The sequence below is a fragment of the Staurois parvus genome, unplaced genomic scaffold (assembly GCF_062004578.1).
Source record: "Staurois parvus isolate SC_StPar_1 unplaced genomic scaffold, SC_StPar_1.0 ptg000636l, whole genome shotgun sequence".
NCBI classification, from domain to species: Eukaryota; Metazoa; Chordata; class Amphibia; order Anura; family Ranidae; genus Staurois; species Staurois parvus.
The window spans coordinates 6,250,397-6,377,006 of record NW_028318432.1 but is presented as its reverse complement, the minus strand read 5'-3'; the positions used below and the strand labels follow the sequence as shown (position 1 = coordinate 6,377,006).

Sequence of the window (126,610 nt, the reverse complement as noted above, 5' to 3'; positions counted from 1 at the left end):
GTTCTTCTATTGTTGTGACTTAGATAACGTTCAGAGCTCATTTTATGCCCAATTCATGCAAAACTCCATGTAATCCCAAGGGGTTCACATACTTTTTCTTGCAACTGTATACTGGGATTTGTATTTATTTTTTTGTACTAGTAATGGCGGCGATCAGCGACTTATAGATGGACTGCGGTGGGCATTCTGACACTGGGGGGAACTAACTCCCGGTATAATAATAATAATGTGTATGGGAGGAGAGAGCTGATGACATTTGTGTTGCTGCTCCTTCATTGTCCAATCAGAATGCTGTGGGGTGAGCGATGATACTACTATATCCCTTATATTCTATCATTTGATCATAGTGAATTGTAGACAAATACATTCATCCCTGCCCCCAGCACTGGAAGATGACTCATTTACAGCAAAAAGAAAAGAGTAGTAAAGGAAGGCCAAGGGTTGCTTTGTCTTTATCTCAGGCATTAGCAGCAGCCAGAGGTGCACTGTGTCCACTGTTACTCAACCAAAGACAACATGGCAGTTTATAACTCACTGGTTAACTGAATCAGATTGCAAGCTTGCAGGATCTCCAGGGTCACCTTATGTGTAGACATGAATATGTGTGACATGTGGATCTGAAACAAAGTATTACCGCTTTATAAGAATTATACCGGAGTATATGTTGTAAAAAAACAAGTGTGCTGCTTACAAACAAGTGTAAAGGATCCTAAAATATAACACACTGAACAATGTTTTCAGCAGAAGATACATGAATATAATAAAGTGAACTACAGTGTACATATTGTCAGCACACCTCCACTACATCCACTAGGTGGCACTGTAACACCTACCATATGGAATTTTGGAATATTCCTGCAGATTAAATGTTTAAAGGGCAACTCCACTTTCATGGGGAAATAATTAGAAAATTAAAAATAAAAATAAAATGGCATAAGCAATTGCGACACAAGCCATACTGTATTTGACTGTTAACTAATACTGTTATTAACAACGACTTTTCCTTTTCAATTTGCAGCCCCTGTAATTTTCTGTAAAATGCCATGCAATATGGAAACTTGGAGGCATTCTGCACATGGTGTACAGAACAGCTCCTGGAAATGTCATTTCCTGCTTGTGTGATTGGCTTACTGGTTTTTCCAGAAGTCTGCACTAAGATACAAGAAGTCAGATTTTGGGCATCCTCTGCAACAAAATGTCATTTTTTCTGAGATACTCCCAAGGGAATTCATTTCTAGGTTCCATGCACACTACCGTGGTTTTTAAGCTCCATATTTGTTTCTGCTACTAGAAGCTAAATAGTGCTATCCTATGTGACCATACACACTACTTTAGGCTATTAGCATTTTTTGAGTTTCAGTGTCTAGGAGCAGAAAAAAAAATGTTTGTAGAGCTTTTTTGGAGCATTTTTCCAGCACAAAAAAAAATGCTAAACGCTACTAAAATGCTCCTAACAGTTTTTTTTCTAGCTTTATTTCCCCCTTTACATGTACTGAAAACGCTATTAAAAACACTATTACCAGCGTTTTTTGAGCTTAAAAAAAGTGCTAGTGTGCATAGAGTCCTAAAGGGATGCAGACTTTACCACTTTCCTCATTAGAACCCTGATAATGATACATCACTCCCATCCACATTCATTTTGCACATGGAGACAAACAAAGAGCTATTTCTTCAGAATAACAAATGGTAGGAATCTGCAATGTTTGTTAAAATCCCTGCAATGTACATAGAATGTACATAGATCACCCGGAGGGGAATGTTTTTTCACAATAACATTGGAGTTACTCTTTAACCACTTCATGTCCAGACACTTTTACCCCCTTCCTGTCCAGGCCAATTTTCAGCTTTCAGCGCTATCACACTTTGAATGACAATTGTGTGGTCATGCAACGCTGTACACATATGATTTTTTTAGCATTTTTTTTGAGACAGATAAAATTTTATTTTGGTGGTATTTATTCACCACTGGGATTTTTTATTGCTATATAAATGAAAAAGTCCAAACATTTTGAAAAAAAGTGTTTTTCTTATAGAGTCTTGCAAATAAATAATCATTCTTCATAAATCTTGGCCAAAATTTATTCAGTTATCTTTTTAGTAAAAAAAAAATAACCCAAATTAGTTTATAACCAAAAATTATAATTTTTCCCAAAATTTTTTTTACATTTTTACTTTTTTATATTATTATTTATGTTTTTTTTAACATACTGTCACCCTAGCAATACAGTGTCACCATAGTGACACTGTACTACTTGTGGGGGGTGATGAAGATTTTTTTTTTTACACTGATTGCTTTTACACCCATAAAGGCTGTAAAATCAATCATTTCTCCTTCTCTCTGGCTGCATTCTTGCAGCCATTGAGAACTACTGTGTGAGATGTGATTGGTCACAGCTTGTCACATGGTACAAGGCTGTTGCGAATAGCCTTGTACCATGTGACCTCTGTGACCATTCACAGATTTCACACGTAGTAAGCAATGATGTCAGAAGTGACATCATTGCTTACTACTCTTCATGTGATCACTGATTGGCCAATCAGTGATCACATGATCGGGACCTCACACAGAGGTCCTGTACAGAGATCGGTGTTCTGGACACAGCGGGCACTGGATCATAGTGCCGTGCGCTCCCAGGGAGCATGCACAGGCAGTGAATGCGGGGGGCCGTTTGTAAACAGCCACCTGCTTTGGCACTGCTCCCTTCCAGCCATTTATGTACTTGGGCCGGACGGGAAGTGGTCAATCAAAGCATATCAATAGCCCAAATTAAAGCTGAACTCCAGCCTAAGGCTTCGTTCACACCAATGTGTTTTTTAGTGCTTTTTGCAAAAACGCACTACAGTCCTCTGGACACAGCGGGCATTGGATCGTGGTGCCGCGCGCTCCCAGGTAGCGCACATTGTCCAAAATGCAGGGCACCGTTATGAACGGCAACCCGCTCCTGCACTGCCCCCGTCTGGCCAGTTATATACATGAGCCGGACGGGAAGTGGTTAAGATTTAATCGATTTCTGCAAGCGATGTAGGTTATTATTAAAGTGGTGGTAAATACTGAAAAATCATTTTTTTTTTCAGACCCCCCTGCAAGGTAATATCATGATATTCTAGTAAGCATCCCCTACTAGCACATTATACAGACTTGCCTTAAAACTAAGCTCTCCAGCTATGCACTGTGACTGCTGACAGAGCTTCCATCTTCACCTGATCTTCCTTCCAGCTTCTCAGGCTCTGGCCATTGGAATGGCCAAGCTGCGATGACATCATTCCCGCACATGCGCACAGGAGTTACAACTGCGGCACACAGCTCTGAAGGGACGGCATAATCATATGTCGGTCATGTCACTGACTGCTGCTCACAGGAATATCTCCTAAATGGGGCATGTTTTGGAGATAATCATTTTACCTGCAGGTAAGCTTTATTATAAGCTCACCTATAGGTAAAAGTAGCAGAAACAAGTTTACTACCACACCTTAATATAAAATACATGGAGAATCCAACAGAGAGGGCGGGATCCTCCAAATACCCACAACTAAAAGAAACCTGTTCTGGGGGAATAACATGAGGGGCCAATGCTGACCTCTGCCTCTGTGCTAGCTGCCTGGTTGTTTTCCAGGACAAGTGTGCCAATCAAGGGCGGACTGACCATTGGGAAACTCGGGCACTGCCCAAGGGCCTGGGGTCAGTAGGGGGCCCCATGAGATGCCCCTGGTACCTTTTTCATAGGCTTTTTTGAGTTTGGGCAAGGACACAGGGGCCCCATGATCCCCTATTGCCCAGGGGCCCCATGAGTTGTCAGTCCGCCCCTGATGCCAATCGAGAGATCTGACTTTAATGGCTGCATCTGTTTTCTGGGACATTTCCTCTGAAACTAATGAAGCCAGAGACAGCCAGGAAATTGGCATTTCAGAAAGAGGTCAGCAATTGCAGCCTATATATTTCTTTCAGTACAGATTTCCTTTAGGCCCCATGCACACTGTTTATCCCTGGTGCTTGAAGCTCCAGTGTTTAGGTGCAGGCGGAGGGCACAGGCGCACCATCCAGTCCCACTGCCTGCAGACTGTCATACTCTATGGGAGGCTGACAGCTGCTGCCTCTAGACCAGGCTGGATGGTGCACCTAGTGGTATTAATGCTTTAGGACAGTATGTGCCAAGGGATGAAAGCTCAGTATGTAACCAATCTGCCTTTCCAAGCATTCATGCCTGTGTGCATATGGCCTAAGACGTTAGTACGCTAGGCTGGGGCGGACTGACCATTTGGAAACTCGGGCATTGCCCGAGGGCCCGGGGTCAGTAGGGGGCCCCATGAGATGCCCCTGGTACCTTTTTCATAGGCTTTTTTGAGTTTGGGCAAGGACACAGGGGCCCCATGAGTTGTCAATCTGCCCCTGACGCTAATTATACCATTCAGCAGCTGTCAGCCTTTCAGTGGGGCTGGTAGTGCGCCTGTGCCCTCCACACACACACCTTAATACTGGAACCTCATGCACTGAATCTAAACACTCAGTATGCATGGGGCCTTAAAGTACATGCAAACACAAGCAAGATTACATTAATTCTGCTAAAGCACCGTTTCTCATGAACATTTCTTTCATAAAATACCACCTTCATCTTTTTCACATCTGAGAGTTGCTGGTTTCCTCCAGTCTCTCTCAGCCACTTCCTCTCCAAATGCACTCACTCCAGTGTTGGCTACATATTACTGGTCTGGACCAGATTCATTGTGGGAATATCCCAGTGGGGACATCCTCTGACATCATCACGCCACGTACTGTGGCCATTTTGTCGGTTGGAAACAATAACAAACCCATATGCTCTTTCTACTGTTTGTCTGTAAGTGCATTACTTCTATTAAACATTGAATTACCATAATACTATGCAATGAACAGCTTTTATTTCTCTTTTTCATGCAACTTAACATCCTGAATCGGTTTCTGGAATTATAACACTTGAGTTATAAACCTTGGAGTTGCTTTTTGGAGGAGAAGCCTTATGGTCTTACATTTCCATCAACATTCTGTGGCTATTATTTTGGAGTGTAACTTCTGTGGTGTGAGCTGTGGAGGTACCTCTAGGAGGAGAAGATATATGATCCTATCTTCCCATTGACTGTCTGCAAATGCTGTGTAAGACCACATGACCTGCGGTCTTATCCTCTGGTAAGAGGCTGTGTATGGTGTTGCCCACTTTTGGGCAATTCATCACCCTTTTTATGGAAGATTGAGCCACAATTTAAGGACTTTTTTTATTTAATGGTCTGATATTTATAATTGTGGGAGAACAACCGTTACATTTTGTTTTATATTTTATTTTACCATTGTCGCCGTCAATTTTATGTTAGCTGCTATATAATTTTTTTCTCCACAAAGACATTTAGCGCAGATATATTTCATGTGAGAACATGCCTGTTCTATGTGTGTTGGCAAAGCCACTAGTCTCCATTATGGCATAGTATGATAATGACATTGCGGGAGTACAGCTGGTAGACAGTTGTCACAAGATAACAGAAAGTGCCTGAACAAGGGCCTTTGTGGTAGGATCGCCTTGAAGTACTATTTTTATTTCTAGGCAAACAGTTAAATAAACAGATAAAAAAACCACACACACATATATATATTGCTCAAAAAAATAAAAGGAACACTTTTTAATCAGAGTATAGCATCAAGTCAATTGAACTCCCGGGATATTGATCTGGTAGCAGAGGGGGTTGTTAATCAATTTCAGCTGCTTTGATGTTAATGAAATTAACAACAGGTACACTAGATGGGCAACAATGAGAAGATCCCCAAAACAGGAATGGTTTTACAGGTGGAGGCCACTGACATTATTTTCCCTGCTCATCTTTTCTGACTGTTTTTCACTAGTTTTGCATTTGGCTGGGGTCACTGTTACCGCTGATTACCTGGACCCTACAGAGGTTGCACAGGCAATCTAACTCCTCCAGGATGGCACATCAATACGTGCCATTGCCAGAAGGTTTGCTGTCTCTCCCAGCACAGTCTCAAGAGCATGGAGGAGATTCCAGGAGACAGGCAGTTACTCTAGGAGAGCTGGACAGGGCCGTAGAAGGTCCTTAACCCATCAGCAGGACTGGTATCTGCTCCTTTGTGCAAGGATGAACAGGATGAGCTATGCTAGAGCCCTACAAAATGACCTCCAGCAGGCCACTGGTGTGAATGTCTCTGACCAAACAATAGGAAACAGACTTCATAAGGGTGGCCTGAGGGCCCGACATCCTCTCTAGTGGACCCTGTGCTCACTGCTCGGCACCATAGAGCTCGATTGGCATTTGCCACTGAACACCAGAATTGGCAGGTCCGCCACTGGTGCCCTGTGCTTTTCACAGATGAGAGCAGGTTCACCCTGAGCACATGTGACAGACGTGAAAGGGTCTGGAGAAGCCGTGGAGAACATTATGCTGCCTGTAACATCGTTCAGCATGACCGTTTTGGTGGTGGGTCAGTGATGGTCTGGGGAGGCATATCCATGGAGGGATGCACAGACCTCTACAGGCTAGACAATGGCACCCTGACTGCCATTAGGTATCAGGATGAAATCCTTGGACCCATTGTTAGACCCTACGCTGGTGCAGCGGGTCCTGGGTTCCTCCTGGTGCACGACAATGCCCAGCCTCATGTGGCGAGAGTATGCAGGCAGTTCCTGGAGGATGAAGGAATTGATACCATTGAATGGCTCCCACGCTCGCCTGACCGAAACCCAATAGAACACCTCTGGGATATCATGTTTCAGTCCATTTGACGCCACCAGGTTGCACCTCAGACTGCCCAGGAGCTCAGTGATGCTCTGATCGAGATACCCCAGGACACCATCCGTCGTCTCATTAGGAGCATACCCCGACATTGCTAGGCATGCATGCAAATACGTGGATGCCATACAAACTACTAAGTACCATTTTGAGTTGCTACAATTACATTTCAGCAAAATGGACTAGCCTGCTGCATAATATTTTCACTTTTATTTTTGGGGTGTCTTTGAATTCAGACCTCTGTAGGTTGATCATTTTCATTTCCAGCAAACTATGGGGCATCCTTACGTTCCTAACACATTACCCAGTCCATATCAGTATAGATATCCAGCAGGATATTTTTCCCCATTGAGATCTGATGTGTTTTCAAAGTATTTAATTTTTTTGAGCTGTGTATGTATACATTTACAACAGATGTCCTATTAAACATCAGAAGTTGAAAAAGAGTGAGAAAGAAAGGAAAAAAAAAAGAAAAAAGAAAAATCCTGAGCATTTAGACGTATAGAATTCTCATATATGCTGATAGCTCTCGGCCTCCACAGTTCTGTGCTTTATCAGGTGGCCTGGTTGATGCATGAGATCCACAATGTAACTCTCTGGAGGAGCTCTTGTCCCTGGTCTCAATGAGTCACTCAGCAACTTGACTTCATTCCAAGCACGACCGTAGTCACCACGTTCCAGAGTACAAGCAATGCCAATTCTGTCTGCTACAGCCTAGAAAACATGAACATTATAGAGTACAAGCAATGATAACGCTGTCCATTGCAGCCTAGGAAACACATGCATTATAGCCTTGCAACACTTTGACATTTACTGTGTGGCCCTCAGGGGCCCCTGAAGATAGGAGTCTGTGTTTCCCTTGCCTCAGTGTAGCGGTGTCCCTAGGGTTGGTTTCACCCGGTGCGGTAACACTTGGTGACACCCCCTCCGATGATCCCCGCAGGATGGGTCAGATCTGTGAATTGAGCATAATAGATCGGAGTCCAATCCATTATCCTCCCCAATCCGCAGATCCGATCCATCCTGCGGGGATCGTCGGCTTGCAACCTAATTGATCTCTCCACCAGCTCCACAAAAAGGTAAGTTTTAAAGCAAGCCCCTCTCTCTCTCTCCGCCCTCTTTCTCCCCCCCTTTCCCCCCCCCCCCCTCCCTCAGCCTTCCCCTCTCTCCCCCCTACTTACTACATGCAGTGCTGTCACCAGGGTCCAGGGATTACACTGACCTGCTGCATACTCTGCCTGCCCCTCCAGCTCTCTGACTTCAGCACCCGTGGCAGGGACGTGGACCCGCCCCTCTGCTGAAACTCCGAGGAGGAGAGGTGTCCGAAGTGCCTGCCTCACTGTCCGTCCCCTCAATGCCTGCTTATTTCAGAAGCGGCACATACAAGGACAGACTGAGCCTCTCATGGGGCCCTGTAGTGACCCCGGGCCCTCAGGCAGTGCCCAAATGGTCAGTCCACCCCTGGTGAAGCAGGACCAGTGTCACCCCGTGGAAAAAGGTGTAACCCGGCACGGCACGCACCCCCTGCACCTGCCTAGGGATGCCCCTGCCTCAGTGCTTACTTTGGTCAGTGAAGGAAAGTTTTCCTTAGACTAAATTTACACTATCTTACTATTTTTGTGTTATCCATCCATTTTCTCTCTTAGGCCCCTTTCACACGGGGTGGAATCTGCTTTGGGCAGAACAGAGGGGGCGGATGATAGGTCTATGTCTGTTTTGTTTATGCAGAGCGGACACGGAACAAGCCTGTTCTGCTCTATGGGTGGTAAATGCTAGATCCCCTTCTGAGTGGAGGTAGGTGGGTGTAAATGGAAACAAGTTTCTTTATGCCCCCTGGCCTATAGGAATACATGGATCAGATCAGGTCTGCCTGAAAAACTGACAGGCAGACCTGACTGGATCATCCGTGTGAAAGGGGCCTTAAGGTTTTTCCATTGATTTTTAAACGGATTTTGCTGATAAAAATAGCAAATGTGGTAAAAGTAAATTTAAAGGGAGCTAGCTGTAGGGAGCACAAATGCCAAAGGAATGATTTGTAAAGGAGCTGTGACCTCTAGCAGTCTCATGTAATGTTTCTTCAGTCTATGACGGTCTACTGACACCTGTTTCAAATCTTCAACAACTCTAGCATGTCTGCAGTCTCTGACCATCTCTTGTAGCATGTCCGTGGTCTTTGACAATCTCCAGTTGCTCGTCTGCATTCTCTGATGGGCTTCTGTATCTTCCCATTCAGTTTCCAATGATACAGAGAGGGGCGCTGATGTGATGATACCAGCACAAAGCTCAACATCTATATACTATTAAGTGCTGTAGTGATATCCACAAAGAGGGAGTTTACATGACACCCTGCAATCACCGGAAGTGGGTTAAATGATGCAGAGCATCCTTTAAAATAGAACACTGGTGACATCAGGTGGCAGAACAAAAATGATTGCAGTGGACAATGCTGAAGAGGAGGTGAGCATGGCAGACAAATCTCTTTTCTAATGCTTGGTTTAATGTTTTTCAAGTGGACCCGATCGAACGCTCTATTCCACTCTATGGAGCTGCAGATGTAAGCAGACATGCATCCGATCCAATCCTGTCCGCTAAAAACAGATGAATGGCGGATCGGATGACAGTCAGATGGAAATGGACAGGTGGTCTGTTTCCATCCGACAAGCCATAGAGGGCAGCAGCTATGTCCGTGTCCGCTCTGCATAAGCGGAGCGGATATGGACCTGTCATCTGCTTGCTCAGAGGGGATCAATGGGCAGATACCAGGCTGGGCAAGCGGATCCACTGACGGGTCTGCCCTGTGTGTTAGGGGCCTTAGGCTTTTTACTACTTTTTTGCATCTCAGTGCTCGAGATGTCATCCAGCCTCTTTCAGACACTTTGGGGGAGATTTACTAAAACTGGAGCACTCAGAATCAGGTGCAGCTGTGCATGGCAGCTTCTAACTCCAACTGGTTCAATTAAGCTTTGACAATAAAATCTGGAAGCTGATTGGTTACTATGCACAGCTGCACCAGATTTTGCACTCTCTAGTTTTAGCAAATCTCCCCCTTCCTGTCTACAGTCAGTCAGTCACTCCAGCATCAGCTGCATATTTTGGACCACTTTCCTGATAGTGAAAAGGGCATGGCTGCTTTTATTCTTTACCAACAAAGTGACAACACAAGAGAACAGATGGGAGCCACGTATCACCCTACAACTGAAAGCACCTACAAGACAGGATCACCTGGTATATATATTAGAAAAGTGTTCGATACACTCGATTGTTCAACTTTTGAAACGTTAGTGGGCTCATTTCGATTAACAAAATACAAAGTTTTATGGCAAAAAAACAACTATCATGTTGGTTGTTTTTAGCCAAAACGATTGGTTTTCTAAACATTGACCGAAAACAGTTTGAACACGCACATGTGCTGTAGATTTTTTCAAATATAACCCCGGAAGTACAAACAATGAAAAGAAAGATATTTGTTTTAAATAAAGTTGGCAAGTAGGAAGGTTCACAAAATGTCAAATGTTTGCATCTTTTCCACAGATCGTCAAAAAATGTATAATTTATGTTGTTAACGATTGATAATATGTCAACAATTGGGGGAAATATTTTGATACAATGATGGTGTTATCGCATGCACATTCAACTGATCTTCATAAATATACCTATTTTTTTCAAATGATTTTCTAACCGTGTATGGCCAGCATTATTATTATTATTAGAGCTTATATGCGATTTATCTCTACATTAGGAAAGCGAAAAAAGCCCTTTAAAAACCCAAATCTCTCAGAACATACCTTGTAGAGAAGTGCTCGGTGATAGAATATCCCTTTCTTAATCTTTCCGATGGGAATGACATTGCTCTTCAGCTCAAATTTAAGTTCACTGATATGGAGCTCCCAGCTGAATTCATGCAGTCGATCCTTCTCTATAGCACTGCCCATCTTTTCAGCCACAAACCTGCGTGAAATTCAAGAAGATCCATCATACTACAGATTTTTGTCTCAAATAAAGAAGAAGCTTTTTTTAACTATAAACAGCCCCTGAATGATTGCTGCAATTATGCTCAGATCATTACATGAATTAAAATGGTAATATATGCGGCTGTCTCAGTATCTTGACTGTTCAGCTGCATATCATGTAAGATTAAGAAGCTGGCATAAATGCTTCAAATGAAATCAGTTTTAGTCTGAAGTCTGTAGAAAGTAAATATAATGATTATGTACCTGAGAGGAAAAAGAATAATTCTCAGGGTTGATCTAGGAGAATGTTTAGAGTGAAGATGTACTGTACTTTGCACACGCAAGGCAAAGGGACAAGTTCACTTTAATGCCTGAGCAGCTGAACATACTTACACAGCACCTTCCCTTTGCTCCCTCATCACACTTTTCAGGCACTAGTAGCAATAGAGAGCTAAATACAGTATATGTAATCTCCAAATCACATGATCAGGGGCGGACTGACAACTCATGGGGCCCCCAGGCAATAGGGGATCATGGGGCCCGTGTCCTTGCCCACACTCAAAGCACACCCAAAAAAGCCTATAAAAAAAAAAGGTACCAGGGGCCCCCTACTGACCCTGGGCCCTCAGGCAGTGCTCGAATGGTCAGTCCGCCCCTGCACATGATATATGTTCCATAAGCTTTAAAGGGTCAGTCCACTCAGACATAATTTTATACATGTGAGTGGAGCCTGGTAGGCTAAGTGAGGCTATGGTTGCCACCTTATCCCTTTAAATCCGAACCAATATCAATTACACAGGTTTTGTGGCTGATTAACCACTTGTCCTCCAGAGGATTTACCCCCCTTCCTGACCAGGCCATTTTTTGCATTACTTTAACTGACAATTGCGCGGTCATGCAACGCTGCACCCAAATGAAATGTCTGTCCTTTTTTTCCTATGAATTGAGCTTTCTTTTGGTGGTATTTGATCGCCTGTGCGTTTGCGCTATAAGCAAAAAAAGACCGACAATTTTGAGAAAAAAACAATATTTTGGACTTTTTGCTATTAAACATGTCCAGCAAAAAAAAAAAAAAAAAAAAGGTAGAGTGAACACCCCTCATAATGGGCACAGCAGGTGAACAGCCCCAGAAACTCCACACACAGATCTCAGCTACAGAGATATAGGAAACTGCAAGGGGCTTTAAAGGATAAGTTCACCTTTGGAAACATGTTACATGTACATCTCGTTTTTAGGGTTGAACATGTAACGTGCTCCCATAGCTGCAGCAGCGCCCGCTGCCCCCTCCCCCTCCCTCTGACAGATAGTACGGGGTGAAGTTTCCCTGTACAATTTGTCAAATTTGAAAACAGCGCAATTTGTGTTACCAAGCAATTGAATTGGTGTACCTAATAAAGAGGCCAGTGAGTGTATATTGTACAGTGATGATGTCTCTGTTACTTTTACAATTAATATATTGGTTTTTAAAGGCATTTGGTGTATACAAAGTGGATTTATATCCTTTGTGGTTATTGAGGAATATACTTGAACTGAAGTTTTTGTCCCTTTAGTGCAGCCTTTAAATAAGAGCATATAGTCATATTGGATGGTTTGGTCTAAATAAACATTTACTTACTGTGCCAGAGCCACCACTTGCTCTCGGATGTGTGGAAGAGGAAGGATTGTTCTGGAAGCCTCTGAGATATAGTCATTTAATTCCTGGTCACATGGTGGGAACCACTGCAGTGTCTCAGGACTGGGATCTGGTGGAGCTTTGACCTGGGGCACCTCATCTTCCTCTTTCATCTTCTCTTCCTCCTTCTTCACTTTGCCCTTTCCTTTGCTGAAAATAATTAAGAGGTTTACAGAGATTTAATATGGAAATTAATAAAGTGAATCTAAATAGGGAAGTGTTACTATGTCAGATTTATTTGATGTGTGTTATTGGAGAAAGTTCCCTTCACTTCTTGTCAGCAACCAACAAATGGGAATGCATTGAACCTATGCATCATACCTAACATGGTCTAAAACATAACTTTTATTAAATGTCTTAAGAAACTGCCAGTGTATGGCCTTACTTATATGGAAGCATGGGTCAAGCACAAACAAATGGCAACCACCCCAATCTATAACTGGCTTTTGCAGCTAGGAGCACATGAAAGGGTGAAGCATGTCAAAAAACAACAAACAAAACTTCCCAGCTCACTTACCAGCCAGCCTGCAACAAACTAAATTACTTAGTTCAGGCATGGGTTTAGTGCAGAAGCACAATACCATAATGCTGGGGGTCAGGGGCGGATTGGCAACTCATGGGGCCCCCAGGCAATAGGGGATCATGGGGCCCCTGTGTCCTTGCCCAAATTCACAAAAGCCTATGAAAAAGATACCAGGGGCATCTCATGGGGCCCCCTACTGACCCCGGGCCCTCGGGCAGTGCCCGAGTTTCCAAATGGTCAGTCCGCCCCTGCTGGAGTTTTTATGAAAAAGTACCTCTATCTAAAGGGAGGTTTCAAACATGGACCATATCACCAACCAGCAGATATATGATATATACCGCTGTTGCAAAATAGAGTGATCTGAAAGAGATAAGTGTACAGGTGAAGGTCAGTATATTGAACAAAATCCTATCTACTTACAGGTTTGGATCAGTACCAAAGGTTACTGTGGCTACTGAGGGGCTTGAAGGGGTCTGCCTAATTCCTGGCACACCACAGTACCTGTTCCAGCCTGGTAGCAATACTATAAAAAGTGTGGTGACTAGTACACTGCTTGGGAACCAGTGGATAGGGGAATAGGATCAGGGAAGGGTTAAAAAGACTTTATTGGTAAATAGTTAGGAAATGGTTAAAAACGTTGCAGCGCCACTATGGACCAGTCTTGAGAAACCTAGTGCACATATATATAAAAGCACAGTAAGGGCTCGTTCACACTTGAATTTATTTCTAACTCTTGCCAAACGCCCCTATAGCGTTTGACAGGCTTTAGACAGGCATTTGGGAAGCGTTTTTAATGCTCCCCAAATGCCCTATGCGCGGTTTTGAGGTGGTTGATAGGCGTCTGCCAAGCGTTAAAACCGCATGACAAATGACTATAATGAAGTTAAATGTTATTACCGCATCGCAAACGGCTCGCAACCATGTCGCAACAGCACCGCAAACGCCTGCCAGGCGCCATAGACTTGAATGGGAGGCTTCAACTCCTCCTGATTCAACACGAGGAATCAGTTTTGCCGCGATGCGACACTAACGTATCAGTGTGAACAGCACTTTGTGCTGCCATGTGCAGAATTTTCATAGGCATTTGAGAAGCGTTAAAAACGCTTCCCAAACGCCTGTCTGACACCTGCTGACAAAGCTAGTGTGAACTGAGCCTAAAAGAGGCACCACCATCCAGGCGTAAGAATTTATGCTTTGATGGTGGCTCCGCCTTTTGCTCTGTTTCCATGGTAGCAATACTGTCCTAGTACAACACTGCATCCACCAGCACACGGGTACCTCCCGTAAGCCTCATCATAGCCTGGCTTACCTCAATAAGAATTAGAGCTCATTCAAAGTGAAAGACAAAATAAAATCAAAATCCCTGAACCCAACAGGTTTTGCCACTAAACGAGACTTCATCAGGAGTACAAAGTGTAATGTTGTGTCAAACAGAGCGCATGGCAAATTTTGGACAATTACAGTGGTCAGATCAATTTATAATTAGTCCTGGACACACACCAGGAAGGGAATAGAAACCCCATTTTTGTAGGTGTCAGATGCCCACATTTGATGATTTCTGCTTTTATCCTGTTACAGTGACAACTGTAAGATTTTGGATTTCCCATCACTTTTTGTTCCATCATCATAACAAATACAGTGAATCTCCCCAGCAGGGACACAGACAGAAATAAAAACTGACAGCTAAAGGCAGACTGTGGTTTAGTGGTTAGCAGCACCGGGGTCCAGGACCTGCATGGAGTTTGCATGTTCTCTCTGCTTACGTGGGTTTCCTCTGTGTACTCCCGTTTCCTCCTACACTCAAAATACACGTTAACTTGTTAAATTGGCCCTAGTGTGTGTGTGTCTGTATGAGACATAAGGGACCTTAGATTGTAAACAGGGGCGGACTGACAACTCATGGGGCCCCCGGGCAATAGGGGATCATGGGGCCCCTGTGTCCTTGCACAAACTCAAAAAAGGCTATGAAAAAGGTACCAGGGGCATCTCATGGGGCCTCCTACTGACCCCGGGCCCTCGGGCAGTGCCCGAGTTTCCAAATGGTCAGTCTGCCCCTGATTGTAAACCCCTTGATGGAAGGGCCTGATGTGAATCTACGAGACCGTGTACAGGTGAAACTCAAAAAATTAGAATAACGTGCAAAAGTTCAGCAGTCTTTCCCATGATTGTGATTCCTACTGAACCAGACTGAGAGACCATTTAAAGGCTCAGGAACCCTTTGCAGGTGTTATGGCTTAATTAGCTGATTAGAGTGGGACACTTTGAGCCGAGAATATTGCACCTTTTCACAATATTCTAATTTTCTGAGATTGTGGATTTGGGGTTTTCATGAGCTGTAAGCCATAATCATCACAATTATGACAAATCACGGCTTGAACTATCTTGCTTTGCATGTAATGAGTCTATCTCATATATTAGTTTGACCTTTTAAGTTGCATTACTGAAATAAATTAACTTTTGCACGATATTCTAATTTTTCGAGTTTCACCTGTATATATAAAGCACTGCATAAATTGTTATCACTATATAAATGCCTGTTGTAAGCGTTTTTGTTTTTCTGAGTCCCCCCAAAAAACATAGCTTTATTACCAGTTGATTTTGCCAGGAGATCAATGATATTCCACTTCCTTTAAAAGGTCCAAAAGGACTCAGAATCTGTTGATATAACGGCTTAACTAGTTGCAGACATTAGGCGGGCTACACACACCAAAACAAACTTCATCATTATACACAGGACCTGTCTAGCACGTCCATTCTCTCTACACTGCTTCTGGAAACCCCCCCCCAATATGTACAGCAACTGTTGGCTTTAATTAATCAAGGCTGTCATTACAGTATACTCAGAGAAGGTGTGGGCAGCTGTAGCTGACAAAAAAGCGATCTTACAGTGTTTATAAATAAAACTTGTTCAGAAGTCAATATACAAAAATTAAACAGTAACAATGTTACGTTTGTATCATTTTGTTCATTCATCTGCAGTAACACTATTTATTTTTAAATTGACACATCTCAAAAAAAATCAAAAAGTGTGTTTTGTTGTGATTTGTTTTTTAAAGATTGCAAAAAAAAAAAAAATCATTGTTGCAAGACAATATCAAGAAAAGAAAGCCTTATTTGTCCTTAACCACTTAAGCTCAGGAAAGTTTTACCCACTTCATGACCAGGCCACTTTTTCCTATTTAGCACTGCGCTACTTTGACTGGTAATAGTGCTGTCATGCAACGCAGTCACCAAACTAAATTTATATAATTTTCTTTCACACAAAGCTTTCTTTTGGTATTTGATCATCACTGGGTTTTTAACTTTTTCAATATAAACAAAAAAAGACTCACAAAAAAAAAAAGTTTACTTTCTGCTATAAAACACATTCAATGAAAATGTAAAAAAAATCAAATTCCTTCATAAAATGAGGCCAAAATGTATTATGCTACATGCTTTTGGTAAAAAAAAATCCCAATAAGTGAATATTGATTGATTTGCATGAAAGTTATAGTGTCTACAAACTATGGGATTTATATTGCAATTTTTATTTATGTTTGTTTTTAATACTACTAATAGTGGCAATCAGGGATTTATTATGGGACTGCGATTGTGCAGTGGGCAATCTGACACTAACTGACGCTGAGGGGAACTGACAAACTACCACTTACATCACCAGTAACATTAATATAGTGATCAGTGATAATACGATACGCTATCACTGTACTAATGGCACTGGCTGAGAATGAGTTAACATCTAGGTCGATCAAGGGGTTAAATGTGTGCCTAGCAATGTGTAATGTATGTATTATGTTCTGCTTTTACTGAGACATCTTTGTTTCTCATCCCTGCTTTGCAAGGATGAGAAACCGAGAGATAGTTCCCTCTGTACAGAGCCCTGTGTTGATTGTCAACACAGGGCTCTGGGCTGTGACTAGACACAGCCGGTCAGCAAGTCTTGCCATGTATCAGTGACCGAGACCTGCTGACAGACGCTGTGTACAACACAGCAGGTGTCGGCGAAGGGTTATGCATGCGCAGCTCACTGTACATTTCACAAATGATTGTGAATAGGCAGGTAAGAGGCAGCTTGGGAGGCTTTTTTGTCCATACAGGCTGGTCACAAAATTCTACAATCACTCATCCATCCATCCATGAGTGAGAGTTTGGAGGAAGTGAAGGAGGGATCACTATTGGTGGTTTGGGAGGCATGTGAATTCATGGAAATTGGTTTTGAAGCCACCTAATGTGAGTGCAAGGAAAGTCTTTTAAGAAAATTTTCTTTGACCCTCATATAGTATTACGCTCTATGTGGAATCACCCTGGAAGGAGATCCAGTAAGGAATCATTAAAGGGAGGAAAAACATCTGAGGCAACTACACTCCACCTATAAGTCTGTTTATGTCTCTCAAAGCTATATCAGCTTGAGAATCCACGCTGCCTGGTGAGTGTGGAGCAAATGATTTATCACTGATGGTGTGAGCACGCTGGAAAATTTATGAAGTTTGTTTTATAGATAAAAAATTTTTTGTCACAAACGTTTGGGACACTGGACTTTAATTTGGGACTTTACTCTTTTTTTTTTCCATTTATTTTATTTTGGACTTATTTTAATTTTCTTATATCTTTTTATTTGCGCTGTGTGAGTTTTGTTGGATGTTTAGTCATTTTTTGAACAGCAGCATTTACTTGATTTATTTTTATTTCTTTGGCGCAAGTTTTCTATTTATTGTTAGTGTACATTTATTACAGAAGAGACATTCTTATTATTATTATAGAGGATTTATATAGCGCCAACAGTTTGCTCAGCGCCTTACAATACATTGCATGTCTCTTCTGCAACAAAAAGCCTGCCTTTTCGCAATTTTTTATTTGTTGGCAGTATATAAATATCCATAATAAATAAATCACTCTTTCCAAAACTAACAAAAAGTTTTAGTTAGTGATGCACTAAGCCAGCAAACAGTGGCAGATTGCATACATAAGTTGATCTTCTTGATCACCTGGCTTCAAGTATGGATCAATACCAGGGACGGACTGACCATTTGGAAACTCGGGCACTGCCCGAGGGCCCGGGGTCAGTAGGGGGCCCCATGAGATGCCCCTGGTACCTTTTTCATAGGCTTTTTTGAGTTTGGGCAAGGACACAGGGGCCCCATGATCCCCTATTGCCCGGGGGCCCCATGAGTTGTCAGTCTGCCCCTGATCAATACAGAGCTCCTAATATGTAAACCTTTTTTGAGACTATGACAGTATTGAAACCAGAGGATCAGCATGAGAGCTGGAAGCCAGCATTTATAGGAGAACAACAATGGTAGCCCATCTATTTCTTTAATGGCAGGTTTCCTTATTAAGATTTTTAGCTGTCTGAACTCACTGTTAACCCTCTGTGATTTACAAGGTAAGAATCAGCCAGGACAGCCATGTAATGTCGGAAACATATATGGGAAAGCACAGATATACACAAAAAGTGTTTTCTTTACATGAAAAATTTGAGCTGAAATTAGAATCTATATCAATATATCTCCAGCTGCTGGACAGAGGAATTAATACCCCACAGACAGATTTAAATGACAAAGCTACAACCTGACCTCTGAGATACTATGAAAAGCCACTCCACTGATTTCTGAAATGGAAATGTATCCTCTTTGTAATGTTTTAGATACATATGGAAGTGATCAACTTAATGTAAGTATCATTATCAATGTGTGTTGATGTTTTAAATCCCCTGTTTCTAAACATAATTTATATATACCTGAAGGCAGCCATATTTATTAATACACATTTTTAATGCTTTATATCATTACACATTGACCATGCTATGCTGCTTCTTTTATTTCACTGCACGTCTACAGAAAGGGTTTGTTGCAGTGTATGTAAACCCTAAAGTCAAACTTCCCCTGAGGTCTGTACAGCATAAATGAGGAATTTGTTGATGCGTTTGGAGCTGCGTGCAGGCAGCCTATGTTAGTAAATGGAGGCGCAGTGGCTGTACTGGCTCATCTGTTTGGCATGTCAGCATGGATGAGTGCACGGCCCCCCTGAACACAGACGATGTATGTTCGGATCCACGCACCTACCTCTGCACGCCTGTCAAACTCAGATGTACAGGTGTGTATGCACAATCAACGTGTCTCCATTCACTAACAAAGGCTGCCTGCACACAGTTCCTGATCTTACCAAAAATCCTCTTAGCTAACACCTTCCTGTATTCTCTGCTTCTTATCAGTTGTTCCCGACTATCTCTGTAGACTACAAAACACCTTCCCCTGGCGAGGAGAGGGGAAAAGGTGTTCTTTAGCCCTAATCTGTCCTTGGGTGAAAACGCTGCTCCTTCATACATACAATTTAATAAAGTAAAACCAAAGGCAAAACATTTCTTTTTCCATTTTGGAAGGACAAAGCAAGGGTTAAGGGTTATAACTCCTTTCTTTTTTTCCATCTGTTTCCTGTAGAGTAGACTTCCCTTCACTTCCTGTGCCAAAATAGGACATGAGAAGAAAGCACTATAAAGTGAGGAAACCCTTGATTATCGCCTTAGAAGATTTTTCTTCTATCCCTGTTCTGATGACAAGCCAAAACTTGGCATTTGCTTTCGCATTCACTCCCTGTGAACATAACCCATAAAAACGCAAAACAAATAAAAAAAGCGTCAAAAACGCATATGCAAAAATACAAAATGCACCACAAAAAGCACTGCAGAAACAGATCAATGCAAACTGCATAGGTGTGAACCTAGCCTTAAGGGGCAAAGGTAGCAATAAAACCTAACAGGCATTATAATCTCTCTCCACTCTATGCAATATTTAAAAAAAAAAAGTTTTGCTTTTAGTTACACTTTAAGTGAGTGATGCCACTCTAGGGTAGGAGGTGTATTACTGGCAGGATTATCAAAAGAAAACTAATGCAGCCACACCATCTGGAAGCCAGAGTTTCTATGATACCCTGCTTGAGTTTTAATAAAAGAAAAAATATATTTTATATATATCTATATATATATTCTGAGAATAAATACGAAGGTATACAGAGGTATAGAGAGAAGAAAAAAAAATGTGACACCTTTTAGAAATACAAAAAAGTGAAGAAACGACCAACTGGCACTATGGGGTTTATTTACTAAAGCTGGAGAGTCCAAAATCAGACTCCCTTCTGCATAGAAACCAATCAGCTTCTAACCTCAGCTTGTTCAATGAAGCTTTGGCAATGAAACCTGGAAGCTGATTGGTTTCTATGCAGAAGTGAGTCTGATTTTGGACTCTCCAGCTTTAGTAAATAAACCCCTATGAGTCTGCCTCCTTTTTTCTTTAGTTTTTTTTTTCTAATCATTTTATACAGCTCTAGGTTTGTCCAAATATGTTTAAATTTAATTGCTGTTGACTGACTCAAGACCTCTGTTAGAAGTCTGTTTCAATTGTGAACTATTCTTTTGGTAAAATAATATTTTCTAAGATTGATTTTGAATTTTCCTTCTGCTAGTTTGAGTTCATGGCCCTTTGTTCTTGATTTAAGCTGCATATTGACAATACTGTTCTACTAAACTAAATCAAAACTACTTTGTGCATCCAGGTGGATTATACCTTGTTTTTTTTAGGACAAATGGGGCTTTCACCATAAACATAACTACCATAACCAACCACCAAAAAACATCCCAAAATAATTTCTCCTGCTCATGACGATCACAACGATACCACATATATCTATGTTAGTTGTTGTTTATACCCGTAGCACGGCCCATAAACATTAGTGTGCATTTTGCTTTTTTTTTTATCCTGCCACTAACTGACCCTGATACTAATTTAAAAATTAAAAAAAAAAATCTTGACCAGAATAAAAAAAATACTGACCCTGACCCAAACATTAACCATGGCACTGACCTAGATCAAGCCCTGATCTAGGTATTTTTATTTATTGTTTTATTTTATTTTTTTATTATTATTTTTATTTAGTTATTTTTACAACCACTTTTTTTCTCTCCTCCATTCACAGAGAAAACAAGTGGGGCAGGCTTCACAGTGACTGATCACTGTGATATCCAAGCAGAGGCTTTAACAGCATTCATGTGACCCGGAATTGGGAGTTCCAGATCAAGATCATTAGAATTGTTCTCACTGACACCCCAGTCTTTGTGCTGGGATCACGCTGTGCGGCACAAAGATAGGTATGAAGACTAGCGGCCCCATGGAAAAAAAAACAGTCCAGTGGGGCCGCTAATTTGCATATGCTCGGCGCCAAGGGGTTAAAGAGTAACTCCACTTTTTTTGAGAAAAACATTCCCCTATGGGTGATCAATGTACACTGCAGGGATTTTAACAAACTTTGTTGCAGAGTCCTACCTTTTGCTATTCTGAAGGAGTAGCTGTTTGTTTGTCTATGTCCATGTGCAAAGTGAATCTGTATGGGAGTGGCTTTATAATTATCTGTCAGCTGCTGCACCTGTAGGGCTCTAATGTGCAAGTGGCAGGGTCTGCATCCCTTTAGTCACGATTTTCCTTTGGGAATATCTCACCAACAATGACATTTTTGTTGCAGGGGATGCTATAAATCTGAATTGAATTGTGCAGACTTCTGGGAATATCAGTAAGCCAATCACACAAACAGGGAATTACATTTCTGGGGGGGGGGCATTCTGTACACCACCTGTGTACAGAAAGCATCCAGGTAGCCATACTGAATTGCATTTTACAGCACTCCAGCAACAGTCCTAGCTGTCAGAGTACAATGACCCAATGGGGAGGATTCCTCCATCCACCTAGCTTGTATGGATGGGGGAATCTGTTCAGTTTTTTTCAAACAGCCTGCTGGCTGCAGGAGTACTCACAACACACACTGCTGTATGACTCAGAGGAGGGACATCCTTCCTCTTTATTTGCTAGACTATGCAATCCTGTACAAGTTTTCTGTTTAGGACAATAGCCATAGACAATTTGGCAAGCTTGTTAGGAAGCCCGGTATGCATGGCAAACAAAATGTACTGTAATTGGAGACCCAGTCATAAATGTTTATCTGTAAAATAAACATTTAGTTTTAGATTACTTAGAGTAATATTTAAAGATACTTAAAGTAATAAAAAATATAAAATCCATAAAACAGTTTATAAATTGGTAAACAAAAAAAAGTTACTTAAAACCATTTGATTTGCCCATTAAAGTTTTAAAATGAAAAATCCTGCCTACTGTTGACAATACACATGGTATTTTCAGAAGCTTTTCATTAACTCAATTCGATCAAACATATGATCACATGGAATTGAACTGACCTATGCAATCTGCCACTTGCTATTTTCAATGACTGTATGGTCCTTAACAACCGAAATTGTGGTGGGTATCAGCCGAAGTCAACACAAAGCCAATAGAGACATTTAAATTAAATTTAATTGACCAAAAACTGGTATATTTTTTCTTTATTAGAATGAGCCCAGGTTGAAAACTTTGAATTATCTGTAATATAAAGATATGGTATCCAACACAGAGTGGTAACTGTGAGGATATATACAATGCTCCCAAGTGAATTGAATTATCTGTGCTTTCCAAAAACCAACATTTCCTTAAAGTGTTACTAAATCCAGGACCCTGCATCCATTATATCCGCTCTCCCACAGTACACAGAACATGGAAATGCAATTATTTTAGTAAATATAAACTGCTAAATACATTTTCTCATCAGCAGTTTGAGCAGTCTTGTGGCTTCTATCAGTGTTCAGCCAAGCACTACCTAAATCTTGTAGGAGGAGTTTTCTTGCTGCTCTAGGAGGATGCAAAACCCCTGACCTCTGTTTGGACAGTGCTGATCACATGCACTCTCCCAAGAAAAAAAAACCCTCTAGCAATACACACCAAACTGAGCATTTGCAAAATGTCTACCGTTCAGTCTGTCTTATAAGGAGATAAGAGTTGGTTGCTTGAAAAAAGGGAGGAACAGAGAAGAAAGGATCAAATGGCCTTTTTACACAGAGGATTAACCCCTTAGGTTCCACCGTGAGCATAACAAGCATACTTTACTGCATATACAGACTGATTTTACTTTTGTGGGTTTAGGAACACTTTAAGTAAAGTGGTTTTAAAGGTTTAATTTTTTTCCTAAAATAACAAACATGTTATACGTATCTGTTCTTAGCAGTGGTTTTGCACAGAGCAGCCCCGAACCTCCTCCTTTGCGGTCCCCTTCCAGCGCTCCTTCTCCTTTCTGAGTGCCCCAATAACAAGCCACTTGCTATGGGGGCACTCCAGCGGGCTCAATCCCGAGCCACACTATGTGTGTCTATTGACACATACAGTACAGCTCAGCCCTGCCCCCCCCTCTCTGCTCACAGGATTTGAGAACACAGCCTCCTGTGAGAAGAGGGGAGGGTAGCACAGTGCTGCTGCAGATGGGCACAGCGCTGGATCGTGATTGGGTTCAGTCAAGTATTTCAAGGGGGCTGGGGGAAGCTACTATTAAAAGGTTTATTATTAAAATCTACTATTAAAAGGTTTAAAAACCTTTATGAAAAGAATGCATGGAGGTTAAAAAAAAAAAACCTTTTATATTTAAAACCACTTTAATTACATTGTAGCACAGTTTAACAGGTACATGTTATAATCCACAAAAATGTTCAGCTTTGTTAGTTTTAATTGTTGCCCTGAAACCCGTCATACGAAGGTGTTCTGTTAGAAAACACATCTGCTTCAATGTAGTCATCCGCTAATTCATAAAAAAGAATTGGCTGACACATTCCACTGCACGTCTGTCTTTCAGTAGAGGATTTCTGAGCTCTCCAGAAAACTCCACATGATTTTAAGCCGTGCATGTTTTTTATTAATTAGTGTAAAGTAAAAACATCTGCTGGGAGAACAACGTTGGGTGGAATTCTGTGAAATCTGTGAAATCATCCCACCCTTAACTGGCTCATAGTGGCCTAAAAATCTATGAATGTACTATAGGCACAAACCTGCCTGTGGTGCTAATTGCATTAGGTATTTATTTGCAATTTTTTCATAATTTATTTATTTTTTTAAATAAACATTTCCCAGCAAACTGTGCATGGGTCCCTAGGCCACATGTACACTGCTGCTCCTAAACATGAGTTTAGAAGCCTTTGGCATTTTTTTTTTGCCAAAGCTCCAGAACTCGACTAAATAAAAGCCAACGTGTCCATGTACACATAGGCTTTTGTCAGAGCTTAGCAGCAGCAGTTTTGGGGGCAGTTAAATGTCTCTCTCCTGAAAACAGAAGAATCGCGGTCAGGAGAGGAACATTTTGAGCAAAATGTAACTAAGTTATATAAGTAAATGCAATTTTAAAGGGCCAAAACTCTTATATTTATACAACCGAATTTAAAGTGGTTGTAACCCCTCACTTATACCCACTGAAGTGACGGGCCTCAGGTGATATACAGAAATTAAACAAATCCTCCTACATAAGTTGTACTTGTCTATCTGCAATCTACTCTACATCAGTTCAAAGTGCTGAATTTATAAAGCTTGTTAGAGAGTTAAAAAAAGGGGGTGGAAAGCTGAAGTTACACTCTGCAGAGCTCAGTGAGGAGAGCTCTAATAGCTGATTGGAGGGAAGAGACACCCCCCCCTTCACACAGCTCATGGGAACAGAGCTGAGGCTGTCAATCTGATGGAGGTTCCTCCCCTGTCACCATTTTTCTCTTGGTGTCAGGAAAACTAGTCAGAAATGATTCAAGCTGATAGCAGAGGAACAAAGCAGCAGACAGAAATGAAACTTAGTACACTGGGTTGAGACAAATACACACTATGGGGCGGCACAGTGGCTTAGTGGTTAGCACTTCCGCCTGGCAGTATTCGGGTCATTGGTTCGAATCCCAACTACGGCACCACCTGCCTGGAGTTTTCATGTTCTCCCTGTGCCACACCAAAAACATGCAGGTAGGTTAATTGGTAACTGTCTAAATTGTCCATAGTATGTGTATGTATGAATGTGAGTTAGGGACCTTAGATTGTACACCCCTTGAGGGTTAGGGACTGATGTGAATGTACAATATATATATATATGTTAAGCGCTGCGTAAATTGACGGCGATATATAAGTACCTGAAATAAATAAATATACTTTGTTCATACTTTATATCTGAGGCTTACAACCAACCTAATACAAATATATGAGAATTACCTGGAAGACTTCTCTTTCATCCTACTCCGGCTTACAGAAGGGGATTTCACTGAAGACGATTCTTGCTTGTCTTCTACAGGTGACTGAGCCCGACTGACAATAAAAAGTAATACGATAACCTGTCACAGTAATTTTGCCAATATACATCATGTACAATATCAAACAATCAGAAACCAATTCCAGTAACCTTCTTACTCTATGATGGGAATTCTGCTTCCACCATCAGGGCTGACAATCACAAGGCTACACCAAAATTCAAAATGTAAAAAATTGTGATAACGTATCCCTTATATTATCTACCACTTCTATCCACCTCTGGACATTCATTTGTTCACGTGTGGATTGAACAGTAATGAGGACAGGAATATAAGCACATACCCTCCTTGTTCTCTAGAGGCGCTTCTGCTCTGTGATGATGGAGACCGTCTGATGCTTTGCTCTGTTTTCTCCTCCGCTGGAAGGGGTGGTGGGGTAGCACTGGAAGAATAATTTTTCATGTAAGCTACAAGACAAAACTATTTAAAGCCCAATTGAACTTTCCGTTTAAATTATCTAGATACCTTCCAGGTGCATCAAAACAAAAGATGTTCAATGTCTTCAGTTTTTTCGTTTTCTTTAGAATGCAGCCCCAGCCTGAGAAGCAGAGCCAGTCCCCTGCCAGCATGCTGTAGAGAAGGATCCTTGCTCTTTGTGTGGAAGCAATGGTCTCTCTGCAGAGTTCCAACATGACCACTTTTGAGTCAGGATTATAGCTTTTCAGTTAGCAGGGAGCATGAGAAAAGCTTGTTCTTTGCCAGCAGTTGCAGTGTAGGAGCTCTGTTCTCTGTGTGGAAGCAGTGATTTTACAGCAGGGGTCCAGCACCCCCTAATACATCAGGCCAATAGCTCATGCTTTGAATCAACAGGAGGCATGCTGGACCTCTGCAGATAGACCACTGCTTCTACACAGAAAGCAACTGTTTTTCTCTGCAGTATGCTGGCAGGGGACAGTGCTTTCTACGCAGGCTGTGGCTGTTTTCTAATGAAAACCAATTGTAAGTCTTAGCATCTAGAATTTATTTATGTACCTGGAATTTTTTTTAGCTAATTTATGAGGAGAGTTCAACTGGGCTTCAAAGTAGATCCTAAGCAAATATATATTTTTTTAGTTTTTGTATAATATAGGGTGGCTTAACCATTTTCCACGAGCTGGTAAAAGAAATCTGTGATTGGCTGTCTCAATGATCATGTGATCAGGAGTCTGTTCTACCAACTCCCAATCCTTGCTCTGTGACTGCGTGCTGTCAGTGACTGCAGGCACATCACTACTTAAGACACAGCAACAAATATATGTGGTAGCATGGAATAATACCACTTGTTTGTCTTTGCTTGAATATATATATATATATTAGATACTAAATGCCAAAGTGGATGGCAAGGCTAAGGACATTCAAGCATTTATATGTTTTCAACACAACATAGATTAAAACAAGCCCTCACCACCCATAGCAGCTGCAGGCACTGTAGAGCAATTTATCCTCAATATTTACAGCAATTAACCTGTTTTCTCAGCAGCCTATCTTCCCATCCCTTCTCCCAGATGTGGCTTAGCAGCTCAGCTCAGCACTTACAGTTCAGGTAATCTTGTATTGATTAAAATAACTGCCCGGCTTTGGTTCAGCTCCTGTCTACTAAGTTCTTCCAGAGATGGTAACTTTGCATCTGGTTTTATCTGTACAATATAAATTGGCACACATATTAACAGTGTAAAGCATTTGCTTACATAGCCAAATTGTCATGTTTAACCAAAATATACTTTAGAAACGTTTGGAATGAACTGAATTAAAGTCTAAGTTGTGTTCCACAGATAATTTTGTGACAATCTCATGATGTACTCCAACACACCTATACATGACTTATACTCTAGTTCTAACATACCCGGCCGTGGTCATAAAATCCATCATTTATGAGGTTGTTGTAGGATAAAAATCCTTTCTGGTTGTATTTCAGAGAAAGGTTATTATCCAGCATCTTGTTCAGAGCCAGCTCACTAAAATTGCTTCTCCGACTTGCTGAAAGATTTATCTCCTGGAGAATGTCATAAGCCCTGAAAACAAAAACTGAAAGGTGACCAATTTTATAGGCAGAACAATATCAAAATATTTCTGCATGTGGCTCACTAGAGTTGAGGAAATGTATAAAATGGAGAGATTGACAGATATTCTCTACAAACAAGAGGGTAAATTTATTATTATTACTGGTACTTATTGTACATAGCGCTGCCAATGTACATAGCACTTTACATATATTGTATACACACCTCAGATCCTCTAGGGGTGTACAATCTAAGATCTCTAACTTACATTCATATATACACATATTAGGGCCAATTTAGACAGGAGCCAATTAACCTCTTTACGCCGGCCGCACACAAATGTGCGGCCTCCCGGTGTCTGGGCCTAGACGCCGAGCGGCTGCACATTTGCGTTCAATTAAAAAAAAAACATATGTGCTGAGAGCGCGCGCCCTGCGCGCTCCCAGCACATGTGTCTGGTACTCACGGAAAGGTCCCAGTCTGCTCTTTGGATCGGGACCTTTCCCGATCATGTGACCGCCATGACGACGCGTCACAAGGGTCACATGATATCTAAACCCCGTCCTGTCCATCCCGCCTCCCGGCTTCTGAAACTCTTAAAGGGCCGGGAGGCGGCGGCGTGAAGGGGTTCCCCTACCAGCATGTCTTTGGAATGTGGAAAGAAACCGGAGTACACAGAGGAAACCCACCCAGCCACCGGGAGAACATGCAAACTCCAGGCAGGTAGTTCTGTGGTTAGGATTCAAACCGACAACCCCAGTGCTGCTAGGTGGAAGTGTTAACCATTTAGCCACTTGACAATATTTGGTCCCCTTGGACATTTATAAATGAAACAGCGCAAAATAGACCTTCATACAAATTTAGTGAATCACAAAAAATAAATGTCCAATAATCATTGGTGCATATCTCTGTCAAAAAATCTTCAGGAAAGACACCCCAAAACCACTTGTGATGAAAGCTGAGGATTCCAAATGCTTTTAGAAAACTTCCACCTATCACCCGTGCACACCAACATCAAATACACTCACCAGATTTTGGTGAATGAAAAGCCTTTAAGGATTTTTGGGAAATCCTAACCCTCTTTGCATCAGATCAATAGTAGCCTGCCCCACCAGGTATATATCTTCTCCCAGGTCCTCACCGTGGTATCCTTGTTTACTCCACCGTATTGGAGAAAAAAATTTATATAGTGTAATATTGCCAGATAGATATTATAACAGAAGACAGAATCCAGGCCACTCACATTTTTCCAACTTGTAAAAGGCGCATTTATTTAGGCCAACACCAGCCTGATATTAAGAACCAGCAAACAGCCACAAAATCCAGGATTCTCACATCAATAAAAGCCAGTAAGAGCAGAGGAACAGCAGAAGACCAGTATAAATCCCTCAAAAATGGCCGCTGGAACACACCGCCTGGCATGCACTCCACTCACTGGAAGTGACGTCAGATGTGTGGACCGGAAATTGCGTCAACGCGTTTCGCCCCTCCCACAGGGCGTTCTCAATAGGCTTTTCATTCACCAAAATCTGGTGAGTGTATTTGATGTTGGTGTGCACGGGTGATAGGTGGAAGTTTTCTAAAAGCATTTAGAATCCTCAGCTTTCATCACAAGTGGTTTTGGGGTGTCTTTCCTGAAGATTTTTTGACAGAGATATGCACCAATGATTATTGGACATTTATGTTTTGTGATTCACTAAATTTGTATGAAGGTCTATTTTGCGCTGTTTCATTTATAAATATTATTTGTGTTTTCACATTTTCTGCACAGCAGCAATTTAGAAGAGGAATACACATATTTTGTATATGGCACTTTTTTGTTGGCGCAGGAATATTATATTTTTTGGTCCCCTTGGACAGCCTATACCTGTTCTGCTCCCCACCAGGATCTGATGTAGTTGGATAATGACCTTCCTGTATACTAAGGTATATGTAACATCTTTGAAAAGCCAGAAGCGGAACTTAAGGGGGAAATTGTCTCTCGCACAATATATTTGCATTTTTTTAGTTTAACTTTTTTTATTTTTCTTCCCTTTCTGGTTTTTTTTCCTGTGTTTTGTTATACGTTTTGTTACGTTTATGTGTTTTTTTTGGGGGGGAGGGGGCTACTTATTTTAGATGGCCTTGTTTATGTTATACTGGAATTTATTCTAATTGTAAAATTGAAATGTGGTGTATGATTTGGTACCAGGCTACATATAATATATGTTGGTGGATTTATTTTATGGACGATAATGCTAGCCTTGTTTTTGTTCTGATCTGCATAAATAAAGAGCTAAAAAATATATGTTTCTGCAGATATTATTTTGATACAGTAATTTTGTAGGGGTGGACATAGTGCCTGTACACAATGTGTATTTAGGTTTTGTGCTGCCCTAGGCAACACAAAAATCGGTGCCCCCACCTGCAGAGAAAGCCTGACATTGACCAACAACACCCCTGCCCCCCACCCGAGAGAGCCTTCCACTACCATTGCCCCCCATATACCAGTCACCATCCTCCACAGCGAGAGAGAGAGACACTCACCTTCACAGCTGCAGACATCCCTGGGAATGAGAGTCGGGCTGTGCATACACTGTCATGAAACCCACAGCCTCTCTCGGAACCCATCAGGTCCCCATGCCGTGTGTGTCCCTTCTTCTGTCCCTTCTTCCAAGGGTCAGTGCTGCCCCACCGAAAAATGCCGCCCTAGGCAAATGCCTTGTTTGCCTTGTGGAAAATACACCCCTGCCTGTATACCCTATGCAGCTGCACAGGAGCTCAAAGAATAATAGCGGCCATAAGTGGTACAGTACATCAAATCAGGGGCACCTGGTTGGGATGGAAAATAATCTTAATTTCATGAAACTGTGTGTAGGGGGATTCAAACCCAATAAGAATGCTTACATTTTTTTTTTCTCTGTTGTGAATAGGTTTTAACTGACTGTGCCGGTTTATTTGACTGTTGATTGTGCTTATGAGGATTATTGTTGTACATTGCAACTTAAAAAACTAATGCAGTCATCGCATCTAAGAACTGGTAAGCTGCAATATAATAAATGTTTGCTTTTGGGTTTAATACGGCTTTGATACACTGTACAATTCCAAATATACCGTATACCAGTTCTCCTCTGAACACCTTTTACTCCTGGCAGGAAAAACACATTTTACTCCTGGCAGGAAAAGATGTGATGGCTGCATTAGTTTTTTTTTCCTAGGCTTTCTTTCCTTTATTTTCATCTAGTAATTCTGCCAGTACATCTGTTGCTTTTCAACAGACCAAGCTGTCCTGCAGATGTAGCGTATTGCAGACGCGGTTAGGCACATTTAGGAGCATCAAAAGTTTGAGCGTTTATGGTTTCAACTGGCCAGAATATTAATTTATTCTGGCCATTGGAATGAATGAATGCTCAAGCACTAAATGCATCTAGAGTTTAGGCATGTTTACACGCATTTAGGCGTACCAAGCGTTATTTCTGCAAAAAAGCTCCTCTCCTGAACGCGTTGCTGATGTTTTTTTTCAGCCTGGAAAACTCTCCTCTGCTAATATCCCTGTAAACGCCTTTGTGCACATGACCACATAGAGCTATGTTTACAGGCTGAAAAAAAAACCTACAAACACCTATAAAAGAGGCATTTTTTAAGCCCTATTGTATAGAAAACATTTTACTGATGTCATACATTGTGAGAAAATAGCAGATAAGGAAATCTGGTCTATCCTGCAATGTAGTATCTAATTTATAGTGGATGGGCACTTTAAATACAAATAGTTTGTAGTCTATCATTATGACCTTAGCATTTTATTTCAGCATCTAAAGCTTAAACTATTAACACACATAAAAACACACCCATTCAAGTATTAAATGTGGATCTAGCTTAATTATTTGGATTATGGTTTTAATTTAAAGACTGCACTTAATGAAGCACATCAATGAATCTCTATTAGTGTTAATGTTTTACTTACCCCAATCTATAGAGTTCAGCTGCAGTCAATTCTTCATTTACGCACACAGCAATGGCCCAGCATGCATTTCTTCGCACCTCATCATAATCGGAGTGCAGGAGTTTAACAAGATAGGTCAGTCCACCTGCGTGCCTAAACTAGATATCACACGTTTAAGTAAAAAATGGTTTATTGTATGCATGTCAATGCAAAAAAACGATATGCCTGTTTTTCTAATATACTTGTTAATGTTCACCTGTCATGAAAATAAGTAAACTTCCATTTTTGACCGCCTTTTGAAAATGCTGGTTGCCTGGCTGATTCTGACTTCAGTACTTCTGAACTGAGTAACAGACCTGGAATAAGCATTTAACCAATAAAAGCTGCATTTCTTTATTGCTATATTTGTGCAGGGTGCGTGCAAGTCATTGTGAAAGCCCTGAAGCCAGAGTATCAGTGTGACAGCCAGGTGACTAATATTTTCGAAAAGAGACATCAGCAATGGCAGCCTGAATATTTCTCTTCAGACAGGTTTCTATAAATCACCTTTTAGGCCTCATGCGTACTGGGCATTTTCCCAGCTATTCTGAACCCTTTTTCTCCTAGCAGGAGAAAAGCAGCACAAAAAACATGCCTAATGTCAAATCACAGGGGCGTTCTGTATGTCCGTTTTCCGTCTGTCCATTTACGGATGAGAAACGGGCACCCATGTATTTCTATTCTGAGCAGTTGTAAATGGATGATCATCTGTTTACATCCGTTAATTTCTGCATCTGTGAACATTCCGTTTTTTTGAATGGAAGCAATGCCTATTTTTCTTCTGGAAAAAAAAACTGGAACAGTCAAAAAACGGATGTCAGTGGACGACATCCACTTACATCCGATCCACTAACATCTGTTTTTCTGCAAATCAGCATTTTATTTTCCAATAAAACAATAAGAAACATTTTTTAAAAAGTAATAATTTTAATAACAATAATATAAAAAAAAATTGCAAACCACAGGAAAGACACAGGAACACACAGGAAGAACACTGTGATGTACTCAGTCATTCACTGGGACCGTAAAGCAGCATGAGAAGCATAATGCCTGCTGGGTTAGAGCAAAGTGTCTTGGGAAATTTTCATGACTCATGAAAAAATGGATGTAAAACGGATGTAAACGGATCGCAATCAGCTCAAAAACAGATGTAATCGGATCCAAAACGGATGTAAATGGATAAAAACAGATATAAACAGATATGAAAATGGAGGTAAAAAGTGAAGTTTTGACCCATTTAGCTCTGATTTGGAAAAAAAGAAGAGACTGAGCTGATAAAAAAAAAAGAACGCCCGTGTGAAAGGACCCTAAAGCAGCGTTTTGCAAACAGCGTTTTTCTGCATTTAATGACCAAGCTGTCCAGTAAAATTGGCAGCCAGAGTTTGGGACAATCATCAAACACTGCAGGAGGGGCAGGTACAAGGGTCAGCTTTTAGTTTTTTATTTTTCAGGCTAAAGACATTTTAACCCCCTTCAGTGCCAGGCACTTTCAACCCCTTCCTTCCTGCCCAGGCCAATATTCAGCTTTCAGCGCTGTCACATTTGAATGAATATTACTTAGTTATGCAACACTGAACCCAAATGAAATTTTTATAATTTTTTTGAGACAGATAGTACTTTTTTGGTGGTATTTAGCCACCACTGGGGTTTTTACTTGTTGCTAAATAAAAAAACAAAAGACCAAAAATGTTGAGAGAAACATTTTTTTATTGTTTCTGTTAAAAAAAACTTGCAATTAAATAATCTTTCTTCATAAATAAGGCCAAAATGTAATCTGCTACATTACTTTGGTAAAAAAAAAAAAAAAACCCCAGATCAGTGTATATTATTTAATCTGTAGGAAAATTATAGAATCTACAAACTATGGTATATATATTTATAGCTCATTTCTTGATACCCAAAAATGTCAGAACAGTACAAATGACCCCTTTTTGGAAAGTAGACAGTCCAAGATATTTAGTAAGAAGCATGGAGAGTTTTTTGTAATTTGTACTTTTTTTTTGTCACAATTTTTTGTAAAATGAAGAAACAAAATAAAATAAAAATATATACCGATATATATTTTTTTACATACTGTCATCAGTGCAGTGTCATCATATGACGGGTGTAGCGGTTGATCAAGGACACTGACTGGTGACAGTACGTTAAAAAAATAATAATTCAAATGTTTTAACATTTTTTTTTCTCTCTTTTTTTGTAGACACCTCCTCTAAGGACTAGTAAGCTGTAATGTTCTACATTTCTCCTTTTGTGTTTAAATACATTTTAAAATTTGTCATCTAGAGTTAGGCTTTAATCTATTTTACTCCTTATTAACTGATAAATGCACTATTGCTGATGTGAAAACCTGCATAATTGCATTCCAGTAACATATTTGTTGCAGTTATAGGTATAAAATAAACATGATTTGTATGAATAAAGGCAAACACATCACATTCCCTTAAAAACATATCCATCAGAGTAGACTGATGCACATGTCATTTTAATAGCCAACAATACAGGACATCAATGTATGCCTTCAGGGTACTTGCAGATTACCGCTGATTGATTTATTGTACTAATCTGACAGATGGAAGACTTTCAGTGCCCTGAAAGCTGCAATGATTTCCTATACAGTAAGCACATTTAAATCATTTTGATAATTTTCTAATTTTAAACAAGTTTAACCCTTACATCAGAGTTTAGGGTGTAGAATAGTAAAATCACTTTAAAGTAGAACTTTAGACAGAAAAGTACGTCCTGCTAGATCCAAGCTGGCCCCTTTGCAGGTATAGCTATGTAAAATATTAGAAATAGGTGTCTATACTTTTTAAAATCCAATAATACACTCTCCTGTGCACATGCTCAGTTGCTCTCTAATTTAAGGCACTGTGCCGAATTTGTAGAGGCCAATCTGCTGGCAGCTTGAAGATTGACTGCTGCTCAGGGGCTCTGGGCTTCAGTAAAATGGCGGCCTCCAGCAAGAAGAAACAGGAATAATGCTGGAGGCAATTTACAGCACACGTTCATTTTGGTAGCATAAATATTAATGTGGACTATATGTTTCTTGCTTAAGTTGTTATGGTTAAAGTTCCTCTTTAAGGTGTTGTTTACCCACTAAAAGCAGAAACTACTAAAAAGAAGTGCACTTTCAGTGGGTGAATCTATTTGGATTCCTGTATCTACATTTGCTGGCATTGAGTCTCATTACACGCTCTAGTTATACGGTTTTCTAACGGTGGCTGAAAAGGGTGAATGCAAACAAAAATCTTATTTAGAAGTGCGTCAAATGTACACATGTACAGCAAATATAGAGGATGGAGCAGGATTGAGAGCAGAGGGCCTCTATAGACATCAGTGGTGAATCCTTTATAAAATCAGTGATTCACCACTTATTGAAGACGGGTCCTAACCAGCGCAGAATTGAATAAACACACACGGATACTTATATTTTGTTCAAATTGTCAATGTTGACCATTCACAGAAATAAGGCAATGTGCAGCAATCGCACCACATATGCTGCAGGTCATACACTTCTTCAGGCAGAAGAGGGAGTTGTTTCCAATGGTAAAATATCAGACAGATAGGCTGGCCATACATTGTACAATTTTGTTATTGTATTTCCTTTAGATTTACCTTCAGCAATGTAGTACAAGTACAAATTATATATAATTTGTTACACCTTCAGGGGAAGGTGTTGTTTGTGTTGTGGGGTTCTAGTATTATATTTTGGAGGTGGTTTTTTGATTAGAAAATGTAGTACAAGGGCCTGCCTGATTGCATACAAATTGAAAGTGTTTAGGTGTGACCTAACATTATATGGTTTTGGTAAATCTAAAGGAAAATTGGATAATGTATGACCAGTCTTACAGACCAAAAAAGCCAGAGGAGCTCTTCCCTTTTTTTTTTTTTTTAAGTATGGTGAGTGTTAACGAGACCTGCAATTCCCACATTTGGGAATTTGGAGGTGAATGATTAGACCATCTTTACTATCGTGTTCTTAAGGAGAAATCAAGCTCAAATCGCAAAACTATTTAATTAGCTATGCCGTATAATGAGATGTCACATGACCCACTCCTTTCTTTGCTTCTCTACATTGTCCAACTGCAGTAATATGTCAATTAGAAATAAAGGCAGATGTTAGTCTGCATTGTAAAAAACACCATCATTGTCTTTCATTAGTGGTGCTCTTCCTTGGACACATGGGGGTTTATTTACTAAAACAGGAGAGTCCAAAATCAGACTCCCTTCTGCATAGAAACCAATCAGCTTCTAACCTCAGCTTGTTCAATGAAGCTTTGGTAATGAAACCTGGAAGCTGATTGGTTTCTATGCAGAAGGGAGTCTGATTTTGGACTCTCCAGCTTTAGTAAATAAACCCCATGGCGTCTGACCAGTAAATGTTTTTCAATTCTAATAGGTCCTATACAGTGGATTATTCCCTCAACTGACCTAGTGCAGATGCCAAGCAGGGGCTCATCCTCACCATAAACTGTCAATGTATCTAGAGAAACACCGTCAGTAACATGCTGTAATGTCCAAGGCTTCTAAAACTTTAATATTCCAGGACAGACGAAGCCCAGCTTGGGACCTCCACTGATTCATTTCACCCGCCACTAGCCCTAATGGTAAAGATATTGGCAATTAAGCCCAGTGGTGGGTAAAACAAATCAGAGAAGGGCACCCTAGGCAGGTGTTCTAGAAGTTTGTTCTGGAATAATAAAGTTTTACAAATGTTGGGCGTTAAAAATGTACAGACGACTGTTTTTCTCTGGATGTGTTGGCAAATGCCACCTGAGCCAAGACATGCTGAAAAAAGCAGTAAGTTTGTAGGGTCAAGGTTCTCTCTTCCACTATATCTTGTTACTGCTGTATTTGTTTTTGCTATACAAACACATACATTTGTCAGAAGCATTTTATGTATTTGTATTGTCTGTAACCTCCCATCCCCCATGTAATGGAGATGAACAAGATATGTTTGAAGTCTCGCTTGGGAGACAACCATGGCTCCCTCAGTAGATACAGTAAAGTGAGCATAGCCGCATAGGATGTGTATTACTCAAAGGAACACCAGGTGAAAACAAAGGGAATGGTGCCTGATAAAGGAAAAATAATACAGCCATCTCATCTAAGGACTGGTAGGCAGCAATATAAAACATTTCTGTTTTGGGGTTTATGTACACTTTAAAGCAACAGATAATGATTACATAAAAAGGTACAAATAGAAAACACTACTGGTTCTATTTATATATGTTTTACACAACTTTCAGCAAAGATTAGATGATTATAACTGGAAACTGCAGAAATCATGGGTGAAAACTGTGAATGTTGTGAAAAAAACATTTGTAAATAGACCTCATCCCTGGAGGAAATGAAATACCATCTGAAAAAAAGGAGAAGATTGTTTTTAGTGTTTTTTTTGTTCAGGTAAATTTGGCCTAGGAAGCTGAACAAAAAAATCAGTAATTCTGCAGCAAAATCAGTTTACAGTTAAATCCCTCTGCTCATCCCTCTTCGGGGTACATTGTTTTCGGCATGTAGAGGGAGCTGATACAGTTGCTATTACATAGCTGAAAAGTGAAAGTGATAAACTCCAAACAGCTGGAACTAAACCCACATCATAAACAGCTATCAATAAATGCTGTATTACATGCTGTTCATACTCACTCATAGTCACTATGGGATCGGTTTTCTGTATTCTGCAGAAAACCTGATTGATCCTGCTGTTCTCTATTGCCCCCTCCTGTCCATGTCCCCAGTGCAGTTGGGGATTTTGCACTGCAGTGTTGACAACTACTGCACATGCTCAGTTTTCAGTGTATTCCTGCTCTGAGCATTTTCTCCATATCACATCTGAGCAGCACATGTGAGTGTAGAGCCACACATGTGGGCATATGCACAATGGTAAAAGACAGCCCACTCCCTCCCTCCTCCTCCTACATGCCCACTAACAAGCTAAACATAATGGTTGTGGGATATTACATCTTGACCGATGGAGGCTTCACCTTCCTGTTATTCTAAGACACAGGTGTGACACAGACTGTGACTGGCTGTTTTTTTTTATTTTTAACATGTGACCAGCAGCAGAGGACTAGAAGCTCCTCCTGCCACTGTTTCCCTGCAGACAGGCTGGGAAAGAGCTTGGTCATGTGTTAGCTGTTTATCGATTAGAAAAAAAGTACGTAGATTTTTTTTTTATAAAATAATTACAGTACCATCACCCATATACAGAAAGAGAAGGGATCACATAAAAAATTCAGTATGTGTTTAGTATCACTTTAGAGTCAATCAAATCAAATTATGTGACATCTATAAGGCTAGAAAGCAGTGTAGTTCCACCACATTTGGAGATCCCCAGTCTTGTCTGGAAATGTTTCTCACCTCAGCTCTGGCATCCGCATCGCACCCCATGGCAGCCACTGTGAGCACTGCTTTACTTTGCACCATACTGCTGGAGGACTTTAATGGTTCCACCAAAGCGTTCATGACACCCTGAGCTTGTATAGTGAGCCGAAGAGACTCTTGTGCAGCCATGTTGATGAGAACCGTGCAGGCGTTCGTAACCACTCCATCCCTTTTATCTGACAGCAGATTAGTTAATACTGGGACTCCATCTGCCTCGGCAACGTTGCTGGGTTAAAGAGAAAAGAACTAATTTTTAGATATAACAAATGAACAATTTCAGATACATTCTGTAGAAAAAAAAAGTTTGCATGTTCTCCCTGTGTTTGCATAGGTTTCCTCTAACACTCCAAAGACATAGGGGCAGCTTAAAGTTATGTTAAAGACCATTTAAAAAAAAATAATAACAAACATGTTATACTTACCTGCCCTTTGCAGTGGTTTTGCGCAGAGCAGCCCCAATCTTCCACTTCTTGGCTGTTGCCCCGGTGCTCCTGCCTCCTTCTTCTTGCCTAGCGTGCAAAGGGGGCACCCAACCAAGTTTGCTCCCAAGCCACTGATCTGCATGTCTGTTCACACACAGAGCCATGGCTTGGCCCTGCCTCCTTTCTTTCCTCTTTGGCTCACTGGCTGTGACTGACAGCCAGGGGAGCCAATGGCTCCCACTGCTGTCTCAGCCAATGAGGAGAGAGAGTCCCAAGAACAGAGGATGTTGTGCATATCGCTGGATTGCGATGGGGCTCAGGAAGGTATTTAGGGGGGCTGGGGTACGGGCTGCTGCACACAGAAGCACAGAAGGCCCCAGTGTCTGTGTGTGTGTGTGTATATATATATATATATATATATTTACCCTAAGATTGTAAGCTCCCTGAGGGTGTGAATGTGCAATATCTCACACACTCTGTAAAATTGTTGGCGCTACATAAATACCTGTAGTAGTTATTTGAAATGTCAAAGTGGCATTTCTCTCATTCTTACGCACTGCAATGTGGATGTTGACTGCATTTTTCTGCAACCTGAAGGCTGTTTTGTAGTGTGAACAAGACACATAAAAACAACTGCTTTCTATGTGCCCCTGAGCTGATTGGTGTTAATGAAATGCAGAACATTGCCAGTCATTGCACATAATGTGAATGGGCCCTAATTACCTAAAATATATGTGTTTCCCGACTATGGGACAATGGGAAGTAGCCCTATCATCCTTAAAGAGGTTGTAAACTTCAGACATGAATTATGAACAAAGCATATCCCTCTGTAGTGTGTACTTGTCTCAATCCAGAGCACTAAGTGCTCTGCTGTCCTGTTCCTCTGCTATCAGCATGAATCACTTCTGACAAGTTTTCCTGACACCAAGAGTAAAAAGGTGTCAGGGAAGGGAGTTCCAGCAAACAGCCCGTGATTGACAGCCTCAGCTCTGTTCCTGTGTGAAGGGCTGTGTGTCCCTTCCTTCCAATCAGCTCTCAGAGCTCTCCTCACTGAACTCTGCAGAGTATAATTTCAGCTCCCTGTCCCCTTATTTCTGACAGCTCAGACAAGCTTTATAAATTGTGGACTTTGAACAAATGTAGAGAAGAAAATTCTGCAGATTAATGTACAACTTATGTAGGAGGATTTGTTTAATTTCTGAATATCACCTGAGGCCAGTCACTTTATTGTGTATATGTAAGGGTTTACAACCACTTTAACTTCAGTTTTAGTGATCCTAATAAAGAGATTTATTTTTATTTCTTCTAATGGTTAAAATCTGCCAGATGGACATGAAATCTTTTCAACAGACAGCAATAAAACCTGATGGAGATCCTAACCCTTCCCCATCTGTATTAAGTTTTTGGGACCTTTTATGTGCAGGCATGTTAACATGTATTGTATTAAGGTAGCCCATTCATGCATCGAAAAGCAGAAAAACACTTTTTTTGCTACACAAACCACAACACATGGTAGTGTGTTACAATGCACTGCAATGCAGGTCCATCAGGGTGCTATTGAGAATGAATGACACCAGAACGCATTAACATGTGCATGTTGTGGTACTGTGTACTGCAGCAACACAATGCAAAGTTTACACGTGAAAATGTTGTACTCTTAAAAAACAAAAGCATTACTCTTTGTGTGGTCCTTTGGAAGAGTAAGGGCCACATTGAGGCCCCCTAAAATGCAACTAGTAACCACCCACTGTTCTACTTGTAGTCTTCAGAGGAACAGAGAAAACTTTCACAGTAAAAGCCAGCTGGTCATTCCTTTAAAGTCGGTTCACACTATAGAAACACAGTCCAGACGCATTTCTGCGTGCATGCTTTTGATGCATTTTTGGTGCGTTCCGTGCATTTTTTATGCATTTTTTATGCATTTCTGACACGTTCCAGTGCATTTTTGATACATTCCAGTTTATTTTTTTCCACCTCGCTTTTTCTTCAATTTAAATAGGGACATGTGTATTCCAGTGTTTTTTGGTGCATTCCAGTACAGTTCTGTGTGGGAAAAATGCAGCCTGTTCTATTTTTTTTCTGTAACTGGAACACACTGGAAGTGCAAGCACTGATGTGAACTATGAAACTGACAACCATATAACCGGTGGGTTTTGGATGCAGAAAAAAAGCAACTGAAACATATGTAGTGTGAACTGACCAATAAAAAAAAAAGACAGAAAAATGTTCTTTTCCACAAAAGCAGACTCTTTCCAGAAATCCATGGCATATATTAAAGACACGACTATCTAAATGAGCAGATTAATCTTCATGCTAAATACAGAATTTGACAAATGATCTGAGCCGGTGATAATTAATTTGTGCCGCTGAAATATTATCATTAATCAAAGTGTCCGTTCTTGTACGGAACTCAATCCACAATGCCATTTCCAGGTAATACTTGCTAAGAATTCAAATAAACGAGAGTGTTATTATAACATCATAGAGATGAGGAGTGCTGCTAATTCAATTATCAAGTAAGGTGTGATATGAAATGCAGTGAATGTAACAGCCTTGACAAAGAAAAAATTAACTGAAATTGTAGCTGGGAATTAAGTGATATACTTTTGTAACTAACAAATCTGCATATTGGCATCAAAACCTGCAAAATCATTTTTTTAACCACTTCAAGTCCGGACACTTTCACCCCCTTCCTGCCCAGGCCAATTTTTAGCTTTCAGTGCTATCACACTTTGAATGACAATTGCGCGGTCATGCAACACTGTAACCACATGAATTTTTTTAGCATTTTTTTGAGACAGATAAAACATTATTTGGCGGTATTTATTCACCACTGGGATTTTTATTTTTTTGCTATATAAATGAAAAAGTCCAAACATTTTGAAAAAAAATTAGTTTTTCTTATAAAATTTTGCACATAAATAATCTTTCTTCATAAATCTTGGCCAAAATGCATTCATCTATCTTTTTAGTAAAAAAAAAAAAAATAATAACCCAAATTAGTTCATAACCAAAAATTTTAATTTTTCAAAAAAAATTTTTACATTTTTATTTTTTTTATATTATTATTTATGGGTTTTTTTAGTGACACTGTACTACTTGTGGTAGGTAATGAAGATTTTGTTTTGTTTTGTTTTTTTTACACTGATTGCTTTTACACCCATAAAGGCTGTAAAAGCAATCATTTCTTCTTCTCTCTGGCTACATTCTTGCAGCCATGAGAAGTACTGTGAAAGCTGTGATTGGTCACAACTTGTCACATGGTACAAGGCTGTTGTGAATAGCCTTGTACCGTGTGACCTCTGTGATCATTCACAGATTTCACATGTAGTAAGCAATGATGTCAGGAAGTGACATCTTGCTTACTACTATTCATGTGATCTCTGATTGGCCAATCAGTGATCACAAGAATCGGATCCTCACATAGAGGACCCGTACAGCAATCGGTGTTCCCCTGTGTCCAGAGGACACAGCAGGCACCGGATCATAGCGCTGTGCACTCCCAGGGAGCGAATGCGGGAGCCATTTATAAACGGCCACCTGCTTTGGCACTGCGTCCGTCCGGCCGTTTATGTACATGGGCCAGACAGGAAGTGGTTAATCAAAGCAGATCAATAGCCCAAATTAAAGCTGAACTCCAGCCTAAGACTCCGTTCACACCAATGTGTTTTTAGTGCTTTTTTTCAGAAATGCACTACAGTCCATTTAACATGGTTTTCTATGGAATATGTTCACATCTATGCTTTTTTGAGCTGTGCGTTTTTGGAAAGGGTCAGGGACTTTTTTAAAAGCAAAAAGCAGCATTTTTGCTACAATAGAGTTCAACGGAGAAACTGCTGAAATGCATGGTAGCGCATTTTTGCTGCTTTTTTCGTTTGGCATTTCTAACCTGCCTAGCAACAAAAAAAATTACAGTTTAACAAAAAAAAAAAAAGCTGAACACAAAACACGGTAAAAACGTGTCAAAAATGCATCAAAAACGTATGTAGAAAAACGCAAAACAAATTTAAAAAAGCACTGCAAAACGGACAAAAAGCAAACTGCATAGGTGTGAACAGAGCCTTACATTCTACACAATTGTACAGGCTCCTCTTTTGTACTAAAATTGCTTACAGATTTCACTGCACACTGAGCTTGTCACAATGTTCATTAGAAGCTGCAACAAGTCAGACATTGTCAGCCCCATATCCTGGCTGGAGGACATCAAGCAACATCTAGCACTTTCCTCCCCAGCCTGACCGTCCCTAGCTTGGCCCTTTCATCCAATGATTTTTAGTTTTTAGTCATGGAAGCACAGGGGGAGATTTATTACAACTGCAGAGTGCAAAATCTGGTGCAGCTCTGCATAGAAACCAATCAGCTTTGAGGTTTTATTGTTGAAGCTTAATTGAACAAGCTGATTGGCTCCCATGCACAGCTGTACCAGATTCTGAGTGCTCCAGTTTTAGAAAATCTCCCCCATTGTGTCATATTTCTAGAGCAGTCTGCATACAAATGAAGCTTGCCTATAAACGCCCTCTCCTCCATACTGACATCCATTCATCAAGGCATTTTAAATGATAAGGTCACCTTTGGAAACATACTACATACTCCACCTGTTTTTAGGGTGGAACATGGAACATGTTCCCATAGCCGCACCGGCCGTCCACCGCCCCCCTCCCCCTTACAGAGATACGGGGAGAAGTCTCCCCATACTACCTGTCAAATTTGAAAACAGAGCAGCCGTGCGGGCTCCGCCCACAAGGAGGCATCATTAATTCACGGACTTCCATGAATGAATGAACTGTAATTCCCGACAGTTTTAGCGGCTGTGGGCTTGTAGTTTTCAATGACCTACCACAGTGCTGTGGAGCGCAGTGGTAGGTCATTGAAGCTTCCTGTCAAAATATCTGATTGCTCATATATCCCGTATGACAAGCAGATATTCTGACAGGTCTGCAGGAGACCTGCATAAAAAATAATAAATGCACATTTTTTTAACTGCAAAAAAACTGTGCATTTATTTTTGTCTAAAAGGTGACCTTATCCTTTAATATTTGCTAAGCTCCGATTCACACTATGAATAGCCTTGAATCGCACCAAAAGTAGTGCATAAACTACTTTTTGTAAATGCACTTAATTTGCAACCTGCATTTGGGGTATCAACTTTACATTGATCCCTGCTGCAGACTGCAACTGCAGTGCATTTTGGATGTGGTGTGGGAAACGCTCACAGACAATGGCTTTCCTGTACCACATTCTAGTGTGAACCCCACCTAAATCTTCCCACTGCTTGCATCATGACTGAGGCAGGGTGCTGTGATGTTTTCAGGAAGCTATGTACATCAGCCTGGGAGCCCCTCCCACCAGCCATGTTCTTCCCACATTACATAGAGAAGAACAGAGACCCAGTGATAATATCACTGTGTCTAAAATAATGTATGTAATTCAGAAAACAGAGGATTTAAAAATGTCATTTTAGCATCTTGATAGCGTACAGTAAGACACTAACAGGGGTGGACTGACAACTCATGGGGCCCCCTGGGCAATAGGGGATCATGGGGCCCCTGTGTCCTTGCCCAAACTCAAAAAAGCCTATGAAAAAGGTACCAGGGGCATCTCATGGGGCTCCCTACTGACCCCGGGCCCTCGGGAAGTGCCCTAGTTTCCAAATGGTAAGTCCGCCCCTGGACACTAATGCTCAGAGTGGGACATTTTGTGCTGGGTAGCTGTCATGAATATAACAGCTTCCCACACAGGGGTCCCTGGTTTCTATGAAGCCGACACGCACTACAATTGATGACACATTCCCACCCCGATTCAGTTGCCAGCTGGGAAATTCTCCGGATGTCAGTCAGCATACCATTTGTTTGCACATAGCCTGTAATTGCCAGCCTCAACTGTGCATGTTTTCCTATGACAGTGCATAGGGGTGTGTGTCCATTCCTTCCACTTGGGTCTCATATTACACTCAGCTCCCTGCTGTGCATTGTGTGACGTCGGATCCCCTGCCCCTGGAACCTCAGAAATGCTGTGTAACCTGCACATTTTGAACAGCTCTGGAGAATAGAGTGTTGCAGATAAACAGGTACAAGTTATGCCGGGGGGTCTATTTCATTTCTGTGTATCACCTGAGGCTAGTCACTTCACTGGGTACATGTAAGGGTTTACAACTACTTCAATGTAGCTGCTGTTGCAACTTGCAGTCAAACATCAGTTGTACATGACCTGACATTGTAAAACTTTACTAGTGATTATTAATGTGAATGACTCTCCAAGAAAATCTGTCAAGTAAAAAAAAATCTGGATCTTCCAATGCTGTCTTGTTTTTAAAGGCACAAACTTCATCCTTATACAAACTTCATCCTTATGCAAATTTCATCCTCATCCTACCTTATTTATTTATGGCCTTACTGATCCAAAACATGTATCTATGTTTGTTTCAGATCAGTGACTCTGAAGTAGTGAAGCCAGGGGTCCAGCTTGACAGGCAGAAGGAAGTGAGCAGCAGCAGAGTATTTTTTGGAAGATTTGTGACATGTCATTCTGTCTATCTAGCAATAGATGGCAGTAATGTTCTAATAAAAAAACAAAAAAAACCCATTCAATTTGAAAATTGTAACTCTTAGCTGACTGCAGCATAACTGGTTGCTAAGATGGGATCTCACTGTATTATTCATGTTAAAGGTAATTACAAATTATAATGACCAAAATATAATATCTTGCACATTTTCCTTTAGCCAAGAACTTACAAGACATTCGATGTCTTTGATGAGGATTACCTATTGTTACTTCTTTCATTCATTTTCAGTAGCAAATTAAAATTATTGCATTCAAGCCACTGTCCTGGTGCTCCATATACATGTACCTCCATCCAATGTAAATGACATATTATAGATGTAGTCTCACACTGCATACACTACATCTAAGGGGCCGCTTTATAACAAGCCAACATTGCTATTTCTCCTTTTTCTTGAGAAATATCAGCTTCAACATTTTCTTCCATTATTAAAGCTGCCCAATTTCAGCATGTCAGCAGAGTGGAAATTGAAAATGTATAGACTGGTTCCACCAGTTGATGTTGGTTTTCTGCTGTTATTTTTTAACTGAAAATTTCCAATAGCTTAAAGTAGAACAATAGACAACATTTATTTTTCATTTTGGATAGAGCAAGGGAGGGTTATAGCCCCTGTGAGATTTTTTTTTTTTTTTTGCTATCTGTGCCCCATTGCAGAGATTTCCCTTCTCTTCCTATCCAATAGGAAGTAAGAGGAAATCCCTGCAAATTAAGGGAATTCCCTGGGGACAGCTAGGTCACCACAATTAGTGTCCCCATTGGAAGATTTCCCCTCTATTACATTTCTGGGGACAACCCAAAATGTGTGATTTTTCTTTTACTTTCACTTTTGGTGATAATGGTAGAGGACAAATAGACAGGGGTATTCTCCCGAAAGGGGGCACAGACAGCAATAAAAAACTGACAGGGGTTCCAATCTCTATCCATAATATCCATAATACTTAAGTTCTGCCTTTAGTTATATTTTAAAGCTGAAGATTCATATTTTTCATTATTTTGCCTTCTCTGCCTCTTCTCTACCCTCATCACCCCATCAACATGCTAATACTTTTCTTTTTTTTTTTTTTTACAAAACCTTTATGTTTTCATTACTTTCTTTATTTTAGACCCATTGACATCATCAAGACCATGGCCATAGAAAATCACATAACCTCTAATGGGACCCAGAAGCACAGGAGGACCACGTCTGACTAGCTACACTGAGATTTATGCATTTTGCTAATTCATTGTATATAAATACACAATTTTGAGGAACTTGATTATCATACCTAGTTAGACTGTTGGAAATCTTTTTCCAAAACCATGGTTATAAAAGAATAGGTTCAGTTTTAGCAACATGCTACTTGTTACACCTCTATTTTGGGTGTAACATGTTGCTATGCAACAGCCCCCCTTACCCCCTAGGTTCCACCCTTTGACAGAGCCTGGGGGTTCCTCTTCCTTGCAGCTGCTGTCCCATTTAAAATCAGCTCCGCCCACACAGCTGCGTCATCCATTCACAGGAATCTGTGAATGAAGAAACTACTACTCCCATCTTCCACCATGCAAGGAGGCTTGTAGTTCTCAAAGGACCTATTGGCTTTGATGATGGAGCCCATGGCGATCGCCTTATGGTCTTCAATCGATGTGCGAGCACTAGAGGTAGGGGGTATAAGAGAGTGTCAGGCCCTGTACACTGGAGACTTACTTCTCTTTTTGAATGATCTGAACCCTTCCCTAGGTGCTGTGCTCCAGAACCTGGATAATTTTGCCTGCTACTCTGTTCTACTGGTAGTTCTCAATGGACTATAAGTGCACTGCTCAGGGAGTAGTCCCTTCACACTTCCTCCAGCTTTAAAACTGAAAGTCTCTACATACATGTAAGTGTCTGCAGGAGAGTGATTTTGCACTTGTGATCCACTAATTGCAGGTGCAATGCTTTGCAGGCTCCTTATTTTAAACCCATTGACATCATCAAGAAGACCATGGCCATAGAAAACCAAGTAACTGCTGATGGGACCCAGAAGCACAGGAGGTGTAAAAAAATAATAAATGCAAATTTACTATTTTCTTTTTTACAAAAGTGAACTTAACCTTTAGTATATAATTGGGTCCTTTGCAGCTATAACAGCCTACAATTTTATGGGTAGGCTTTCTACAAGACTTTACTTTAACTGTCTGTTTTGTACACATTTGTATAGGCCACTTGAGTTCCTCCACACCAAAATCATCAAACCATGTATATATTGACCAGGCTTTGTGCACAGGGCACAGTCATGCTGGAACAGAAAATGAAAGCCTTAAGATTGAAAGTGCACAATTATCTAACATGTCTTTGTATGCTGTAGCATTTTTAGTAGTAGAAACACATGAGCGCAACAATACGAAGGGGAGACCACATACTTTCGGCCATATAGTGTGCTTTGGGAATCAGTATATGATCTCAATGACAGTGATTAGTATTTTATTAGAGCAATAGCCTTTGGGATCATTTTTCTATGGAGCATTAAGACACATACGGGGTTGGACAAAAATATGGAAACACTACATGATTTGCAGGTGTGAAAGTAACAACATATTTTGTGTTGAAAGTGGAAGTGTTGTAACATTCTTTTGCTTCCTCTGTGTGATGAGATACCTAGCTAACAGGTTGGAAGTCTCACTTTCCTCATTCACTGCATGAGCTCAGTCAGAGTTTACTGAGTCTCGAAGAGGGCAAATTGTTGGTGCCCGCTTAGCTGGTGCCTCTTACTGAAATTGCCAATTTATTTGTTGTGTTGTGAGGTACAGTATCAAAGGTTATGACGACATATACAGTTTCTGGGAAACTGTCGTCTGATAAGCAAAAGCGAGGTCGATATGGTCAACTGACCAAAAGAAACAAAAGGACATTGTGCAAGATTGTGACCCAGAATAAGAAAACAGCTGCAAAAGTGACTTCAGAGCTCAACCTCAGTCTTTCAAAGCCCATGTCCACAAAAACTGTGCGGAAGGAACTCCATAAGTAAAACATTCACAGGCAAGCTGCAATTGCCAAACCAATAGTGAACAATATTAATGCTCACAAGAGAAGAGAGTGGTACAACACCCATAAAATGTGGACTATTGATTAATGGAAGACTATAATATGGTACAATGAATCAAGCTTCACGCTGCTCCCAACCATCGGACGTGTTTACATGTGGCAAGCATAGTCCCAAGCTTATGACCAGGAATGTCTGTTCCAACGGTAAAGCATGGTGGTGGAGCAATCGTGGTTTGGGCAGCCATATTTTGGTATTCTGCAAGCCCCATCATCACCTTGAAAAGTAGAGTCACTGCCAGAAACTATGTACAAATTTTGTCCGACCATGTGCACCCCATGGTGCAGACATTGTTTCCCAAAGACAGTGCCATTTACCAAGACAATAATGATCTGATTCACACAGCTGGTGTTGTCAAATCATGGTTTGACAAGCATGCAGAGGAAGTCTCGCACCTCCTGTGGCTGCTGCAGTCGCCACACCTCAATATCATAGAGCCAAAATGGTCAACTTTGGAGAACAAGGTTCGGGCTCATTTTCCACCTGCGGAATCTCTACGAGAACTGGAATGATTTTTGTATGAAGAATGGTATAAGATTCAGTTATCCACCATCCAAGACTTATATTTGTCAATTCAGGAGAATTCATTCTTGGATGCCAAAAGCGGTCCAAAAACTATATTAGGTAACAATTTTGTCAATTTACCTGGTGTTTCCATATATTTGTCTGTAGTTACTGCCTGGCCAGTATTGACCTACTGTAATCTATTGCTGTTTGCTTTTTCCCTGCTGGTCCTACTGAAGATTACAGAGACTCTAGATTGAGTAAAGATGAGTGCACACTATGTATTTTCTTTCCTTCAACGTGGGCTGCACAAAAGAAAGAATCCCTCACAGATTCCTGCATCCACATAAGTTGATGTAGGTAGGTTAATGCAGGAGTCTCCCCCGCTGTGCTATTGTATTCTGACAGCAAGGACTTTGCTACCCCATCATAATATACTGATCATTGCTGCAGCCATCGGCTGCAGCAGCTGAATGAGTACTGGCTTCACAGAAGCGGTCGTCTTCTGTTGAGCAGAGAGGGCTACACACAGAGTGAAATTCTTGGTGAACCAACCAAATTTTGATGTGTATCCAGCGTAAGGTTGGGCATATACTATGAGATTTCTCTCATTTCTCTCATTCATACCCATGAGCTGAAGAAACTAAATCTAAGAAATTCCCCTATCTACACTAAATTGTGGAGGAATCTACTCTGCCTGATATTGTACTCTGACAGCTGCAGCTGATCGCCCAAACAGTGCCTACATCTGATTGGATAGTACCCAATCAGTGCAGAATACCTGAACAATGCCTGCATCTAATTGGATGCAAACGCTAATCAGCTGAGAATTTTTCACCAAGCTCCATCAATTTGCAGATCAAAGGATGTTGGGTAGAAGCATGCCTACAAGGACACCCACAGCTCAAATTTTGGTTGGTTCATTAGGCACCAGCTCAAATTCGCTCTGTGTATGGTTAGCTTAAAGCAGTCTGTGTATTCTTCTTTTTCTCTATCCACAGGGTCAGACATGTCCTGAAAGTTTTCAAAGTGTTGCAGTGCTGCATAAAGCATCAATTTCTGTTTTTTTTTCTCTGTAAAAGGTTCGGTACTTTGAACACATCCTTGAGAATCTATTGATGCTCCCTGAAAATGAGTATGGATAAGAATCTATTGAGCCCTTGAACCATGGAAGCCTTGGTTTACATTTCATCAGACTGTATTTCAGGATGATTCAGAAGATAGGGGTACACAATGGCATGAATAAAAGCCAGGAATGAAATGACTTAACAGATAAGCCATGTCACGACCTAAACCAGATCAAAGGCAAAAATGTAATTTGGAGCATACCTTTAAAAAGACCTTTATAAATGGAGTCCCCTAAACACACTTGAAAATGAATGGTGTTCTGACCTTTCATGACAACATTTCAGACTATTGTTGTGTAGTAACTGAACCTTTGCCAAAACTCCTGGAGGCAAAGCACTTTACTGCCATCCACCTTCCCAACCGACCTTCATATAAGTGGCTTCTTTTCTGTATGTAACAGCACACATCCCTGTGACATGTGCTGACGAGGACTGGCTTTAAAATTGATCCAGTGTAGAGACGTCAAATATTGTCCAATTCTCCCATCACACGGAATAAAGGTCAGGCAAATGTCACAGGTGTCAAGTGGAGAACACTGGGGGAATTCCATATATTGCTGCTCAGTGGGTGGATGCTCAGGGGCATACTAGGCATCAATATTCTGGTAGCTCTAAGGACAAACAATTACCTGGCATTGCTCGCGGAACCGGTGGTAAGATTGGCCAGGGTGAAGATTGCAGTTTCTCGTAGCTCTGCACTGTCCTTGTTCAATAAATGAATTATCTGAGGGATTCCTAAATGAAGAATACAGCTTATTAGCTCAGCTTGCAGTGGGGGGTGCAAACAGCTCATTGCACATTACACAGCTTGATAACGTACCATGTGTACTGAAGACTTCCTTACTAGCTGCATTTGCACACATAGTGGAAATAGCTTGCAATGAAGCAGTCTTAACCCCATCATTATCTGTAGCCAGCAGGTTCAACAGGGTTTTCTCTGCTTCTTGCTCATGGAAGAATTTTCTGTTCTCAGCTGTCAGCAATCAAAAAAAAAAAAAGATAAATTATTTATTTATTTGTATTTATAAGCATTATTCTGTAACTCGTCTTCCTCAGGGTTACCACAAACATAAGTATATGGGGTCAGAATATAGTGTGTGAGCCTGTGTCACCAGCTACATACTGCATCAAGTCCTGGGAAGGCAATGCCATGTTTGAAGACAGACAGATCCAGGGGCGGACTGACAACTCATGAGGCCCCCGTGCAACTATAGATCTTAGGGTTCCTGTGTCCTTACCTAAACTCAAAAAAGCCTATGAAAAAGGTACCAAGGGCATCTCATGGGGCCCCCTACTGACCCCGGGCCCTCGGGCAGTGCCCGAGTTTCCAAATGGTCAGTCCGCCCCTGGACAGATCTCTCCTCTTTTCTTTTTCAGGAAGATAACTGCCTGTCTGTTTGTCTTAGTACATGTCAGCCTACTGTTAAATAAATAATTAGAATGACTACAGAAAAGGGTGACAAAAATGACTAAGGCAAGCCATAGATGATGCAACATCACTCGATTCCCCCATCAACACAGTTAATGTTGATGGGGGAATTCCTCCCACGGAGCTATTATGTTTTATTGGAGGGGAGGCGGGGGAAGCCATCCCTGCCGAGAGAACACAGTGATTATTGCCAGCAGCAATAGCAGCTAACAATAATCACATGTAAAAATCTGACATATTGGTTGTACCCAAGTTATACAACAATCAAACTGGGTACAATCAGCCTGCCTATACATGGTTTGAATCCCGGCCAGTCCCTGCTGAGCCAGCCAAGATTCGAACCATCTATAGCTGGCTTTAAAGTCTGAAGGATAAAACAAATCAACAGATCCTGAAAGAATCTAATGAGAGGAGGGAATGGGTAGACATGACCAGGGCTTTACATCTCAGGAGCCTAAAGGCAGGAAATTCTGTAGCTCCAACCCCTCCCCCCCCCCCAAAAAAAAGACAGTAAGACCAACTTTTTTTTTCATGATAAAATATTTTTATATAAATGCATTTATTTGTGTAAAGGGGAGTGCTGCAGAATTTGATGTAAAGGGGAACACTGCGTACTGTGATGGAAAGGGGATCTGTGATGTAAGGGGGTCTCTGGGCACCAGAGAGAGAGGGGGTGGGGGATGAGTGAGAGAGAGAGGGGATGGGGTGAGGGAGGGCTGAGAAAGACAGAGAGGGGGTGGGGGTGACAGAGAGGGGGGATAAAAGAGAGAGAGGGTGGGAGAGAGGGGGAGTGGGATGAGAGAGAGGGGATGGGGATGACAGAGGTGGTGAGAGAGAGGGGGTGGAAGGTGAGAGAGAGGGGGTGGGGATGAGGGAGGGGTGAAAGAGAGAGAGAGGAGGGTGACAGAGAGGGGAGGTGAGAGAGAGGGGTGTGGGTGAGAGAGAGGGGGTGGGTGTGAGAAAGAGAGCTGGGTGGGGTGAGAGGGGGGATAAAAGAGAGAGTGGGGGTGAGAGGGAAGGGGTGAGACTCTCATCCTTCCCCCCTCCACCGGCTCCTTACCCCTCAGCTGCTTCCTGCACATCCTGTCCAGGCACACAGCCGGCTCTGTCATCCTCACTGGGGTGGCACAGACAGCACAACTTGAGGCTTCATCTGAGGAAATGGCATGTGCTGTGTGTGTGCGCCTGGACCGAGCTGTGTACAGTGCTGGGTATTGTAAGGATTGTCCATCCCATCATCAGTTACTCCTCTCTGGTTTCTTCCTTTATCCCGAGCTCCTGGTCAGCCTCCTCCATAGTTTCTCAAGTCCTTGCTGCCTAAATTATATCTGCCTCTCATGGGGAGAGTAGTGTGTTGCCCTTATGAATCCACAGCCTGTGCAATGTCATCCAGGCACTATCCCTGACCGCATGTGGTGCAGCCTTTTTATGGGGCATCAGAGAGGCCCAGGGGCAACTGCCACCCTGCTGCCTGACCCAGTCCGCCCCTGGACGGATGTTCCTCTAGGAAGGGCGCCTGTAGGCACATGCCTACAGTGCCTATTGGGAAACTCGGCCCTGAACATTGAAATCATTATGGTTGCTACTAAGACTGGCCAAAGAAGTCTAGTTTTTTGTAATCAGTCCTCTGGCAAACTATGCACCTCGATTTGTGTGCCATTGTAATGTGCCATTGCCATTGCATTCTGAAAGTGGGACTATTCTGTTGTCAGAATGAACTGATCAGTGGCTGCAGTTGATTGGCTGATCAGGAAAAAAAATTCCAACAGTCCTGTTTGACAAAAATTGATTATTAGACAGACTTCTGTCCAGTCGAAACAGCCTAAAGATAGATCAAAAATCAGCCAGTACCTGGTAAAGCATGGTGGCCAAATTTCGATCCATCTATGGGCAGCTTAAGGTTCAGTAGAGCGGCATTTTCAATATGAAGCTAAGATCATCTAAGATCAAACTAGCAAGAAGAAAATTCAAAACAATCCTTAGAAAGCAATATTTCACCGAAAATGTAATTGATGCTCAGAATAGATTTCTGGCAGAGAATGGCAGTGGGGTGAGGGGCCAGATTAAAAGATATAAGCAAAAAGAAAAATCTGAGTTTATATCGGTGGAGAGTTGCAAGCAGGAAAACACAAATTTTACGGTGAAGGTTGGCTTTAAGATTAACATAACTACCCCAAGCCAGTACATGTGATTTTGCTCAGAAGCATTATTGTAAGTTTTTACACAAATAAGTAAATTTAGAGGTAAATGATAAACAGTTAGATGTTTAGATAGATGAATGGGAGGGCAGACAAATAGATAGATATAGATAGAATGATTTACAATATAATATTGAAAAACTATGTAATCAAGGATAGGAAAGGTATCAAAATATCACACAATATCGATAGATAGATAGATAGATAGATAGATAGATAACGCACTTGAGCAATCAAAATGTAACTGACACTATTAGAAATCAGCCCTCCCATTTCATGTTAAGTACCAGGAAATAACCCCCAGTGTCAGAGTTTAGGTCCCCAAACAGGATTCTGTGAAACAAACAGTCCTCATGTATGGAGCTGACACTTTGCCTCCAGATCAATAGTGTCAGCCAATTAGCATGATAATTGTGCTGAGGATGTTCTGGCACCATGCTGTACCCACCAGGCCCCCTGAGCAGCTCTACAGGGGTGATGGCTCATTAACAGAGAGTGGGCATAATTAGCAGATGAATCAAGAGAAGCAAACAAGTGAAAACAAATTAGATTTGAACATTTCACACACAGAAAAAAAAAAGATACATGCTATGCAAGTGTGTAGAATTACACACAGATTCAGTGTGTACTACATATAAACTGGACCTGCCATTAAGAATTAGATCAGATGCTACAAAAGGAAGGACAGTCACTACTTATTATTTATATGTACCGTATACTAAGGTTTTAATGTATTTTAAGCAAGGGAATGGATTGTGCACATCTAGTGAGAACATATTTTGAGTTATTATTTCAATATTTAATAATTAGTCATTTTTACATGAATGCTTTTTGATAATTTTGTCATTCTTTTAAAGTGAATGTCAAGACAAAATAAAAGAAAGGATCTTTGACTTGCCTGTAAATTTTGTTTCTTGGAGTACAGTACAAAACACAGATTCGGGCTGGCCATAAGAGCACACAAACAATGTGGATGAAGGAATACACTGATCAGCACTGCAGCTGATTCGCTGCAAATGCTGGTCAAATGAACATTTTCCAACAGTCCCGTTCAAGCAAAGTCGATCTTTAGAACGACTACCGATGAGTGGGAACTGGACTACAGAATTCTTCCAACCTCTCTTTATTTCCATAACATATAGTCATCGTGTTCTGTAGTCTAACAGCATTGAAAACACTGCTTGGATTTCAATGTATTAGAAGCAGCATTGTCAGCCCACTAGGGGAAGCTAGAAGCACACTGGTGTTTTGGCAGATCATATGGTATTTGCACTCTATGAAGAAAACATGAGGAACTCTATATATACAGTATATGTATGTATACAGTATATACAGTGTGTGTGTGTATATATATATATATATATATATATATATATGTGTATTTTTTCTTTTTCCAGGCCTGTAAAATGTAGAGATTTGTAGATCAGCCACTATAAGGAGTATTTAATAGCTCAATGATATCTTTCTGCTTCTTGCTTAATAGTTGGGATAAGATGCCAGCCACACAGGGAGTGAATTTTTTCAATAACTCAGCCAATTCATAAGCCTAGTGCACATGACAAGAATATCGGATGAGCGATCTTTCATTCATTTTTTGCATGCTAGTTTCATATAGAAAATGAATAGGCTGAAAAGTAGAAAAGGCGGGAGGAGAGTATAAGATCATTGATAGAAGAACTATATGAATTAGAACAACTTCATAAAAAGAAGTCAGACACAGATTTACACCAGAAAATAATACTAAAAAGAGAAGAACTAAAGGATTTAATGGAGCAAGAAACCAAGAAGGTGTTTAACATGGTGGCAAAAGAAAGATACCAAAGGGGGAACAGACCAGGGAAATATTTAATAAGAAGATTAACGAAACAGAAATCAGAAAATTTTGTGGAGAGAATTAGAGATGAGACAGGTGAAATGGTATATTCAACTACCGCAATAGCCAATATATTTAAAAAAAACATTACAGTAGATTATATGATGTAAAACCTAAGAATCTAAAAGAAGAAGTAGAAAGAATAAGAAAAAGGAAGCTATTTACATCCCATTAATAAACTACATAAAGAATGAATTGAGAGGAAGTTCAAGAGGATCTCTCTCCTGGATGGGAAAAATAAACTTTGTGAAAATGGTGATAGTACCAAACATTTTGTATAAATTTAATATGCTTCCGAAATATATACCAATGACATACTTTGGGATCTTAAAAAAAATAATATTTAGATATATTTGGGCAGGTAAAGATGTGTCCCAATGTGCTAGTTATAGAACAACTTTGCTACTGAATTCGGATACGTAACTATGTGCAAAAATATTAGCGACTACGATGAAGGTTCCAATGGTAGTGTGGATACACTTAGATAAGGTGGGATTTGTTCCAGGAAGAGAAGGGAGGGACAATGGATTCAGATCATTGCTCCTGTTGCAGAAGAGTAAAAAAGAGAAGTCCCCAGTGCTATTCTTGTTGATAGACACTGAGAAAGCCTTCAACAGAGTAGACTGGGGATTTATGATGGACACATTAGAAGTAATGGGGATAAGACCTAGAATGATGTAGTGGATAAAAAAATTTATAGTTACCCATCAGCAGCTGTAAAGATCAATGGCTCACTGTCATCAGGGTTAAAATGTAGAATGGGACCTGGCAGGGATGCCCACTCTTGCCCCTGCTATTCGTATTATCCCTAGAGCCGTTATAAGCAACGGTCTGAAACTGCATAGATATTAAAGGAATTCAGATTGGGGATGTGGAACATAAAGTCGCAGCGTATGCAGATGATGTGGTAAACCCTAGGCTAACATTACCGAACTTAATGAGAATATTAAAACATTATGGAGAACTATCAAACTTAAAAGTGAATCTTTCAAAAACAGAGATATTAAATATTAGTGTCTCAAAATTAGAGAGAATAGCATTACAAATTGAATTGCCTTTCACATGGAGGGAAAAAGAATTAAAATATTTAGGAATAAAGCTGACCTCATCTCTTAAAAATATATATCAGGTAAATTACATCCCATTAATAAACGAGATAAATAATGAATTGAGAGGAAGTTCAAGAGGATCTCTCTCTTGGATAGGAAAAATAAACTTTGTGAAAATGATGATACTTTGGGATCTTAAAAAAAATAATATTTAGATATATTTGGGCAGGTAAAAAACCGAGAGTAAAATATGATGTCCTAAATCAGATGGAGGTTTTAATATGCCATATTTTAATAGAAACATAGAGCCTCTAAGTGTGTACTGTGCAGGTATTTAATAGAAAGATAAGTAGTAACTCACATCTTAGAATTTAAAAACAGGCTCATGGGTAAGAGGGTGAGACGTCTGTAGCCAGATGTTGTGTGTCTGATCCAGAGAGGAGATCGATTGAGTCCGTCAGCAGGTGGTGCTGTGCATGTGCAACATGGATGGTAAGCCCGATGGAATCTCCAAAGTGTCTGTCAGCAGATGGTGCTGTGCATATACAGCATAGATGATGGAGCCTGGCAGAGTCTCCAAGATGTCCGGGATCAGCACATGTGGCATCTGACGTCATCAAAATGCAACGTGTTTCTCAGCATGTGCAGGACGAGATGAGTCCTAGCGCGCTCTTTCATCAGGCAGGCTTGACGGTGGTCAAATGGCTCTCTACTGTCACGCAACTGCAGGCTCTCATAGGATAGACCTCCTGGTTTCCTTTATGTGGATGGCTCTCCAAGGAACAGAGGATATAGACCCCCAAATAGATGGTCACATGACCCTGGGCAAACGAATAATGAATGGATTCCAAAGCAATTTTTTTGTACCCCAGGATACCCTCATATAGGACTGTTATTCACTCCCTATATTTAAATTAATTTTTTGGGACTTTAAGTTATTCTGTACCAACATATCAGTCATATGGTGTTGGGAGAGCACTTTGTTATTATTTGACAATAGTCTTGTAGTGTAATGAGGAACAGCTAGGCACAACCATCATGCAACATTGCAAAGCAAGAAGAAGAGCCTGCATATCTAGTAATTAAAAATGGTTGCTCCATGCATATGTTTAATTACGGTTAGGGAAGACAGGTATAGCCACTAATCCTCAGTACTAATGAGCTGGAAGCAGAGCCTGCATATATAAGGGTCAAGGATACTCCCATGCACATATACATTTATAATCTATTCATAGCAGGGAGACGTTTAAAACTTTAACACAGACTGATATGATTAAGATGATTTATTTATACACTGCTCAAACAAAATTAAAGGAACACTTTTTAATCAGAGTATAGCATTAAGTCAATTAAACTCCTGGGATATTGATCTGGTCAGGTAAGTAGCAGAGGGGGTTGTTAATCAGTTTCAGCTGCTTTGGTGTTAATGAAATTAACAACAGGTGCACTAGATGGGCAACAATGAGATGACCTCCAAAACAGGAATGGCTTTACAGGTGGAGGCCACTGACATTTTTTTCCTTACTCATCTTTTCTGACTGCTTTTTACTAGTTTTGCATTTGGCTAGGCTCAGTGTCACTACTGGTAGCATAATGAGATACCTGGACCCTACAGAGGTTGCACAAGCAGTCCAACTCCTCCAGGATGGCACATCAATATGTGCCATTGCCAGAAGGTTTGCTGTGTCTCCCAACACAGTCTCAAGAGCATGGAGGAGATTCCAGGAGACAGACAGTTACTCTAGGAGAGCTGGACAGGGCCGTAGAAGGTCCTTAACCCAACAGCATGACCGGTATCTGCTCCCTTCTGCAAGGAGGAACAGGATGAGAACTGCCAGAGCCCTACAAAATGACCTCCAGCAGTAGGCCACTGGTGTTAATGTCTCTGATCAAACAATCAGAAACAAACTTCATGAGGGTGGCCTGAGGGCCCGATGTCCTCTAGTGGAGCCTGTGTTCACTGCTCAGCACCATAGAGCTTGATTGGTATTTGCCATTCAACACTAGAATTGGCAGGTCTGCCACTGGCACTCTGTGCTTTTCAAAGATGAGAGCAGGTTCACACTGTGCACATGTAACAGACGTGAAAGGGTTTGGAGAAGTCATGGAGAACATTATGCTGCCTGTAACATCGTTCGGTCAGTGATGGTCTGGGGAGGTATATCCATGGAGGTACACAAAGACCTCTACAGGCTAGACAATGGTACCCTGACTACCATTAGGTATCGGGATGAAATCCTTGGACCCATTGTCAGACCCAACGCTGGTGCAGTGGGTCCTGGGTCCCTCCTGGTGTACGACAATGCCTGGCCTCATGTGGCGAGAGTATGCAGGCAGTTCCTGGAGGATGAAGGAATTAATACCACTGAATGGCCCCCATGCTCGCCTGACCTAAATCCAATAGAACACCTCTGGGATATCATATTTTGGGCCATCCAACACCACCAGGTTGCACCTCAGACTCTCCAGGAGCTCAGTGATGCCCTGGTCCAGATCTGGGAGAAAATACCCTAGGACACCATCCGTCATCTCATTAGAAGCGTGCCCTGACATTGTCAGGCATGCATACAAGCACTTGCGGTCCATACAAACTACTGAGTACCATTTTGAATTGCTGCAATAACATTTCAGCAAAGTGGACTAGCCTGCTGCATCATTTTTTCACTTTGATTTTCAGGATGTCTTTGAACTCAGTCCTCTGTAGGTTGATAATTTTAATTTCCATCAAACGATGGGGCATCCTTAAGTTCCTAACACATTACCCAGTCCATATCAGTATAGATATCCAGCATGATATTTTTGCACATTGAGATCTGATGTCCTTTCAAATTGTTCCTTTAATTTGTTTGAGCAGTATGTATATATATACAGTTGTGTTCAAAATAATAGCAGTCAGACATCACTAACCTGATCAATCACTGTTTTTGGTAGAAATTATATTTCTACATGGCAAATAATTTACTAGCAGGTGTAGTAGAGTAATAGAAATCCAACAGACCCAACAGTCATGACATGCATGCTGCTGATTCTGTGTAATTGAATCACTAATTGAAAGGGGCATGTTCAAAATAATAGCAGTGTGGAGTTCTATTAGTGAGGTCATTCATTCTTTGAAAAACAGGTGGCAATTATTGCCCTTATTTAAGGAAGGAAGGCAACAAATGTTGTACTTGCCGGTTACAGTGCATTTCTCTCTGAAATTCTGAGGAAAATGGGTCGTTCCAGACATTGTTCAGAAGAACAGCGTACCTTGATTAAAAAGTTGATTGGAGAGGGGAAAACATATAAAGAAGTGCAGAAAATTATAGGCTGCTCAGTCAAAATGATCGCAAATGCTTTAAAATGGCAACCAAAACCTGAAAGACGTGGAATAAAGCAAACAACTACCATTCGAATGGATAGAAGAATAGCCAAAATGGCAAGGACTCAGCCAACAATCAGCTCCAGGAAGATCAAAGAAGGTCTAAAGTTACCTGTGAGTACTGTTACAATTAGAAGACGCCTATGTGAAGCCAAGCTTTCAGCAAGAAGCCCCCGCAAAGTCCCACTGTTGAAAAAGAGGTTACACTGTGCTGAAGAGGTTACAATTTGCCAAACAACACATTGACTGGCCTAAAGAGAAATGGCGCAACATTTTGTGGACTGATGAAAGTAAGATTGTTCTTTTTGGGTCTAGTGGCCGGAGACAGTTTGTCAGACGACCCCCAAACACTAAATTCAAGCCACAGTACACTGTGAAGACAGTGAAGCATGGTTGAGCAAGCATCATGATATGGGGATGTTTCTCATACTACAGTGTTGGGCCTATTTATCGCATACCAGGGATCATGGATCAGTTTGAATACATCAGAATACTTGAAGAGGTCATGCTGCCTTATGCTGAAGAGGAAATGCCCTTGAAATGGGTGTTCCAACAAGACAACGACCCCAAACACACCAGTAAACGCGCAACATCTTGGTTCCAGACCAACAAGACTGACGTTATGGAGTGGCCAGCCCAATCCCCGGATCTTAATCCAATAGAAAACTTGTGGGGTGACATCAAAAATGCAGTTTCTGAGGCAAAACCAAGAAATAGAGAAGAACTGTGGAATGTCGTCCAATCATCCTGGGATGGAATACCTGTTCACAGGTGCCAGAAGTTGGTTGACTCCATGCAACACAGATGTACAGCAGTTCTCAGAAACAGTGCTTATACAACTAAATATTAATTGATTCAAAGGAAAGCAACATTTTCAAACATTTTTCAGTTTATATAGTGAATGTTTGAGTTTGTAAAGAAGAATACAGACACTGCTATTTTTTTGAACAGTCTAATATTCACTTTTCTTCATTTTTTTTAGAGGAATAACACAAATTTGATATATTTTTCTTCAGGTTTTGATTTGGAATAGAATGTATAGTGTTCTCAATGCATTTGTGTGGATGGAAACAAAAGCTACTAGAAGGATTTTGAGCTTTATTCACTTTTTTCAACACACTGCTATTATTTTGAACACAACTGTATGTATATAAATATATATATATATACATATATATACACACACACAGTATACACTGTAGGTCTGCTTTAATTCTTAGCTCCATGACATGCTGCATTTGATATATATTAATGCACTGAAATGACTCTGGCCTTTAATCTATAAGCCAACCAACTAAAATGAACTTATCCCATTGTATGATGTATAGAAAAGACAAACTGTCAAACGATTGACATTAACCAGAGCAAGCATCAGAGAAATCATTCTGGGCTGTGACTCTTCATATGTGTTATTCAGAATTATTCTAAATGTAATTTCGCACTGAATGTCACACACCATTGTGAGCTGACTTGGCGATGGCCTTGGCGGCATTCCTCTGTATGTCAGCCAGCGGGGATGTCTCTGCAAAGGTCAGAATCTTCTTCAGTCCTCCTGACTGCTGGAGAAGCTGCACAGTGTCTGCATCCTCAAGGCAGTTAGCAATTATCAGAAGGGCCTCCACGTGTAAGTCATTAAGCTCCTAAGAAGACATAATGAGCACGTATGCAGACAAAAGACTTGGAGATATACAATAAAGAACAAACAGTGTGGAAAAAGTTGCAGGCGCATCAATACACATTCATAGCATATAGTTTGGTTTCAGTGTATGGGATGTCTATTCACAGAAAGTTTGTTGTAAAGAAATGGCGTAGTTTTCTTTGGCGCTGTATATGCCAAATTTATAAAGATAAAATACATTTATTTTCTTTGGAGGAAACAATTTCTTATATTTCTGAAGCTGAAATCCATTATACATTATCTTTAAGCATTAGCACTCACTGCAATGGCCTATCCTAAGGGGTTCCTCACCTATCCCTTTCAGTACCCCTGATGCTATCCTTTAACACTTACCAGGGCTTTTGTTCCTCAGATAATAGGTGCAGGTACTCCCTTCTTCTGAGCCATCCATTTGTCCCACCTCCCAGTACCACCCTTTTAAGACAATACAGAACCAAATGTCATTTTGTGTTGCTATGTAATTTCAATGGAATTTGTTAATGTTACCAAAAAATATATATATACCCCTGCAGCTAGCAACAACAGACCCCCCAGAAACAATAGATCGCCCAGCAGCCAGCATCAATGAACCCTCCAGCTGCCAGCAAGAATAGACCCCTCCCTCAAGAGTAGATCATCCCAGAAACAACTGTCCCCCCACCAGCAACAATAGACCTCCTGAGCAACAACAGACCTCCCAGAAATAGTATATCCCCCCCAGCAACAATAAATCAATAGACCCTCCAGCTGCCAGCAACAATAGACCCCTCCCTCAACATTAGATCCCCCCAGCAACATGAGACCCTCCAGCAACAATTAATACCCCACCAGCAACAATGGACGTCCCCAAAAACAACAGACCTCCTTAGAAACAATAAATCTCCCCAGGAATAATAAATCCCCCAGCAGCCAGAATCAGCAGACCCTGCAGCACCCCTTGCCATTACATACATTCAGTGATAGAGGTTCAGTAACTGCGTTCCTGCTGAAAAAAAGCCCTGACACTAACACTACTGTAAGCCTAACCCTAACACCAGCTTTACCTGTAATGTTGACACTAACCCACACACTATCCCTCCATGTAACTCTCACGCTAATCCTTCATGTAACTCTTACACTACCTTTCCCTGTATCTCTAAGGGCTCATTCACATTAGTGGTTGGCGGAATGGTAAAACACCATGGTTATTGCCTCCCCCCTTAACACACACCAAAACACACACACTGCTATACCCTTTAGCTGGAGGGGCAGCAGCTGGAAGTGTACCAAAGTGATGGCCATAATGCTTTGTTTCACAGCCACGGCAGGAATTATACTCCCTCTCACTTCTCCACTCTGTAAGCTGCCTGCATTTGAGTGCATTGCATGTACACTAGTGCGGAGATCAAGGGGTTAAAGTAGGCAGTGAAGAGGAGATACAGTGCCTGCTCAGTGCCTGTCAATTGCTCTCTGAAGAACAATCCAAACATGGATTGCTCTTCAGCGACCAAAGCTGGTGTGAACAAGCCTTAACACTAACTCTCACACTAATAGAAGAATAACATTGTACTGAGAACTGGGCAACCTAATAGTGACAGCAGTGGCCCGCGGGGCACATTTCCCATTGTGCTGCCATGATATCTGCATTTATCAGGCTAGCATGATAGCAGATGTAGTGCTCACCCCCTAAAGGGCCCATTGAGTAGTCCCATGGTTCTTTCCCATGCTAGTGGGTTAGCAGTCAGGAACACCATCTCAATCACTCTTCTGGCTCAATGAATAGTCTACAGGTATCCTTTTTTTGATGTTTTATAATTATATTTTATAAATACTATAACTTGTACTTGGATGGGGTGTATGGTAACTATGGGATACTTCATCAACACAAAGTAGCAATCTGAGGACACTTGAGGCAGCAATAATGGAGATACTCAGGGACACCATAAGAAATGTCCACTTTTAAGCACATGCTGACACCGATGCAAGAGGGATAGTAGCAGCACACAGTCACTGGGATTTCGCACACCGGTCTGTACTCACAAATGTCCCTGGATATTTGGATACCTCCTTCCAATATTAGCCAGACATGTCTACCGTGAACTCTCCAGGCCAGATGCTCAGATAAATCCCTCATTCAGTTCCAGGTTAGTAGAATAGGCCCTCCAGCTCTAACATAGCTGGGTCCTCAATGAGAAAATGAAGGAGCACAGCTGAACTGCCCAGAAGGGCAGTGGCCCTTCAGGCTTGGTCCTTCTCCTCATGGACAAGAACCCCACGGTTCTAGGCCTCCACCTAGTGTCACCTACTGGCCACCCTCCCCAGGGAATGGCTGTGTCCACATAAATATTCAGCTCTGGATCTGACTCTCTCAGCCCACTACATTCCAGAACACTCCAGAAGGCTGGGAAAAGCAGCCAAACCCACAACCAGTGAAACTCAGCAGCCCAAAGCAATCACAAGCTGCTCCACTGATTATAAGAGCTACAGAACTAAATGTACCTAACTAACTAGCACTTATCTACGAGGGTGCTACACAGACAACATGCTTGTTTTACAGAGAACACACACTAGGGTCAGTTTTGGTCAGAAAACAATTAACCCACCAGCATGTTTTTGTATGTTGCTGAAGGAATCCTACACAGAGGAAGAATATACATGCACCACACAGTGTCACTGGGAATTTGACCCATGACCTCAGTGTTCCAAGAACACAGGTATATCCACTAAGCCACTTTATGGCCATCATGTACGTTGTTAATCTATCACTGGAAAGAACATAATTATAGTCTGCAGTTGCATACCTTTGCTTCCAGGATTTTTAAGAGATGATCCATGGCTTGGTTCTCCTTGAGAGCCAACCTGCACTCTGCTTCACAGCTGATACTGCAAAGAGCCTTCAGAGACAACTGCTGAATAACTGGATAGTCTGACTTTAAGAGCTCCAACAACGGAGGTACGGCATTGTTTTCACACACAGCACTGCGACTCTGGAAGTCCTGGGTTAAAATCAACACAAGGGATAGGGGGCTAAATTTAATCACAAAATGTCAAAGTAACAAAACTGCTAATATGAAGAATATTCCTTTACCTGGGCCAACAAATAAATACATTCAACAGAATTCTTCTTGACATCAGGATCAGGGCTGCCTAATAAACGGATGAGATGTTCTAAGCCATTCAGCTCAAATATTTTCGCCTTGTTGGAATAGTCAGTGGCCATGTGTGCTAGACAAAGAGTAGCAAACTCATGAACCACTACTTCCTCTGTAATAGGAATAAGAATGGATATAAATACAAACATAGCTAATTGAATTGCATAAATGCTTGCACTTATATTGATTTCTAAAACATGCTCATACCATGAAGAATACATTCAGTCTATGAATTCTGAACGTTCATCATCTAACAGAGTTCACAGATATCTGAGCAGTTTTCAGTGTCAGCTTACTGGACTGCTATGGCGATGATTCAAGCCATAATATAAGGTATGTTTCTTCAGGGACTAATTTAAAGGATAAGTTCACCTTTGGCATCATGTTACATGTTCCACCAGTTTTTAGGGTGGAAAATGTAAAATGTTCCCAATACTGCCAGATCCCCCTCCCTGTGACAGCAGTACAGGGAGAAGTTTTCCGTACAAGCTGTCACTTTTTAAAAACAGCGCCGGCTGTTGATGCCACACGGCCGCGTCATTCATTCACAGTGTTCTGTTAGGGTTTAAGGGTTATATGATGGGTCAGATATTAGGGTGACAGTAACATATTGATGTTTATTTTAGGTATTATGATCAATAACAGGATTAAAGTGCGACTAAAGTAAAAAATGCAACTAGGTAAGAGTTTTTTTGGTGGAAGAGACTATGTCTCTTTTGCAAAAAAACACCATTTTCCCTTTCTACTAGTAATTTTATTTTATGTTCACTGTCTATAGTGCATGTGCAATACACACTGAGCATTGGTAAGATGCCAAAAGTAGGAGCCGGCTACTGGAATAATGTAACCCAAGTTTACTTCAGCATCTGCCCAATGGCTATAGAAGAAAAGATTTAGAAGCCACAATGATGAAGCAATAAGAAAGGATACAGAGCAGTAAGCAGCAGAGAAGGGAGAACTTCTAACATAACCTACCGGGCATACTTATACATTGAGGCAATTACCCCCTTCACCCCAATGATAACCTCCATATTACTTTCACAATGGATAACAGGACCTCTGATGTAAAGTAAAAGCAGCCCCGATCTACCTCTTTTTGGGTCCCCCACCGACACTCCTGGCCCCTCCTTCCTGCCAAGTACCCTCATAGCAAGCAGCTTAGCCGCTGCTCAGAATATCTATTCACACATGGAGCAAGGCTCGGCCCTGCCCCCCACTCTCCTCTTCATTGGCTCACTGGCTGTGATTGACAGAAGTGGGAGCCAATGGCTACCGCTGCTGTCCCAGCCAATGAGGAGGAAGAGCCAATGCACAGAATGAAGGGATTTTTTTGCCAGCTGTGTCCCAATAGGGAGATTTCCCTTCACTTTCTGTCCCATAGTCAAACAGGAAGTGAGATGAAAACTCTGCAGTTTAAGGGAATCCCTTGGAGTCCCTCGGGTCATCAGAACTAGTGTTCCCATTGGAAGATATCCCTTCTATTTCTTTTCTGGGGAAAACCCAAAGTTTGGGATTTTCTTTTACTTTCAGTTTTTATGATAATGGTATACAAGACAATAGAGAGGGTGAATCTCCCTAATGGGGGCACAGACAGCAATAAAACCTTTGTAGGTATTCCTATTCCAATCTCCACTCTGCTTAGAATTAAAAAAGTTTTGCCTTTAGTTATACTTTAAGCATGAGCAGTGGAGGGGTAAGCTATCAAACAAACATGTAACTCTGCCCTGAATGGCCAAAGTAGATATTTGCTTTAAGTGTTCCTACCCTTCTCATGGTTCCTTCAGTCCCGAAAGAACCCTTCACTTAATGAAAGCACATATCTGCAGAAAGATAGATGTGCCCCACTGAGCTCTGCGATTGGTGATGTGGGTGAATGAGAATCTCCCATACTCTAAACCAGGGGTCTCTAAACTTTCTAAACAAAAGGCGAGTTTACTGCTCTGACAGTGGTCAGAGGGAGTAGAAAATGATATCAGTGGGAGGAACAGTGCCCCATCATGGATGTCAGTGGAAGGAAAAGTGCCCAATTGTTTGTGCCAGTGGGAGGAATATTGCCCCATTACTGGTGTCAGTCAGAGCAATAACGCCCAATCATCTGTATCAGTGGGAGGAATAATGCTGCGTCATTGGTGTCAGTGGGAGGAATAGTGTCCCATCATTGGTATCAGTGGGAGGAATAGTGACCCATCATCTGTTGCAGTAGGAGGAATAATGCCCCATCATTGGTGTCAGTGGGAGGAATAGTGCCCCATTATTGGTGTCAGTGGGAGGTATAGTGCCCCATCAGCTGTTGCAGTGGGAGGAATAATTCCCCATAATTGGTGTAAGTGAGAGGTATAGTGACCCATCATCTGTTGCAGTAGGAGGAATAATGCCCCATCGTTGGTGTCAGTGGGAAGAATAGTGCCCCATTACTGGTGTCAGTGGGAGGTATAGTGCCCCATTGTCTGCTGCAGAGGAAGGAATAATGCCCCATCATTGGTGTCAATGGGAGGAATAGTGCCCCATTATTGGTGTCCGTGGGAGGAATAGTGCCCCATTATTAGTATCAGTGTGAGGAATAGGAGGAATAGTGCTCCATCATTGGTGGCAGTGGAAGGAATAGTGCCCCATCACTGGTGTCATTGGAAGGAATAGTGCCCCATTGTTGGTGTCGGTGGGAGGAATAGTGCTCTATCATTGATGTCAGTGGGAGGAGTAGTGCCCCATCATTGGTGTCAGTGAGAGAAATAGTGCCCCATCATTGGTGTCAGTTGGAGGAATAGTGTCACATCATTGGTGTCAGCAGGAGGAACGGTGCCCCAAGGGATGGATAAAGTAAAGCAAAGGGCCACATGCGGCCCATGGGCCACTGTTTGAAGACCACTGTTCTAAAGTAACATTTTAAGGGGGCTACCATGGCAAAAACTGAGAAGATGAAGGCCTGCAACACAGAATGTAACCCTTGCATTAGATGTTACATACATTTTGAACCACTGATAACCATTGTGCTTTAATGAATATGTAAACCCAAGTTTTCATATTCCTGCTATGCACCTGCTGTACCATGTACTTGTTCCCTTTGTATTTCTTCCTTTGTGTGAAATCCCATGTGTTCCTGCCAGTCCCTCTCTTTTCCTTTTAAAAACTGACTATACTAGGCATGAGAGCAGAATGTGGTCTGTTCTCTAGCTGTGTTGGGAACTTAAGGGTTTATTTACTAAAGCTGAAGATTGCAAAATCAGGCTCATTTCTGCACAGAAATCAATCAGTTTCTAACCTCAGCTTGTTCGATTAAGCATTGGCAATAAAACCTGGAAGCTGATTGGTTTCTATGCAGAAGTGAGACTGATTTTGCACTCTCCAGTTTTAGTAAATAAACCCCAATGTGTGCTTTCCTTCAGACTTGTACTGCCACACCCCCTCCTTGAAGAGCCGTTCATTGGGAAGACCAGTGTTCTGTTGTTTCTCACCCTCACCTCTCTAAAAGGGGAAAAGTTATTTATAATTTTCTTTTTATATCTATAAACAAATGTTTTGCCTTTTATTTCTATTTTAAACTGTATGGGTTGATTTACAAAGTGAGGGTTTACATTTAACACAAATCCACAATGCAGGTTAGACACAGCAAAACTGGGGAATATTTTAAAGCACAAAAAAAGTACATTTTTTTTCCCTGGTTCAGACCTGCTCAATTATAATTCTGCAAAGAAGGCTTGGCCACACACCAAGATTAAAATCTCTGCATAAACAGCAGTTAAAAGCATGGACAGACCACAAACATCAGTACGTCTTCACAGAATAGTTGTAGTCTTTTTTTCTAAAATTCTAAAGTGGTTATGATATACGTCGGAGTACTTTAACATGAATATTCTAAATAACAGTATACCAGTGCAGATGTACTAGAAAACACAGCAAGCCTGATTTAATGTACACATTCAGTAAGTCGGATCTCTTGGTTAAAGCTCTTTTCAAGTGTTATATTCTATAAATCATTTAATAGTTTTATGGAACTGCAACACCAGTTAATGTAATCCGTATAAGCAGATATTGGTTACATTGGAGCCCTTGGAGCAGATGGTTGGGTTTGTCAACAGAATATTCTGCAGATTCAGAGAGTTACCTTCTGGAACAAGACGAGCAATTAAAGAAGGTATGATATCCAGCTTCCGCATCAGTTTCCGGACATCATCTGGGATAAAACATGAAAAGATAGGAAGAAATAATTTAGTAACTCCAGTAATACAGAAAAACTCAACATCGTTATTTTTCACCAGTGAATCCCTCCCCAATCACAGGAGTGAAACACACACATGCCCCAGGGCTCCAATGCTGCTGTTTGAATGAAAACAAGTGTGTGTCTCGTCTGCTGCAGTCACAAAACATTCTTCATTTCTGTCATCTGTCATCAAAACACAAATCAGCTATACGCAGCATAAACATTGTCCTATTCCACTTAAGGACCAGGCTTTTTTTTTGGTACTTTTTCTTCACATGTAACAATCACTTTTTTTTTTTATTAGAAAATGACTTAGAACTCCGAAACATTATACATTTACATTACATAAAGCGGAGGCTCTAGAGAATAAATTGGTGGGTTTTGCAAATTTTTATCTCACACGGTATTTGTGCAGCGGTTTTACAAATGCAATTTTTTGGGAAACAATACACTTTTTTGATTTTTAATGCAAAAAACACAAATCATAACTCAATTTTTTGTAAACCTGTGTAAAGTTTACTATCTATAGGTGACACTTTAAAAACCTTTACAGTTTACCACTTTAGATTTAAAGAGAAGATTTGGTGCTTGAATTACTTCCCATGATCTGACAATCGTGGTGATACCTCACATGTGTGGGACGATCGCTGTTTGCATGCGTGTGGGACAGGGGCATTTTTTTTTTACAATGTCACTTTAAAAATATTTTTTTATCACATTAATTGCTATCACAAAGAATGTAAACATCTCTTGTGACATCAACAGGCCTGTGAAGGTATTCTTTTTGGAGGGATCTGGGGTCAATAAGACCCCAGATCCCTATTCTGCCCTTTAAAGCATTCAAAACATCAATATGTGATTGAATGCTTTTATGTTTTTAAAATGGCGTTGATTGTTTTCGAGTAAAACGGAAGTGATGTCAGGTCATCGCTTCCGGTTTACTATTTAACAGCGCTGAACAAAGCCGATCTGGTCTTTGTCCGGCTCTTTGACTAGCCAGCGGCAATGTCGGCTCGTTGATCGGGAATCTCGGTGGGACAAGAGATCCAGTGAAAGTGGTCGAAGGCAGCGGGAGGGAGCACCCCTTCCCACTGCTTGTAATAGCAATTGAGCGGCTAGTTTATTAATTTGTATTGTAATTGTACTGTCTGTCCTGTTGTAAAGTGCTGCGTAAACTGCTGGCGCTATATAAATCCTGTATACAAATAATAGCTTAACTACCGGTGAAGAGTTATGACGTACCTGGTACGTAACTGGTTGGCAAGTGGCTAGTAAAGAATGCAATGTGCAGTACTAAAAGGTAAGAAATTAAAATGAAACTTATAGGTCATTTTGGACTCCAACCTATCCTTCCAGCCCCAAGTCCAATCTTTAACAAACTCGTGCAGACTCCACCTCCGCAACATCGCCAAAATCCGCACGTTCCTAACTCCAGAAACCACTAAACAGCTCATCCACTCCCTCATCATATCACGACTCGACTACTGCAACTCCCTCCTCACTGGCCTGCCTCGCCGCTGGCTATCCCCGCTTCAGTCCATCCTGAATACGGCTGCCAGACTCATTCACCTTTCCAACCACTCCGTTTCCGCCACCCCCCTCTGCCAATCCCTCCACTGGCTTCCGATTGCGCAACGGATCAAATTCAAAATCCTAACGCTGACGTACAAAGCTGTCCACCATACTGCCCCGAACTACATCACTGACCTAATATCCAAGTACCGCCCAGCACGCACACTCCGCTCCTCACAAGACCTCCTTCTCTCTAGTTCCCTGGTCTCCTCCTCCCATGCCCGCCTCCAGGACTTCTCCAGGGTGTCACCCATCCTCTGGAACTCCCTGCCCCAACCCATCAGATTATCACCTACTCTCCTCTCCTTTAGGCGCACCCTGAAAACCCATCTCTTCAGGGAAGCCTACCCCGCCCCCTGCTAACTTGCCGACCTCCTCCACTCTTCCTACCACTCCATCCCCCACAGCTATCTCCTCCTGTGCCACCATCCCCTCCCTCCTAGATTGTAAGCTTGAAAGAGCAGGGCCCTCAATCCCCTCATGTTTTGCATTGTATTGGTATTGTTCTGTCACATGTTCTGTCCCCCTTTGTAATGTACAGCGCTGAGCGAACTATTGGCGCTTTATAAATACTGTATAATAATAATAATAATAATAATAGGTGCACTTTCCTTTTTCAATGGTGGGGTACCTTAGGTGGAGGGAGAAAAAGTTTGTGTTTGTATTTTGTTAAAACATGTTAGCATTAATCCTCGAGTTTCTTTCACAACCAAAGTGACAGTTGTATTTTGAAGCTTCTTCTCTTTGTTGTGCTGTAACTGCAAGCTCTTATTTGGCGATGAAATTCAACCTCAGGACCAGCGAAGTTACTACAATTCATGAGGTCCCATAGCAAAATTTTGATGGGACCCCCCAGTGACCTGTTGTGACAATAGTGTAATTGATCGATAAAGTACACATTGTATATCTAAACCAAGGACAGGCAGCAGGAGAGCTGTAAACATAGTCAGTGCATTAATAGTGCTTGGTATAGCTTGACTTTTGTTGAAGGAGATTGATGGAAAATTTTCAGCCACCAACAACAGAAATATTATTATTATTATACAGTATTTATAAAGTGCCAATAGTTCGCTCAGCGCTGTACATTACAAAGGGGGACAGAACATGTGACAGAACAATACCAATACAATGCAAAACATGAGGGGATCGAGGGCCCTGCTCTTTCGAGCTTACAATCTAGGAGGGAAGGGATGGGGGCACAGGAGGAGATAGCTGTGGGGGATGGGGTGGTAGGAAGAGTGGAGGAGGTCGGCAAGTTAGCACGGGGTGGGGTAGGCTTCCCTGAAGAGGTAGGTTTTCAGGGTGCGCCTAAAGGAGAGGAGAGAAGGTGATAATCTGATGGGTTGGGGCAGGGAGTTCCAGAGGATGGGTGACACCCTGAAGATGTCCTGGAGGCGGGCATGGGAGGAGGAGACCAGGGAACTAGGGAGAAGGAGGTCTTGTGAGGAGCGGAGTGTGCGTGCTGGGCGGTACTTGGATATTAGGTCAGTGATGTAGTTCGGGGCAGTATGGTGGACGGCTTTGTACGTCAGTGTTAGGATTTTGAATTTGATCCGTTGCGCAATCGGAAGCCAGTGGAAGGATTGGCAGAGGGGGGTGGCGGAAACGGAGCGGTTGGAAAGGTGAATGAGTCTGGCAGCCGTATTCAGGATCGACTGAAGCAGGGATAGCCAGCGGCGAGGCAGGCCAGTGAGGAGGGAGTTGCAGTAGTCGAGTCGTGATATGATGAGGGAGTGGATGAGCTCTTTAGTGGTTTCTGGGGTTAGGAACGTGCGGATTTTGGCGATGTTGCGGAGGTGGAGTCTGCACGAGTTTGTTAAAGATTGGACTTGGGGCTGGAAATAGCACCACACTTTGTCTTCCTTGAAGTCACCAGCAGCCAAAAACTAGCAAAGCTTGTAAACAGGCAACAGGCTTGATTCACTTAAGCTGGCCATAGACGGATTGAAAGTTACTCGGTTCAGGGACCAGCCGATTTTCGATCAGTGTGTGGCTGTCTCTGCTCGACAAAAGTTGATCAATTGATTGCCTTCTGTCGAAGGGACATGGTAATGTTTGTCAATCAGCGGCTACAGGCAATCAGCTGCAAATGCTGATCAGTATACTCTGACAGCGGCTGGTCCCACTTGCAGAATACAATATCTGGCTAAGAGGAATCCTCCATCTACCTCGTTTGTGTGGCTCGTGAAATCTGTTTTTTTTTTGTTCAGCCCACTAGCTGAACTAAAAAAAAATATCTAACTGTGTATTGCCAGCTTAAGATGAATAATTTATTCTAAAACAACTATTTGTTTTATCTGATAATAATTTTCCTCAAAATATTTTCATTTCAAGAACATAAATGTAACCAAGATGCGTAATCTTTTGTTAAAAGTCATATTTTTTATGAATATTTAGGTTATGTTGTGAAGTATTATATCATCATCTCATATGTCTCTTTTTCCTTCTCTCCTCCATACACAGTTACTGAAATTCCCAATAATCACCACCCTGAAGCTGGTGCATTCTAAGGGATGAAAATGTGTGTGGTTACCGTTGGGAATTTATTTTTAGACTGAATTTTTCATAAGGCCGATAAAATTACACTGAAGTGGTAAAACATTTCTAATAGTAGTTAAATACTGTACCTCTACTTACAGAGCTAGCTAAGTAAAGCATGTTATGAGTGTTTGTGAATAGGGGTCTGAGAGTCATGAGATAAATAAGGTGTGGTATTATGAAAATAATACTGGAATAAGAGAAAACTAACTTGTGAATGAAGCCCAATGTATTATAAAAGCAGCGCTCTTCCCATGCAATGTACCACAAGTAATACACATGAGGTCTCATGTTTCTGTCCTCTTAACTGATCTTCAGTGTCCTAGTGTCCTCATATCCCATTGTTGGCTTGGCAGTCTACAGTTATCACAGCCCTGCATGTTTCATCGGCTAACACTTTATAATGGTGAATATCTCATCATTCCCACTAGTCAGCTCACCACTTTGTAGTTATGGTCACAGCTCAAAATATGTGCTGTTACGGGAGAGGATAAGAAAATGTACAATATTGATTGTACATTTTCTTATCCTCCCCCATAAAAGCACACATTTTGAGCTTGGACCATAACTACAAAGGTTATCATGCTAAGAGAACAGGAGGGCCACCAAGAAATAAGACGCGGGGAGGAGCAGCTGTAACATTTGATGTTGTAGATCTGCCCAGTGATAGATGACATCAGGCTGTGTTCCATTTGAAGCCCCGACTGACCTGTATGTTACAATATTTGGGTCAACATGTTGGGTAGGTGCAGCATGGTATGGCGGTTAATAAGCACACAAAGTTCTGTTTTGCAAGAAACAATGTATTATAAAAGTAGTTCAACAGTACAACCGGGCCTGGCAGGGAGGCTCAGCCGTCCGGTACCACTTACAACTGTGCAGCATAGAGACAGCGGTCTGAAGACTCAGGGATGCCAACAATGTCTGCCACAGGAACTAGAATGTGGCCTGGCCAGTCCAACCCAAAGGGGAAGCTTCCAAAGAAGGTAGATGCAGTCCCTACTCTCTCCCTACTCCACAGAAGCTTTCCCTATCACTAGTGCTGTCCCTAACAGGCAGGGAACCTGTCCCTACGCAAGCCACTCACATAAAGTGCACCAAAACCCGTGGTCAGAGTCTTAAATAGACTTTGCCTGACCCAAGATGGCCACAAGGGTCACATTGGACATGAGCATTCAACCAGATCACTGTCTCATGTGACCAAGGAAGTCACCCAAAAACCCAGTTTCTCTCAACTTCCTCTCCCATCTGCATTGCTGTTATAGTCGAGCGCCACGTGCAGTGGAGAATACAGACCGCACCTGCCTACAAGCACTGTCTATTAGAGTTCGATGGCCTATGTGTTACTTGGGGAGATACACATTGCAAAGGCAGAGCACTGCCTTACATTACTGAGACCTTGACTTGCCATTTTAGAATGGGAACTCTAGATGTGAAGCAAATTTAACCAGTCATACTAGCGTGCTGCCAACTCACATTTAACTATGGATCTGTTGGGCATCTGTTGGGGAATACATGGCAAATGACAGACAAATGAATCATTTGCAGGTTTATACAGAAATGAAGCCAAAAGTTTCATATAGTGTCCGATATCCTAAGCCACTGGTTTGACCACTCAATAAATCCCCAAAAAACAGAATAGAAGCCGCTATTACCACTGGAGGCAACAAAACTCCTGCAATTGTGCTCTCAGCAGATTTGTTACAAGGAAAAAAGCCACATTTTCTGATGTATGCTATTAGCTATAACTACTTCTTTTCATAGAAACAGCTGGGCTGACATTTGGCTGAGACTCCGGAGCACAGTGTCCTTTATAGAACATCCCTCTTATATGACATTTCTCTTCCCTCGGCCAGTGTGCTAAATAAACAAGGCGATGTTATAGAGGGGAGACAGTAGCTTAAAGGGAAATGATAGTGGTGTTGAGCAAATTTACTTTTTATATATATATATATATATATATATATATATATATATAATCTAATTATCTAACAACATCTAAGTACAATGTATTATCTAAGTAAATGGTGATTCTGATTGTTATGGCACTGTTATGGGGTGACAATTGACATCCAATGGTGCTTCTGCATTGCAACCCTGTCACAGATCCTTGGTGGAGACCACAAGTGTCTCTGTCAACATTGTGCAGGCGTGATTCACCATTGCCACTATTCGGAAGCCAGTCCAGAGCAATGATGGTCAGCTGTTGCTGTAGCAAGTGCAAGAGCACAGGAAATGGTTGACAGGACCAAAGAAGATCAGCAACACTCCTCCTAGAAAAATGAGGGTGAATACTGTATTTTATGTAAACAAAATGGTTATCATATCTATTGCTTTAGCAAGTTAAAGTATAACTAAATTGCCATCCAGGGAGATGTACCGTCTCTATTTGTCCTGTTTATACCTTTATAATTGAAAGTGGAAGTAAGAGAAAGGCCCAAATTTTGGGTCCCCAGAACAGTGAGTCCTCATGCACATGACATTTTTACAGCTGCTGTTTTTGGCTTTTGATGTTTTTTTTTATAGAGCTAGTAAACCCCCCCCCCCAGCATGTTATTCTATGTGTCCATGCACACATAGACTGTAATCAACGTTTTTCGGCTGGGACGTTTTTTGGCTGGAAAAAAACCCCAGGACTAATTGGTTTCTAGAGGAGTTTTTTTAGCTGTAAAAACACTCCAACACTGAAAAACTCTGTAAAACGCAGTAAAACACCGCAAACCGGCATTTTTGGACATTTGTTTGACCAAAAAAATTTTTTATTTGTAAAAAAAATTATAAAAACACAAACGCAGAAAAATGCGGGAAAACACCGCTAAACGCGGCAAAACACCACTAAACGCTAATGCAAAAATGCTAAAAAATAGCTGAAAAACTCACGGTTTTTAACGTGACTTTACACAGCTAACGTTACCAGCGTTATCAAAACGTCCAGTGTGCATGAGGACTAATAATGGGGAAATTTTCGATTGGGGACACTAGTTCTGGTGACCTAGGGGACCCCAAGGAATTCCCTTCATTTGCAGGAATTTCCTCTCACTTCTTGTTTTAGCTAGAGGTCAGGAAATTAAGGTAAATCTCCCCTGTGAGACACAGAGGAAAAAAAAAATGACAGTGCTTATAACCCTCCTTTATCTATCCAAAATGAAAAAAAAAAAGTTTTGCCTACAGTTCCACTTTAAATGTTGGCAATTTAGAGCTGACTTTTTCTGACATAAAACGAAAAATATTTTGGTGTTACTACTTCTCATGCTCAAAGCAGTCACACTATTGCTTAATGAAAACACACATCTCATTTGCTAAAGTGGCACTAAACTCTGGTATTGCCCTCCTCCAAATCTCCAAATTCCTTGTTTGTTCTCCATGGTTCTACTGTAAGGTAGGTTGGTCTCACTCCCAAGATGGGCCAGGGACCACAGACTATGGGGGATCAAGGAAAGATTTCATGAAAAATAGATTACATGGCTATTAAGTAGTGGATTTTTAAATTTATTTTTGGAAAATAAGGATATAGTTTAGGGTCCATGCCAGGGGCAGACTGCCTGGGGCCAGTAGGGGGCCCCATGAGATGCCCCTGGTACCTTTCATTGGCTTTGTCATAGGATTTCTTGGGTATGGGTAAGGACACAGTGGCCCGATGATCCCCTATTGACCGGGGGCCCCATGAGTTGTCAATCCGCCCCTGGTCCATGCACAATGGACTTAAAATACTCGGCTTCTACAGGAGTTTTGTGTTTTGTCTGTAGTAGCAGCTCAGTGTTATCCTATGTGCCCATGCACATTAGAATGTTTAGAGGCATATTTTAAGTTTAGCATTTAGCGGCAGAAAAAAAAATCCTTCTGGTTTGGTGTTTGAGATGAGTTTTCTGGCAGAAAAAAAAAACACTAAACGAGCCTAAATGTGTTTACCAAAATACTCTATATGAACATTTTTTCTACCAAGGGAACTGGCGTTTTTTAAAGCCCAGTGTGCATTGACCCTCATAGTAAGTTTAAACTACCATTGAAAAAGCATTGTCTAACTAAAATACTTACTGAAAAGTAGTTTGGAGTGCTGCTGCTATTTATAAGCAAACTTAATTGCAAAAAAAGAATCAATTATGTGTTGCCAAAGTGATTCCGTTGTCCCTGAAAACTATGGTACAGTCATACAGCTTTAGGGTATCCCCAAAGCCTGTCAAGTTGCCTTTGAAGCCCCCTACACTTTACTTTTTCCTTTTTTTGCATGTACAAAGGTTTCCCGCAGCTGTGGAGGCTTTTAATGCTGTGTGGGTGACCAAAGCTTGTCTAATAGCCTTCCAAGAAAGTTCATTAATTGGAAAAGTCCATCCATTCAAAAATCGAATGTTATAAACAAACTAAGTTTTGTACTTTTGAATGACATTTGCCAAGTCATTGAATGTACTGATAATTTATGAGGATTCACTTGAAAATCTAGTCGTTTATGGCCAGCTTAAGACAGGCCTTCCTACTTTGGAGAGATTTCATTTCATATCAGGAAGGGGGTGAAGTGCCAAGTAGACAAGTGGTTAAATGTCTTTGTAAGCTCAAGCATTAACAGGACCCTTCACTGGAAACACCTCAATAATTTGAAGGGATATCTACGTAGTTTTGGTCACATAGTAGGTGTGATGGTCAGATGTCCACAAACTGTTGGCCAATTAGTGCAGCTTGGACCATAGGTAACCATGTGTTTCATCAGATTATTTCAATCACTGCTGTTAGCAATTAAAGTAGAATTCCAGGTTATCCCTAACTTATCTTAAAACTGTTCCCAACCCCCTTCTAAAGCCTATACTATCCAACCTGTAGAAGAAAGATTTGCATACTTACATATTTTCTGGGCGCTCTGATTTGTCATGTGATCTCCCCTGTGTCAGTTAGCAACCGGCTATAGGGGAGAGAAGAGAGTGTCCGACAACAGCTGGAATGCCTGAGTGGTGACGTAACCACAAGCATACTATTGCCATCCTCTCCCCTGTAGTCGCTGCTAGTTTCCACAGGGGAGCCAATCACATGACCAGAGTGCCCTGAAAATAGGTAAGCATCATTCTTCTACATGGTAGTTAATATTGGTGTTAAAAGGGGGTGGGAGCAGTTTTAAGATTAATTAGTGATAGCCCAGAATTTTACTAATCACTAGTGATTTTAGTAGTGTGACTGAATAACTAAAAACAGCTCCAGTGCAGCCCTGGGCATAAAATGAGACTGGGGAGGGTGAGCAATAACAATCTACACCAGCCATTCATAACCAGGGTTCCATGGGACCCTAATGTTCCTCCAGTGGTTGTTAGTGGTTTCTTGAGCTGTGGCTGATTGACCTCCCATCTGATGGTGCCACGATAGTTCTAGATCCTATGCCACTTGGTAGAGGCAGCAACATGACACCAATGATCTATTTAGCTTTCTGTAAAGGTGGCATTCTGACAACCACTGTAAGGGAGGAATTTATGACCACTAACCAATATAACGGGCATTTTGTCAGTAACTCCCACTGAACTGGTTTTAGGAGGGGTTCCCTGAGACCCAAAAATTATTTTATGAGTTCCTCTGGGTTAAGAAGGTTGAGAAAGGCTGCAGTAAGACAAGTATGTGCATGCCCATGTGCATATAAATCCATAAAACAGTAACAGAAACAAGCTTTCTTTATATATTAACACATTTATAAGATGATTTATATTCAGTTGACCCCATTCAAACATCTAACAAATGTTAAAAAGAGCACAGATTAACTTAAAAAAATTGAACAGTTTGCTGAAGCTTTATGCTACATGAAAGCTAGGTCAATGCTCTTCCTGTCTAATTATGCTGGATGCTGATTTAATTGAGTTAAACTACAAACGCTTGGCCTTTTTGAAGAAGAATTGGCGAGTTGTAAAATGTCTTAATAGAAACACTGAGGTTCTTTTATTCCATCGATGTGCCATTGATTATTTTTCTGGATGGCTAGACAGAGAGAAACTCTGCTGAACACCTTCTACATTTCTCATAGTACATTCTTGAATTATTTTCTAAATTCTACTGACATTCCGCTGTCCAAAACAGCAGATGGCTGGCTATGGAAAAACTGTGTGGACATGGTCCATTTCCCTTGGTCAAGTCCACCCAAAACTCAGTTTTGCCTGGATAATGGTGGTTTCAATCACCCAACAGCATCTACTATTTCTTGGGGAATGTTGTAAACAGATCTCCCAGCTGAAGTTTCAAACATTGACCCACTTTACAATAAGGCAACCCAATCATTTTGAATAGACTGCCATGTACCACAATACAGGTTGTAACACACCTGCAGCATTTTTTAAATTACATGTTCTTCAAGCCAAACCTGGACACTTTAGTGGCACATGGAAAATGTTCCCATCCCCTTAGAGGCCTCCTATTAGATCAGAGTCCCCTAATATCAGTACCCTCCTTACAGACTCCTCATTAGATGAGAGTCCCCTTATATCAGCACCTTTCCTAAATTAGAGATCTCCCATTAGATGAGAGTCCCTTTATACCAGTGCCCCCCCTTACAGACCCATCCATTAGATCATAGTCCCCTTATATCAAGCCCCCTTAGAGACCCCATTCGATCAGAGTCCCCTTATATCAACACCCCCCTTAGACCAGAGTCCCCTTATATCAGCAACCTAACTTAGAGACCCCCCCATTAGATCAGAGTGCCCTTATATCAACAAGCCCCCCTGCTGTGAGCCAGGAAGTGGGAGCCGGAGTTGAGGGGTGGAGCTGTGAGGGGGAGCAGCTCTGCTTAGTGCTATCTTCCAGCCACTGTGCATAGTGGTATGGTATGTGTTCAGGTTTCAGGTAGACTGAAGCCCGCACACATGAATCAAAACCCAGACTGTCTGGGTGAATCCTGGACAGGTGGCAACCCTAAGCCCACCACAACATACAGATAATTCTATATCTGTGTGTTGTGGTGCATTGAAGGTGTGTTGGGGGGGCAATTCAAAATAAATGCCACTGGAAAGTCACTTTTGAATTAGCAATGGCTGTCAGTTTTGTGTACTATTATGTAGTAATGCGTGCTAAACCATTTGCTTTGCCATGCAATTCTGTAAAGCACCTTGTTCCTTTTATATGCCTGTGTGTACAGAATATTGTTTCTACATTTGCAGGGGGTATGGGAGTAAAAAGATTTCTGCCAAATAAGAACACAGCAGCACAAGGGACAGATTGCAATGTACTGTAGGTAAGTAATGTCCCTTTTGCTTATTTATTTTTTTTTTAAGCTAAACTTAGGCTCTAAAAAAAGGGGTTAGACCCCAAAAGCTTGTCTTGAAAATGTACTCGTTAGAGCAAGTAAAATAAAAAATCATGGATATTTCTCAACCCAGTTTGTCTCAGAAATCCTTTCAAATAATAACTTACTGTGTGCTGCCATGATCCCACACACCATGACGGCATTTCTGTGAACTGTTTTATCTTCATGAGAGATGAGCTTAGATAATGATTCTACTGCGCCAAGTCCTAGAAGTGTTACTTTATTTTCATCTCCTGAAGGAACAGGATTTAATAATTTAGTGTTATCGAAAGGAAATTACAGCTTGTTACTGGATCAATAAAATTAAGTTGGGTGACCCATATAGAGCTCTAAAGTAGAAAGTGAGGCAGTAAGCAACATTATTATAGATCTATGTTGATGATCGGTTTAAATTTCCCTTAGTACCCCTGTAAGGTACCTGATTGAAAGTACCTGATGATGTTGTTAAAGTGTACTTCCTTTAGCCTCCTATGATGCGGTGACAATGCTGCTGCACTGCTTCTGAATTCAAATCAGTGTTGTCACTTAAAGTGACACTATACTTTGGTATAAAACAAAATATCTATTTCCCCCACTCATAGAAGTTAGTACTACAGATTCTATGAAAGATCATCTATGAATGGAAGATGGGAAGATGATTGATAATGGGCGGTCTGCCCCCTCCATTCATATATCGTGTTTCATTCTTAGAAGCTGTAGTACTGGTTTCTATGAATGGAGAAGATGGTGGAAAAGGAGAGCATAGTTGGGCACTCTTGATAAAAGCCCATTTTATTTCTACAGTAGTGGGGTTAGAGGGTATCAGAGTAGAAATAGTACCATAAATATAGTGTAGCGCAACATAAATATACTTATACCTATAACATCAACTGATGGCTGAAAAACGGCTGTTATGTATGGGGACACTGACAAACTTGTAGGTGTTTTAGTCTGAGCACAAATAAAAGTTTTTATAAATAGAGAGCACTAAGGTTCTGCTTTTCTGGTTTTGGGTTTTTCTAATGTATGACATGTGTGAATGGGGGAAGGAAGATCCGCTTTATATTGAGAGAAGTGGAGAAGGAATTCCCCAGCTACACATGGGTGTGTGCCTTATGGAGTGATGAGCATATTTTGACCCACTTATTAAAGTGAGGTCAGTAGGTTTTTCACCTGTTTGGTGGAGGCACTTTTGGCACAAGAAGAGGAGTGACGAAGTTTTATGTGTCACATATAGCACAGTGGGGAGTCGTAAAACAGTCACCAGACACTTTATTTGGACTTGGTTTCAGTTCATTACACTATTTCTGTTCATATGTGTTTCAGTTGATGTTATTGGTATAAGTATATTATTGTTGCGCTACACTATATTTAAGGAACTATTTGAAAGAGGTGTTGTGAATTCACTTACATAGTGTTTGAGCAAGAAACAAAGAATTTATTTTGTTATTTATAGGTATTGAAAAGGGTTTTGCTGCTTGAATTTGGAGTAGAAAGATTTCTTCTAAATGAGAACACAGCAGCACAAGGGACACATAATTAATGGAAGCATTATTAAAATGGAACTATTGTCTCTAATAAAAAATATGTGCTGCAGCAGTATATTGTAAATACATCTGCACTTACAGTTTTTCTCTTAGTCCCCCTGTAAAGTATCAAGAATATCTGATGATGCTGTCGGTGAAATGCACTTCCTCTAGCTTCCTGCGATGGGGTGACAATGCTGCTGCACTGCTTCTGAATTCAGATCAGCGTTGTCACTTAAAGCAGGGGTCTCCAAGCTTTCTAAACAAAGGGTCAATTTACTGTTCTTCAGACTTTGAGGGGGCCGGACTGTGGCCAGTGTGAGTAGAAAATGCCCTGGTGCCTATGGGAGGAATAGTGCCCCATAAGTGGTGTCAGCGGAAGGAATTATACTCCACTTGTCATTTGCAGGAACAGTGCCCCAAAGGCCAGATAAAGGCAAGCAAAAGGCCACATCTGGTACCAGGGCCACAGTTTGGAGACCACTGACTTAAAGTGACATTAAACTTTGGCTTTAAAAAAATCTATTCAATTATGTATACCTAGCTCAAAAAAGCCCCCTGTATTTATCTTAGCCTCCTTCAGATTTCCAATATCCTTCTTTTTTTTTGCTGCTGTGATCAAACTTCCTTATCTCATTGCTTCCATGCCAAATATTTCTTACCTCATTGCTTCTGGGGAGATCAGCTAGGGGAGATCAGCATATGGGTGTTTGCTGGTCTCCTTCCCCTGTATCTGGTGGTACACACCATGTGGGTCTCAGGTCCCCAGGTAAGGATATTGAAACCATGGAAATGTGGTGAGGGTGGCACCCAATCGGGGGGTTTGTGGAAGCGTTCTTGCGACTGTCAATTTGAAAGTCTACATTCGGCTTGCAAAACATTTCCCAATGCTTATGATTTTATGATGTTACCTCAAAGAAAACAAACCTTTCTGTGCAAACTTATACAAGGCGTCACAGGCTTTTGTGAGAATTTCTTCTTCTGGGGACTGCAGCATCAACACAGCCGTTTCGGCCTTCTTACTTTCAATTGCTAATGGATCAAACTGGAAGGAGAAAAAAAGCAGGAAAAGTAAGGAGAAGTACAGTTCAACACATAATAAATTATATTTTGGCTGGAATATACAAGGAGGAACTTATAAGATAAGAGTACTTGTAGGACCCCAATCATAAAGCAATAGTGCTGGCTTCCCATAGTGCTGGGCTATATAAATGTGCTCTCCTTGATTCTATGCTCCGAAGCAAGTACAGCACTATTCATACTATTGAATGGAAAAAAGCAGGGGGCGAGAGAGTCTAATCGCATGATTTTTCAAAGCTTTTTGACTGGCCACTCAACCAATCATGGAATTCTCTCTCCGCAATGTTTGCTTTATAAATAGTTTTTTATTGAGTTTTACAAAATACATAACCAGCAGTCTCGCAGGGCCAGAACCAAAAATCATAACTCTAACATAGACCCTATTAAAGAAACCCCTTAACCAGGCTACCCCAACCATCAATATACTGGTCATACCAGATATCAAGGCCCCTGTGGGCCACAGCGCAGAAAAATGGCAACAATTTTCACCAAATATAGTAAGAATAAAGGGGGCCCATAGGATAGGATACTCATGTGTAGTGTCATCTCTGAATCGGGGTAAAAGAAATATACAATATGCTGGGGCAAAAAAATATCTGAAGGGGATTTCTGAGGAGTTTGCACAGGACCAGGTTAAGAAACAGAGTGAGCTTAAAGTGTTACTAAACCCAGGACCCTGCATTCACTCTATCTGGTCTCTTATGGTACACAGAACATGGAAATGCAATTATTTTAGTAAATATAATCTGCTAAATACCTTTTCTCATCAGCAGTTAGAGCAGTCTTGTGACTTCTATCAGTGTTCGGTGGAGCACTGGTTAAAGCTTGTAGGAGAAGTTTTCTTTAGGAGGATGCAGAACCCCTGACCTCTGTCTGGACAGTGCTGAATGGACCTTTGCTAATCACATGCACCCTTCCAAGAATAAAAAACACTCTCTAGCAATACACACCAAATTGAGCATGTGCAGTGTCTCCACACGGTATGTCTTATCAGGAGATAAGAAGGAGACACTGGAAGAAGGGGAGGATCAGAGAAGTCAGGATCAAACAGTATTTTTACACAATACAGAGGATTAACCCCTTAGGTTCCACAGTGAGTATACCAAGCATTCTTTACTGCATATATAGACTGATTATACTGTTGTGGGTTTAGTAACACTGTAAGACACACATTGTTAGCCAGAGGTGGAGAGGCTATCTAACCAGACTTGCAATACCTTGTAAATTTTTTTTGGACACAACCTGTTCCTGTAGGTGCCCTTATATAACGGGATCATTTTGTTAACCAACCCCTTCCAGTAAGGTAAAGAGGGAACCTCAGGTTTTTTTCCAGTATAAAATTAAGGCTTTGCTGGCATAAAATAGCAGAAGGCTAATCAAGGTGCGTTGGGCCCTATTGGGAACTAGGTCTTTTACCAAGCCAAGGAAACAGACTGACACCTTCACAGGTATTGGTACAGATGTCATCTTAGTAATACAATGCAACAGTTCTTTCTAGAAATTCTGAACTACCGGACAGCTCATAAAGATATGTCCAAAGGTGGCTGTGGAGAGCGAGCAGAACCAGCACTCAGTAGACACCTGCGGGTAATTTCAAGCCAAATTGGCAGGAGTATAATATATTCTGTGTAAAAATTTGAAATGGATTAGTCTATTTTGAGAGGACACCAGATGAGAAAATGGAGAGGTCCACATGTCGTCTCCAACCAAATCCGGAATTTCCTCTGTCCATTTCATCCGGCACCGAGTCATTGAGGAAGGAGGAATTGGGGAAAGGTCTTTGTAAAGTTCTGACATTGTTTTTTTCAGTGATTTGTCTATAAGGACATTTTCAAGCGAAGATGGCCGAGTCTCTATGTTTATGGAGCCAAACTGACCGACAAAGGCATGTTTCAGTTGCAGTTAAGATATATGCACTGGGGAGGTTCCATTTAGGCTTCAGATCATCAAATGTGGGCAGTGTTCCCCATCTCACTACATCCCCTAGAGTCTTGATACCCTTGGAAGCCCATATAATAGGGTTAGGTATAGAGGCATAGTTTATACAGTACTTACCTGTAACCCCAACTCCTACAAGATTTTTGCTGTGCATTCTACCCGGTGCACAGCTTTCCATCTGAACATACCAAAATTCTATACAGTGCTTCAGATCATCAAATGTGAGCAGTGTTCCCCCTCTCACTACATCCCCTAGAGTCTTGATACCCTTGGAAGCCCATATAATAGGGTTAGTTATAGAGGCATAGTTTATACAGTACTTACCTGTAACCCCAACTCCTACAAGATTTTTGCTGTGCATTCTACCCGGTGCACAGCTTGCCACCTGAACATACCAAAATTCTATACAGTGCACAATAGACTCCATTTACTTTAAACCAGAACCTCTATAGGAACTAAAGTTAATGGTGTCTGCAGTTTGCATTTGCTAGTAGCACTGAGCAGAATTCTGAACAGTTTGGGAGAAAGTCTGTACAGCACCAAGGAGGTAAAATATCTCACAGAAGCAGGGGTCTGTATAAACTAAAAACCAAATGGCTGAGCAAGAGAGGATAGAGCAGCAAAAAGACGAGTGCATTAAGAGTGCATGGTCCGATTACAGAATTCCAGCTTATTTCATTGTAGATTCATAAACTGCACAACTGCCACAATGTGTAACTGGAACCTGTATTGAAACACATTGCATATTGAACTAAATTCATTGTTTACACTTTGTTCAATTTTATGAATCTGGTGACAAACTTACCACATCTTTCGGCGGTGGTTCAGCTTCTTTCTTAACTTTTTTTCCCATTCTACAAAAAAGGATGAAGCAATCAATTATGGCCCTAAAATATGCTGTGATAAATTAGCATTCCATAACGCCCAATTCAAGACAAAACACTATAAACATAAAAGTGGAGATATGGGGCAGCACAATGGATCAGTGGTTATTTCTCCTGCCTTGCAGCACTGGGGTTCATGATCTGAATCCTTTTGTGGGTTTCCTCTGGGTACTCCAGTTTCCTTCCACATGCATAATTGGCTTCTGTCTAAATGTATTACCTGATGATCCACCAGTGATCCAAAGTGGAACTAAACCCATCAATTTAACTGTTTCCCATACTGTTACATTCAAGGCATACCATGAGTAATAATAACTATCACAACTGCTTGCACTCTTAGCCAAACTCTCAAGTTATCAAATGACTGGGGTCATAGCTGATCACATGTGCATCACATTAATATATCTGGGTCTTTAGATTCAGCCAGTTGTTTAGGCAGATGGTCTGCCCTGTGCTTGTTCAATCTCTGTAATATTGCTCATTAAATAGTCATGCACACTCCCACCTTTTTTCAACGATGGCTGTTTGAAGGTGTAAGCGATTTTTATGTTGTCTCTATAAGGTCCCCTGCGAGGGTGACTCTTGCATTGTATTTTCTTTAGATTTTCAATAAAAATGATTGTACCAGAAAAAGTGCTATTTGGAGTTGGGCTTTAAATTGTTAGTCATTCACAGTGGCATCACTAGGGTGTGTGTTACCCAGTATGGTAAAACATGGTGTCACCCCATGTGGCTTCTGTGTGTGGAAGTGACAGCAGTGAGAGGCAGGTAAGAGCTAAAAGAGGCAAAGCCCTATTGTCACCCCTCTGGAGGGTGTCACCCAGGTGAGGGTCACACCCCGATAGGGACGCCACTGGTCACTTATGGTAGGTTAATTGGCTCCTGTCTAAATTGGCCCAAGTATGTGTATGAATGTGGGTCAGGGACATTAAATTGTAAGCTCCTTGAAGGCACAGTCCCTGGGGAATGTGCAATATACACCCACCGGCCACTTTATTAAGTACACCTTGCTAGTACCGGGTTGGACCCCTTTTTGCCTTTAGAATTGCCTTAATTCTTCATGGCATAGATTCAACAAGGTGTTTGAAACATTCCTCAGAAATTGTGGTTCATATTGACATGATAGCATCACTCAGTTGCTGCAGATTTGTCGGCTGCACATTAATGATGTGAATCTCCCATTCCACCACATCTCAAAGGTGCTCTATTGGATTGAGATCTGGTGACTGTGGAGACCATTGGAGTACAGTGAACTTTTCATGTTCAAGAAACCAGTTTGAGATGATTTGAGCTTTGTGAGATGCTGCATTATCCTGCTGGAAGTAGCCATCAGAAGATGGGGACGCTGTAGTCATAAAGGGATGGACATGGTCAGCAACAATACTCAGGGTGGCCATGGCATTTAAATGATGCTCATTTGGTACTAAGGGTCCCGAAGTGTGCCAAGAAAATATCCCCCACACCAGCCTGAACCGTTGATACAAAGCAGGATGGATCCATTCTTTCATAATGTTTATGCCAAATTCTGACCCTATCATCTGAATGTCGCAGCTGAAATCGAGAATCAGATCAGGAAACATTTTTCCAATCTTCTATTGTCAAAATTTGGTGAGCCTGTGCGAATTGTAGCCTCCGTTTCATGTTCTTAGATGACAGGAGTGGTACCCAGTGTGGTCTTCTGTTGCTGTAGCCCATCTGCTTCAAGGTTAGACGTGTTGTGCATTCAGAGATGGTATGCTGCATACCTTGGTAGTAACGAGACCTCTGACATCAACAAGGCATTTTCATCCACACAACTGCCACTCACTAGATATTTTCTCTTTCTGGACCATTATCTGTAAACCCTAGAGATGGTTATGTGTGAAAATCCCAGTAGATCAGCAGTTTTTTTAAATACTCAGACCAGCCCGCCTGGTACCGACAACCATGCCATGTTTACAGTCACTTAAATCCCCTTTCTTCCCCATTCTGATGCTCAGTTTAAACTTCAGCAAGTCATCTTCACTACTTATAGATGCCTAAATGCATTGAGTTGCTGCCGTGTGATTGGCTGATTAGCAATTTGAACAGGTATACCTAATAAAGTGACCGGTGAGTGTACAGTATGTGTAAAAGTGCTGCGTAAAATGACGGCACTATATCAGTACCTGTAATAAATAAATAAATGCAAGGTCCATCTAAATCTACTAGTCCATCCAACACCACTCTCTCCGCTGACTTACATTGCTACTGTCCAAGGGTGCTATGATGCTCCTCCATAGATACAGTGGAGGAGCGAATGTAGCCAACCAAAGACAGAATCACCAGATGAAAATTTTGGAAGAGCCTGAAAAAAATTAAAATGAACACAGCCACCACATTCATTGATTGGTAAGCTACAATATATTACATTTTAGGTTTATTTATGCTTTTAAACAACAAAAAATTGCTGTGTTAATTCTAATGGCAGACTGCATTGTACGTGCCATGTTTTGCCCATTATTCTACTAATTATTTTTTTATGTATGCTTTGGAATGAATGGGGCAGTGTCCGAATATACAGTATCTATATCCCCGCTACGGAGATTTTGTCTCACTGTGTTAGACAGGAAATTAGGATACATTTCACCAGTGGAAACACAGAACAATAAACAGAATTGTGGGGAAGGGGTAGAATCTCTTTGAGCTTTTCATTTCTGTTTGAACCTTCATTGGGAAGATTTCCTCTCAATACCCTTCAATTTGGCTGGAGCCACCCTTAAACATTTCATCTCTACTGTCACTCTAGATACAGAAGAATAAACTTTGCTTACTTCAATATTAAAGTATTCTACATTCCGCTTCTTTTAAGGCTGGCCAAACATCCTGTCCCCACATAATTGCCCGTGCGCAGTGTCATTGTGATTTTTAGGTCTGCTGTTTATCATTTGCATGGGACAGAATAATATGTCTCACCTTTCAAGATGATGAATGATAGCCCTGATACAAAACCGTGGCTATGGAGCATTTACATGCTTTTACATGCGAACAGCCAATTATGTTGGTGACAATGACAAGCCGGAGCAGCGGCTGGAGAAGACATGAGGAATTCTAGCTGACAGTGACATACACAGAGAAGATTGGGACCATGTGGGAATGTAACAATAAACTAATATTTCAATGCTGGATGACAAAATGAAGACAGACTTTACAAGCCTTCCAACTATTAAGTCTAAAGTGGATACATGCTGTAATAACCCTGACTGTCCCGATCCTTTAAAGTGTATGCAAACCGTAGCAATGAACTTCCCTTGTCTTCAAGCTTTAGGCCTGTTTACTTTACAACAGAAAGGTTTTTTTAGTTATATCTGTTTTTTAAGTGAAAATAAATATCTGTTGATCCTGCCAGAAATCTTGGGAATGATAGCTTTCTGTGCTCTCTGCTGACTGTTATCAGATGCATTGTTCCCAGCTCTCTCTGCATACTACAGGCCACCTTCCACCTGTTGACCCTGACAGAAATCCAGTGAGCTTGTAACTTCCTCTAGTGAGATGAAAACAGTGTATCCCGGCTTCACTAATATAACCGTAATGTTTCATCAATCCTACTCAGTTCTTCTCTATAGACTGCAGAACAAATCCCCTTATGATATTGAGATGAAGAGAGGAGGGGGTGTTCAGTAGTCCTAACACTCTTCATGTCATAGAGTGACAATGCTGCTCCTCTATAAATACAATACGGTGAGGGAGCGTTGTCACCCTAAGACAGAAAGTGTATTGCTGGCTGGATAACCATGTAAAAAATGGGGTAAAAGGCTAAAAAGGAAAACTAACACAATCACCACATCTAAGGACCAGTAAACTGCAATATAGCTAATGTTTGTTCTTGGGTTTTAGACTTTAAAAGAGAAGTATGGTCAAATCTTTCTTGGCTGTACTTCCCTTGTGAGGCACAGGAATACATTTTCTTTTATCCCCATGTGACCCAGAATCAGTTTATAGTGGGCTACTGCTTATTATCATCTGATGGGGCAGAGCCATGCCATTGTTGGAATCCACCCCCCCTGCCTGATTGACAGCTAGATCTCTCTTTCAGGATGTGTTGAGAGACTAGAACAGCCAGCCATACCCGCCCCTCCTAGGCCAATGTTCCAGTGAGCAATGGAAGAGCAGTGTCTGCGGACAGTCACTGCCCTTTGCTTGAAGAAGACCGAGAATGGTCATATGGTCCTAATTCTCTAAGTCTTCGGTCACACCAAATCCGACTTTGAAATCGAAATTCATTTGAATTCGCACAATTTCAAAGTTGGATGTCAGTGAAACTTCAGGTGCAACTTGGAAGACATCTGTGGGACTTCATGCACAGGTGTCTATGCAAGTTGCACCTGAACTTGCAAAAAGTAGTGCATGAACTACTTTCAAAATTGATTTGACCACTTCCATTGCGAACAATAGGGTGCGACTTGTCATGTGTCATTTGAAATGATCAAATGGCAAAACAATTTGCACCGGTGTGACCGCGGACATAGGGTCAACATGGGACAGCTTCAGCATCACACAGAAGAGTGTTAAGACTACTGAACACCCCCTCATCTCTGTCAGGGCAGGGGCTGTGGAATGGCCAGGCAGGCCTAGTGGCAGGGTAACGCACTGACTGACAACAACCACCACCACAAGACCGAAGTCCCTCAGGGCACGGAGTCTAAGTCCCAGGCTGCCCTTCACCAGAGCCCCTGATGTTGGGGATGGACTTGACACAGCCAGGAACCAGGTCGCGGCCCCCGAGACACCCCGGCTGCGGTAATGGCCGCCACCAATGGCATGTAGCTGGTAGGAATGACAATAGCGTAGTCAAGCAGGCCGGGTCGACAACAACGGGACAAAACGGTACAGAACAGTGGACAAGAATCACAGGTCACGGGCCGGGTTCAGCAACGGAAGGTCAGATCAAAGGAAACCACAGAGAATGGTCTAGTCACAAGCCGAGTCAGATTCCAGGAGAGTCACGAGAGTATACACTGAGCTGTAGCGACACCAAGACACAAGTGCAAAGGGCATGTACGGATCACAGGCTTATATGCAATTAGCCACACCCCTCTGGGGGATGGACCTCAGAGGCCTGAAGGCATAAAAGACTCCCACCATGCTCTGCAGAAACCCAAGATGGACGCCAGCACATGAAGCAGCACAATCTCTGGGAAAAGGTAGGACCTTGACAATCTCTTCATCCTAATATCAAAAGGGGATTTGTTCACACAGATGCTGAAGCGTGGAGGTGAGTGTGTAAGCTTATATTTTTTAAGCCCATACTTCTTTTAAGTGGTTGTAAACCTCAGACATGACCTATGAACAAAGCATTCCCCTCTATAGTGTGTACATGTCTCTTTGTCTCCATTAAGAGCACAAAGTGTCATTTCTTTTTGCTACCCTGTTCCGCTACTATCAGCATGAATTTCTTCTTACAAGTTTTCCTAACACCAAGAGAAAAAAGGTGAAAGGGGAGGGACCTGCAGCACAATGCTTGTGATTGATAGTCTCAGCTCTGTTCCTATGCACTGTGTGAATGGGGTGTGTCCCTTCTCTTCAATCAGGGCTCAGAGATCCCCTCACTGAGCTCAGCAGAGCATAATTCCAGCTCTCCATCCCATTTTGTGAAAGCTCAGCCATAGTTTATAAATTCTGGACTTTGAATAGCTGTAGAGAAGAAAAGACTGTTGATAAAGCGGTACAACATGTGTAGGAGGATTTGCCTCATCTCTGTGTATCACCTGAGGTCAGTCACTTCACTGGGTGGATGTAATGGTTTACAACCATTTTAAATTCATACATGCTAAGTTAAGCACTGCACTGACCTTTCTAGAAGAAACCTGTACTACAGGCTACCTCTGGTGCTGGTCACTGACTATATGCCAGTGTGCTGTTTATATGATATTTCCTGAGGTAGTTACAGGATTGATGTTGAAGCAACAGTTTCACCAGAACTCTGGTCCTACCTTTCAGCAGACCTGTACTTGGTCATGTGAATGGCATGCAGCACTAATTTTTCCACGAAACATACGTACAATGTATACTGTATTTAAGAATTTAAATCAAATCACTGCGTTCTCCATTTTGATGCATCCTTGACCCATAATGTACATCGAGCCTTGACTTCTCTCTAAGTCATGATTAAGGTCATCCCACGTCTGACACTATGGTCCACCATACTAGTTACTTCTGACCTGACCTCTGCTCTTTCTCCATTTCTTGCTTCTGACCTATGCATTACTTACATTTACCATAGCAGCATAGGCTCAGGTTTTATTTACTTGTAACCCGTTAAGCCCCTCCTTTTGTTACTGCAATTTGGCCACATCCACAATTTTCCATGGTGCACTGCATCATTCCTCTACTCATGGTGCCCAGGGTACATTGTCTTTATACCTTGAATGTCTGCCTCTTGTTCCAAAAGTCCTTGAACAATTATTTTAGGGAAAATGGGAGGTTTGATTTTGTGTTTGGCAACAAATGTGATTTTGTGTGGTTTAAACGTGTTTGTACTCAGTAGGGTGTCATTGTGTTTCATGTTTGAAAACTTGTAACCCTATAATGATCCTATGTGTTGAATTTTGCATTTTGAACATGTTAGAAAATAAACACAGTGTTTCAATTAGCATAAAGGCAGTCTGCAGTCCCATAGATCTTTGTTTTATATTTCCATACTGGAGCTGAAGGTTTTCTAAAATCGTTGACAAAGCGGCTTGAAACTATCTGAAAGCTTTGGACATGCTCTGCAAATACTTGCTGTACACACTGCACTTACAAGAAGGCCTTAAAAAATAAGCGCATTTGCAGACAAAGTGCACTTATTCATTTTGCCCCCATCCACTGACCTAACTTATCCCACCATCTTACCCCTCCACGGATGCATACTTACTATAATCTGATGCCTGTGGACTCTAAAGATTGCATTTAAGTATGTCATGTAGCACCCTCCTAGGTAGGTGCTAGGTTAGGTAAATTTAGATCCTGGCTCACTGTAATCAGTGTGGCTGCATGTGATTAGTTATGTCTGTTCTGTGTTTCACTGGCTGCAAGGTTCATTGTTTCCCCCTGTCTGGCTGGAAACGTTTTGGAAGATAGTGGGCTGGAAATGTCGAATTGGCAGCTGAATATTTATGCAGCCATGGCCAATACCTGGGGAGGCTTACCCAGATGGTAGCTGGGTGTGTGTATAAATACTCTGAGACCTGGAGCAGAAGCGTCTTGTCCCTTAGGATGAGATCACAGCCTAGGAGAGCTACTTAGTTATATATAAAATTTGCTACTTATCTATCAAAACGTTTTACAGTGCTAAACCTTTCATTCAATTTCTAAATTGCTGCCTTTGTAACTTCCAAAAGCCAATATATAGGAATAGTAGAGGTAAAAAATTACTTGTGGGTTTAACCAATCATTGTTTTTATACAATTCTCCCTTAAGGGGGTGTGTCCTATGCCTACATAGGTATCCTTCAGTCCTATCTTAGGAAGTTGGGAGGTATGCAGATTTTTGTAAGAATTCCTAGAGACTGCAGGGACAATTCACCAATCCACTGACAGCTGAATGTAAAAAAAAAGAATTGCAGGAAATTAAAAATTTAAGGTCCCCCCCCCTCCTCCTTCGATACCAAAGAATTGTGGGAATTTTTTTTTTTTTTTAAATGGCGTGGGGGTCCCCCCAAATCTATACCGGACCCTTACCTGAGCATGCAGCCCGAAAGGCCAGGAAAAAGGGGGGGGTGAGCACCCCCCCAAACCATGCCAGGCCATATGCCCTCAACATGGGGCAGGGTGCTTGGGGCAGGGGGGACTCCCCCAAAGCACCTTGTCCACATATTGATGGGGACAAGGGTCTCTGCCTTACAACCCTGGCCTGTGGTTCTGGGGGTCTGCAGGCGGGGGCTTATCAGAATCTAGAAGCTCCCTTTAACAAGGGGGCCCCCAGATCCCAGCTCCCTTCCCCCATATGTGAATGAGTATGGAGTACATGGTACCACTACTCATTCACAAAAAAAAGTGTAGTGTAAAAAATGACAGTTGACAGTGTTTGACAAATCCTTTATTAAACAACAAAAATAGAAAAAATGTCCCCCAAAGTAGATCCAACATCAATCACGATGCCCGCCGCCAACGCCAACCCGAAAAAAGAAAAAAAAAGAAGGCTCTGCTCTCCACACTGGTTCCCGCTGTCTGACAGCTCAGCTGGCCTGACAGTTCTTAAATATCTAAGGGGCATCATCGACCTGGGCACGCTGGTATTTTTGGGGGGACCGCCAATTAAAAAATACAGGCACATTTGCCTATAATAAATACATCAAATATTTAGGAATACACCAAGTTACTGTAAATTAAACAACATCATATGAGGTGTGACAATTCACTTCCTGGAATGGACTGTAAAAAAAAAAATGTTTGCTTACCTATACACTAGAGGCTGTGGTCACCATCAAAGTAGTCCCCTTGTGAAGTGATGCCGTTTTCTAGATTACTATACCACTGCTGGAAACAATCCTGAAAATTGTTTTCCGGAATGCTGCCCATTATCTCTTATTGTGGCACACTGGATGTCTGGACTGTCATTACATTTGTGTCCTTTAAAGGCATTTTATATTTTTCAAAACAGACAAAAGTCACAGGGTGCTAGGGCAGGGGAATAAGGTGGTTGGTCAAGTTTTGGAATGGATTTCTGGCCCAGGAACTTGCAAATATGTAACTCATCTAGTGCAGGAACATTGTCATGGTGGAGAATCCACCTGTCAGGCCTGAGTTCCGCTCTTTTCCTCCAAACAGATTCCCATAACCTTTTCATTTTTCACATTTGCATGCATCCTTTACATTTTCGAACGCCCATTTATTGCATCATTGTGGACATCTTCTCACCCCACACTTTCTTCATGGAAAGATAACCATACGCTTGTGTGACAGTGCTAAGGTTTCACATGCACTTTTGCCAATTTTCACACAAAATGTGATGTTAATTCGCTGCTCCAGATTTATGTCACTCATTTTCCACCAAAACCACAACACATACACACGTGTTATTTCTTCTACTACTTTGTAAAGACTGAGTTAACTGGTCTGTGACCCAGGCGAGTGCAGGTAGGGCATGTCAGTTTGAGTGCCAATGGCTGTGTGACTGACCACCATAGTGCTACGCTGCAGGCATTCTGGGAATTAAATTGTCACACCTTGAATATGCGTGTCATACATCAGTAGTACTGTCTGTTGCCTGACTATGTGTTTTGCGCCAACAAAGTACTTCCTCAGGGCCCAGTTATTGATTACTGTTGCTTGATTATATGGTGACTATGTTTCAGCAAAAGGTTCACAGATGTCTTTCAGCACTACACTAAGAAGGGGACACTCCCCAAAAGCTTGTCCTGAAAATTGTATGTTAGTGCATAATAAAAAAATCAAGGACAGTACTCAATTGTTTTTGTCGCAAATGCACTAATACAATCACCTCAAGCACTACACTAACAAATCAGCATATTCTGCTTTGTTATAAAACAAAGGTTCAGCCTGCACACAGGGAGATGGGATGGGAAGGAAATTTCCCATATAGAGTGTAAAGTTATCATACTGAGTGTACTATATGCATACATAGAGTAGAAATCCTATATAGAGAGTACAATTTATATATAGAGTGTACTGCTTTTTTATATATATATATATATATATATATGTATATGAGAGAGAGAGAGCATTAGTCCATACAGTATAGTGTAGAATTCCTATATGTAGCATATTATTCCCACATATAGGTGGATATTTACTAACACTGGTGTACTCAGAGCTCTGCATGGTGTGCACATCTCCGTGTTTTCACCCAGTGCATTTTTTGGAAAGGGTCAGGGACTTTTTTAACACAAAATGTTGCATTTTAGGTTCCATAGACTTCATTGGAAATGCTGCAGAAAATCATGTAGTGCGTTTTTGCTGCTTTTTTTGCCGCGGTTTTGATGCGTTTTGCGTTTTAAATCTGCCTAGCAACAAGAAAAATTAAAAAAAAATGAAAAAAACAAAGAAAACCCAAAACGCAAAATGCATCAAGAACGTGGCAAAAACACAGGTGCAAAAATGCAACTAAAAATGCAATGCAGAAATGGCTCAAACGCAACCTGCATAGGTGTGAACCTAGCCTTAAGCTTTGACAATAAAACTTGGAAGCTGATTGGTTACTATGCAGAGCTGCACCACATATTACACCATACAGTCTTAGTAAACAACCCCCATTGTGTATATTTCCCACATATATTGTATTATTCCCACATATATAGTGTATCATTCATATATACAGTGTATGATTCCCAAACATAGCATATTATTCCCATATATACAGGTGAATCTCAAAAAATTAGAATATCGTGCAAAAGTTCATTTATTTCAGTAATGCAACCTAAAAGGTGAAACTAACATATGAGATAGACTCATTACATGCAAATCAAGATAGTCCAAGCCGTGATTTGTCATAATTGTGATGATTATGGCTTACAGCTCATTAACACCCCAAATCCACAATCTCAGAAAATTAGAATATTGTGAAAAGGTGCAATATTCTCGGCTCAAAGTGTCCCACTCTAATCAGCTAATTAAGCCATAACACCTGCAAAGGGTTCCTGAACCTTTAAATGGTGTCTCAGTCTGGTTCAGTAGGAATCACAATCATGGGAAAGACTGCTGACCTGACAGTTGTGCAGAAAACCATCATTGACACCCTCCATAAGGAGGGAAAGCCTCAAAAGGTAATTGCAATAGAAGTTGGATGTTCCCAAAGTGCTGTATCAAAGCACATTAATTGAAAATTATGTGGAAGGGAAAAGTGTGGAAGAAAAAAGGTGCACAAGCAGCAGGGATGACCGCAGCCTGGAGAGGATTGTCAGGAAAAGGCCATTCAAAAGTGTTAGGGACTTTCACAAGGACTGGACTGAGGCTGGAGTCAATGCATCAAGAGCCACCACACACAGACGGATCCTGGACATGGGCTTCAAATGTTGTATTCCTCTTGTCAAGCAGCTCCTGAACAACAAACAACATCAGAAGCGTCTTACCTGGGCTAAAGAAAAACAGACCTGGTCTGTTGCTCAGTGGTCAAAAGTCCTCTTTTCTGATGAGAGCAACTTTTGCATCTCGTTTTGAAACCAAGGACCCAGAGTATGGAGGAAGAATGGAGAGGCACACACTGCAAGATGCTTGAAGTCCAGTGTGAAGTTTCCACAGTCTGTGTTGATTTGGGGAGCCATGTCATCTGCTGGTGTTGGTCCACTGTGCTTCATTAAGTCCAGGGTCAACGCAGCCGTCTACCAGGAGATTTTGGAGCACTTCATGCTTCCTTCTGCAGACGAGCTTTATGGGGATGCTGACTTCATTTTCCAGCAGGACTTGGCACCTGCCCACACTGCCAAAAGCACCAAAACCTGGTTCAATGACTGTGGGATTACTGTGCTTGATTAGCCAGCAAACTCGCCTGACCTGAACCCCATAGAGAATCTATGGGGCATTGCCAAGAGAAAGATGAGAGACATGAGACTGAACAATGCAGAAGACCTGAAGGTCACTATTGAAGCATCCTGGTCTTCCATAACACCTCAGCAGTGCCACAGGCTGATAGCTTCCATGCCACGCCACATTGAGGCAGTAATTGCGCAAAAGGGGCCCAAACCAAGTACTGAGTACATATGCATGCTTATACTTTTCAGAGGTCCGATATTGTTCTATGTACAATCCTTGTTTTATTGATTGCATGGAATATTCTAATTTTCTGAGATTGTGGATTTGGGGTTTTCATGAACTGTAAGCCATAATCATTACAATGATGACAAATCACAGCTTGAACTATCTTGCTTTGCATGTAATGAGTCTATCTCATATATTAGTTTCACCTTTTAAATTGCATTACTGAAATAAATGAACTTTTGCACGATATTCTAATTTTTCGAGTTTCACCTGTAGTGTACAATTCCCATATATAGTGTATAATTTCCATATTTCATGTATTATTCCCATACATATAGTGTGTCATTCAAATATATAATCCCCCCTATATAGTGTATTATTCCCATATATAGTGTATCATATATATATATATATATATATATATATACAGTATATAGTATAATCCCCCTATATAGCGTATTATTCCCATACATAGTGTATAATTCCCAGATATAGCATATTATTCATATATACAGTTGTGCTCAAAAGTTTGCATACCCTGGTAGGAATTGTGAAATTTTGGCATTGATATTGAAATGGACTGATCATGCCAAAAAATGCTCTTTTATTGAAGGATGATGATCATATGAAGCCATTTATTATCAAATAGTTTGGCTGCTTTTTAAATCATAATGATAACAGAAATCACCCAAATGGCCATGATCAAAAGTTTCCCGCCCCTGGAACGTTTGGCCTTGGTACAGACACACAAGATGACACACACAGGTTACAATGCCAATTAGAGATTAATGTCCCACATCTGTGGCTTTTTAAATTGCAATTGGTGTCAGTGTTTACATAGTCAATGAGTTTGTTAGCTCTTAGATGGAAGCACTGACTAGGCTAGATACTGAGCCATGGGGATCAGAAAAGAACTGTCAAAAGTCCTGCGTATAGTGGGGGACAGAACATGAGACAATACAGTAACAAAACAAAACAAAAGGGGGTATCATTCATATATATAATGTATAATCCCCCCTATTTAGTGTATAATCCCCCATATATATATAATGTATAATCCCCCCATACAATGTATTATTCCCATAGAGTATCATTCATCTATATAATGTAAAATCCCCCATATTTATAGAATGTATAATCCCCCATATACATAGAATGTATAATCCCCCATATATATAGAATGTATAATCCCCCCTATTTAGTGTATAATCCCCCCATATATATATAGAATGTATAATCCCCCCATATATATATAATCCCCCATACAGTGTATTATTCCCATATATAATATGGAATCCCCATAGACAATGCATACGTTTCCTACACAGTGTGCACATCCCTCATCCAGTGTATAAATCTCATACACAGTGTACAATTCCCATATAAAGCGTCTAATTCTCATATATCGTCCTCACATGATCTTCCATCTCACCTTCCTGTGTGCACGGCGCTGGATGAAGCTCACTGTTGTGTATACATGGCTGCTAGGCAACGCATGGAGCGCGCATTGGATGCAGTACAGAGCGCGCCTTGGGAACTTGCCCGTTCTGAGCAGACAGCTGCGCGCACGGAGCGGTACAAGAGCGCCCCCTATGTGGTACTGCAGCGCTCTCTGTTGAGCTCCTTCATGCAGCGTTTGTTCAGGACGAGCATACATCAGGATCATGTGTAATTGTATAACATGCCAGAAGAAGAACAACAAAACGTTGTAATTCATTTTACCAACATGAATGACCTGCTTTTATGTTCCTTCCTCTGAAGGCAACAGGTAGAAAGCAATGGCAGAAACCCAATCAAAACCCCTTTTCATATGCCAATCATTAGGAGATTACTATTATTAATATCAGAGATTGCCATGCTTGTGTGATATGGACTCAAGTCCTGACTCATTCTGGCAGCCTACACATTTGCTATAAAAGAACATACGCTTTTGTGAAACACAAATGTTGGATTGAGGAGTCTGCAGACAGGGTGAGTCAGAGGTTGATTCAATGTTCTATCGTCAATGGGAAGCTGGCAGACATACACATGAAGATGTGCCGGGTGCAGGACGTATCTGTAAAATGCTGGAAAAAGTAGCATGCTTGCCATGAATGACAAAATCACACCTTTGATTACCATCAGCCAGCCTAGATCACATCTGGGTCCCATGAGCATTGTGGGTTTTCACATTATTAATGACTGCAGATTTTTTCTCTGGCAGACTCTACATTAGATATTTGCAGAGGGATAAAAAGGAACAGAAAGACACACAGCAGAACTACTAAGCAGGAAACATTGACCGGCATATGCCATGAGTCCATAGAAATGCCCCATACACATAGGCAATTACAAATGAAACATAGAAGCACAGGGATTAATACAGTGATACACATGGGCACATTTACATCATTGCAGTGCTTTCATGTATGTGCATTAAGGTACAGTAGGTCATTAAAGTATATGTGACCCTTTACCTTGTAAAAGAACCCATTCCATTTTAAATAGAAATATAAGGCAAAACAATAGTATATATATATATATAATGAACGTTTGCACGATATTCTAATTTTTCGAGTTTCACCTGTATATATATATATATATATATATATATATATATATATATATATATATACAGGTGAAACTCGAAAAATTAGAATATCGTGCAAACGTTCATTTATTTCAATAATACAACTTAAAAGGTGAAACTAATATATGAGATAGGCTCATTACATGCAAAGCAAGATAGTTCAAGCCGTGATTTGTCATACTTGTGATGATTATGGCTTACAGTTCATGAAAACCCCAAATCCACAATCTCAGAAAATTAGAATATTACATGCAATCAATAAAACAAGGATTGTACATAGAACAATATCGGACCTCTGAAAAGTATAAGCATGCATATGTACTCAGTACTTGGTTTGGGCCCCTTTTCCAGCAATTACTGCCTCAATGCGGCGTGGCATGGAAGCTATCAGCCTGCAGCACTGCTGAGGTGTTATGGAAGACCAGGATGCTTCAATAGTGGCCTTCAGGTCTTCTGCATTGTTCAGTCTCATGTCTCTCATCTTTCTCTTGGCAATGCCCCATAGATTCTCTATGGGGTTCAGGTCAGGAGAGTTTGCTGGCCAATCAAGCACAGTAATCCCACGGTCATTGAACCAGGTTTTGGTGCTTTTGGCAGTGTGGGCAGGTGCCAAGTCCTGCTGGTAAATTAAGTCAGCATCCCCATAAAGCTCGTCTGCGGAAGGAAGCATGAAGTGCTCCAAAATCTCCTGGTAGACGGCTGCATTGACCCTGGACTTAATGAAGCACAGTGGACCAACACCAGCAGATGACATGGCTCCCCAAATCAACACAGACTGTGGAAACATCACACTGGACTTCAAGCATCTTGCAGTGTGTGCCTCTCCATTCTTCCTCCATACTCTGGGTCCTTGGTTTCCAAATGAGATGCAAAAATTGCTCTCATCAGAAAAGAGGACTTTGGACCACTGAGCAACAGACCAGGTCTGTTTTTCTTTAGCCCAGGTAAGACGCTTCTGAAGTTATTTGTTGTTCAGGAGCGACTTGACAAGAGGAATACGACATTTGAAACCCGTGTACAGGATCCGTGCAGCTCTCCTAGAGTAACTGCTTGTCTCCTGGAATATCCTCCATGCTCTTGAGACTGTGCTGGGAGACACAGCAAACCTTCTGGCAATGGCACGTATTGATGTGCCATCCTGGAGTAGTTGGACTTCCTGTGCAACCTCTGTAGGGTCCAGGTATCGCCTCATGCTACCAGTAGTGACACTGACCCTAGCCAAATGCAAAACTAGTGAAAAACTGTCAGACAAGAAAAAAAATGTGAGTGGCTTACATTGTAAAACCATTCCTGTTTTGGGGGTTGTCTCATTGTTGCCCATCTAGTGCACCTGTTGTTAATTTCATTAACACCAAAGCAGCTGAAACTGATTAACAACCCCCTCTGCTACTTAGCTGACCATATCAATATCTCAGGAGTTTATGCTATACTCTGATTACAAAGTGTTCCTTCAATTTTTTTGAGCAGTGTATTTATTTTGCCAGCTGTGTCCCATTAGGATGATTTTGTTTTGCTTCCTATCCTTTAGACTGTACAGGAAGCAGGAGAATATCTTTCCAAATGTGAGGGAAATCTTCTCGTAGACAGTTGTCACAGGAGCCTCATTAAAAGATTATCCTTCCTGTTCTGGAGGCTACCCAGGCACAATAGCAAGGAAGGGTTCTGGATGTTGAAGAAGTGATGTCACTTCTAGAATTGTCAGCATGCTTCCATTAACCAGGTTTTTCAGGATCTCAGGTCTGAATCATTCTTGACAATAGCTCTCTTGATACTGACAGTCATGCTGCTAATTTTCTATACCAGTGGTCTCCAAACTACGGCCCTTTGCTTGTTTTTATCCAGCCCTCGGGGCACTATTTTATCCACTGATACAAACAGTGGGGCATAATTCCCCCTGGTGACACCAATGATGGGGCACAATTCCTCCCAATGACGTTAACGATGGGGCACAGTTTCTCCCAATGACACCAACAATGGAGCCCACTGACACCAAGTATGGGGCATAATTCCCCCTACTGACATCAATGATGGGGCATAATTCCCCCTACTGACACCAATGATAGGGCACTATTCCTCCATAGGACACCAATGATGGGGCATTATTCCTCCCAATGACGCCGATGAGTCACAATTTCTCCCAATGACACCAACAATGGGGCCCAATGACCCCACTGAAGGGGCACAATTCCTCCAACTGACACCAAAGTTGGAGCATTGTTTCTTTCCACTGACATCGGAACCTTTTTTACTTACAATGGCCACAGTCCAGCCCTCCTAAAGTCTAAAGGACAGTAAACTGGCCATTTGTTTAGAAAGTTTGGAGATCCCTGGTCTATACTATAGATGTTTGGCAAATGACATGGTATGACTTTCAAGGTATGGCGCAAATTTTTTCTATCCTTGTAAAATATAATGTGCAAATATTTACAACTTCTAGTTTGAATTCTATATTAACTTCATTTTGTTCTTATTTTGATTGATTAAAAGTTTTTGCATGTAGTTTTGGGCTGATCCTCCCCTCTTTGGTTTGTCCCCTCCTGTTCAAAGGGTGGTACTCTTGGTCCTTGTGTCGTGTATGGGAGTATACAACTAACTTAAGGAACTCTTATGGTTTGGCTCTTATGAAAAAGGTGTTACTTTCTAAATGCATCAACTAGTAAGGACCCCAATTATGTCCCCCTATACTCTGGGGTGTACCAAGTCTAGGACTACTGGGATAGTTCGATGTGCGATTTTAATTCACATGCTTGTGAGTATAATTGATGATGATTTTTAATAAATGCTGTGGGGTAATGGACTAGACTATTGCACCCTTTTTTGTTCATTTTTTGTACTGAATCATCCTTCATCATATACACTTCAGTCACCTGAACCACAACCTCTAATCCACAATGGTCTATCAGTCTATCTATCTCTCTCTCTATCTACAGTATCTGTCTGTGAGACCACCACATTTTTGAGATGATGAAGGGGGACCCATTTTACTTCAATGTATAAATGCTAAAGACACACCCCTGTCATGCCCCTGAGTTACATGGACCATGAGGAGCGCAGAAAACACAAAAAATTATTGGTTAAATCATCAATTGCTTTTTTTTACCACTATTCTTCCTTTATGCCAGCTTTTAGAGTAACACATTTAATAATGTATAGGTTGGGTACAGCATTAGTGTAGCAGAACACATTCTTTTGTACGAGGACTTTTTGGTAGATGTCTATATAACAAATCAGAGAGAGGAACAGCTGAGGAGGAAGAGGGACACAGGGATTTGGTTTGCAAAGATTGGACAGTTACTTCAACTGAGAGATGTTTGGATGCTATGGTATATTTATGTATTTATTCATTTATTTATTTATGTATTTTTAGGTACTTATATAGTGTCGTCAATTTACATGGCTCTTTACATATGTATTATACATTCACATCAGTCCCTAACCCTCAAGGGGTGTGCAATCTAAGGTCCCTAACTCACATTCATACATACACATACTAGGGACAATTTAGACAGGATCCAATTAACCTAAAAGCATGTCTTTAGAGTGTGGGAGGAAACCAGAGTACCTGGAGGCAGGGGCGGACTGACCATTTGGAAACTCGGGCACTGCCCGAGGGCCCGGGGTCAGTAGGGGGCCCCATGAGATGCCCCTGGTACCTTTTTCATAGGCTTTTTTGAGTTTGGGCAAGGACACAGGGGCCCCATGATCCCCTATTGCCAGGGGGCCCCATGAGTTGTCAGTCCACCCCTGCCTGGAGGAAACCCACACAGGCACAGGGAGAACGTGCAAACTCCATACAGGTAGTTCCGTGGTTCATGCTTATATGTGTAGCACTGCCCCTTGGGACAAGCTGGAATATATTATGGGTCCTGCGCTCAATAGATCCAACCCTAAGCAAACCCAATCCCTCTGGCACAACTGGTAATGAATAGCAAATAACCCGCCAAGAAATTTGCTGACACAGGGTTAAATGAAACAAGAACAATTTTATGGAGAATGAAATGCAGTGTAGAGGGGTGGGGTTCCCCTTTCAACTTCAAAACTTACTTTTCTTCTTTTATGCAATGCAGTCAATTTGGTCTGCCACTAGAGGGCTTCACAGCCAAGAGTCTCCGGATGGCAGAGTCGCACTTTAAGCAGAATACAACTGATATCAAACAAATAAACTTACTTATGCTCTATCAATGAAATGTATTACCCACACCGGTGTATGATTCTGCTTCTGAGGGGCGTTAGCCAAAAATCACCTCAGAGTCAGAACAGAATGCAATAAAGAGGTACCTCTAATAAAGCTACTAAGCCAGATTCCCCCACTTCAGTCCTTGAAACGGTGGAGCTCTAGTTGGTGCACGTTTAGTCCTTACAATGAAGTAAATAGCAGCTGAAGGCTTCTTTGGAGTTTCAGCTGGTATGGGTTACATCCAATTTCACTAGGTTTCTGGGCTGAGAGGGTCCAACCTCAGTGTCTAAACGCAACACAAAGCACCCCAAGACCAGGGGCAGTCACAGGATGCAATCTCCCAGTATGTGTCAGTCCCCGGGGCAGACAGTCTCAATTACACTGGTGGTGAGGGGCAAAGCAGGCAGAGGGATCTGTGGATTGCACAGGGCCCCGGATGGGTGAGATCCCAGCAGTGGGGTGCGGATGTCCCAGTCTATATGCAAGGTGTGAATGGTGTGTCTTACTCTCTCCAGGGGAACAGCTCACCAGACTCTGAACACACAGCAAGGTCCCTCTATCCGCGCTGAGTGCTGTAGTGCCTCCTCCTCTGCTTGGACGGGCTCCACGTGTCCCTGTCTTTTCTCCAGCCTCGTGTCTCTCTGTTCTCCCCTTCACTTCCTGCTTCCTCCCCTTCCCAGCGTTCTTTGCTGTGTAGTGGATGAGTCATGAACTTGGCAGAATACCCAGGTTTTACAAATAGGGGAGAGAGAGGAAGGACTGACTGCTGAACATGTGATTCCTTCTGAATCCTCTTGTACAAGGATCCTGCTACATATGCTATGCCTATGGTTGACCCTTGACAAAATATGTAGTTGATAGGAAACTCCTGGAAGTAATGCAGACACATGACAGTTTTTAATGCTGCAACATAAGATCTACCCCAGTGTTTCTCAACCTTTTACAATCACGGCGCCCTTTAAAAGTATTCACAATCACAAGGCACTCTGGTTTAAAATGGGGTCCCTCCAGTGCAACAGTAGCCACCTTTCACATCAGAGTACCACATACAGTCCTTAGTCCCCCCTTTCACATCAAAGTCCTCAGACCCTTTTTTTTACAACAAGTCTTCATTCCCCCCCGTCTGTTTAATTCAGAGTCCTCAGCCTCCCTTCCTTCAGATCATACCCTTTGGACCACCTTTAAAATCTGAGTCCCCCCCCCTTCACTTCAAAGTCCTCAGCCCCCCACTTTCACATAATTTTTTTGACCCTCCCATCTGCACCATGTAATTGCAGGCCACTATGCAAAAATGTAAGATCCTGCATGCCCCCCCCCCCCCGATGAGTCCAGAAGGTACTCCAGAGAGTCTCAGAACCATGTTAGAAACCCTGGTCTACACCTCTACAGCTCCTGGGATTTGGCATTGGGCACCTCCAGCTCTCCATGGGAGCCATGGCTATGACAGGTAAAAGCTGTCCTGACAGTTTCCCTTTAGGATATGTCCAAGCATGAGAAACATATCCCTGTTTTCAGTCTTTATCCCATAATACTCCTCCGTCTCTTCGTAGACAGAAATAGTGGGAGCGCTCGGCCCAACACCAGATGCTCGTAACAAGACACTCTCTCCAAATTCGGGCCTTTGTCTGTTTTGGGCCTTAATCTTGTAGACAGCTGCCAAAGGTAAGTGTAATACGATTTATTGTAAGAGTCAGCATCTATAAATATTGAAACATCTGTTAATGTCTATTTAGGTCAGTACTGAAAACTTCATTTGCTAAATCTTTGTTCATGATATCGTGATATCGTACTCCCCAAGGAAAATTTTTAGCAAGGGTGCCTCGTCTTTGCTTGTTGTATTGCTGGAGTTTGCTTTTTTTTTCTTTAATTATAATGGACTTTGGCAGTTTAGAAGCGATCAACGTCAAACTGTGTTCCTCTGTGTTCCGCCGCTTTACACTGAGCCCAGTACTTTCGTAATCGCAGCCAGTGATCACCCACATTAAACAGAAACCATCACATTAGATAAATTGTTTCTGAGGCTTAAGAGCACAGGGTTTTATCACTATTACTGGAATTGAATTCTGAATTGGAGACAGGGATGGCTTCATTTTCTTGCAGTTAATATATACTGAAGTTTTTTTTTTTGTTACTAAATTCATCTCACAACACCGTCTTGTTTAATTAAAATATAAGTCAGATAACAATAGCAAAAAAGCATATTACTGGAGTATTGGAGCATAATGATGTTATAACTGTCGGTTTGCATGAAATCCCCTGGTTGGTTGTGATACTAAATGGCTCATTATCGCTCAGTGAGTCATTCTTATGCTGGACTCAGAAAATAATCCATTATCAAATTGTAGTTTTAAAGAAATTGGCATGTCTTTATTTACACATTCTAATCCAAAAGGTATAGGAGGTGTGACAATTTAATTCTCGGAACAGAGTGTCAAAAATGCAAGCCTGTACCTGTGTAGTATCACAGCCAAAAGTAATCCATTATCAAATTGTAGAAAATAATCCATTATCAAATTGTACTTTTAAAGAAATTGGCATGTCTTTATTTACACATTCTAATCCAAAAGGTATAGGAGGTGTGACAATTTAATTCTCGGAACGGAGTTTCAAAAGTGTTTGCTTGCCTATGCTTGTGTAGTATCACAGCCAAAAGTCAAAAAAGTGCTAAATCAGGAGATTAAGGAGGTTGGTCAAGTTTCAGAATGGATTTCTGTGCCAAGAACTTGCGAACACTTAATGCATCATGTGCAGGAGCATTGTCATGGTGGAGAATCTACTTCTCAGGCCAGAGTTTTTTTCCTCTAAACAGTTATCTGAAACCTTTTCAGAATTTCCAAGTAACAATATTGGTTGGCTGCTGTACCATGTTCTATGAACACGTAGTGAACTATGCCCTTGATGAAAAAAAAAACACACCAGCGTGGTTTTGAACTGAGAGCAAGACATGCATGCTTTCTTTGTTTGGATTCTCTGTTTTTCCATCCCTCCTTCTTAAAAATATTTTTTTAAATATATTCTTCAGGATTTTTTTAATATATAAAAAGTCATCTTAACATATATTTTTACATATATTTGTAAATGCATTCCAAAAATGTAGATTCGTATTTTTAAAGACATACAGTATATTTGAAATGTATTGTTAAAAATATTTTTCATATATTTTGTAATAAAAACGCATTTCAACGTACAGTATATATATTTGTTTGTTTGTTTATTGAAATGTATTTTGAAATATATTGAATATTGAAAATTGTAGCATTTCAAATATATGTCAATATATTTGGGAAGAACATTTTTTAAATATATTTCAAGTATATTTTTCTTCCATATGGGGAAGGGCAGCCTGCAGTGAGACAGGCATCAGCCTGCTTGGAGAATTTTCTGGTTATGTTGAAGTTCTTTTGTAAGGCATTGTCCTTTTTATTGTTGCTACCTAGGATGACAGCAATAGAGCTTGCATGCTCGAAACACGTTCTGCTCTGTTCCCTGACGTCACCTCAACTTCTCGTTTGCGTTCCATTGTGGCTCCAGAAACCCATCTTGTCCGGTACCTATCCTCTGCTGGATGACAGAGCAGACTTGGATTGGGGATTGCACATCCTTTTGGCTGAACAGCTATTATGAGCCTGTTTTTCTATTGTCATGTGAGTGGCCTAATTTTAAACTTCCAATAAATGAGTCCATACTGCACTTAGAGGCGCTTTCTTTTGTTTTTCTCCCTGTACACAGAATGTTCACCATAAGCCAGTTGTAACATAGATAAAGTTTCACTCACACTTTTGCCAATTTTGACGCAAATTTAATGTCAACCCACTGTTCAATATTCCTGTCATTCATGTTCTGTCAACAGCACAATGCACACTCTTGTTATTTTTTCTACTACTCCATAAAGACTGAGTCAACTGGTCAGCAACCCAGGCGAGTGTAAGTTAGAACATGTCAGAACACGCTCGAATGCGAATGACTGTGTGATTCACCACCATAGTGCTATGCCACGGGTATTCTGGGAATTAAATTGTCACAGCTCATATTTATAAATACTGAATATCAATATATATATTGAGAAAGGTTTGCCACATTTTGCTTGTGCATTCTCAGGGATCACACATTTATCACTGTTTGCCCAATGTAGGAGTTTGCCATTCTTCACTGATAAATCCACGTGTCAGTATCATTGGCAATAACTTTAAATCCAAAGTTTCATTTGCTGGAACTAAATTTAGCACTGATTCCGCACTAAATCCTTTGGGAGATTCATCACATTTAGACTCCTCATTCATTCATTAATTTAATGAAATAAAGCCCCCCTACTTCCTATTGTGGGGTGATTACTGTCTCCTAACTCTTGCATTGTGTCACCCTGCCACATGAGCCCCTGCTGGTAACTACAAGTTGCCATGTTACCAGGGGCGGACTGACCATTTGGAAACTCGGGCACTGCCCAAGGGCCCGGTGTCAGTAGGGGGCCCCATGAGATGCCCCTGGTACCTTTTTCATAGGCTTTTTTTGAGTTTGGGCAAGGACACAGGGGCCCCATGATCCCCTATTGCCCGGGGGCCCCATGAGTTGTCAGTCCATTCCTGCATGTTTCCACACATTTTGCAGTCACGGTGCACAGGTGGCACTATCAGAAAAACAGAAAGAGGGTGCACCGGCCTAGTGCATTACCTTAAAAAATGTATTTATTAAATGATAAAAGTAGGTACTGTACTCACAAACTGACAATACAGTCAAAGGTACATCGTATAAGAACAGCTCAGTCCAATCCACACTACTTCCGTAATGGGAACTCTGGACCTCCAGCAGGCTGATGCGTTTCGAGCACTTGCCTCTTCCTCAGAGGCCGGTGCGCCCTCTTTCTGTTTTTCTCTACTCAGTACACTTGGACTTCCCCAGTCATTTGAGAGCAGCAAGGCGTGCATATTCCAAGAAAGTCATGGTGTGGTCCCATTCTTTTGGAGTCCTATTGTACAGCGCTGAGCAAACCCTTTGGCGCTATATAAACTCGTAGTAATAATAATAATAATAATCCCTAAGCGCAGGAGTATTTGGGTTTGCCATTTCGGCACTATCAGGAAGCCAGTCTACAGCAAAGTCAAAGCTAATACAAGCGCATGTAGACAGTAACTGGCTGAAAAAGGCTCAAGGAGATCAGCAGTACTAAGGTGCAAAGAAAAGTTACAAATATATATATTTTTTTATACACAGTCCTTTAGTAATCTAAATGTCACCCAATTAGGGTTTAGATCCACTGTAAAGGCATTATAAACCTTCCTACCTGCACTTTGTGTTTTTCACCTGCATAAGATCTGCATTGATCATATAGTTTCGTGATGTCATTTGTTGTCCTGTATACACAGCCTATACTAAAGTAAATCTTATCATTCCTGTGTTAGAAACAGAAACTTCTGTTCAAACATGAGGCAAGCCACATAGAACTGCACAGTTTAAAGCATGACCTCTGTCTGTAGTCTACGAACTGACATTTCCTTTAACAAAACTACAAATCCCACAATCTCTGGGTCTCTCAGTCTACTACAGGTGACAGCTAATTATTTAGATCAGACACAAGCAGACAGAGCAACTACCAGCAAGCTCAACATGAACTCTTTCATCACTTTAGCACTCCCATGTTTGTGATGGTGAAGCATGGAGTGTGAATTGGAACAAGCAGTTGTCTGTCCCTTTAGCGAATAGGGACAAGCTAGGTGAATGAATACATGGACCTAGGGAAATCATCAGCCATGACACCGCAGCCTCAACATGTAGACCCATTGATGCAAGGTTAGGCAAAGAAAAAGGAATATATCTACACTAACACCTAGTTAAAACAACTAAAACATTTTAAAATACACATCTTTAAAGTGTTAATAAACTCACAACAGTAAAATCAGTCTGAATATACAGTAAAGCTTGCTTGTTATACTCAGTGTGGAACCTAAGGGGTTAATCCGTTTGGTCTCCTTTGATCCTCCCCTTCTTCCACTGTCACCAATCCATCTGCTGATAGTACAAAGCTCTGTGAGGCACTCTGCACATGCTCAATTTGCTGTGCATTGCTAGAGAGTTTTTTTTTTTCTTTGGGAGGGTGCATGTGATCAGCACAAGGCCAATCAGCACTGTTCAGACAGAGGGTCAGGGGTTATGCAGCCTGATAGGACAGTCAGAGCAGAATAAAAACTCCTACAAGTTTTAGCCAGGCCTCTGCTGGATACTGATAGAAGTCACAAGACTGCTATATACTGCTGATAAGAAAAGGTATTTAGCAGTTTATATTTGCTAAAATAATTGCATTTCTGTGTACTGTGGGAGACCAGATATAATGAATGCAGGGTCCTGGGTTCAGTGGCACGTTAAGAGAAGTTTGTATGAGGAGCATTTTTGGTCTCAAATTGGACTTAAGAGAAATAAACTTAGAAGAACTGAGCTGAATCAGCACTGATCCTAGAGAAGGTAACTGTTGCCTTTTTGGGGCCCTTTCACACTGGTGCACTTAAAAACAGAACCTGTGTTTTGCAAAAGTGCATTTCATGTTTTAACATGTTTTCAATGCATTTTTGGTGCATTTTCTGGATTCCTAATGCCCAGCATGCAAAACTTGGACATATGAGTCAAAAAATGTGGGTAAGTATTTTATGTGTTTTTGATACGTTTCTTATAAAAAGATATCAATGGGAGGTGCAATTTCGATGCATTTTTGAAACAAAGTGTAGAAAGGTGCAGTCTGTATTCTCCACTGCAGGTGACCCTGGACTGTAGCGGCAATGCAGAAGGGAGAGGAACTGGAGGGAAACTTGTTTTTTTTATGACTTCTTCGTGCGGACAAGGTGCTTTGGGGGGGGGGAGCCCATGTTGAGGGTATGTGGCCTGGTATGGTTCAGGAGGGTGGGCACTCGCTCGTTCCCCCCCTTCCTGAGCTGCCAGGCTGTATGCTTGGATAAGGGTCTGGTATGGATTTTGGGGGGGGGGACCCCCATGCCATTTTCTTTTACATTTTGGCGTGAGGGTTCCCTTCACACACCATACCAGACCCGAAGGGCTTGGTATGGATGGAGGGGGGGACCCCATGCCATTTTTTAAATTATTTTTTTAATTGCCAGCAAGTCTTTCTTTTACATTCAGTTGTCATTGAGGAACCCCACTGACAACTGAAACATTACTGTATGGTTTTCACTACTAAAATACCGCATGACTTGATAAAATAACTCATGTGGTATTTTAGTGGCGTTTTTTGGTGAATTCAAACAGGTTTTTTAAAAAATGCTATGCGGTATCCTGACGCATACTCCGATGCGGTAAGATACTGCTTAGTGAATTGTGCCCAGTGAGCCTCTCACCGGGCCCCCTACTGACCCCAGGGCCTCGGGCAATGCCCGAATGGTCAGTCCGCCCCTGTTTTTGGCCCATTTTCTCATCGTGTGTACTAGGCTATAGGCCTTCCACTGAATTGGGGAAAAGTGTGGGCCAAGCATGCAGATGGTAGTTGGAGATGGACTGAGGAAATTTTAGAGAATTGCTTTGTAGTGCTAACCAGGCTGACCCATGAAGAAGCCGCATATTAGGAAAGTGTTTTCTATTATGAAAGCACTGGGGGAGCAGAGACTGTATGAAGGAGTGGAGCTGAGCACCAAGCTCTGATACTCCTGGAACTTGGCCTGTCAGAGTGGCCTGGCATTTGGTCACAACAAGAAGGTTTGAAAACTACTGCCAGTATATACATGCACCTCTATGTACCTGCATCTCTTTAAGAAGGATACTTAAAGAGGAAATCCACTGTTGTTGAAGAAAAAACCCTTCCCCTCTGGGTCATCTATGTACATTGCAAGGATTATAACAAAGTTTGTTGCAGATTTCTACCTTTTGTTATTCTAAAGAAAGAGCCATTTGTTTGTCTGTATCCAGGTGGAGAGTGAATCTGTATGGCAGTGGTTTAATAATTATCAGTCAGCTGCTGCACCTGCAGGGATCTAATGAGGAAAATTGCTGGGTTTGCATCCCTTTAGACATGATTTCCTATTGGGAGTATCTCACCAAAAATAACATTTTTGTTGCAGTGGATGCCAAAAACCTGACTTTTATTTTGGTGCAGACTTCTGGGATAATTTGTAGGTCAATCACACATGCACAGGAAATTATGTTTCTGGGGGGTGTTCTGTACACAGAAAGGGTAGAGAACACCTCCAGGTAGCCATATTGTATTACATTTTAAAGAAAATTACAGCTCTGCAGAGTGAAAAGAGAAGGTAATTTTTTTATTACATCCAATTACAATATGACTTGTGTCGCAATTGTATATGCTGTATTATTTTTTTTTATTTTCTATTTTTTTTTTCAAATTGAAAGTGGAGTTAACTTTTAAGCTGGCCATACACAAGTAGATTTTTGAAGAAAAGTACTTAAGGGACATTCATACAACAATTCTCAGTACATTCAATGACCTTAGGAATGCCGTTGAAAGTATTTTTGGAACAACTAGACTTTCTTGAAAGAAAACTACATTCACTGATAGAAATTCTTCTGAATTTTCCAGTCATTGCGGTCAAAAATGAATGTTGATTCGACTCCACTAATGATTGGAAAATCAAACGAATGTAAGAAATGGAAAAATTTCACACAAAATTCTACTAGTGTAAAGCTAGCTTTACACTTAAAGCGTACCTATCCATTAACTTTGTTTGCAGAGTGTCCTCTTACTACAGCCAAATAATTAGTAACATAGAAGAAAATATGAAGTGTTAGGACCCTTGATGATCCCAGTACAACTCCCATGGGACAGCAGGAGAAAGGGAAAAGGTGAAAGGCCATATCTGCAGACTTGATCAATTTGCCTGGATATATTGAAGGAACAAGGTGTTTAAAAAGTACACTGAATCTGGTAGACTTTCTTAACAAAGAGAAGAGAATGTGGAGATTGGATTCCCCTAAGACCTAGAGAAAATAGTGAGCATGTTTTAAATTTGAGCAGAAATCTACAGTTGGCATATAATCCATATGTTTATAATTTACTGAGGACAGGAGGTGAAGGAGATTAAGCTGAGAGAGTTTATGCTTCCAATTTAAAAATTATTTATCCACAGGGGAGACACGCTGGCTTCTGCCCGGAGGACATGTATGTTAAAGAAGGATAAATTAGAAGAACCATTAACGTTGAAGGGGCAGGCAGGGGAATTCAGATACCCTTTATCCTGCTATTAGCAAATTCGTTTGCAGGGTGTGCTCCCCCTCACTTTACATCCTGGCCCACCCAGAGCTACTTTTTTTTGTAAAAAGCTTAAAGAGACAGTCCAAAGGTTAGCAAAAGTACTGTTGGGTGCAGCCAACAGCATCCCCACCCCAAGCTCCCATTTATTTTACAACAGCTCAGCTATTCCTCTAAGGTAATGGTGGTCAAGTTTTTTTCTTGGTATAAGAGGCCTGAAGTGTGGCCCCTGCACATAAAATTCCATAAATATTCATTATCAGAGACAGCAGAAACACAACAGGATATATTCAAAGACTATGGGCATGACTCAAGAGATAGTCAGAAACTGTGAATATAATACATGAGATGGTCAGAAAATGCGGGTGTAATACAAGAGGTGGCCGGAGACTGTAAATATAATACATGAGATGGTCAGAAAATGCAGGCGTAATACAAGAGGTGGTCAGAGACTGTAAATATAGTACATGAGATGGTCAGAAAATGCAGGCGTAATACAAGAGGTGGTCAGAGACTGTAAATATAATACATGAGATGGTCAGAAAATGCAGGCGTAATACAAGAGGTGGTCAGAGACTGTAAATGTAATACATGAGATGGTCAGAAAATGCAGGCGTAATACAAGAGGTGGTCAGAGACTGTAAATGTAATACATGAGATGGTCAGAAAATGTGGGCATAATACAAGAGGTGGTCAGAGACTGTAAATGTAATACATGAGATGGTCAGAAAATGCGGGCGTAATACAAGAGGTGGTCAGAGACTGTAAATATAATACATGAGATGGTCAGAATATGCAGGCGTAATACAAGAGGTGGTCAGAGACTGTAAATATAATACATGAGATGGTCAGAAAATGCAGGCGTAATACAAGAGGTGGTCAGAGACTGTAAATGTAATACATGAGATGGTCAGAAAATGCAGGCGTAATACAAGAGGTGGTCAGAGACTGTAAATGTAATACATGAGATGGTCAGAAAATGTGGGCATAATACAAGAGGTGGTCAGAGACTGTAAATGTAATACATGAGATGGTCAGAAAATGCGGGCATAATACAAGAGATGGTCAGAGACTGTAAATATAATACATGAGATGGTCAGAAAATGCGGGCATAATACAAGAGACGGTCAGAGACTGCAAATAAGCTGCTGGTCAGAGACTGTGAACATGCTATAGGAGTTACTTGATACTGGGGCCATGCTTCAGGAGACAGTCAAGGATTTGAAGACACATATTAGTCTAAATTGGCTCTGGTATGTGTATGTACAATCAGGTCCATAAATATTGGGACATCGACACAATTCAAACATTTTTGGCTCTATAAACCACCACAATGGATTTGAAATGAACAAACAAGATGTGCGTTAACTGCAGACTGTCAGCTTTAATTTGAGGGTATTTACATCCAAATCAGGTGAACGGTGTAGGAATTACAACAGTTTGCATATGTGCCTCCCACTTGTTAAGGGACCAAAAGTAATGGGACAGAATAATAATCGTAAATCATACTTTCACTTTTTAATACTTGGTTACAAATCCTTTGCAGTCAATTACACTCTGAAGTGTGGAACGAATAGACATCACCAGACGCTGGGTTTCATCCCTGGTGATGCTCTGCCAGGCCTCTACTGCAACTGTCTTCAGTTCCTGCTTGTTCTTGGGGCATTTTCCCTTCAGTTTTGTCTTCAGAAAGTGAAATGCATGCCCAATCGGATTCAGGTCAGGTGATTGACTTGGCCATTGCAGAACATTCCATTTCTTTCCCTTAAAAAACTCTTTGGTTGCTTTTGCAGTCTGCTTTGGGTCATTGTCCATCTGCACTGTGAAGCGTCCAATGAGTTGTGAAGCATTTGGCTGAATATGAGCAGATAATATTGCCCGAAACACTTCAGAATTCATCCTGCTGCTTTTGTCAGCAGTCACATCATCAATAAATACAAGAGAACCAGTTCCATTGGCAGCCATACATGCCCACGCCATGACACTACCACCACCATGCTTCACTGATGAAGTGGTATGCTTAGGATCATGAGCAGTTCCTTTCCTTCTCCATACTCTTCTCTTCCCATCACTCTGGTACAAGTTGATCTTGGTCTCATCTGTCCATAGGATGTTGTTCCAGAACTGTGAAGGCTTTTTTAGATGTCGTTTGGCAAACTCTAATCTGGCCTTCCTGTTTTTGAGGCTCACCAATGGTTTCCATCTTGTGGTGAACCCTATGTATTCACTCTGGTGAAGTCTTCTCTTGATTGTTGACTTTGACACACATACACCTACCTCCTGGAGAGTGTTCTTGATCTGGCCAACTGTTGTGAAGGGTGTTTTCTTCACCAGGGAAAAAATTCTTCGCTCATCCACCACAGTTGTTTTCCGTGGTCTTCCGGGTCTTTTGGTGTTGCTGAGCTCACCGGTGCGTTCCTTCTTTTTAAGAATGTTCCAAACAGTTGTTTTGGCCACGCCTAATGTTTTTGCTATCTCTCTGATGGGTTTGTTTTGTTTTTTCAGCCTAATGATGGCTTGCTTCACTGATAGTGACAGCTCTTTGGATCTCATTTGAGAGTTGACAGCAACAGATTCCAAATGCAAATAGCACACTTGAAATGAACTCTGGACCTTTTATCTGCTCATCATAATTGGGATAATGAGGGAATAACACACACCGGGCCATGGAACAGCTGAGAAGCCAATTGTCCCATTACTTTTGGTCCCTTAACAAGCAGGCGGCACATATGCAAACTGTTGTAATTCCTACACCGTTCACCTGATTTGGATGTAAATACCCTCAAATTAAAGCTGAGAGTCTGCAGTTAAAGCACATCTTGTTCATTTCATTTCAAATCTATTGTGGTGGTGTATAGAGCCCAAAATGTTAGAATTGTGTTGATGTCCCAATATTTATGGACCTGACTGTATGAACGTGAGTTAGGGACCTTAGATTTTAAGCTCCTTGAGGATAGGGACTGATGTGAATGTACAATATATATATACATATATATTTAAAAGCGCTGCATAAATTGACGGCAATATATAAGTACCTGAAATAAATAAATAAAATAAATAAATGAGTGTCTGAAAGGGCCCCACAAAAGGTACCAAAGGGATGCATGTGGTACCTGGGCGAAGGGTTGGGCACCCTGAGAAATGTCGGAACTCTGCATCATCCTATATATTCAAAACATCAACTGGTACACAGAGCATGATGGGAATTTAAAATGCAAGTCCTGCTGAAATTGGGACTCCTGGATAGAACCAAGAAAATTTTGAAGTGTCTGGTTTTTATTGCTTCAAAATGTTGGTTACAAGTGCTGGAACCCTGAGGTTTGGATGAATGATGTCATACAATTGTATGGTGGTGGAACGCCTGTGGAGGCTGCAAATATTAATGTAGCGCTACTCCCGTAGGAGCCACTGGAAGGTTCTCCCCAAATACCTTGTCCCTGCAGACAGGCACATAGGCTCATTGACTTGTTTCTTCAACAGCCAGTCTACTGTTGTTATTTTTTTTTAAGAAGAAGAAGAATAGGGATGGGGATGAGGGAGATGAGTGGGATATTCCAGATTAGGAACTATGTACAACTGAGGACTTTGTCTAATCTTCACAACAAGCTATATCCGAGTTCGTGCTTGAATCAAACACTGGACTTCAGCTTTAAGCAGTAGCAACAAGTAGTAACTGTAACAGAACCGACTCAGACTGCGCTTAGGTACTTGCGTTAGAATACCGCTTCCCCGTCCAAACATCACAGCCAACCATACAAGACTAGACAACACCAGTCTTGAAGTAAACCAGGAGGTAGATTAGTGTATTTGAACACAGATACAAGATATATACACTCAGGGGACAGTCCCCCCTCCCTGCATAATGACACAGGGTGGGAAATCTATATTTAGTAACAAGAGACACACAGGTATTCAAACTTCACACCAGAAGAGAGTCCCATCAGGAGGGAGGGCTGCTGGAGACACCCCCCCCCTACTAAGCTAATACACATAAACACATACATCCCATAATAGTTTGCTCCCAAACCAGACAAACTATAGAACAATGGGATGCAGCCACATGACATTAAACAATCAACAACCCCCACCCATCTCCTAAACATGTCTTCACAGTCTGAGACAAAGCCCACACAATATTAGGACAGATCACCCTGTACCCCTAACAGGTACAGGGTGATTTACACATAAAAGGGAAATGGGGAGCTGAGACAGGGCTCTCCCCACCTCTCCAAAGTGAGCTGGGTTCCATGGGCCCCCTACCCAAAATGACTCCCGTCACATATCTCCCCTTTCGGCAGGGGACTAACACAGGAGGAGACCCCAAATGGGTTAACTCCAAAGTTAGTCTGTACTTCCAGTCCACCAATGCCAGCACCCACACAGTACCCCAAGTAAATTGTCCCACACAAAGCATTACTCACCCAGCCAAGCTCTGGCTAAACCCCATGCTGACTTCCTAGCACCAGAGGGGGTTAACAGCACACAATCTCTAAGATCCTTAGGGATGTCTGTACTCACAAGGCCCAAGAGAAACAGGACGCCTTCCCCTGTGATACCAGACCAGATCTCCAGGAAACAGCCCCTCAGTCAGCTTGGCAGAACCCGGGTCTCAGCAGTTCAGGCCCTCAAGTAGCCCACCTGAGGTCTGGCAGCAGCTGCCTGGGAGGACAATGTGCCTTTTACCAGGCTTGGGCAGTCTTAGCCAGGAAAGACCCAGAGCCCCGTGTGCTCTCTGATTATATACAGTTACCCAGCATGACTTGGGGCCTACTCTCTCTAGGATAGGCTGTATCAATATTCATGCTGCTATCTGCTATTTAGTGACAACTAGATTTACCATAACTAATCCTATCAACCTTATCCTACTCAGGAGGGTGCTACATCAGGTTGACAGCTTCTACACACCGAAGGATTTCCAAAATCCCCTTGGGTATTGACTGAGATAGATAAATCTAGAAATGAATTGCCACACCATAATATTTGAGTCCCAAAAATTAGTGTATTTCAAATGTAAATTGTATATAACATTCAACGAGTATCAGCACCCACTTTATCAGGGCAGAAGAAACAAAACTAAAGCAAGGTGTAAAGTATAGTGAGGGCTTCTTGAGCTGTGTTTGAATTGGCAAAGCAACGGCCGTCAGTTGACTCAAGCAGATTTTTGTGCTGTCCTTGTCCCATTAGGAGCAAAGGTTTATGCTATTTTCTACTCTAATTAAAAAAAGTTCTTAAATGGTTGTCTGTGTTGCCATTGAAAAATTTCCACTCACTCCCTATGATGGAGACCACACTGGTAAGGGAGATTTAGCTAGAGGGGACAGAGAGAGTGATAAGTCTGACAGAGGTTTTAACCCTTCTCTACTCGATCCAAATGTGAAATAAAAAAAAGTTTGGCTGCAATCCAATATAAAGGATTATAAGAAATAATATATGGCAAAACTATGGCACAGTCTAAACATTGATTAAAATGAACCGGACGTTAGAGACATAAAGCTGGGAGAAAAGTAAAGCAAGCAGTAAGTTATCTGTGAGCTGAAAAAGCAGGTTCTACAAGGCTTCTGTTGTTGGTCACGAAACTTGAAGCCAGTATATTAAGTCACATAACCCACAGCAGTCTGGCATCGGAGGTGCTGACGTCAGTAGAGTCATCATTCACTTTGACGTGCTATTCCTTGTGGCGCAGTTTTCAAAAAAGATCCAGGGTTTCTTTCTTTGAAATGAATGGGCAGCCCTACCTGCAGAACGCAGTCTACACAAGTGGGGGAACCTAGGGTAAGAGATTCACTTTAAAAACAACTTTTGCAAACCATGAACCTACCTGCATGGAGTTTATATGTTCTCCCAGTGCTTGCATGGAATTTCCTCCGAGTACCCAAGCTTCTTCCCGCACTCTAATGACATGCTGGTAAGTGAACTGGCCCTAGTATGTATTTGCATGAATGTGAGTTAGGGACCTTAGACTGTAAACTCCTTGAGGGCAGGGACTGATGTGAGTGCACAATATATGTAAAGCATTGCATAAATTGTTGACACTGTAAATATCTGTAATAACATTTTTTAATAAGGACACTAGTTCTGGTGGCCCTGGTGACTACTGGGGTTTTCCTTCACTTTGGAGAGATTTCCTCTTACTTTCAGTTTTGGCTAAGGGACAGGAAGTAAAGGGAAATCTCTCCAATGGGACACAGATGGCAAAAAAAGACGGGGGGGGGGGGGGGGTATAGCCCTGCCTTACTCTAAAATGAAAAAAAAAGGTTTTGCTTTAGTTCTACTTTGATGAGCATTCATATGGATTACATAGACATTTTACACTGCCCAACATTGTTCAATAATGGACAACTCCAGCTGTGCATAAATGAATATAGTAGAATGTTAAATGCATTTGCTCATTTCTTAATTGTGAGCCACAGGAATGCCTGTAATGAAGGTTTAAAGTGGTTACATTGTTTGCATTAAGGTGAAAAACTTTCTGCATGCACCTTCCCTCCAGCCTACCCCTACATACTTACCTGAGCCTGATATTGATCCAGCACTGTGCACAAGAGCAGTGGCTCTCTTGGTGCTCTCTCTCCTTACTGGATAGCCATTGGTTCCTGCTGCTGTCAATCACAGCCAGTGAGGAGGGAGTGGAGCATGGCCGAGCAGTGCTCGGTGTGTCAATGGACACACAGAGCCCAGTTCAATGGACACACAGAGCCTACCTCAGGATCGAGCATGCATGAGTGTCCCCAGAGCAAGTGGCTTGCCATGGGGGCATTTAGCGGAGGAAAAAGCCAGTTGTTCCCATGCGGGGACCCAAAAAACTGCCCGCTTTTACTTCCTTTTCGACTGCCTGCCTGAGAGAGGCTTAGTGGTGATAGCAGTAAAACCTGACAGAGGTTCAAACAAAAAAAAAACACCAAAAAAACAGTTTTGGATATAGATACATTTTAAATATATATTCATTATTGCATTGAAGTTAAAAAAGAACTTCTGGCAACATGAAAATGGGTAATACATACTGTATTGGATAGACAGACAGACAGACAGACAGACAGACAGACAGACAGACAGACAGACAGACAGACAGACAGACAGACAGACAGACAGACAGACAGACAGACAGACAGACAGACAGACAGAGAGAGATAGATAGATGGATAAGACTGTATGTATAGAGATAGATAGATAGATGGATAAGACTGTATGTATAGAGATAGATAGATAGATAGATAGATAGATAGATAGATAGATAGATAGATAGATAGATAGATGGATATCTATATCTACCTATACAGTATATATAGATTTCTATTTCATCTATCTTTCTACATGTATACAATATGTATTGCCAATGTTGTATGTTGCCAGAAGTTCTTGTTTGACTTGTAAAATACATAAGAGATATGAAAAGTGCTTGAAATAAAATTCACACAAATGGAAATCAGGCTTATATTTAATATGGTAATGTAAAGCCACAGATTAAGCAGCATGCTAATTAAATGCTCACACATCTTTGTCTGACCTATAAAAAAAATAGTGAAAATCTGCGTCTTTTGGCAGCAAAGGACCTCACTTGAAGAGGATTTTCCCTTGAAAACGATCTGTCTCTGGGGCTGGTTAAAATGTCAAGATATGCTCAGCTTGAGGATGAACAGGCAGGCATTGCTCCACAGGCTGCACCAGCAATAACATTATATAGAGAGTCCTAGCTGTGCAATCTGCGATCAATCAACAAATACCTCTTAGGAAATAGTTTAATTAGTCTGCCATTTTAAAGGGAAACTGTGTTCTAGTTTTCATATTTTGTTATCAGAAATTTAAATTGCAAACCAGTTGTAGATTTGATTTTCATATGTTTACCTCTACACATGATTATGATAACATTTCCTGTGGTCATATCTTATGGACTTCTCTGTTAAAGCTGAACTCTAAGCACAAAACCTTTAATTTTCAATGTCCAAAGCAATAAAAATCTACTTTGTGTGCACCAAATACCTTTGCAAACCCAGATATTACCTTTTAAAAGTAGTATCATCATCCCTGTGATGTACATAGCCTGTGCAAAGCAGAGCTGTGGGAGGGGCTCATAAGGCTCTACCTATCACAGGATGCCTGCAGAAAATAACAGAAGGGGCCGAGACAAGACCGGTCATCCTGCACAAATACAGAGCAGCAGTGACAGGTCTTACTACAGGAAGTTCCTGCACAAAGGCAAAGCTTCACACTGGATTACTGCACAGATTTGAAAGAAATACACAAAGCTCCCCAAGATACAAGTAGGAAGAGATGTGGTTCTTCTATTTCAGCCTTAGGCTAGCCATACATGGTGCAAATTTTATCTGGTTTGCTAATGAACCGGCCGAAATCTGGTCCATGGGTGACCGTATCAAGTGGCTAGTGACAAACTTTCTGAAGGTAGGAGGTAGCAGGTTAGTGGGCACTATACTGGGAGGCAGAGTCCCTGACTTAGAACTGCAGAACAGAATTCTCCCAGGGACTGGACCTGGAACCACATGTATGCAGGGCTCTGCAAACTAAGTGCACTGGCTTTGCTCTTTGAACTAGTAGATCAGGGGTGTCAAACTGGCAGCCCTCCAGCTGTTGCAAAACTACAAGTCCCATCATGCCTCTGCCTTTGGAAGTCATGCTTGTAACTGTCAATCCTGCAATGCCTCATGGGACTTGTAGTTTGGCAACAGCTGGAGGCAGTGGTGTATTTAGATTTTGTGCTGCCCTAGGCAACACAAAAATCAGCACCCCCCACTAGAGAGAGCCTGACACCGGCAAATACCACCATCCTCTCCCCCCCCCCCCTCCCTCAGAGAGGGCCTGAAACCAACAAACACCACCATCCTCTCCCCCCCCCCCTCACAGAGAGCCTGACACCAACAAACACCACCATCCTCCCGCCCCACCCTTGGAGAGAGCCTGAAACCAATAAACACCACCATCCTCTCCCCCCCCCACCACCTGGGAGAGCCTTCCACTACCACTTCCCATACACCAGCCACCGGCCCCCCTTCCCGTGGAGAGAAAGACACTGATCTGCCCAGCTCCGGACATCCCCGGGAACAAGAGTCGGGGCTCTGCATACACCATCACACAGCCTGCAGCCTCTCTCGGATCCCCCCTGGTCCCCATGCCACGCGTGGCCCTTCTTCCGAGGGGTAGTGCTGCCCCCCTGAAAAATGCTGCCCTAGGCAAATGCCTTGTTTGCCTTGTGGTAAATACACCCCTGGCTGGAGTGCCGCCAGTTTGACACCCATGTAGTAGAGTAAGGTGTTTGTAAGGGCTGGTGGAGGATGATCAGTGTACTGTACAGCACTTTCTCCGTCAAAATGACTCTGTAGTCAGTGCCAGGATAGGTGTCATTGGCAGGTGATGAATTGTAATCCTGTCTATGCTGGGCCAAGTGAAGCAGTTTGGCCTCTGGCCATGAGACAGCGCTAACCCCCCCCCCGAATGATAATACAAAGCAGTCAGCATGCAGTTCGTACATGTTAACACTAAGGCCTGGTTCACACCTGTGCGTTTTTGTAGTGTTGTTTGTAGAAACGCACTACAGATGATTTAACATGGTTTCCTATGTTCACATCTATGCGTTTTTCAGCCGCTGTGTTTTGATGCGTTTTGCATTTGTCATCTGCTCAGCAACAAGTTGGCCAAAAAAAAGCAGAAAAAAACTAAACGCATCAAAAAACACATCAAAATGTGTGTGCAAAAACGCAAAACGCACCGCAATAAAGCACTGCAGAAACAGATCAAATGCAACTGCGTAGGTGTGAACCCAGCCTTGCAACTTGGCGGGCTAGTGAAACACTTTGGCCTCCAGCCATGATATGACGCTAACCCACCTGAATGATAATATAAAACAATCAGCTGTTCACTTTGCAAGGAAAGTTGCGCTTTGCAAGGGAAACAGCTTAGTGAATGAGATGAAGCTCTGTTAACTTCCATCATCCAATCATGTGCAAACAAAATGCTGTTTTTTTTTAATAATCCTTGCATATGATTGGGTAATTTTTGCAAAGAGAAATTTCACCACATTGACTAAGTGCTGGGGCAAATTCTCTTTCAAAGTGCAACTCGCTTGCAAAGTGAACAGTCTATTCGCCTTTAGTAAATTAACTCCACTTTTTGAAATGAAGCCCCCATTCAGGGTTGCATGAAGAACTGAATAGGTGGTCCAGGAAACACATCAATGTGCCTCAGGTCCATTATAGCTCTACATTTTCATGATTTAAGACAGTATAGTACTCATTGATGATATAGAAGAGCTTGACATAATTCGTTATGAGTCCAAAGTAGAGGCTTACACATTGAATAATAATATATATATACTGTATATGTATAGTACCTTTTGTTAGTTTTTAACTTTTGTACTTAATAGTAGTACATACCAGTAATAACGGGCGGCACAGTGGCTTAGTAGTTAGCACATCTGCCTTGCAGTAAATGGGTCATGGGTTCAATTCCCGACCATGGAGCCTCCTGCACGGAGTTTGTATGTTCTCCCTGTGCTTGCGTGGGTTTCCTCCCACACTCCAAAGACATGCTGGTAGGTTAATTGGCTCCTGTCTAAATTGGCCCTAATATGTGTATGTAAGTTAGGGACCTTAGATTGTACGCCCCTTGAGGGTTAGGGACTGATGTGAATGTACAATGTATATGTAAAGCGCTGTGTAAACTGACAGCGCTATATAAGTACATGAAATAAATAAATAACTCTATTTGAATTTCCAGACTCTTTGTAGCACCTTCAGTCCCACCCAGTTTATTTGCTTGTTTATCGGTCTAGGTCAGGGGTGTCCAAACTTTTTTCAAAGAGGGCCAGATTGGATGAAGTGAACATGGTGGAGGGCCGAACATTTTTCCGAACATTCTTTGAACCATTACAATTAAATGCAAACAAATTATTTTATGCCAAGTTAATTGCAAACGACATACTTTTCATTTCATAACATTAAGATCAACTGACAGCTGAGTTTTCACAATGTATTGAAAATAAATTTAAAAAAAACTTACCTGCACTAATGTGAAGGGTGAAAAAGGTAGCTGGAGCTGAAGTCTCTGCTCGGCAGCCGGGAGGGGAAGAGAAACACACTTCACGCTGGAAGCCTGGCCCTGACGTCACCGCCCTCTGTCGCTTCCAGCGCGGCGCAGTCACGCATGCGCACTGCTCTCAAGCAGAAGACTGTCTGCCACAGAAGGGAGGGCCGCGCGACAGCCGCATTTACACAGACCAGAGAGACAGCGCAGCAGTCAGGCATGCGCACTGCCCTCTGCTCTCAAGCTGAAGACTGTCTGCCATAGAAGGGAGGGCCGTGGGAGGGCCACATTACACAGAGCAGGGAGGGCTGTTGGAGGGCCGTATTAAACCGACCCCCGGGCCGTAAATGGCCCGCGGGCCGGACTTTGGACATGCCTGGTCTAGGTATTCAGGGAAGTGGCTTTTATCCATTTACATGAGTATGTACTGTATGTAAATTCACCAGTAAATTTCTCTCTGAAACCAGGTTTGGGGCATATTTTATGCCCCTGATCACTGCTGTAAAATACAAATCTAAATGTCAGCATGTGCGCATTTGTTAAACTAGAGCTGTGTTCAGAGACATAAAGAAAAAATGAAAAAAGCTTCTAAAAGCAGCATTTTTTTAGTGAGGCCTAAAAACAGCTGTATGAGTCTTACCATTGCTGGAGATCTCCGTATCCTTGACTAGAGCACCAGAGATAGGTCATCCAGATCCCCCCCTTTTAAATACACTTAAAGGAAAACATGACACCAATTTTTGGAGTAAAATGGCCAACATATCCTTTTATTAACAAACATTTTAACACACCAACCATTCCTTATAACAGAAGCATACAGAGTTGTTGTTGGTCTTCGAAGGCACCCCACCAAAATGATCTGAAATGCACCTGCGGACAACCATATTACACAAGGCCTCCAGCCGCAACCAACCAGCTCGGAGACAACCATACCGTCCGCAGTGCAGCACCACCACCTTCCAGTTAAACCTTGGTTAACTGGAATGTCCCCGGGCACACCATACCAACGATGGGTCCCACACCATTATCTGTACCTCCAAGATAAGACCCGCCTCCAAAGACCAACAACCTCCCATGACCGAAATAACCCCCTTCCCCCCCCGCCTGAGAGGAACGCAATACTCACTAAATAGGGAGGGCGGGAGGGAAGCTCTCTCACCAATGTCCAGCTGCGACTGACGCCCCCCCACCAGGACACCCCACCCTAAGGTTCAGAAGAGACCACCCACGCTCTCCCTCTACCAACCAGCACCCAGCTATACTTTTTCAAACCCCCTGATACTATATGTTAACCCTTTCTATTCTTCCTTCCCACTCTAGGCCTAGTCATGCCTGCCCTGCGCTAATCTTCTTTTCTTTACCGCTACGGGCATTTCTTTTCCTACACTGTGGTAATACTGCAACTGTATAAGCGGATAAGCAGAATTTGGCTTCATCCCTAAGCATGTATGACCTATTTATTAGGTCAGAGAAGAAAGTGAGTGCATAGGGCACCTACCCGGTGATGGGAAGCACCACAATATAGTCGGCACGGAGGAGTAATGCATATATGTTCACCATAATTCGGAGTCACATATAATTTGTTTAATATGAGTGGATATTGTAACACGTGTAATTTTTGGTTATATAAAACGGTGTTGCACTATGGTATATTTTTGTTTTATTTTGCACGGATCTGGAGTTTAAAGAAGCATAATACGTGGAAGGAACACGTCACGGATCAGAAATTTGGAGACACATTTTCCGTGTTTTTGGCCTATTATAATCTATAGGTCAATAGTCAAGGTGAGCAGGGAGCGGGGCCACAAGTCAAACACGGTGTTGATTATTGCTGGATGATAACACAATATATACTGGATTGGACGTTTATTATCTGAAAAATATTTTTCTTGGACTGTCACTTTATGTTTCTAAAGTGTATGGTTCTATTTATGATGAGATAGCGCACCACATTCTTTTCATTTATTTAATTTTGAGTGTGAGTACACCAGAGTAGTGAGTGCAGCCATCTTCTTCCCTGATATTATTACTATAGTTGGAACATAGCAGCGCATAGGTCTTTACCATTTGCATAATCAAAAGTGAGTGTTGGGTAAGTGCGGCAAGATTCTGGGGCAGAAAGCACACAGAGTCCTGGGTTGCAGAAAACGATGTGTTGCAAAACTTGAAAAACAGAATAACAGACCCAGATGGGGAGCTGATCCCACCCGGACACTTACAACGGTTGAAGTGGAGAGTCAGCAGTGTGTAGGCTTGAGCTGAAGACACCATCTGACAATGAGAGTATGGCCTAGCCCAGTGATGGCGAACCTATGGCACGCGTGCCAGAGCTGGCACGCAGAGCCATCTCAGTGGGCATGCCAGGAGGAAGAGAGGAAGAGGAAGAGAACGCGCTCTCCTGCGCACCTCCGGGGGCGCGCACCGGGCGATCTCCGTGATCGCTGTGTCCTGCGGACACAGCTGATCACGTGACATGGTAAAAGGCCAATCACAGCGGCCTTTTACCACGTGATCAGCCGTGTCCAATGACACGCTGATCACCGGGAAATGCAAATGCCGGTTCTCGGCTGCACTTTCCTCACGCTGTCAGATCGTGAGGAAAGTACTGCCGAAAACCGGCAGTTGTCAGAACAGGGATCGGCACCGATCATCAGGGTCACTGATCATCAGTGCCCTGATGATCGGTGCCCACCTGTGCCACACACAAGTTCCGCCCACTTGTGCCCAGCAATGCGCCCACCTGTGCCCAGCAGTGCGCCCACCTGTGCCCAGCAATGCGCCCACCTATGCCCAGCAGTGCGCCCACCTGTGCCCAGCAATGCACCCACCAGTGCCCACCTGTGCCACCCACTAGTGCCCATCAGTGCAGCCCAGCAGTGCTGCCAGTCAGTGCCACCAGTCAGTGCCCAGCGGTTGTGCCAGTCAGTGCCCAGCAGTGATGTCAGTCAGTGCCACCTATCAGTGCTGTCTATCAGTACCCATTATCAGTGTCGCCTATCAGTGCCACCTATCTGTGACACCTCATTAGTGCTGCCCATCAGTGCCACCCATCAATGATGCCCAGCAGTGCCGCCGGTCAGTGCCGTCTGTCAGTGCCTCCAGTTGGTGCTGTCAGTGCCGCTTATCAGTGCCCATCATTTCCTGCATATCAGTGCATCATCAGAGCCTCCTCATCAATGCTCACCAGTGCCGCCTCATCAGTGCT

At 41.7% G+C, this 126,610-nt stretch overlaps 1 protein-coding gene across 2 annotated transcripts; it reads right to left on the bottom strand.

Moving 5' to 3' along the window:
* Positions 1–5,526: 5,526 nt before the first annotated feature.
* Positions 5,527–84,744, bottom strand: ARMC3 (armadillo repeat containing 3). 2 transcript variants are annotated; one of them, XM_089693754.1, is made up of 18 exons: positions 84,697–84,744; positions 81,801–81,918; positions 79,476–79,601; positions 67,896–67,964; positions 63,730–63,905; positions 63,443–63,637; positions 60,462–60,645; positions 49,916–50,068; positions 49,725–49,830; positions 37,401–37,650; positions 31,023–31,159; positions 26,923–27,091; positions 26,616–26,716; positions 25,384–25,482; positions 25,006–25,098; positions 12,331–12,537; positions 10,551–10,713; positions 5,527–7,479 (listed from the first exon to the last, which is right to left on the bottom strand). In XM_089693754.1, exons 1-18 carry the CDS (start codon positions 84,742–84,744, stop codon positions 7,276–7,278), a joined length of 2,598 nt encoding a protein of 865 aa, XP_089549880.1. In that variant the 3' UTR covers positions 5,527–7,275. The 2 variants fall into 2 exon arrangements, with proteins under 2 accessions (XP_089549880.1, XP_089549881.1); XM_089693755.1 differs by lacking the exon at positions 79,476–79,601.
* Between the last annotated feature and the right edge of the window lie 41,866 nt (positions 84,745–126,610).

Coding starts and splice junctions, on each gene's coding strand:
- ARMC3 (XM_089693754.1), bottom strand. CDS start 84,744: ATGGGAAAAAAAGTTAAGAAAGAAGCTGAACCACCGCCGAAAGATGTG. Junction 26,717..26,922: donor GATTTTATGACCACGGCCGG/GTATGTTAGAAC, acceptor TATATTGTACAG/ATAAAACCAGATGCAAAGTT. Junction 12,538..25,005: donor ATGAAAGAGAAGTCTTCCAG/GTAATTCTCATA, acceptor AATTATTTTCAG/CAAAGGAAAGGGCAAAGTGA.